The 144,179-nt window shown below is 41.6% G+C and overlaps 1 protein-coding gene across 4 annotated transcripts; it reads left to right on the plus strand.

The window, feature by feature from the left end:
• The first annotated feature begins 25,836 nt into the window (after positions 1–25,836).
• TOX3 (TOX high mobility group box family member 3) lies at positions 25,837–101,700 on the plus strand. 4 transcript variants are annotated; one of them, XM_087877121.1, is made up of 8 exons: positions 25,837–26,471; positions 52,244–52,374; positions 80,976–81,038; positions 88,745–89,002; positions 95,897–96,166; positions 98,492–98,719; positions 99,663–99,743; positions 100,848–101,700. In XM_087877121.1, exons 3-8 carry the CDS (start codon positions 80,994–80,996, stop codon positions 101,553–101,555), a joined length of 1,590 nt encoding a protein of 529 aa, XP_087733247.1. In that variant the 5' UTR covers positions 25,837–26,471; positions 52,244–52,374; positions 80,976–80,993; the 3' UTR covers positions 101,556–101,700. The 4 variants fall into 4 exon arrangements, with proteins under 4 accessions (XP_087733247.1, XP_034282385.2, XP_060538488.2 ...); XM_034426494.3 differs by lacking the exon at positions 52,244–52,374 and having other exon boundaries at positions 25,841–26,471; XM_060682504.2 differs by lacking the exons at positions 25,837–26,471; positions 52,244–52,374 and adding an exon at positions 77,666–77,861.
• The last annotated feature ends 42,479 nt before the right edge of the window (positions 101,701–144,179 follow it).

A 144,179-nucleotide genomic window follows, 5' to 3' on the forward strand; every position in this document is an offset into this window, starting at 1 on the left:
ACATCTTTTTCGTTGCGTGGCACCCTGTCACTTTCATTCTCCTGGAGGCATTTTCTTTATTTTACTTCATTTAGGCTTTGATCCCTTAGGTTCTCCTTTAAGGCTATAGAAAATTGGGCACAATTCTCTTTGACTCATAACCAGATAAATAGAGCTGGGTTTTCTTTTCATAATCACAAAAGCAGCGTAAGATCATCCTCCAGCTGCAAGTTTAGAGAATCTGTGTATTAAAGATTAACTTGAATATTATGGAAGGGAGAAAAAAAAAAATTATAACCACGAACATCATAGCTTGAGAATGAATTACATTAACTTCATTTGTGGCTTAGAGGCATTCTCTTTGAAATGCTGAAATCTAATTCACGAACGATATGTTCCGGTATCATAATGATTTATATTCATCTTGGTAAGCTCTTCTATCCACATGGAATTAAATTCCCAAGCCATCTCAAGGATTAAAACAATATCATCACTGTTAGGCCATTCTGATACCTTAATTGTTATTACAGTCTAACCTTAAATATTCAGCTGTAATTTTATAACTGTTTGAACTATGCTTTGAGGAAACCAGGCACCCGGTGGAATTTATTTTTTACGATCTTGGGTTTTTGTTTTTGTTTTAATTATTATTATATTACTGTTTAAAAAGCAGGGAAGCCAAAAACTAGGTTTTTCACCACGGATTAAAAGCAAAACAGAAAGGGTGAAAACAAAGGAATTTATCTCCACTGATGTGGCTTGACACATGAACAAGAGACTGAACAGTTGCCATGGCAATAAATGTGCTGGACTTATATGCATGCATTTTCTGCTATAGGATTTTGATTAATGGCATTGACTAGGGAGCTGGAGAGGAGGAAGAAATGGAACACAATGGAAATGGACTGTAATGGATGGACTCAGCTCTCTTAGTTGCGCGGAGTATTTTGTAGCATTAAGGAAATGACATAAGAGTTGCTAGCCATATTCTCACGGAGTTAGCAGAGAATGCCTTTGAACAACTCTTCCGCCAAATACGTCTCCTGAACCCACATTTTTCTCTTTTTAAAAATGCACTCCTTCAATTGGGTGGATGAGAACCACTTGATAATGCCTTGGTAGGACCACGCTTGGAATTGCATCCATTTTTGGTCTCCACGATATAAAAAAGATGTTGAGACTCGAGAAAGAGTGCAGAGAAGAGCAACAAAGATGATTAGGGGACTGGAGGCTAAAACATAGGAAGAACGGTTGCAGGAACTGAGTATGTCTAGTCTAATGAAAAGAAGGACTGGGGTGACATAATAGCAGTGCTATAATATGCCCAGTGCCCAAGGAGCTGCTGAGCCAGTTCTACAGAGGAATTATAGAGTCTGTCATCTGAACCTCTGTAACTGTCTGGTTTGGTTCTGCAACCCAACAAGACAGACACAGACTTCAGAGGATAATTAGAACTGCAGAAAAAACAGTTGCTACCAACCTCCCTTCCATTGAGGGCCTGTATACTGCACGAGTCAAAAAGAGGGCTGGGAAAATATTTACAGATCCCTCTCATCCTGGACATAAATTGTTTCAACTCCTACCCTCAAAATGACGCCATAGAGCACTGCACCCCAGAACAACTAGACACAAGGACAGTTTTTTCCCGAACGCCATCACTCTGCTAAGCAAATAATTCCCTCAACACTGTCAAACTATTCACTAAGTCTGCATTACTATTACTATTAATCTTCTCATTGACCCATCTCCTCCCACTTATGACTGCATGACTGTAACTTGTTGCTGTATCCTTACGATTTATATTGATTGTTTCCTAGTATGATTCTATTGCTTATTTGTACCCTGTGACTATCATTAAGTGTGATTCTTATGATTCTTGACGAATGTATCTTTTCTTTTTATGTACACTGAGAGCGTATGCACCAAAGACAAATTCCTTGTGTGTCCAATTACACTTGGCCAATAAAGAATTCTATTCTATTCTATTCTATTCTATTCTATTCTATTCTATTCTATTCTATTCTATTCTATTCTATTCTATTCTATTCTATTCTATTCTATTCTATTCTATATTTGAGGGGCTGCTTCAAAGAAGAGAGGGTCAACCTAGTTTCCAAAGCACCTGAAGGCAGAACAAGAAACAATGGATGGAAACTAATCAAGGAAAGAATCAACTAGAACTAATGAGAAATTTCCTGATAGAACAATTAATCCGTGGAAAGACTTGCCTCCAGAAGTTGTGGATGTTCCAAAACTGAGGGTTTTAAAGAAGAGATTGGACAGCCATTTCTCTGATCCGGTATTGGGTTTCCTGCTGGAGCAGTGGGTTGGACTAGAAGTCCTCCAAAGTCCCTTCCAACTCTGTTATTCTGTTATAGAATTCTTTGGCTTGGGATCATCAGAGGCTTTTCAAAGCATTTTTTTCTGCAACCTCTTGGCCGAAGAGGTGGTTAAAAAAATGCTTTGAAAAGTCTCTGACGATTCCAGCTGAGTTGCCTGATCAGCAGAGGCTTTTCAAAGCATTAGAAAAAATGCTTTGAAAAGTTTAAAAAAAAAAAAAAGTTGGCCACGCCCACTCAGTCACATTACCCCCCTCCATCAAGCCCCGCCCAAAGAACCGGTAGTAACAAATTTTACATTTCACCCCTGGTTCAATGGCCTCGATTTGAACATAGAACCTTTGAGCCTTTGTATTTTACTGTGTTCTACTAATCTAGATGAAACGTTAGTAATATATTGCTAGCTCACTTATGACAGGCGATACGCTAAATTAATAAACAAGGTACCCATTTTCTCTTTAAGGTTTGATAGGATCCCCTGAAATCCTATTTGGAAAGTATAAAACTTATTAAAACAACAGGTTTTAATGGGCTCCTATAAATGCCTTAATGGCATCATTCCAGCTGAGTTAATGACGTTTGACTAATCATAAGCAAATACATTTAAAGAAGCAAAAATGAACACAAATGTGCAGCTGCCACTTCAGTTGCAGAAGGACATCCCTTCTTGATTTGCTAACAGGTAGTATTTTACTCAGAAATAACTGTTGCCGGGATGCAAGTATTATTTGTACTGGATGGCAGAGCTTCAGTGTCAAAGGTACTTCCACGAATGGAGACGTGAAGGTCTCACCTGGCCAGGTATAGGTTGCTTTCTGTAATGTAAACATCAACGATGAAGAGATAAGCAATGTTTTTCTGTATCAAAGATAAACGAATCCAGGTATCTTTCAGAAAAAGCTGGCATTGAACTCATTCACCGTTGCTTAGAATTCATTAAAAAAAAAAAAGCTGGGTGTTTCAAAACAACAAGTAGTTTTACCATTGTAATAAGCTCTTTAAGGAAATATTTCTCTCTTTTCTCCCATCTGTCTAAACAAAATAGTTTGGCCTTTCTCTCTCCCTTCCTTCCTTCCTTCCTTCCTTCCTTCCTTCCTTCCTTCCTTCCTTCCTTCCTTCCTTCCCTCCCTCCCTCTCTTTCACTCTCCCTCCTTCCCATCTCCTTCCTTTCTTTCTCCTTCCCTCCCTCCTTCTCTCATCTCATTCTCTCATCTCCTTCCTTCCTTCCTTCCTTCCTTCCTTCCTTCCTTCCTTCCTTCCTTCCTTCCTTCCTTCCTTCTGCTTTATTTCCTTCCTACCTCTTTTTCACTATTTCCTTCCTTTCATCCTTCTTTCCTCCCTTCCTCCTTCTCTCTTATCTCCTTCCTTCCTTCCTCCTTCCTTCCTTCTTTCCTTCCTTTTATTTTATTTCCTTCCTACCTCTTTTTCTTTTTCACTATTTCTTTCCTTCCTTCCCTCTTTCTTCCCTCCCTCTCTCTCTCCCTCCTTCCCATCTCCTTCCTTCCTTCCTCCTTCCTTCCTTCCTTCCTTCATTCCTTCCTTCCTTCCTTCCTTCCTTCCTTTTCTTTTATTTCCTTCCTACCTCCCTTTCTTTTTCACTATTTCCTTCCTTCCTTCCTTCCTTCCTTCCTTCCTTCCTTCCTTCCTTCCTTCCTTCCTTCCTTCCTTCCTTCCTTCCTTCCTTCCCCCAACAGCCTGTTTCATCTTATATTGGAAAAATACAATGTGACATCTGGAGAATAAATTGTTCAGTCAGCCAGAAATACGCCTTGTAAAAATTGCTTAGGTTTCTGTAACAAGATTATTTACTGCAACTGTTCACTGATAATACACTACATTTTTGAAATGGACCTTTTATGAATCACATCAAGGTCTGTAGAAATGTATTCAGTGCATTAATCTACAACACTGCACATTTTATACCACGTCTGCGATGGAGTTTGAAAATCAAAACAGTGAATGAGACACAGTTCTTTATAACAAATACAGGGTACGTGAGTTGTAACTACTGTTTGCTTTTGTGCGTGTGATGTTTCATGCTAAATGTTGTGGATATTTATTTAGCAAAACGTAACAGATTTGTTTCAGAAGCCTATCAAAATCTGATGTGTGACAGACACCGGCATTTATTTTGCCTAAATTAAGAGCATAAGACTTCATACATATTCATATAAAAAAGATGTTGAGACTCTGGAAAGAGTTCAGAAAAGAGCAACAAAGATGATTAGGGGACTGGAGGCTAAAACATGTGAAGAACGGTTGCAGGAACTGGGTATGTCTAGTTTAATGGAAAGAAGGACCAGGGGAGACATGATAGCAGTCTTCCAGTATCTCAGGGGCTGCCCCAAAGAAGAGGGAGTCAAGCTATTCTCCAAAGCACCTGAGAGCAGAACAAGAAGCCATGGGTGGAAACTAATCAAGGAGAGAAGCAACCTGGAACTAAGGAGAAATTTCCTAACCGTGAGAAAAATCAAGCAATGGAACAGAAGTTGCCTTCAGAAATTGTGGGTGTTTCATCTTTGGAGGCTTTTAAGAAGAGACTGAAGAGCCCCTTTTTTGAAATGGTATAGGGCAGTGGTCCCCAACCCCCGGTCCGCGGACCGGTGCCGGGCCGTGGAGTACCTGGCACCGGGCCGCGCAGCGGCCGGGGGACATGAACGCTGCAGCGCAAAGGCTCCTGGGCCGTGCGCAATGGGCCGTGCGCAAAAGTTCCTGGGCCGTGCCCCCACCCCTGCGCGCGCTCAGCGGGCCGCGGCGATAAAAAGGTTGGGGACCACTGGTATAGGGTCTCCTGCTTGAGCTTGAGTAGGGGGGTTGGACTAGAAGACCTCTAAGGTCCCTTCCAACTCTGTTATTCTATGTTTCATGTTCATAAGACTTCATACAGAAAATCATTGTATCCCTTGGCAAATATTTTTGGGATGATCTGATCCATCACAGCCACCAACGACATCTACCGTACATCAGATTTAAGAAGGAGATGCGACTATTGACCTAGAGATCTTCCATCTCATTAAGATCTCTTCTGACAGTCTCAAAAATTCTAATTTTTTTATTAACAATACTTCTTTACTTCTGGATCATTTGAATATTCCAACAGATAAGATTGCTTAGGAGATATTACCTCAATACTCATTGGAAGTAACTGGATTATTGCAATGAACTCTACCTGGGCCTACCTTTGAAGAGCAGTTGGGAATTTCAGGTGGTGGACGCTTCAGATGGTGCAGAAGAACGCATCTGTTCCAAATTTGCGTGCAATTTTTATTTTTATTTTTTAAAAATGTAGATGAAGGTTGGTCTTCCCTAATTGGAAAAGGAAGACCAGTTCCGGATCACAACCCTGCCTACAGGAGGGTTGAACGTAAAATCTTTGAAGACTTCCAAACAATTCTGGATTTTTCTGCAGAAGAATGATCATTGTTCTCCTGTTTTCCCCCACTTGTGGTTATTTCAGACGTGGGTTTCACATATTCTTACCATCGGTTCGCCACATGCACGCACGCTCACTTTGCAAGCAAGGCGCCTTCCGTGCATGAGCCTGGCCTCGAAAATGTGACTAAATAGGACGGCATTACACCGGGGCAGGTGGGCACTACCGGTTCGTCTGAACTGGTTCGAACCTGCTGAATACCACCACTGGGTTGTTTGTATTTTAGGATTTCGCTCTGGGGTGAGGAAATGGCCTGGTGGCCTGGGACCTAAACCATTCCAGATCCACCAGTTTTAAAGTTGTTTATGGCAGAGGCAAGAAAAGACATTCGCCCAACAGCTGAGTGTCCAGCACTTTTAGTACAATAAGATTGGCGTTCTTTTTTTTTTGGAACTTTTGTTTTTATCCATGTTGTTAGGGATTGTTGTGAGCTGATGTAATGATATGGGGCAACGTGGGACCTTGGGAAATAAGGGGAAGAGATGCTGCCTAGGAAATATTTGGATAAAAGGAGCAGCAGCCCACAGCTGCTTAATGGTTAGAGAAAGAAACTTACAAAGGATCTGCCTTATAATAATAATAATAACTTTATTGTCATTGTACATGTATACACTGTATACCCATACAATGAAATTCACTTAACATCCAAAGACCAGGTCCAACACACATAACAATCCCCAAACACACTCCCACCCACCACAATTCCCCACCCCTAAACCACCCAAACATCCACACAACAGACCAAGTAATGCTGTCCAACAGCTCGCTTTAGTTCATTGTTGAGTGCAATTATAGCTCTGGGATAAAAACTATTCAGAAAATGTGTGGTCCGAGTTTTAATTGTTCTGTATCTTCTGCCAGAAGGCAACAGTCCAAAAAGATGGTAAGCAGGATGGGAAGAGTCTCTGAGAATGTTATGCAACTTCCTCAAATGGCAAGATTCGAAGATGTCGTCCAGGACTGGTAACTGGCGTCCGATGATATTCTGGATAGTTTTAATGATTCTCTGTGGAGCTTTTCTGTCTGCTACAGAGCTGCTCCCATACCATGCAAGAATGCCATATGTCAGGACACTCTCAATGGTGCTGCAATAGTAGGACAGAAGTAGATGCTGAGATAGAGTTATCTTCCTGAGCATTCTCAGGAAGTACAGCCTTTTCTGTGCCTTCTTCACAAAGCTGTATTATCAGGCTTTAAAAAGTGATGGTGGGAAATTTGTACTTTCAGACCTGCAAAATTCTGTTAAGAGTAGTCCTTTAATAAAGTAGAATGAACTCACCTGATCATGTTTCCTGTCTGGTCTACTTGAGAGATTAACATTGTATGAGATAGGCAGCCATAAATCAAGTAAGTAGGTAAGTAAGTACTGGTAAATTAATAAATTGTCTAGAGAGTACAAGAATTTTTCCCATTATTTGGTGGATCTGTCTGGGCTGTCTGTGAGTACAATAGAAGAAAATGCAGATGTATTTTTAATGCTAGCATCGTGTTCAGCACTTGGGAGCAATGTCTTAATTTGCCCTGAAATTTTAAAGAAACTCTTTTTTTTTTTTTTTTAAAGGGCATAAATATTAAACAAATCCTTGCTGCATATACGAAATGGCACTGACTGGAAAATTAGGAATAAATGTACAGAGAAGTAAAAAAGATTTGCTATTCAGGGCTTGACCACCTGCAACAATGCTACACCCATCCAAAGTAATGAAATGAAATTTACTCTGAAATGAAATTTACAGGCTGTAAAGATCGTCCTTTTGTTCTCTTCTTCCCCAAATATAGCTGAGCTGTTTTATCAGTTGCTCTTGAAGTCTGAAATTATGATAATAATAAAATCTGAAATTATAATCAACAGGAGACCTAGCAACTCGGAATTTGCTGCAAGAACAGAAAAGTGATTTTTGCTGTGAAAAGGGCAATTTTTATAAGAGACATCAGAGGAATTAAATTTCATATTTTCCACCCAGGAGCTTAGGATTCTCTCCCTCTCTCAACCAAAGTTGGGAAATGCAAAATTTGGACTGTTAGTATGACTCATTTAAAGAAGGACATGCTATGAATTGCCAATGCAGTGGATTAACATGAAATACAGGTAGTCCTCGAATTACAACTGTTTGCTAAGCGACCCTGACTTATGACCGCTTTCCACATTTACGATCATTGCAGCATCCCTATTGTCACGTGATTAAAATTTGGACGTTTGTCCACTGACATGTACTCATGACGGTTGCAGTGTCCCCCGGGTCATGTGATCCCCCCTTTTGTGACCTTCTAATGAGCCAAGTCAATGAGGAAGCCAGATTTGCTTAGTTGCCGTAGGACTAACTTAAGAACGGCAGGGATTCACTTAACAACGGTGGTCAAAAAGGTCACAAAACAGGGCACAATTCGCTTAGCAAGTGTCTCGCTTAGCAACGGACATTGCGGGCTCAATTGTGGTCATAAGTTGAGCACCACAGTTATTAATCGTGGCAAGGTGTAGTGGTGTAGTATCTATATTTGCAAGATTTAGGGGAGGGGAGGGACCCACAGATTCCAGAACTTTTAGAATGCAGAATTGTGTTAATTCAAGAAGCAGCTTGTAAAGGTGTTTTGCTCAAAGAACGATGGAACAAAGCGTTCCTTTGAATTTATTCTTCATGTCCTATCTATCTATCTATCTATCTATCTATCTATCTATCTATCTATCTATCTATCTATCTATCTATCTATCTATCTATCTATCTATCTATCTATCTACAGTGTCTGTCTGTCTGTCTGTCTGTCTGTCTGTCTGTCTGTCTGTCTGTCTGTCTGTCTGTCTGTCTATCTATCTATCTATCTATCTATCTATCTATCCACATATCATATATATATTCCCGACTGGGAAAACACATTCTCAAAGAAGATTTTGCTGAGTTGCTTCCCCACCTTTGAGGTTTGGTTCGGAGAAACGGCTGACGGTAACATATCCGGCTTTGAAAAAAATAATGGTTTTTTTTTTTTGGTTGTGGTTCATGTCACTTTGGATGCTGTTGTAGTATCATTTCCCTTTCTTCTATGCCCCTTTGAAAGTTGCATGAGTGATAGAAATTTAAATATAAATAAAACACACAGTCGGCATTCACAGACCATTAGATCTTGGCTTCCCCTCCAGCGGCCATCTGTCAAGATGGCATCATGCCTTCTTGCAAAGGAGATGCCAACTTTAGGTGGGGGAAACAATGGAGAAAGTGAGACCCTCGTTTCAAGCTGGGGGAGAAAATCGTATTTTTTTTGTGAATACCCTCTGACCTTTGCTATGTCCAAGGGAGGAAAAAGGCACTACTACGTACTGTTGCGTTTGGGCTGAATGTTTACTGCATTGCTTAAAAATAAGAGAATGGGGATGAAGCTCCTGAGAGTCTGTAGTAAGACTGTGACTGTCTTACTACAGGAAGCAAAAGTGAAAAACCTCCAATGATTTGTCTTGCCTTGCAAATTCACCATAAATTGGGTGTGGGCCTGTGCCAGGGTCAGGTGTTGTTTTAAAGGCAAGGGATCCAGATGGCCCTGTTCTTGGTAGCCTTCAAGAAGGCCTTAAAGCTTTTTTCTAAGGCACAGGGGCCACGGTGGTTAGGTGAGCCCAGCATCTGTGGGGTTTAGACGGGGAGACAATTTTTTAGGGGTTTGGGTTACATTGCAAAATTGCCTTTTGTGAAATATTGTTTTATGTACTCAGGGTGACAAGGTTGAGATGGGCAATGTAAACTCTATAAACTCTGTCTGTCTGTCTCTCCATCCATCCATTCATCCATCCATCCATCCATCTCTATTGATTGATCTATCAATCTGTCAGTCAATCAATCAATCACTATCAATTCAACCAAGGAGACTATCACAATAACAAGGTGGATCAATGGTCATCTATCTATCTATCTATCTATCTATCTATCTATCTATCTATCTATCTATCTATCCATCCATCCATCCATCCATCCATCCATCCATCCATCCATCCATGTCTATTAATTGATCTATCAATCTGTCAGTCAATCTATCGCTCAATATCAATTCAACCAAAGGAGACTATCACAATAACAAGGTGGATCAAGGATCGTCTGTCTGTCTGTCTGTCTGTCTGTCTGTCTGTCTGTCTGTCTGTCTGTCTATCTATCTATCTATCTATCTATCTATCTATCTATCTATCTATCTATCTATCATTCTATCATTCTATCATTCTATCATTCTATCATTCTATCATTCTATCATTCTATCATTCTATCATTCTATCTGATATATAGATACTATATATCTATAGTTGAAATTGAATGAATAAATTGAACTATTCATTCAATTTCTATAGCTACCCATCTCAATCAATGACTCTGGGTGGTGTACAATTCAAAAAATATAGAATCATAGACTCATTGAGCCAGAAGAGACCTTGGAGCACTTCCAGTTGAACCCCCTGCTCAAGCAGGAGACCCTGTACCATTCCAGACAAATGGCTGTCCAGGTTCTTCTTAAATACCTCCAGTGATGGAGCACTTACAACTTCTGGAGGGAAGCTGTTCTCACTGTCAGGAAATTTCTCTTAAGTTCTAGATTGGATCTCTCTTTAATGGTTTTCCATCTGTTACTTCTTGTCTTGCCCTCAAAATGCTTTGAAGAGTAGGTTGACCCCCCCTCTTCTCTGTGACAACTCCTCAAGTCCCAGAAAGCTGCTGTGATATCACTCGTAGTCCTTCTCTTTGTTAGACTAGACATAACCCGGAATCATCCTGATCTCAGGAAGGAAATCAGAATTGGAAACGCCAGGATCTGAAGGTATGGGGAAGAAATAGACGTAGTGACAGATTTTATTTTCCTAGGCTCCAAGATTACCACAGATGGGGACTGCAGCCAAGAAATTAAAAGCTTGCTCCTGGGGAGGAAAGCTATGGCAAATCTAGATATCTTACTAAAAAGCAGAGCCATCACCCTGCCAACAAAAGTGCGTATAGTTAAGGCTATGGTTTTTCCAGTTGCAATGGATGGCTGTGAAAGTTGGACCATAAGAAAGGCTGAGCGCCAAAGAATTGAGGCCTTTGAACTCTGGTGCTGGAGAAGACTCCTGCGAGTCCCTTGGACTGCAAGGCGATCAAACCGGTCAGTCCTAGAGGAGATCAACCCTGACTGCTCTTTAGAAGGCCAGATCTTGAAGATGAAACTCAAATACTTTGGCCACCTAATGAGAAGGAAGGGCTCCCTGGAGAAGAGCCTCATGCTGGGAATGAACTGAGGGCAAAAGAAGAAGGGGATGGCAGAGAACGAGTGGCTAGATGGAGTCACTGAAGCAGTCGGTGTGAGCTTAAATGGACTCCAGAGAATGGTAGAGGACAGGAAGGCCTGGAGGAACTTTGTCCATGGGGTCGCCATGGGTCGGACATGACTTCGCAACTAACAACAACAAGAAGACCAGTGGTGGGATTCAAGTAATTTAACAACCGGTTCTCTGCCCTAATGATTTCTTCCAAAAACCAGTTTGCCAAACTGCTCAGAAAGTTAACAACCGGTTCTCCCAGACTGGTGTGAACTGGCTGAATCCCACCACTGAAGGAGACATAACCCGGAATCATCCTGATCTCAGGAAGTAAATCAGGATTGGAAACGCCAGGATCTGAAGGTAGCTCACCAACTACGCCATCAACGATGGAGCTACAATTCCCTCCTCCGTGTAACCCTCTGATATTGGCAGCAGAGAGCTAGCAAATACTTGTCATGTTCTTTCTTTGCACCCCCTCCTGAATCCCTACCGAACCCGGAGCCAAGTAGATAAACAAACGAACAGCTGGCTCTTCAGGGTGTCAGTCATCAAAGAGAGCCGGGTGCCAATCGGGTACTGAAAAGGCCATCAACATAAACGAGGTAATATAAATCCTTGTTTTTCTCGATCTGCCTTCTGTTACTCTTAACTCTGCAGAGAATCACTTCAGTTCCTCCCCTCTTTGCCTACGCAAACTTGGTATTGCTCAGTATTATGACTTCATTCATCAGAGCTGGGAGGAAAAGAGATATCACAGTCCATTAAACCAATTTCTTTTCAGGGAGGAGCATTAATATCCCCTAACTATATAGAAAAAGGGGTGGGGATTTTATGACTGGGTGCTGCATGTTTTTTTTATTATTATTATTGTTATTTTATTGTTTTCCAAAGGTCTTAGTCTCATATTTGTCCACCCACCTGGAATTTTTAGCTTAGCGTATTTTGGGGAAGGGACGCAATGGTGGGATTCAAATAATTTAACAACCGGTTCTCTGTCCTAATGACTGGCTGGGTGGGCGTGGCCAAGGGTGTGTGACAGGCAGCGTTTGGCCTCCTGCACCCTCCTGGGAGCAAAAACAGGCCGCGCGGAGGGCGGGGGGGGAGGGTGTGCCACACACCCCACACCCCGTTTTGGGCCTAGTACGCCTCCCTGCATCCTCCTCGGAACAAAAATGGGGTGAGGGGGCCCTGTACGGCACCCCCCCATGCCCTGTTTTGGGCCTAGTAGGCCTCCCTGCATTTACCTGGGAGCCAAAACGGGGCACGTGGGGACTCCAGGAAGGGGCGGGGCAGGAAGGAGTGGGGCCAGCCAGCAGTTTAACAACTGGTTTACCTGAACTGGCCCGAACCGGCTGAATCCCACCACTGGGAACGGGCTTTCTTTGAGTAAAGCAAAGAGCATTGGATGAGTGGAAAGGAGAAATCAATTAAATAAATATGTGAAAAAGTAAGGCTATATAAGCAAGAGCGGGTTATCACATCTGCTTTGACTTTCACTTTTCAAAGGGTAGTGAAGTGGATTCCAAAACCCCAAATTTACATAATAGAATGATTGTAAAAACAGGTGAACAAGCACATTGCTGAAGTTTGGCCATCTATTTGTCAATGTAATCTTGGAGGGATACCCTCTAAAAGAGAGTTGGGGCTAGCTTGTGGCTGCTGGGTAGGGTTACTGACTCACCATCTCCAGTTCAGTTCACTAATCCTCGGAAACTGACGTTGGAAATGTTTATAGGATGTTCTAAGGCAGGGGCATCCAACCTTGGCCATGTTAAGACTTGTGGACTTCAACTCCCAGCATTCCCCAGCCAGCATGGAACTCTGGAATTCATGGGAGTTGAAGTCCACAAGCCTACCGATGGACATCCCTGTTCTAAAGTTTGAGATGGCGTGGTCCATGGGGGGAACCTCTACATAGATATTCTTGGATCTCCCAATTATTGTTGTCAATCACAAACATGGTTTCTATGCCATTCTTTCTCCTGGAAGAGTCTAGGGCAGTTTCCATACTTTCATCATTTTCTTTTTTATCATCTTGTACCCATCAGTTGGACAATAGTCATCAGTTCCAGTCACGGTGGCCAATGAGAAGGTTTTGTGGAGTGATGGCATGGGATGGCCTTTCCAAGATGCAGATTGTAAGGTTTATTTTAAAAAAAAATACTACTTGCTATAATGGCATCTCTTATTTACCTAACGCCATTCTGATAGGTTCTATGCTGCTTTCCATTGGTTTGAGCTAGTCGTAGTTCAGATGTGATGTCTTAGCTACTTTCCATCCAAATTCAATCACTCTGCACTTGAATTACTAATGTATGAATCTTTTGTTTTTTAGCTGATACAGGAGTAATTCTGTTAGTTCTAAAAAGTCTAGGTCAGTGTTTCTCAACCTTGGTTGCTTGAAGATGGGTGGACTTCAACTCCCAGAATCTGGGAGATGGGTGGGGGATCTGGCTGGGGGATTCTGGGAGTTGAAGTCCACCCATCTTCAAGCTACCAAGGTTGAGAAGCACTGGTCTAGGTCAAAACGGTTTAAAGATGGGTTTAATTAAATAAAGAGGAACCTGTTCAAATATAGACGAAGTCTGAAATTTAACTAACAGATCACTCCTGCTTTTTCATTCTAAGAAGATATTTTACCCCTCTTTCTAAGAATCTTCTTTGTTGACTGTGTATCTTCTCGATTAATATCCAACAAGAAAACTGCCTCTTGTTTTTAGATTCAGGCAATTTCTTTAAAGTCAACATATTAGTTAGGCATGTAAATCTGTTTATTGCAGCTTCAGAAATAGTGTCAGGGTATGAAGCATCTGGAGCTGCGGAGCAAGCTGAAAAACTAATTTGTAAATTTGAGAGATTTTGTTCTGCCTTTGTCAAATGTTTGCTTAAATTTAACGGTTATCCATAAGACGGTGTGCGTTGCTTTTTTAAAGATCAAAGTATGCAGTGGCTCTTGGCTCGTGTTCTGCTAATCTAACCCCGCAATCTGCTACGAAGATTGATTTTAAAAAGCGGATAAAGACCAATGCAGTTCTGTTTAAGGGATCCGAACTAGTTACATGTAATTCAATTGAAGAATTCTAAGAATGTACGTGAAAACAGGGATAGAATTTCGGCTGGAAGCAACTTTCTCTGGCTAAAAGAAAAGATAGTCTCCTTAACTCTTCAATATCCAACATGTAATTTACATTATCTGCAGTGTTTCTCTGTAAACTATATCACAGGGCCCAAGGGCAAAAAGATATAGATTGGAATTCCAAAAACATGTCTAACTGATATGTAGATGATGTCTGACATGACCTTGGACTTAATTTTAATTAAATTAGATGTTAGTGTACGCCTATATCCAGCCATCTTAAATCCATCTGGACCCTAGCTGCAGATTATTTCTCTTCTGAACTATTTAAAGTTTGAAACCAAACCTGGAGGATGGATATTTGGGGGAATGGATAATATGGGAGAATGTTTCCCACAGATATCATGTTGGCTTGTACTGTGTTAATCTGTCAGGGGTGAAATCCAGCAGGTTCTGACAGGTTCTGGCGAACCTGTAGGGGAAATTTTGAGCAGTCCGGAAAACCGGTAGCGGAAATTTTGAGTAGTTCGGAGAACTGGCAAATACCACCTCTGGCTGGCCCCAGAGTGGGGTGGGAATGGAGATTTTGCAATATTCTTCCCCCAGAAGTGGGGAGGGAATGGTGATTTTGCAGTATCCTTCCCCTGGAGTGGGGTGTGAATGAAGATTTTGCAGTATCCTTCCCTTGTCACGCCTACCAAGCCGAGCCATGCCCACCATGCCACGCCCACCAAGCCACACCACACCACGCCCACCAAGCCACGCCCATAGAACCGGTAGTAAAAAAAATTGGATTTCACCACTGGTATCTATGATTAAGAGCGGAACAAACTGAAGTTCCAAATTTCCAGAAAGCTATTCATGTGCTTTATAACCAAACATGGTTGTTGAAAGCTAAAGTAAATACGAACAGAAGGATGTCACCGACCGCCAACTGCCATTATGGCTAAATATATTCATTCATTAGCTTTAGGCCTTCATGTCTGATTGGCAGGGAAACCTTGGTTATTTTCCCCTTGTCATTTCCAGGGACTAATCCAGCCGGTTGGTCTTTGTTGAAGTGGAATGGTGTGGTGTTGGGCCAACACAAATGGGTGAGATTTTGCAACAGCCATTACTGAGCAGTAAGTGTGAAAGAAGAATGAGAATGCAAAAATAAAAATAAAAACGCAGAATCAGATGATTGAGACAGAGTCACCATAGGAAAGGGCTAAAATGCTAATGCGATTCTCCACAACAGATTGTCAGCCTGATCTTAGAAGGGTAGAAGTTTAATGTGTTGGTGTGAAGGAGAAGGCATCATCAACTGCTTTCAACCATATGAGCAGTCAAAGAAGCAAGTTCGAAGGAAATATCATATGAGTGTTGAGTGATAATGGTAAAGCTTTGATAATAACTGGGGGTAAGGATGGATTAGATTTTGGGCTTGCAAACAAGCTACAATAACTTCTGTTCCTAGATGAATTTTCTTGTTTTCTATTTTATTGGTATAACATTTCATGTCAAAGATGAACTGTAGATAACCATTTTTGAATTGGGCATTCTTTAAAAAAAAAATTACTAGCAATTTTATTAAAAATTACAACTACAGCTATTTGTCTATGGAGATGGTCAGTCCTCCAGGTCCTGGTTGTCCCAAAGGTGCGTTTTCAAGAGGCAACTGGACTTTCTGAATGAGAAGCGAAATGTCTTCAAAGAAAAACCAGAAAGTCCAGTTGCCTCTTGAAAACGCACCTTTGGGACAACTACAGCTCTTAAAAAAAAACCTAATACAAACTTTAAAAAAAGAAAAGAAAAGAAAAGAAAGATGGTGCCGAAAACAAAAAAGTAGAAAAGAAAAAAAAGAATATAGTAAAGAAGAAGAAAAGAGATATATAAAGAAATGATTTCCCTCTTCATTGCAACAATGAATTGATTTTAATAACTTAATAACTTCTCTTAAAATACAGCAAATGATCTCTTCTTTGCATATCTCATCTCTTATCTATAAGCAAATCTTTAAAAATCTTATCAGTTCAATCCTGATCAGGAGAAGCCCATTAAGATTTACCAGAACTAACAATATATCTATTTTAACTTTGATCAAATAAATTAACTTTGTATTCCTTTCTTTTACTTTAAACTTGATCTTTAATCCTAAAACTTGATTTCTTTTCTCTCTTTTTTTGTCTATTTTCACACACAAAAAGTTTCAAAGCTTTAACAAGCCTCTTTTGTAAATCCAATATAGGAATGTTCTCCAGGTCACTCTCTTGATTTGTAAATCCTTTTAATTATTAAGACATCAACATTTTTTTCCTATTGTACATAGCTTGTCATTTTAAAATCCACTTTTAGATCCATCTCAATTTTGTCTAGTAAAACGTGCTCCTTTTCCATAGCAGAAAGAACATAGATTAAATACGATCCACCTGTGGAGTCAGATATTCTTAAAAGTCACATCTGGGCCCATTGTTCTTTCTTTTGGTCTATTGTCTTTGGGTTTTTGCAATTATTTCAGTATACCACACACCCTCAAACTTTGCTGATTACCTCTATCGGTTTTTTTTATGGTGCACATGCAAGTTTTTTGGAGGGGGAAAATAGCTTTTAAATCTGTATAGGTATTTTGCGATAGGGACGCAGTGGCTCAGTGGCTAAGATGCTGAGCTTGTTGATCAAGAAGTTGGCAGTTCAGCAGTTCGAATCCCTAGTGCCGCGTAATGGGGTGAGCTCCTGTTACTTGTCCCAGCTTCTGCCAACCTAGCAGTTCGAAAGCACGTAAAAAAAAAAAATGCAAGTAGAAAAATAGGGACCACCTTTGGTGGGAAGGTAACAGCGTTCCGTGTGCCTTTGGCATTTAGTCATGCCGTCCACATGACCACGGAGACGTCTTCGGACAGCGCTGGCTCTTCGGCTTTGAAACGGAGATGAGCACCTCCCCCTAGAGTCGGGAATGATTAGCACATATGTGCAAGGGGAACCTTTACCTTTAAGTATTTTGCAAAGGCTCAGGGCAGAGACAGGGAGTTTAGAAATTTTAAAACGAAAGGTTTCGAAAATGCAGTGGTCTCCTCCCAACTAGTCCTTCTGTGGTGCATCCTTTTCTTTGACTTTCCAATAAAAGCGAGGTCTGTGGGTGGTTTTCCCCCAAAGCAGAAATCAAGCAATTCCAGAGAATTTGTTCCAAGAATCTTAAACAGGCTACTTGCGAAAAAAACCCGGTCTTTTGTACCATCTTCCTTCAGTTTAGAAAGATTAACAAGGGATAGCTGTGTCAAGTCCTCTTAAAAATAATATGCTTTCATGCTATGTCTTAATGTAACACTATCTAACGCAGCAGATGTTTGGGGAACAAATTCTCCCCTTACACAATAACTGAGGCATACCAATGTTCGGTGTGTGATTTGCCTTTTAGAACTGACAAGTGTCAAGGAGAAGCAGAGGCCAAAAATCTCTCTCTCTCCCTCCCTCCCTCCCTCTTTCTCTCTGCATGCATTTGTGTGTGTGTGTGTATATATATATAGAGAGAGAGAGAGCAGAGAAAGACTAATGAACAGTGTTGAAATGTACTTATCAGAGAAATAGGTTGAAAATAGAGGAAGAGGAGGAGGAGGAGGAGGAGGAGGAGGAGGAGAAGCAATAGAAGAAGGATTGCTGGAGGAGGAGGAGGAAGAGGAGTAATAGAAGAAGGAGAAGGAATAGGAGAAGGAGAAGAAGCAGTAGAAGAAGTAGGATTGCTGGAGGAGGAGGAGGAGGAGGAGAAGCAATAGAAGAAAGATTGCTGGAGGAGGAGGAGGAGGAGGAGGAGTAATAGAAGAAGGAGAAGGAATAGGAGAAGGAGAAGAAGCAATAGAAGAAGAAGGATTGCTGGAGGAAGAGGAGGAGGAGGAGGAGGAGGAGGAGGAGGAGGAGGAGGAGAAGGAGGAGGAGGAGGAGGAGGAGGAGGAAATCAAATTTGTAGAAAGTGAAATCGTGAAATTGTAGTCTGATGTTTAACATGGTCAGATTCTGCGAGCATTAGAAAAGCCTGTGAGTACTTATGGGATATGGTGATAAAGAAATTACATACTTATTTGAGAGGAACATAAATAAAGATTAATAGGTTAATGAGTTATTTTCCTTTCATTACTACACCATTGTACTTTATTATAATTGCTTTGCACTCCTTTAATTAAATTTGAACTGAGGCCAACACAAGATAATTTGTTTTCCCTGTACTAAACAATGAGTATGCAGATTGGAAGTAGTGGAACCATAATCAGCCCTCTGTTTTGCAACACTTTTCTACTCGGAGTAGACATTATAATTGATAATTTGATTGTTGCAGCCCTCTGCACAATATATTTTAAAGTAGAATTAACATAATGGGAATTATGTCGTGTGCCTAATCTGGGCTGTTTATTGTGCCATGGAATGAAGGAATGACTTTCGGGTTGAATCGAACAAGAGATGTATCTTCCCATACCATTTGCATATTCGTATAAATAGGATGAAACCATGATTTATTTAATTACATTTGATTGAAGCAGCAATAAAGGGGCTGGGCTCATATAAGAACATTAAATTATAAATCATGACACTGGAAATACTTTGTCCAGTTCTGGTCACCATAGTATAAAAAAGATATTTTTTTCAAAAGACTGCAGAGAAGAGCTACAAAGATGATCAGGAGGGGCGGAGGCTAAACCATAAGAGAACTAGGTATCTTTAGTCTAACGAAGTGAAGACTTAGTAGAGACATGATAACATCTTCCAATACTTGAAGGCTCAGTGCTCTTCAACATCTTCATCAATGACTTGGACGAGGGGATAGATGGGGAACTCATCAAATTTGCAGGTGACACCAAACTGGCAGGAATAGCCAACACTCCAGAAGATAGGCTTAAGATATAGAAGACTTGAACATTGGGCGCTATCTAATTGTTGTTGTTAAATTATTACTGGCGCTATTCCAAATTTTCAATTAAATCCCAATAGGAAGGAATTGGACCTTGTTCAAATTTGGCATTCTGGGGATGGGAAGATGGATATTCCCTCCCCCGAAGAGCTGCATATTTTGTCCTTTTGTTACAGTATATTAAGTTTATTTATTTATTATTTATTTGTTTGATTTATAAGCCGCCCTTCTCCGAAGACTCAGGGCGGCTTACAATGCTTTTAAGCAATAGCCTTCATACTTTTGTATATACCTGCTTAGTAGGGCTTTTGTCCTCCCCTAAGCGGTGTTCTATTTTATAAAAAGTCAGCTTATTGCCCCCACAAACCGGGTCCTCATTTTATTTACCTCGGAAGGATGGAAGGCTGAGTCAACCTTGAGCCTGGTGAGAATTGAACTCGCAGCTAAATACTACTTTAACAGTAGTTTAGTCCACTGCACCACCAGGCTCCTGGTGGTGCGAGTTCAGAACTCGCACCACATAGCAAACATCCTGAGAATAAGGTAGAAAAATCAAAGCTTGTTTCACATGGAAAGAAAGAACACTTTCCAGAACTTGGAACACAGTTTTGGACACGGAATGACTAAAGCTAGTTTTAGTATTGGTTTTAATGAAAAAAAAAAAAGAGTTAAAAAAAACCCCCTATCCTCCTTCATGGAACTCCATCAGGTCCATATGACATCATTTTCTTGGCACACAAAAAATGGGGATGAGGTTTTGGTTACCTTATTATGAATCAGACCTAGTTCAAACAGCAAAGGTGTAATGGGGGCACCCAGCTAGCAGGGGTCAGGGTAGAAAGTTTGCTTAATTTAAGGAGGCTGCAGAGCACCCTGCATTCTTGAGAAAAGAGGAAATTAAGGGAAGCGCATCTCGAAGTTGTAGAGGACGCCAAAGGGAATTGGGAAGATAAATGTTACAAGGCTGGTTGAGCTACCGGGCAGTAAATAACAAAGCATCGTGACCTCGGGAGACCTAGAAAATATATATAAAAGATGACAAGGTGAAGATGGAGAATGGAACAACTCCATGAGAGCAAATGCAATCTAAGATCATCCTGGTCTGTGGATGAGTGAAGAAAAACAAACATTTACGTTTGTCAATTATGAATTAAATTTATTGGAAATAAATTTATTACATTAAATTAATATAGATTAAATTTCTGTTCCTAAAATTGAATTGGTCTACACTCTCTCTCTCTTCTCTCTCTTTCTCTCTCTCTCTCTCTCTCACACACACACACACTGTGGTCATAAGTTGAGAACTATGTGTGTGCGTATGTGTTTGTGTATGTATATACCATATTTTTCGGAGTATAAGATGCACCTTTTCCCCCCCTAAAAGGGGGTGAAAATTTAGGTGCGTCTTATACACCAAATGTAGTCCTGCCCACCCTTTGGCCTTTGCCTCCCAGCAATTTACCTCCTTGTAGCAAGCAGCAAGAAGAAACAGCCCATTTCAGCTTCAGCATAGCCTAATTAGCACAAGTTGATTGTCTGTTGGATCGGCCTCCCGAATCTCAGCTGATGCACAACTGATCATCGGAAATACCAGTAGCATTATTTTTACTGCCAGTTTGCCCAAACCGGTAGCTTTTATTACTACAGGTTCGCTCAAACCGGTCCGAACCAGTAACATTTCACCCCTGCTGTATATATTTAATTTATCAAATTTAGAAACTACCCATCTCCCACATAGAGGGACTCTGGGGGTTGTACAAATAATTTTTTTTAAAAAAATCTAAAATCAGAATATAAAATTTTAAAATAGAGGCAAGGATTGTTAAAAATTAAACCTTAAAATTTAATTCAAAGGGACGGGGAGGGACTTCACGGTCCTAACTAACCCCATGGTTATTATATTAACATTGACACGCAATCCATATCTCACTGAATTATAGGTACCAACAAGTAATTTGCTTTGATTTCATTCACTTTCAATATTTCATTAATAGTCAAAAGAGAGGGGGGGAATCAAAGTTTGTTTGTGACACGTCCTATGCAGCCAGAGAGCAAGATAAATAGCCAGTAACAGTCCATTACAGATCAACATCATTGTCCTTTGACACAACCCTATTTGGGAGTTAGCCTAATTGAACTCTACAGGGATTACGTCTGAGTCAACGGTCCTGGGACGGTCCTGCAATGAACCAAAGAAATAATTAAATGGACAATATCATCATGACCAACCCTTTCGCTGCATGGTTAGTATCAATTGTACCCAATAAGGTTGGATGGAAGAGCAAATAACCCAGATGGATAATTATGCCTATCTCTATCTCTCTTACAGTCCTTCCCACCTCCCCAAATCTCATTAGGAGAGTTGATCAAATTTAACCAACAGGAAAAGCATCAACAAGTCCAAAGCAAAGCTCAAAAAAAACCCCCCCTCAACACCAAACCCAGCCCTAATGCAGATCAAGGGTTGCCTTTATTTTTGAAGTTGCTCTTGATGTATCCGACGCTTTCCCCGCTGTGTGGATTTTTTAATGACCCCCCTCCCTGTTCTAGCTCTGCCTAAACATCTTTGCTTTCATGCAAATTCCTCTATTCAATATTTAATATTTTGAATATCCTCCTCAAAATATCCATAAGAAAGAGGCAGAGTTGCTTGATAATGTTTTTGCTTTTTTTAAAACAACTTGCTGTGTGTGTGTGTGTGTGTGTGATGTGTTGTGCATTTATTACCAGGGAAGAGGTTTTCCCCCCTCCTTTCCTGAGGTTATAAGGTCAAGCTTTGCTGGATTAATTTTGCACAGTCCCTTTGTTGCAAACAACAAACAAGGTCATTTATTTTCATTTCCTTGTTCCTAATTGCACAGATCCCCTTTGGAGTATGAATTCACGAAACAGGTGGCGAAATGCTGAGAAGGTGGGGGCGAAGGGAAGATTTGAAACAGTTCCAGAAAACAGGGGTAGGTGGGCCCCATTCCAGTTACAGGTTTAAGTCTAAGCACAAAATACATCTGCTTTAAAAACGCAACACAACATCCTGGGTTGTGTGGTTCACGCAAGTTGCTGAAGAAGGTCATAAAATTCTTTACGTTGGTGGATGTCATTGCTGGAAGGATCTTGCTAAGATTAGCCCACCCTCTGCAGAAATACATGTAGAAAGCCCACCAGTCTTATTTTATTTTCTAGTACGATTTTATAGCTGTCTTCTAAATGTACATGTTAGACAAACCGCTCACCGAAGGAACAAACAATGCGATTCTCAGATGAAATTGGGACAAGGGAGCAGATGTGAAGCTAATGTCAAATGTGGTCTCCCATCTCTTATAAAGGGTGATGTGAGCAGGGGTGGGCTTCAAATATTTTAGCAAGGGGTTCTCTGCCTGGTTGCTGGGTGGGGCATGGCCATGGTGGGTGTGGCCTAGTCGGCTTCCTGCACCATGGGGGCGGGGAGGGGGGTGGCGTTTTTGCCCTCCCCAGGCTCCAGAGACTTTTCTTGAGCCTCCGGGAGGGTAAAAATGGCCTTCCCAGGCTCCAGAGGCTCTCTGGAGGCTGGAAACAGTCAATGGACTTCACATTACATCATGCAAAACTGCTTCTCCATTTGAGATCTCTCTTGGTCCCTCAAATGAATGGATCACAGGGCAAGTCAAAAGTTCTCAACTGAGGAACAAATGACCCAGCTCCATTTACCATGTTTTGGACACATGGCACAAAAACCCAGGTTCCTTGAAAGGTCAATAATATTGGGAAAGATAGAAGAGAAGATGACCTACCAGCAGCAGCTGGGTGGATGGACTCATTTACAGTGGTGATGGGTACACCATTGAAAGACCTAAAGGGCGAGGCTTTGGGGTAGATTATGCTGGAGAACCTCTATCGGTGTGGTTGCTGAGAGATGACACGGACTTGATGGTACATGATTAACCACCTTAGCCCATTTACAGCTGAACTCAAAAAGGGGGTCTTTGCGCTTGGTTGTTTTCTTGAAGACGTTTCGTTACCCAGACTAAGTAACCTCATCAGTCCTAGTGCATTGATACTTATAGGCTTTCTAGTTCACAGCTGGTTTTCTAGGAGAAAGAGCAGAGAAGGAGGAACTGCCAACTCCCTATCTTTAGAAGTCCAAAGGTTCAAACCACCATACGTCTCTTTTTCCTATCTGGGCATACCAGTGAACTGTGAACTAGTTCTTTGCCAGTGGGAAGGGCAGTTGGTATTTGTCCTGAAGGATCAAAATCTCAAAAGGGTTGAGTCTGCTCTTCTCACCCACCCCTTGGCTTTTTAAATATATGCATATAACAACACACAGTCTGTGTAGCGTTATTGTAACGATCCTGCCTGTTCTGGCAAAGATACGATTTTCTTCTATACTATTATTAGGATCTCAACCAACCAACCAGGATGTAATTAAAAAAATCTTCCATTTTTAATGTTCAGATCCAAACTATTGGAAAAATTGATGCATACAATACTTGAGGCTGCATAAAAATTTACTTGTAAGAATAGAATCAGAAATAGTCCTACCTCATACTTGCTATTTCAATGCCAATCTCTTTGTCTATGGAGATTCTCAGTCATCCAGGTCATGGTTGTCCCAAAGGTGCTTTTTCAAGAGGCAACTGGACTTTCTGGTTTTTCTTTGAAGACATTTCACTTCTCATCCATCAGAACTGAAGAAGCTTCTTGGATGAGAAGCGAAAGGTCTTCAAAGAAAAACCAGAAATTCCAGTTGCCTCTTGAAAAAGCACCTTTGGGACTGCCAATCTCTTTCTTACACCCAACTATTAAGTGTTTGTTTTTCCACCTAATGACAATTCATAGATGTGAACAGGAATCTCCATGGGAGGGTTCCCAAAAAATCAAGATGGCAGCACAATCTAAGCCCCGGCCCTCTCTACATACATGTGATATGACTATGGTGCTGTATCTACCATTTCCTCTGGAGACAATTCTTGCTGTATGTTAGTTTCACTAAGGGCAAAGAGAGGAAAGTTCAAAGTTAATCTTAAAAGATAAATGGCAAAATCTGGTGTTCTACATGAAAACAGAACTCTTACCATCTATGCATGTAGTTCCTAATCCCTCTTACACTTCTGCAATTCCCCTACAGTTAACACTCCCCTGTCTTATGTCCCATATCTAATTTAGGCCTCAAGTGTTTTTCTTAAATATCTTTGAAGGAAAAGATTTTAAAGTGGTCTACTTTGGATGTTTCAAATCCTATTTGGATGCTAGAAAGAAAGAAGAATTGTATAGTCACCTCTAAACTGAGGCAGCCAGACATTAGTATGAATCAATAATCCATTACAAGCGGTGGAATAATGGCAATTTATTTCTTTCTTTCAAGAAAATGAAGTGTTTGAAAGCACATCCTGGAACATTTTGCAAATGATGCTAGTGATAGAACTATAGTGGTGGAAGTTTGCTTAAATCCCAGGTCAGAGGCAGATTTTGCATATGAATAAGTATGAAAAAATAGATTAAAGTAGTTATGAAGGAAAATAATATAATACCAGCTGAAAACTCCCAAGTTCTAGTCCTGCCTTCTTAGGGGCAGAAGCATGCTGGGTGTGTCTCAGCCTTTGGAAGGAGGCCATGGCAAACTACTTCTGAAAACGTTGGCAAAATTATAACAACTTGTTCAAGCGAGAACTGTTTTAAAGTCACAAAACAAACAAACCATAGGTTTTTCTATTGTAGGAACCCGGAGGTCAAGAGCATCATGATGTCATAATTCTTTTAACGCACTTTTCAGGTGCTTTCTGTTATCTGTGACAATGATGTCATCTTACCTGTGTTGTGGTGGCTTAAAATCCCTGTGCCAACCCAGGGCATTTTGTTACTTTGTGTGTCACTGCATGAAGTAAACCTCAGAAGTGTGTTAATTTAGATATTAAACTACACTGGTGATGCCTGTCTGGATATGCCAGCCAGTTCTCTTCAAAATACTGTTTTGGTGGACAGCAAAGCTGCCTGGGGAATTCTGGGAGTTGAAGTCCACCAAGGCTTAAAGTTGCCAAGGTTGGAGACCCTTGGACTAGAAAGACCTCCAAGGCCCCTTCCGACTGTTTTATTCTATTGATTATTCTATTTTATTCTATTCTCCCCCACCACAAAACCGCGTCCACACGTCCAATTAGTCGCGCGTCGTCCAATTCTCCCCCTCCCACCTTCTTTCTTCCCGCCCAGCCTCGCCCAACCGGTCAACGGCCGGACCATCGCCCGAAAGTTTGCCCCTTCCCACGTAGCTCCCCGAAAAACTCGGGATAACCGAGCAGAGCCGTCCGGGGTTAGGACGACGAGCGAGCGCGCCATGTTTCTGAGGCGAAATGGTCGCGGAGGGAAGGCGAAGCGGGGCCACCCACCCACCGCCTCCTCAATATTCCGGGGCTGCTCCCCACTTTCCCGCCTCAAACGTGGCCGCCTTCTCTCGGCCTTGCGGAGAGACCCTTCCCTTCCCCGGGGAAGAGGGGAGGCTATCAGGGACCCCCCAAAGAACGCGAATCCCCCTCCCGCCTGGCCGGGGCTCTTGGGCCCCTTTGAGGGAAGAAAGCTTCGCTTCTCCTCAGAGAGTCCCAAGCCGGGGAGGGTGGGGGGGGGTGAAGGGAGGGGACTGCGCGCGCACCCCGCTCTTTCCTCCCCCCCCTCAGCGCCCCCCCCTCCAATCGGCGTCCCACCCAGAGCTGATTTGCGGAGGTGGGGGGGGGAGGAGGAGTGGATGGAAGAGCCGCTGTTCCTCGGCTCCGGGCGCGTGGCTCCTTTGTGTGGCGCACCTGGAAGGCGACCCGGCTCCTTGTCTGCCATTGGGAAAAGGGAGAGAGAGGGGTGGGTGGAGCCGAGGGGAAGGGACGGGCGAGCGGAGGGGGTGAGGACGCGCGACCCCCCTCCTCTCCTTCGAGCCGCGGCGACAGCGGCTCCTCCTCCGTCTCGGTGGCTTTCCCCCCTTTCCTCCCTCCCCCTAGAGCGTCCCTCACCTGTCCCTTCCGGCTCACCTGCCGCTCTCCCCCTCCCCCTCTCTATCATCCCGCCTCCTCCTCCTCCTCCCTCAATCCCCCTCCCTCCCCGCAGAACCCGGCAACTTGCTCCGCGCTGCCTGCTCGGAGAGTGCAGGTCTCTCTCTTTCTCTGTGTGTGTGTGTGTGCTGCGCCCGCGCGCGCCTCTTTTTTTGTGGGTGTGCTGGGGCAGGAGGAGAGGAGGGGGGGGCAGCCCTTTGGAAGGTGGATCTAGTCCAAGCTTCTCCAGAACTTCGCCTCTTTGGATCAAGCAGATCTCCGACTCTTCCTCTCTTTAAGACCCCCCCCCAAAAAACACACTCCCCCTCCTCCTCCTCCTCCTCCTCCAATCCCCCCCTCCTCACCCTCTCCCCCCTCCCGCCCTGCTGCCCCCCAAGATATCAACCCTGCGAAATGGATGTAAGGTTTTATCCCGCTGCCTCGGGGAGCTCCCTTCCCGGAGACCCTTCCAGTCTGGACTTTACCCAGTGTTTGGGTTACTACAGCTACAACAAGGTGAGTATTTCTTTCATTATTCTCCCTCTCCCTCTCTTTCTCTCTCCCTCCCCCCCTCTCTTTCCCTCCTTCCCTCTTCTCTCTCTTCTCTCCCTCTTTCTCTCCCTCCCTCTCTCATTCCTCTCTCTTTCCCTTTTTCTCTTCCTCCTTCTCTCACTCCTCTCTTTCCCTCCTTTCCTCTTCTCTCTCTCTCTTCTCTCCCTCCCTTTTTCTCTCCCTCCCTCTCTCATTCCTCTCTTTTTCCCTCCTTTCCTCCTCTCTCTCTCTTCTTTCTCTCCCCTCCCTCTCTTACTCCTCTCTCTTTCCCTCCTTTCCACTGCTCTCTCTCTTTCTCCCTCCCTCCCTCTCTTCTCTCTCTTTCCCTCCTTTGCTCCTCTCTCTCTTCTTTCCATCTCCCTCTCTTTTCCTTTCTCTCTCTTTCCCTCCTTTCCTCTTCTCCCTCTCTTCTCTCTCCCTCCCTCTCTCACTCCTCTCTCTTTTCCTCCTTTCCTCTTCTCTCTCTCTCCTCTCTCTCTTTCTCTCCCTTTTTCACTCCCTCCCTCTTCTCCTTCTCCCTCTCTTCTCTCCCTCCCTCCCTTCCTGTCGTCCCCCCTCCCTCTCCCTTCCTCCCCCCTCTCCCTTCTCTCTCTATTTCTCTCTATTTCTATTTCTTTCTATCCCCCACCCCTTAATCTTTTGTTCCAGGGGGTGCATAACTGTGTTACAGTTTTTGGACTTGCATTGGACGCTGTTGTGGTTATTGTCGTAGTTTGGTTTGGCTTCTAGAGGGATGGTGGTGGCTCTGGTTGGGTTGTACTTCGAGGGAAGGCAGGAGAAAGGGAGGGGGGGAAGAGATGGTCTTGATCTTACAACTTGTGCTGATGTGCTGGTTTTAAAACTAGGTTTTTTTTCCCCCTCTTAAAATCAGAACTTTCTCAAGTTTCTTTCTTCCTCGCCAGAACTTTCCCCCTTCCATCCTTTCTCACTTATTTGCAAATCATCCTTGGTTGTTGTTGTTGTTTGTTCTTTTCTATTTCCCCCTTTCCCTTTGCAAATACAATCCCTTGTAACTTCCTCCCAGCTTGGTGTAAATAAGGCAGAGTTTTCTCCTTTGGCGCTTCCAAAGTGGGCTCCTTGCAGGATAGGGTGGTTTTCTTGGGTCATAGGGGACCTGATGGTAAAGAAAATATCCCAGTGCATGGGGTTTCCAAGTCAAAAGAAAAAGTGCATTTTTAAAAATGTGTTTTTCTGTCTTGGGGTTGATGGGTGGGAACAATAAACATTTTTGCTGGTTCTGCTTTGAATGCAGGAGTTTGGAGGCAGCTGCTGGGTATGTTTCCTTTTTATTTGGTGGGTCAGCTTGTACGGAGATCAGACTTACGTTTAAGGCTGGGTATTTAGATTGCATTACAGTTGTATGGATTACTAGTGATTGTGTGTTGTCTGCCGCCTGCCATTTCTCTGTCCCTGTTCTCACAATAGTCCCACTCCTTTTCCACATTCCTCCACATTTCTTCCTGGTTCCAGGATGTTAAAGCAAGGATTTTGATTCTACTAACCGAGTATGTTTTTCTGGGGGAAACTTGATGGGGGTCTCGTGAGCCTTGCATCTAAAATAAAGGAGCAAGCCTGAGGAACTCAGGACCACCCCAACTGAGAAAGGAGGTGACTACCAGATCCTTCAGCAGCTCCTGTCTTCATCAAGAAAAAAAGGAACCCTTTTTAAATGTGTCTCGTTGAGCCAGCTGGAAAAGTTGTAGCCCCTGCTTAGTTCTGTGTCTTATTGATATCTCCTTTTCTTGTCAAGAGATTACAGATGACAGAATACATGTAATAGCCAGAAGGGACGGATATTCCCTGCGGCTAAATGCATTACACAAAATATGTTTCAAACGTATCTGGTTTGTTTTCACCAGCTGCCAGACAAGGAAAGGGAAAAATTTCAAAACTTAAAGAGGTACATTGTGACTCATGTTACTCCCTTAAAGGACTTGGCTATTTGCACTATGCTTGTGTCAATAGCAGGCCAAGTTATTAGCACTGGGCCTTCGTCCCTGTATTATAAAGAGCTCTTTCACAGTGAACTCGTCCCCTTTGGCTCTGTTTGTGCAACCTCGGGGGTGGGGGGGGCGCTCTGGTGTGAGATGCTCCCTTAAGATACTGAGAAATTGCAATGCCTTGCAAAGACTTCACCGATATCTGGGTTTATTGTTAGTGTCACTTGATAAAAGTTTGGGAAAATGGAAAGCCAGCAGGGAAGGAGAAGATAATTTTTTTTACCAAAAAAAAATAATAAAAATGTTGGGGAGTGTTTTCAGAAGTTTCTCGTTGGACCCATTTAATCCTTGGTGGATGGATGTCAGCAAAGTGAAATTTCTTTTTTGTTTAAGACAGCTCTTAATTTCAGAGATGCGTGGTGGGAAGAAATATCCCCAGTAGCTCTCCGTGGAGCCGGTGGCTTGAGAATTATATAAATGAGAGCTGACAGCTTATTTCAAATATTTAATAAATGCAGTGTAACCAAATGCAGGGTGTGCTTGTGTGTGTGTGTGTGTGTGTGCGAGTGTGCTACGCACGTGCCTTTTTCACCAGGCGATATTGTAGCAGCTTTTGAACAAAGCCTTATGTGTGTATATTCTCCTTGGCAAATGCAACATGGAAAAGTATCAAGCGAGCTGCTGTGTTGATGATTTCAAAAGAAAGGAGAGACATTGTTACGAAGGAGAGGTTGCAGAGTTTTTTTTCTTTTTAAAAAGGGGTTTTAATAAGCCTTAAACAACCTTACACTGCCGTTCGGTGGTCAGCAAATGTACAGTGCTGCAAATTTAGTGGAGCATGAATTCTCTCTGCATTAATTCAAGAACCGTTTCTATGATACGTTACTTTCTCTTTTTTTAATTTATGGTTTGCGTTTTGTCCGGGAGGCCTCTTATAGGTAATGAATGAAACAACACTGCAGGGTTGTTGTTGTTATTGTTGTTGTTTATTTGCAACTTTAATATGTGTACAGTTTTTAAATCAGATGCTTGTGGAGAAGAAGCAATTTGTAATCACATTTGAAATAAAATACTGTACAGCCTTTATTTCTTGAAGGAAGTTAAGAGGGCAGCTGATGGATCTTGTTTCCTAGAATATCCATCTCCCATCTGATCGGCCAGAAACTGTTAACTCATATACTTCTTCTTCTTTTTTTTTTTTTTGCCTGTGCTTAATGGAGAATATAACTTGGCCTGGGTTTCTACAAAAAAGGACGAAGTGGACTGTGGAAATGGACAGGACGTAAGAACTTGTTTCCAGATATTGGATTATCCTTACAGCTAGAACAAGTCCTGTCATCTCTGTAACTCCTGTAGAATAAAATGCCTGAAAACTGTGACGATAGATTTTAAACTTTATTTATGCAGTTTTAAACCACTGTTAGCAAAAGATTGTTTTAGATATACCTTGCTTTTTTTCAATTATACTTTCATTCAAGCTGCTTCTGATGGTTGGCCATCTAAAATTGCATCTATCTATCTATCTATCTATCTATCTATCTATCTATCTATCTATTCATCCATCCATCCATCCATCCATCCATCCATCCATCCATCCATCCAGCTATCTATCTATCTATTCATCCATCCATCCATCCATCCATCTATCATCTATCTATCTATCTATCTATCTATCTATCTATCTATCTATTCATCCATCCATCCATCTAGCTATCTATCTATTCATTCATCCATCCATCTAGCTATCTATTCATCCATCCATCCATCCATCAATCTATTATCTATCTATCTATCTATCTATCTATCTATCTATCTATCTATCTATCTATCTCTCCATCCATCCATCCATCCATCCATCCATCCATCCATCCATCCATCCATCTAGCTATCTAGCTATCTATTCATCCATCCATCCATCCATCCATCCATCCATCCATCCATCCATCCATCTATCTAGCGATCTATGTATCATCATCATCTGTCTATCTAATCTTTACATGCCGACTGTAAACTCAAACTCAGCAATACTTAGCAATAATAGGTAGGCAGTGTGAATTTGTGAGTGTTTTCTTGAATCAGTGCCTAATGCTATATGAGTGTATGTTACGTGGTGTATACATTGGCCAGCATGGATTGGTACACCCGATGTTCTCTTATAACACGATGATCTGTAATGCATAACACATAATTGGTGTAACATGACTAATTATTGCTCATAGAACACAGCATTTAGTCAATTCAGAATCTCATGAATTCAGTGGGTTTTGTATGTGGAGTGAATGGCCAGAGGTTCTATAATTGCCTCTTTTATCCAGTTGCACCCAAGCCATGATTTTGAGCAAAAGGTATCATGGCATGATTGAGGGATAATGCTAAATCCAAGGTTTGCAAAAACATTGTGGCTGGATTTCATATTAAGGCAACCCAAGTCACAAAGGTGCTGTAGAAGCCAACCCCATTCTGACTTGAGTGCGATGTGTAAAACAGGACAAAATGACACCCATCCTTTTTTTATACAAAATAATAACTTCCATTGCAAAACAGTCAGGAGCCAGGATAGAGTTCAAAAGTGCTTAACAAGTTTATTTCATGTGACCTATGCCTCTGATCTACTAATGGTTAAGATGAATTGGCATTAGATAAGAATCAACTGATTTCACAGGGCTGGAGTTAGGTCTCTTACAGTGTGTGTGTGTGTGTGTGTGTGTGTGTGTGTAGACTCCAAACTGATCATACATTTGACCCCCCTCTTGGGCTCAGGCTGGTCATCTCCTACGCAAACAAGATGTGAATCAGAATAGATCTGGAAGGGACCTTGGAAGTCTTCTAGTCCAGCCCCTTGCTCAATCAGGAGACCTATACCATTTCAGACAGGTGTCTGCCCAGTCTCTTCTTAAAAGCCTCCAGTGAACCTACAACTTCTGGTGGCAAGCTGTTCCACTGGTTAATTGTCCTCACTGTTAGGAAGTTTCTCCTTAATTCCTGGTTGCTTCTCTCCTTGGTTAGTTTCCATCCATTTTTTCTTGTCCTGCTCTCTGGTGCTTTGGATAAATAACTTGACCCCCTCTTCTTTGTGACAGCCCCTCCAATACTGGAATACTGCTGACATGCCCCCCCACCCCACCAGCCTTTCTTTTCTCTAGACTAGACATACACAAATCCTGTAACCGTTCTTCATAGGTTTTAGTCTCCAGGTCTTTAATCACCTTAGTTGCTCTTCTCTGCATAGTTTTTCCAAAGTCTCAACATCTTTTTTTTGTAACGCGGTGACCAAAATTGGATGCAGTATTTCCAGGTGTGGCCTTACTTAGGCTTTATAAAGGGGTGCTAATACTTCACGTGATTTTGATTCTATGCCTCTGTTTATACAAGCAAGGATTGTATTAGCTTTTTTGGCTACTGCCGCACACGGCTGGCTCATGTTTAAGGGACTAGGACTAGGACTCCAGGTCCCTGTCACAGTTACTGTTTTTGAGCTTCTCCCTGCTTTATGACTCTCTAGTCCCATGATGGTGAACCTATGGCATGTGTGCCACAGGTGGCACCTGGAGCCATATCGGTGGCATGCAAATGTTGCCCTAGCTCATCTCCGGCGTGCACCGGAAGTTGGGAAACAGGCTGTTTCTGGCCTCAGGAGGGCCTCCGGGGTTGGAGGGGAAGGCTGTTTTCGCCCTCCCCAGGTTCCTAGAAAGGCTCTGGAGCCTGGGGAGGGCAAAAAAACCCTGGCCATCGCATGCCAAAAGTGGGGGGAGCACTGGGGGTTGCGCACGCATACTCGAGGGAGCGGGACGCATTGAATTGTGAGTGTGGGCACGCATGTGCGTGACACCCCCCCGCACCCCGCGCTTTTGGCACGTGAAGGCGCAAAAGTTAGCCATCACTGCTATAGTCCATAGTATGAATCTATCGTAGTGGATAGATCAGAGTTTCCAGGGAGCCCTTGGCTTGCAATCGTTTAGTGACCGTTCAAAGTTACTGAAAGGATTATAACCAGTCCTTTCAGTTAACAACCGTTGCAATATCCCTTGCAGTCGCAAAACCCAGACATTTGGCACCCAGGATGTATGTATTATCATGGTTTTGCAGTATCCTGAGATCATGTGATCTCCATGTTCAACCTTCCCAACTTCTGACAAGCTAAGTCAATGGGAGAAGCCGGATTTGCTTAACGGCCGCACAACTCGCTTAACAACCGCAGCGATTGGTTTAACCGTGGCAAAAAGGTTGCCAAAGCGGGCAGAACTCCGTTAGTGACTGCCTTGCTTAGCAGCAGGAATTCTGGTGCCCCTTTGTGGTCGTAAATGGAGGACTACCAATAAGCGAAGGAAGCTGGAGGAAAGACATTCAGTCGGCAAGCAGGTTTTTTTTTTTTTTTAACTATGTGATTGTTCCTTTTGGGGCGTGCTTCAATTTTTATGACTGTGCGTGCAGCTGTATCGCTACGCAAAAGATTGCCTCCGACATGAGCTAAATTGTATGCTAGGGCATGTTTCATCTGTCAATAGACCTGTTTCAGAGAAGGGGGAAAAAGTAATATAGTTGATGATGGTTCACAAAAGAAGGCATAGCAAATGAGTTTTGCAGCTGCATCACTTAAAACATTCATTGCACAAACACTGGAGTTGGGTAAATAGATGGTTGAGATAAAAGGAGCAGATGGCCAACGGGTCCTTGCAGATCTTGGAGAGTAAAGGTTGGCGGTGTAGTTGTCCCTTACTCACAGCTTTAGGACTAAGTAGGAAAAGGAACTTCAATCCCTCCTCCCTTTTTCTTGGCTGCCTTCTGATCTCCTTTAAGAAATCCAGCAATTTTTGCGTTGGATAAGATCTCGTTTCATGCCATCTTACCTGGTTCAGCTCTTCCTGAATCCATAACTTGAAGTAATCAAAAGAAGTGGGAAATATTTTCTAGACATGGATTTGTGTGTAGGGGGGACGGGACACGACAATGTTTTTCAATCCTTTCTCCTTGCATTTTGGGTTCAGTAGATTCGAATTTTTGTGGCATGGAAATTTCACAGCCACGGGGTTATCCAAAATGGTTTATATTCAACTTTTCCTATAAGTAGGGACGCGGTGGCTCAGTGGCTAAGATGCTGAGCTTGTCGATCGAAAGATCGGCAGTTCAGGGGTTCGAATCCCTAGCTCCGTGTAACGGGGTGAGCTCCCGTGACTTGTCCCAACTTCTGTCAACCTAGCAGTTCGAAAGCACGTAAAAAAATACAAGTAGAAAAATTGGGACCACCTTTGGTGGGAAGGGAACAGCGTTCCGTGCACCTTTGGCGTTGAGTCATGCCGGCCACATGACCACAGAGATGTCTTCGGACAGCACTGGTTCTTCGGCTTTGAAACAGAGATGAGCACTGCCCCCTAGAGTCAGGAACAACTAGCACATATGTGCGAGGAGAACCTTTACCTTTACCTTTCCTATAAGTAAACTTGTTGGTTTTAGATTGAACCGTTTGGTAATATGGAAGGCCTGCCGAATGGAAAAAGTGGGTGTAAGGAGGTCAAAGGGCAGAGGTTATGGGATCATGATGTCCTTATAGCAGCTATTATTTATATCGTCGTTAACCTTCAATCAAACTGTGTGTTTAGTTGTTCCTAATTGGTCCCGGAAGAAGATTATTTAATTACATTTACAATTATCCCTTTCAAAAGATAATATCCTAGATATGCAGATAGTTCTCGACGTACGACCACAATTGAGCACTAGAATTTATGTTGCTAAGCAAGACAGTTGTCAAGTGAGTTTTGCCCCATTTTATGACCTTTCTTGCCACGGTTGTTAAGTGAATCACTGCAGCTGTTAAGTTAGTGACATGGTTGTTAAATGAATTGGGCTTCCCCATTGACTTTGTTCGTCAGAAGGTCACAAAAGATGATCAGGTGATTCCGGGACACTGCAACCGTCATAAATATGAACCCGTTGCCAAGCGTCTGAAATTGATCACGTGACCATGGGGATGCTGCGATGGTCATAAGTCACTTTTTTTCCAGTGCTGTTGCAACTTTGAATGGTTGCTAAGCGAACTATTGTACGTCGAGGACTATCTGTAATGGAAGGACTTGGTAGATTTAGTCACCCCAAGACAGACACAAGATAGAAGCTTGGTTGGGTCAATCTTGTGGATAAATCATCGATTTTTATGCACCCTGCTATCTTTGGAGGAGTTATGGAATCTCACTGAAGGATTTTTGAGAGGTGGATACATTTTGGGGTCCTCGGGATATGCAAACGATGGATTATACTCCTGGTTGTGGCCCGTACGTGGCCTGTGCAGCTAGTAGCTGATTCAGACAGCGAGGAGGCTGGTGTGGTGCTCTGCCAGCAGCCTGTGCAGCTGGCACTCGAGTCGGACAATGAGGAGGCTGGAGAAGATGTGGTGCCAGAGGCAGGGATTCAGCCAGGATCTTCAGTACCTCTGGAAGCTCCCTTAAGTGAAGAGGATGAAGAGGAGGAGCCTCTTCTCGATGCACAGGCGCACAGAGCTGCCAAAAGGCAAGAGTGGCTCTTCAGGAGGAGGTCTCCTCGAGGCTAATTTTTTTTTTTAATTAGATTTATATGCCGCCCTTCTCCGGAGACTCAGGGCGGCTTACAATGCGTTAAGCAATAGCCTTCATACTTTTGTATATTTTATACAAAGTCAGCTTATTGCCCCCACAAACTGGGTCTTCAATTTACCTACCTTAGAAAGGATGGAAGGCTGAGTCAACCTTGAGCCTGGGGAGATTCGACCTTGCAATAATTGCAGACAGCTGAATGTTAATAACAGGCTTTTAGTCTGTTGAGCTATCTAGGCTCCCTTAGCCTATTTAAGGAGGAACACCGACTGAAGCAATTTGCAGGGAACAACTTCGTTCACATACCTTCGTGTCTTGTCTTGCTTATCTTATCAGCTTCCTGCAAATTGCTTCTGGGCATTCTGCCAACCATAGTAAGCTTTCAGTTATTATTCTTTGAATTCTTGGCTGCTGTTAATGCAGTTAATTAACAGCCGTTGTTGTAAAAGACTGGTTTATTTAGTAAACTAAGGTTTGAATGGACTTCGTGTGTGCTGCGTTCTTTGGGGTTCGTAGCTGGGGCAGAACAACTCCACATTTCCTTGACGGATGTATTCGGGAGGCCCAAACCAAATGGAATTTTACGATTGAATGTAAAATTTGAATCTAGGAATTACGGTTTAAGGCCGTACAGGTCCGCAACGAACGGTCACATTGGGACTGGAGAATGCAACTTAAAGAGCATTTTGTAAGAGGTTATCCGCAGTCAAAATGATGTAGAATTTTTTTTCCATAGAATTAGAAATGAGGAGGGTCACGTCCCCCCTCCCACTTTTTTTTTCTGTGCTTAAAAAAGGATGTAATGGAATTTGAGTGGTGCTCAGCGTTCCTTCCTGCTCTTTGAGCTTATCCCAGTAAAATCAACTGTTAACTGAAAAAGACACCTACAAGTTTTAATATGATAAGAGGTAACAATTATATTAGATTAAATTTAAAATCCCCTGGAGAAATTGCCAGAAGTACAATGTAAACAAGCCATATGGGATTATAGCAAAGTGATGTATACTTGGCAACTAGAGGTTGGTAACTACGGATGTCTAATATATTTGAGTTGGAAAAGCATCCTGCCTACAGAGAGTTGGCCTTGTTAAATCAGCATAAAACCCAGCATTTCTGGAATTTTCAAGCTGGGGACATAAAATTTATGTCGTTAAGTGAGACATTTGTTAAGTGAATTTTGTTCCATTCTTCTTTTGCCCTCAGTCGTTCCCAGCATTAGGCTCTTCTCCAGGGAGTCCTTCCTTCTCCTTAGGTGGCCAAAGTATTTTGAGTTCCATCTTCAGGATCTGGCCTTCTAAAGAGCAGTCAGGGTTGATCTCCTCTAGGACTGACCGGTTTGATCCCCTTGCAGTCCAAGGGACTCACAGGAATCTTCTCCAGCACCAGAATTCAAAGGCCTCCATTCTTTGGCACTCAGCCTTCCTTATGGTCCAACTTTCACAGCCATCCATTGCAACTGGGAAAATGGCATTGACTATGGACTTTTGTTGGCAGGGTGGTGTCTCTGCTTTTTAGTATGCTGTCTAACTTTGCCATAGCTTTCCTCTCCAGGAGCAAGCGTCTTTTAATTGGATAGTGTCTTAGAAATGAAATAATTCCATCTCAGGAGCCAGAAGTAATTCTAACTCACCAGTCCAAGCTGTGTGTGATTGTGGGTTTATAGGTGTCTGTTTACAATGAACTTAAACCCTCCCTTGGCTAACGGTGCAAACAGATCCTAATACTTCCCTGCCGTTTAAGCTCAGGTCTGATTTACAGGAGGATCGAATCGGCTGGAGTAAGGGTCATTTTGGCTTTGCTGACTTCTAACAAAACTTCTGTTTTATGTGAAGGGAAAAACCCACATTGGGAATAAATAAATAAATAAATAAATAAATAGAATGAAGCTCTACTTTGAAAGGGGGCAGCTGTTCTACATTCTGCTGCTATCTTTGAGTCCTTTTATGGTTTTGGCTGATGGAGAACTAATTTCGGGCATTGGCTTTAGTCTAGTAGTTTTTAAAACAAACAACCCCTTTTCCTTCTTTCTAAGCGATTGAATCCGTTGCATGTCTTTTGAAAAAAATATTCAGTGGGCAGGAAAGTCCTAAGAAATATGTTAGTTAGGCCGCCTCGCTTCACAAGCCCTGTTGTGTGACTGTTTTCCCCTCCTGCAACATGCACTAAAATCCCCTACTTCATCATCAGTGTGGCTGTCAGGCCTGGACGCCATCTTTTTTCGTTGGATCGTCAGGCCTGCCACATTTAATGCTGTGGGAAACTGGGAGGGGGGATTGTATGGAGTATGGGAGATATATAGTCAAAATAACATTCCTTTCTCAGAGAGTCAAGGACATCTTGCCCTGCACCTGGATGGCTGGAACTGGGAGGCATCTTCAATTGGGACGGTGCTTGGATTGGACCATGTGATGGACATGTGGGGGTTAGGCAGGGACTTGAACTTTCCTTTGGGTGGGGAAAAGCTGGAAGATTTCAGATTCGGGTTTTCCCAAATGTGCCAATATGACATCTCTAATAAAATGGAACTTTGAGGAAACTCAAGCCTCGGAGTCTTCTTTCGTTGGGGGTGTTACTTGGAACCCTGACAGTGGCCCATATTGGAGTAAAGAACTTAGAAACAACATGTAGGTAGTCCTCAATATCACAAGTTGGGGCCAGAATATTCATTGCTAATATCCATTATGGCAGTATTTGAGGGGCTGCCACAAAAAAAGAGGGGGTCAGCTTACTTTCCAAAGCACCAGAAGGCAGGATGAGAAGCAGTGGATGGACATGTCTACGGAGATTCTCAGTCATCCAGATCGTGGTTGTCCCAAAGGTGCTTTTTCAAGAGGCAACTGGGCTTTTCCTTGAAGATGTTTCACTGAACTGAAGAACCTGAAGAAGCTTCTTGGATGAGGAGCGAAACGTCTTCATGGAAAAACAGAGGAAGTCCAGTTGCCTCTTGAAAAAGCACCTTTGGGACAGTGGATGGAAACGAATCAAGGAGAGAAGCAATCTAAAATTAGGGAGACACTTCTTAACAGTGAGAACAATTAACTAGTGGAAGGGGCTTGTCTTCAGTGGTTATAGGTGCTTCATCACTGGGGTTTTCTTCTTCTTTTATTTTTTTTAAAATTTGATTTATATGCCGCCCTTCTCCGGAGTCTCAGGGAGGCTTACAGTGCGCTAAGCAATAGCCTTCATACTTTTGTATATTTTATACAAAGTCAGCTTATTGCTCCCACAAACTGGGTCCTCAATTTACCTACCTTAGAAAGGATGGAAGGCTGAGTCAACCTTGAGCCTGGCGAGATTCGAACTTACTTTAATTGCAGACAGCTGGTGTTAAATTACAGTGCTTTTAGTCTGCAGAGCTATCCAGGCTCTTTAAAGAAAAGAGTGGACAGCTACTTGTCTGAAATGGTCAACCCTGAAACTGGCCTGGCTGAAGCAAATCTTTGGTGGTGTCACACTAGAGTTGAGGGATAAGGAAGGGAGATTAGAGATAGCTGGGGCTGTGTAGTCAAAACAAGATACTTTCTCTTGGGAACAAGGACATTCTCACACCTGGCCGGAGGAAGGAAGAGTGATGTCACCAGACCAGCGCAGGCTGCCTTGATTGGGCCATGTGACTGATTGTTTGGGATTGGAGGGGGGACTTTCACTTTTAATTAGGTGAAATTTAATTTAATTGGCACCAGATATGCGCCAATATGATATTTCCAATAAAGATATTCTTTGAGGAATCCTGGACAGTAGGGTCTCCTGCTTGAGCCAAGGGTTGGACTGGAAGACCTCTAAGGTCCCTTCCAGCTCTATTCTGATGGAGAGCTAAGCATTGTTCAAGTGCTCCATTTTGCAACCTTTCCTCCCTCGGTTGTTAAGCAAAGTTGAGTGAGTCACTCAGTCATTAAGTGAATCCGGCTTTTCCCCAATGACTTTGCCTGCGGAAAGCTGGCTGGGAAGGATATAAATGGCGATCACATGACCCCGTGATACTGCAACGCTAGTAAACGCCTGCTGGGTTGCCATGACCGAATTTTGATTATGTGATCCTGGGGAACGGTGCATCGGTCATAAGTGCGAGGATATTGGTTGTAAGTCCCTTTTTTTCAGTGCTCTGAATGGCCATTAAGTGAACGGCTATAAGTCAAGGACTACCTGTATTTTCACAGCAAAGCTTTTTCTGTTTTGCACCCTGGCAAGGGAGTTGTCCCATAATCTTTACGGGAGCTGTTTGTAAAGAATTATGGAGCTTTTTACCAGCACGAAAGCTTAGTTATTCATCTGTTCAAAAGAGAATAGCCCACAGGTTTCCTAGAAACTGAAACCATTAGATTCGAAATTTGAGTTAGCGCCTATTCCTCATGTAGAAATTACTCTTCTCCTTCGGGTACTCGATATTTTGAAGCTTTTTTCCCCCTGAGATCTGAATATTTTAAAGGTTTTTTTTTTCTCGCCTATGCTCTGCTTAAATGTTTAGGTGTTCATGTCCTGTGTGGGTTTTCTATTTTTCTTTGTAGCTAGAAGAGTTTGTAATAAAAAATAAATGTGGGTACTGAGTTGGATCAGCAAAGGAGACCCACTGGTTTGGGTCATTGTCTGCCTGCCTGCCTGTCTATCTACATCCATCTATCATCCATCCTTCCATCCATCCTTTCATCCATCCTTTCATCCATCCATCCATCCATCCATCCTTTCATCCATCCATCCATCTTATCTGTCAACTGAAGCGAACCTGGCTGGGCCCTCTCTGAGGCTTCAGGGTTGTCACTAGATAGGAGGCGGGGGGAAATAGTTACCCTGTTTCCCCTGATAATAAGCCCAATTGGGCTTTTGAGTGCATGCGCTAAAATAAGCCCTCCCCGAAAATATTTAACCGCATGTACAACCAGTCCCCGCCATTTCCTCTGGTTAGGGTTAGGGAGGCAGAGCTGGAAATCAGGTAAGACGGCAAGAGGAGCCCAGTCTTGTTCCACGCGCCCCAAAATAATAAGACCTCCCCGAAAATAAGGCCAAGTGCTTATTCCGAGATTCAAAAAAAAAAAAAAGACAGGGTCTTATTTTTGGGGAAACACGGTAGCTGGAGCTTTGCAGCCAAAATAAAATAAGTTTTCCTGTGGGAACCAAGGCCATTCCAACAGGGGGCTGGGAGAGGAGGAGCGAAGTAACCAAGCAACTGGCCAGCACCTCGGTTGGACCATGTGACTGATGACTTGTGGAAAGGGGGAAAACTTTCTCTTTTAATTAGGCGAAAACCACGGGAACTTTCAGAGTCGGTTTTCACCAGCTGTGCCAATACGATGTATTGAATAAAATTGTACTTTGAGGAATCTACCTGCCTCGGAGTTCTGCTTTCAATGGGTGCATTACTTGGACCGCTGATACCATCCATCCATCCATCCATCCATCCATCCATCCATCCATCCATCCATCTATCCATCCATCCTTGAACCTCTATGTTTTTCTGGCTCTGGTGTAGCCATTTGGAGATGCAGGGACCAAAATGGTTTTGAGGATGTATAGAAAGGCATCATGAAAACACCTGGTTCTCTTTAATCGCTTTTTTTAATTAATGAGCCTCTTAATTAACTTCCTTGCTAATGAACTCAATGGCCACATATTTTCCTTGAGCTACACACCCCCTTTCTAATAAGTTATCCTTAGCCAGAAAAATTGATCAACAGGTGTGCTTAACCGTTGGGGATCCAACTGTTTACATTCTCCCATTATTTACTCCCACACTTGTTCTTAAATCTCTAGCAGTTTATCAAGGAAATATAATCGACCTGTTTTTGTAGTCCTTCGATAAGTTGGGTGCTACAGTGGAAACTTGTTACCCTCCTTTTAATGCCTGTTGCAGGCCTCACTCAATATAATCTGTAAAATGGATTATTAACATTTTCCTTCCATAGCTGAAAGTAAGTTTGAAATCTGAATTCTCAGTTTTGGTCCCTTAAGCACTACACCATGCTGGCTTTATTCAGCAGTTAACCACACGATTGACTGTTAACTGCAGTTTGTACAATTCTGTCATAGGGTTGTAGTTCCCCCCCCCTTTTTATTAAAATCTAATGTCAGAACATTTTCATTGAGCTGCTTCTGTTAAACAAGGTATTAGGTATATCTGGCCTAATAAAGACAAGGATTGTGGGAGGATGTAATAGTTGTTTTCCACTACTTGAGACGCTGTCACAGAAGAGAGGGTCGACTTATTTTCCAAAATACCAGAAGGTTGAAGAAGAAATAACGGGTGGAAGCTTGTTAAAGAGAAACAAGAACCTAAAACAAAAGAGAAAATTGTGACAGTGAGAAAAATTAATCAGTTGCCTCCAGAAGTTCTGAGTGCTCCATCACTGGATATTTTCTTTTTTTTTCTTTTTTCTTTTTTTCTTTTTTTTTCTTTTTTATTATTATTATTTTTTATTTGAAAAGTTTACAAATACATTTTCTCCCCAATTTCCCCCCCCCAACCCCCCCAACCCTCCCTAACCCTCCCCTTTCCCCCCCAGGACTTCCACATAATAAAATCCAAATCAAAAATACATTTTATGAAACTTAAACCCCTCCACCCCCTGTGTGCTATTTATACCTTCATAAAACTCAATTAATCTATCCCTACATAATACATTCATTCAGCTAAAAGCTATCTGATATTTCCTAGTTTGATATTTATTCTGCACATAATCTATCCACTTTTTCCACTCCCATACATAAGACTCTTGAGTTCGGTCTTTTAAATATGCTGAAATCTTCACCATCTCTGCAAAACTGGCCATCTTAACAGTCCATTCTTCAATAGTGGGCGTAGTATCATTTTTCCAATATTGACCTTTCAATAATCTCACTGCTGTCACCATGTACAATATCAACTTTGTTTCACCCAATGTAAAACCCTTGGCTATACCCAATAACATCATTGGATATTTTCAAGAAGAGACTGGATAGCCACTTGACATAAGGCCTTCCCTTGCCTTGAGCATGGGGTTGGACTATAAGACCTCCGAGATCCCTTTCAGCCCTATGCTTCTGTGTTTTTATGACTTTGATATCATGGACAATCTGTTATATATGCTGGGAATACTTTTTGATGATAAAGCCTGGGGCTTAACCAATTAACAGATTAAATTGGTTGAACATGTCAGTTATAGCCAGGAGCTTCCCGTTTGCATAAAAGGATCAAACAACGGCAGACAAAATATTTGCTTGGAGCACTGAATTCATGCAAGGTTTTTGTTATTTTTACAGCAACCTCGCAAAATGAGCAAACTCTCTGGAGGCTTTTAAGTCAGTTTTCCAAGCTTCTATCAATCCCCAGTGCTCTAAGAAAAACTTAAATAGTTTTTTCTTTTTCTTTACTGCAATAACAATTTACTGGTAGTTTTCCCGCATGTTTCATGCCTTCACGCTGTTATCCTTTTCGTAAAGTTTGAGGAGCACTCAGAAGTGTTTGTAGGAAGTTATGATGAACTATTCAAATATCCTCTGGATTGTATATCAATCCATATTTATCCTTTGTCATCTTGCTAAAATATTTGATTTTCCTTACATTGGGTAGAGATATAGCCTGCTTCAAGGACGGGCTTACAAAATCTCACTTGGGTTTTATTATTAGCATGATGAAATCCACAGTGAGATAGATCTCAATGCGAGATGTATGCAGTTAGGATTAAACAAATTCTGAGCTCAGAAATATGTTTTAAAGACATATTAAAAAAAAAAACCCCACCCATTGTTATCTCAAACTTCCTTTCCATTCTGTTCAGCAATATAATTTAGGAAAAGGAAAAGATCGACAGATTTCTGATTACGGGTCAGAATTAAATCTGTCGGTAAGTGAAGATCTATCTTCTGCCCAATTGTGGGGCAATGAGAAAGTTTTTGACAATGTTTCAGAGTTTCCTTGAAATGAACAAACAACTGCTGCCAGTTGGTGGGGTTAGCAGAGATGGCTAAATTACCTGCTTTGATTAAAGAAAAGAATACAATTAATTCTGTTCCTACTTGGGAACCTTTTTTGAACTCTGTGCTAGAGGCGGAAAAAAAATGAAACTTTGATTTTGCTGATTAGATAGGTTTGTTGTTACAGTCATGGCTATGCAGTCTACAGTATATTATGTACAAATAAAAAGTCAAGGTTTTATGTTACTACCTTAATCTACTGTGCCAAAAGGAGCTGGAAGTTGATGCTTTTTCTTTTCTTTCCCCCTTTCTCCTACATTTTTTTCTGTCTCCCCTTTCCCTCCCCTATTTTCCCACTCTCTTCATTTTTCTTCGTATTTCTATATTTTATATTTTAATAAATGAAAAAATTCGAACCTGTTCGTGTTTCCAGAATTCATTGGCACTCATTTCCCCACACTTTGAGCAGCACTAACCTTGGCTGATCTGAAAAAAGCTAGGGAGAGGCAGGTATGATATGTGCTTGAATAGACAAGCAAATAAATATCAGAACGGTAGATTAGACTGGAAAGTCAAAAAACGTCTTGAAGGAAGACTGTAACAATTGGTTCCCATGTGGTGACCAACAAGACTGCAGGGTTATGTCCGTAGAGTTGCCAAGATTCAAACTCAGCTCAAAGGAGACATGACTTAAATCAGCATTCCTGCATGTGAAGCATATGTCGTATCCTAATGACTTTTCAGCTGGGTTAACATCTCATTCTAAACGGGGGTCACCAACCTTTCGGACCTCAGGGACCACTAAATTCATAATTTTAAATCCCGCAGACCACTAATATGATCTGCCTAATGACCAGCTGGGTGGGTGTGGTTAGATGGTCATGTGACTTGGTGGGCGTGGCCAACTCCTTGCCTGCCCGCCCAGGCTCCTTAGAGCCCCAACAGGAAGCAGTTGTTGGAGCTAAGCAGCCACCATGTGAAAGAGTTGGCAAAACAGCTCAGTTCAAATTGGATTTGGCCAAGAAGGAGGCTCAGCAGAAACACCTCACTGAGGACTACGAGCATGGGCTTTCCAAGCAGAGAGAAGACCTGCAGGAGTGCAAGGCCAGGTACCTGCGCCTGGAGGCTCAGCGGGCTGAGATGGTCAGCCAGTTCCAGGCCATGATATAGTCCCACTGGAACAAGGTCCTTCAGCTCTTCGCCACCAGCGGCGCTTCCCTCCAGCCTTCGCCCAAAGCCCAGCACCAGGAGGCTGAAGCCGAGTCGGAATTATCTGCCCCCCTCTAACCCGCACAATTTGGGCCAATCACCAGGAGACGATGACTTCTAGTCTCATTTTAGGCATGAAAGTCAGCTGGAGGATTTTGGGTCAGCCATGATTCTTCAACCTAACCCACCTCATAGGGGGGGTTGTGGGAAAAAAAAATAAGAGGAGAAAGGAGTATTATGAATGTTTACTACCTTGAGTTGCTTATAAAGTAATTAAAAACAGGACAAAAAGTTTCCAACAAATAAACCCATAGAATGCAGTGACATTAAAAATGTGAAACTTATAAAGCACTTATGTACAATGTCACTTCCCTAGCTTTCCCCTCGACACAGGGAAATAGCTTCTGTTAAAAAGGATCCCTCTTGATAAGAGGTCTGATGATTTCGATCATCAGACCTCCTATCAACTCTCAGAATTTCCTCAGCCTGGCTTTGCTTTGCTGGCTGAGGAATTCTGGGAGTTGAAGTCCACAAGTCTTAAAAGTTGCCAAGTTTGGAGACCCCTGCAATAGAGGAAATTAGTTAGGCTGAAGGGAGGTGGTTGAGTCACCCTGTGACTCTTCACATCAATGGGGATTTAAATTTCTTTTGTTCCTGCTCTGGACCTCTTAAACACCCCATTACTTATAAATGGAAAACTGAATACAGGGAGGGTTTATGAAGTATATCAGCTGGGAAATGTAAACCGAGGGTTGGATAAAGTAATCGGTGAATAATAAATGTTTATGGAAGAAGACCTTCTGCTGAATTCTCAACTAAGCCATCTCGTATACGTAAAAAGTGGTTTAGACGTTGGAGTGAGGATGAATTAGGCACAGCGGAGGCTCAGATTACTTATATCTGCTGTTACCTTGTGCTCGTTTGTCTTCTGTCACTGCCATTTCAATCCCGCAGCCAAAAATAAGAGAGCAAAGGAACGGTAAAACAGCCCCTCGAGGGAGTTGACTTTCTGCTTATTTTGAAAAACTAGTTACGGTATGACTAAGCTCTTTTGAAAAAAAATCACTTTATTGTGTCGCAATCGCAGAACTTAAAATAAAAAAACCCCCTTCGTTTTCAATTACTTTATCAAAACACGCTCCGAGGACTGCAAGGGTGTTTTGTTTAATTTAGTTCGTCTCAAAATAACATTTTCACTGCAAGCATGTTCCTCGCCTTTTAAGGGACTTCAAGTATTTTCACAGGACAGTGTGTCTTTTAAAAGGTTTTTTTTTTTTTTTACACATTTCAACAAAACCTCGCGTGGCGCAACACGAAGAAGCTTGTCGTTTCCAGAGGTGGTTTCTTCGAAAATCCTTTGCGGTTACAGTTTCTTACTCCAACATAAAAACGTCGATTTTTCTTTGGCACTGTTGCATGTAATAAGATGTTCGTTCTAGTTCTGCAGCTGAAACTCAAATCATTTGTGTGTGTGTGTGTGTGTGTGTAGGATGCCGTCCTATGGTTCTTCAATGGGTACATTTCAGACTTGAGTTGTTATGTTTGTAAAACAGTCCGAGTCTCAATAGCAAAACTGCAATTTTTGTTAGCTGGAGTAAAATCTGTTTGCGTACAGTGTGCAGTGGTTGCAAATTATGGTTTAAAGTAAACAGATGCAGTTCTCCCCTACATCTGATTTATTAAACAACCACTTGTAGGGTTCTTAAATCAAGAAATGAGGAAGCAGGGCCTATCTACAACCCCTAGTAGGGTTCTTACATCAGGAAGGGAGGGCCTATCCAAAACATTTTCCCTCCTCATTCAGTTGTTTGTTTGGTTGGTTTTTTTGGTCAATTCAAATGCCAGATCATTTGAATTTTTTTGGGTGCAAGTTTTTGAAAACTTGGTTGGATTTTTTTAAAAAATTTGGAACACTTATGTCTCTAGGGCATCGTTATGTTATTTGCTTATCTCAACTTTTAAAGGGTAACTCAAGTAAAAGCAAGCTAGGAAACGTAAGCAGTTTGAAAATGAAACTGGCTAGTTCAATGATGAGTAGAGTTTAAGAGGTTAAGCTTTACAGCATAGAAAAGTTTTATAGAAAGAGTGCTTTTTCTGTTAGGCTTCAAGGAGGAAATAGAATACACACACACACACACACAAAAATTATATTTCACTGATAAAGAAATAAAGGGAGAGTAGTATAGATCTATTTGTCGTCAATGCGACTGCTTGAGGGCTTCTGGATTGGAGCTGAAAGGCGAAAGGGATGCAGTATGCTCCCTTCCACATGTGGGAGGGAGCATACTCCATCCTTTTCACCTTTCAGTTCCAATCTCCCTTTATTTCTTTATCAGTGAAATATCTATATCTATCTATCTATCTATCTATCTATCTATCTATCTATCTATCTATCTATCTATCTATCTATAATATAGATAGCACGAAGCCGAGAACATGAGCCTGAAGATGACGAATGAGACTTCGTCAAAACGTCGCCAACACACTTCCAATTTTACGTGGGAGAAGACCCGAATAACCAAAGACCTACATACAAACACCCGCGAAAACCTGAGAACATATATATATACATATATATATATAATAGAAATCATTTGAAGCACCAAACACACCAAGAAAGTAGAAACATAAGTTGTCTGAGATAAATTTAATCAGTGAAATAACTCCTAGATTATAAACCTGAGGGTAGGATCTATTTTGCCGTTGATTGTCGTAAGCCATTTTGATGGATTGATTGGTTTGACTGATTGGTTGATCAAGTAGGTTTTGACTCTTGGCAGCCACTTCGGTTTTCTCCATGGCAATATGTCCCTAATAGGCTCTTTCAGATCTTCCAATGGTGCCTTCTTCATCATGGCTGTAACTAAGTCCATTTATTATTGCTGTTGGTCATTTTCTCTTTTCCTTCCAACTTTCTTGGCATCACAACCTTCTCCAGAACGTTGGGTCTTTGCATAATCCTTATTGGACACCAATAAGGGAGGATACTTGTAGCTCCGGATTGAAATGAGGGGATCCTTGGTTTTCTCTGTGCTTGGTTGCTTTCTTGCTGATGTTTCTTGACCCAGCTAGGTAACATCATCAGTGCTAGAAGGGAGTGGGGTTTGCAAAGCGGAGGGGGAAGGAGGAAAAAGGAGGAGGAGGAGGAGGAGGAAGAAGGACTGTTAGGTCCTTGGTGCTCTTTGAGCTTGGTGGTTTTCTTGCAGACGTTTCATTATCCAAAGTAGGTAACATCATCAGTGCTAGTAAGGAGTGAGGTTTGCTCTCAGTATAAATTCTAGTGCAGGGTGTCAAACTCTATTTCATTGAGGGCCACATCATTTGACCTTGGAGGGCTGGGGTGGGGACATGGCCATGGTGGGCATGACATGGGACGTGTCGGGGGCACCTGTGGTGGCCAAGTGCTAAGGCAGGACTTCCCTGAGACTGTCCCTCACTCTAATTATTTCCTTCCTTCCTTCCTTCCTTCCTTCCTTCCTTCCTTCCTTCCTTCCTTCCTTCCTTCCTTCCTTCCTTCCTTCCTTCTCTCCCTCCCTCCCTCCCTCCCTCCCTCGGCCTTGAGTTTGACACCCCTGTTCTAGTGGCTCGCCCTATTAGTGGGAGCAGTCTTAGAGGTTCTTTGGTTGGGCTGCTTACTGTTGGCTTGTTTGGCAGTTCCTAGATTGGGATATTGTTTACTTCTTGATTGTTGAACTGATGCTAAACTTGGAGTTAATCTATGTTCATCTGGGTACTGATTGCTGATGGGGAAGTATATTGGTCTTTTTATTCCCTTTTTGGCCTGTTCATTGTCTCTTTTTCATAGTATGTTGATACTGTTTAAGGGATACAGTGGCTCAGTGGCTAAAATGCCGAACTTGTCGATTGAAAGGTCGGCAGTTCAGCGGTTCGAAACCCTAGTGCTGCGTAACGGGGTAAGCTCCTGTTACTTGTCCCAGCTTCTGCGAACCTAGCAGTTCGAAAGCATGTAAAAATGCAAGTAGAAAAATAGGGACCACCTTTGGTGGGAAAGTAACAGCGTTCCGTGCACCTTTGGCGTTGAGTCATGCCGGCCACATGACCACGGAGACGTCTTCGGACAGCGCTGGCTCTTCGTCTTTGAAACGGAGATGAGCACCGCCCCCTAGAGTCGGGAACGACTAGCACGTATGTGCAAGGGGAACCTTTACCTTTACCTTTAAATATTATTTATAGTGCCTGTTGATGGCTAATTTGTCAGAGTGCCAGGCTTCTAGAAATTCCCTAGTATTTTTGGGGACTTGGCTTGGTCTAGGATGGTCACAGTTTCTCAATTGATGGCCACAGTTTTGAAATGGGACAATTTGAGCCTGGTTATTTATTCCTTGAGTGAAAAAGTCTGGTTGACCGGTTTGGCGATCCAACTGTTTGTTTTCTTAGCTATCTATGTTATTCTCAAGAGTCTTCTCCATCACCAAAGTTCAAAAATGTCAATTCTCTTTCTATTCTATTTCTTCAAAGTTCAACTTCATTTCCATCATATCTCACAGGGAATGCCATGCGATTTCCTGATCTTTGTTACATATAGACACATCATGGTATTTAAATGTTGGTTTCTCAGTGTGCCACATCATTTTTGGGGGGTTGTCTTTGATGCTTACTGAACTCTTGAAAGGATGGACTCTCCGAAATTGTAAGGACTTATATATTGCAGAATATTTTTTATGCTAGCCTGCTAGGAAATTTTAGGATATGGTTTTAAAATTTCCTTTAGCCAATGTTAAAAAAAGCAGAATCTCTACAAAAGCAATAATAATTGTCTCATCTGTGTAGGTTTTTTTTCCAGAAATTACAGAATTCTAGGAAAACCAAGCTCAAAAGGATATTTCTATATGTTGCAAGAAAACAGCAAATCTGATTCATATATATTACTTATATTATTGACTCCGTTACTGAAAAAAGTGTAGGTGTTATAATAGTTTTGAATCAATCTTGCTGATTTATAGTTTGTGCTGGTTTCTGCCTATTATAACAAATCTTGGGTACAGCAAGGATGTATTTGATTACTTGGCTAGCTTTCGGTGTCTGACAAAAATACTACATATATAGGACCCCTATATTGCACTAACCATAATGTTCTTTATTTAGTGTGATGTGTGAACCCAACCAGTTTTTGGCATATTCAGCAGCTGAACAATGACGTGGCCTGTTGTATGAATCCCATCTAAATCAAAACTCAGCTTCTGTATCCATATAGAGCCTTCAGGCAGTCCTTGACTTATGGTCCTTATGGTCTTAATAATAACTACCCTTATGGTCATCATGGACCACGTTTTCGTGGTTGTCATTAAGCGCCGCTGTGGCTGTTAAGCTAACCAATGAGGGCAGTTTTGCTGAAACCGCCAGTTTGCAGCAAAACCGTTGTAAACAGGGTCATATGACTACAGGATTTTGTAACCAGGTGTAAATACTACCCAGTTGCCAACTGTCCGAAGTTCAATTCTATGACTGCGGGCAGAGGTGACCGTCGGATCTACAGTTCTGGGTTGTAAGTATCTTCCATTGATGTCCATCGGAACTTTGAACGGTTTGCTAAATGACTTGTCGTAAATCAAGGACTACTTATATTCCCATTCGGGCATCAGGAGCCTTAGGATACATCCCTTATGCATAAGAGAATGGAGGAAGATTGAAGATGCTGAATCAGATTGTATCAATGGATCAACTTCAAGATTCTGTTCCATGGAAGAATCATACTGTTCAAATTAGCAAAATTATATTGATTGACTGCGTGCTGTCAAGTTGGTGACAACTTTCAATGACAACTAGATAGACCTTCTCCAGGATATAATTGTTGTATGTTTGATGTGATTGACATCTGAACGTAAGGATAACACGCTAATTTAAAAATCCATATCAAATCTTGAATGCTAATTCTGTGGATGACAGACACAAAGGCATATTAAATTTTAAGATTTACGTCTTGGTTAATAATAATACCCCATTTCTTCAAGATGAGGAAAAATAAAACACGATCTCGATGCTATAAATGAATTTAATGAACTGGAAAGACTGACATTTTCACAGTAACCGTCACACTTCATTTCACGAAGTAGTTAAATATTGAAGCTGTATTAAAATGCTAGCTCGACACTAAATGGCAGAATAGTTTACAAAATAAGGATTTTGGAGAGCTCTTCCCCCTTTCCTCGTGTTAAAAGATTGATGAAATAAGAAAATAATAAGGCTTGAGTGATCCTTTAATATATCCAAAGTACTGTGTCGAAATAACATTGTAGTTGGCAGACAAGTTCTGAAAATTAAGGAAAATAAGTTAAGACGTGCCAAAGGAATTTTTAATGTCAAATTGATAATACTTAAAGTAATAAACATTTTCACAGTTGGTTTCCTTCATGATGATTATGCAATGTTAACCTTTGATATTAGGGTGGGCGCTTCGAGATTTCATTTTCCAGTGAAGGAATTTCCTACGTAATCCCCATGAAAGTGATGGAAAAGAACATAACGTAATAATAATAATCATCTGTTCTGATTTTAGCAAAATATTAACAGTTACAAGAAGAAATTTTATATTCCTGTTTTGAGAGCTATGTAAACCGAGTTAAGGCTACAAGAAGGAGAAAAAAAAAGAGTCCACAGGAAATATCTCTTCTGCAAAATCAATTGAAATCAAGACAGATAGGCAGATATTGGTTTGCGCAGAAATGGATAAATTGACATTAGAATTAAAAAATAAAAGAGAGACAGAATATCATGATATATAGAATAGATTTTACCAATGGATGGAACTGAGAGGTGGGAGTTGGAACAGGAAATAACCAGGATTTGTAAACCCAAAATGTGATGTAATATATGTAAATATAACTAAGTACATTGGGTAAAATAATCATATATAATTAGTAATGTTTGAAGAGTATATATGATATTTGTTTTATATTTTAGTGTGTATGGTGGAGATGACGCTAGGATGGTCACACTATGTCCAACCTTTTAATTATATATATATATATATATATATATATATATATATATATATATATATATATATATATATATATATATATATATATATATATATGTGTTTTCTCAGGTTTTCGCGGGTGTTTGTATGTAGGTCTTTGGTTATTCGGGTCTTCTCCCACGTAAAATTGGAAGTGTCTTGGCGACGTTTCGACGAAGTCTCATTCGTCATCTTCAGGCTGGTGTTCTCGGCTTCGACCCGAATAACCAAAGACCTACATATATATATATATATATATATATATATATATATATATATATATATATATATATATATATATATATATATATATATATATATATATACACACATACATATATATATATATATATATATACATACATATACATATATATATACATACACATACATACATCATACATACATCATACATACATACATATATATATAGACATTGTTGATTCAGATTTCACTTAATCAGATGCAAAACTAGATTGGTGAGAGATGGGACACCAGTTCTATATATATTTTTTACAACCTGTTCCTGAATTCCCAATGATTAAAAAATAACTATTTAGGATTGTGCAGAGATCTCAATTCCGAGAGGAAAACGGACGGTTGGTGGATACGCTCGTGAGGAATACCTTCTTAAAGAAGACGTATCGCAGCGTCCAACCAGACCGAAAAACCCCACAAGCTTGTAATTCCACCCCCCACCCCATTGATTCTTCCTAGCAGCTGGTCTTTAAGTCATTCTGCTTGTGATTCAAAAGGTAGTCCATGATTGTTCGGTGGTAGAGGAGCTGCATTTGAATGCACAAGTCCCCAGGTTAAGCCCATGGCATTCACAGTTGAAAGAATCTTAAGCAGAATGCCTGGGAAGACTTCAGTCTTGAGACCAGTGGTTGTATTGGAAGGACAAAACACCCGGTCCTTTTATTACCCAAGACAATGACATCAGCTGTATATGGTATTTGCGTGTATTTTCCCAGCAACCATCTATTGTTGTGAAGTAGCCCTGCTTAATAAAGACAGCATTTGGAGGTGGCTTGATCTCGAATGAACCATTCGCCCATTAAATGTCTAGGGAGATTCTCCGTCCTCCAGGTCATGGTTGTCCCAAAGGTGCTTTTTTCAAGAGGCAACTTGGACTTTCTGTTGTTTTTTTTTCCTTTGAAGACGTTTCGCTTCTCGTCCAAGAAGCTTCTTCGGCTCTGAGGACCCTTAGTGAGCTCAGCGCTGAATTAGACAAGCCCATGAATTGATTTGTAGAAGACAGTTCCACATGTTCCAGTGGATTGATATAAAAGGTAAAAGCTAAAGCTAAAAGTTTCCCTGTCAATCATGTCCCTGTCAGTCATGTCCAAGGCACAGTGCTTATTTCCGTTTCTTCGGCAAGGGAGCCAGCGCTGTCCGAAGACAATTTCCATGGTGATGTGGCCAGCATGACTATACGCTGAAGTGCACGGAAAGGGGTACCTATTAATCTACTTGCATTTGCATGCTTTCGAACTGCTAGGTGGGCCGGAGTTGGAGCAAGGGACAGGAACTCACCCCATTGCATGGCGCTGGGTCTCGAACCTGGGTTGTCGGCTCTCCAGCTGACAAGCTCAGCGTCTTTAACCGCTGAGGCCATCACACCTCTTGGATTGATATGCAGTAGTAGTAATTTGCAGTGAGGGTGAAAACAATGTTCTGACTGCTGAGACGGTCTAGCAAGAACAAGAAAACAGCATAAGCGGAGACCTCAAATTCAAATGACACCTGTCTGTGGGAGCAAGCTGTCAATCTTATATGCGGGTGTGTGTGCACAGGCAGAGATTTTTTTTGTTTTTTTTGAACAAGTTTTATTAAATTTTTCTTTTACACATTACATGTGGAAGGTCAATTTAGTTAAAGGGTTTCAAAGTAAAAATTGAATAAGTACATTGTTTATATAGCCAAAAAATGTGATGGGGATTTTGAGAAATGTACTTTATAAATGGAGAAATAAGATAATTAATGGAAGTAATGCTAAGAAATTAGGATTTGAAGGGCGGATTGTTTATATACAATATATTAAGCAACTTTTCCCTTGCTTAATTTAGATCTGATCATCTGCATTTTATATGCCGATTCTGTATACATTGCTCAGAAGTAATCTTCAGTAAGTTCAATAGGACTTACTCTGACGTACATTTGTATAACATTATGTTGCATGTCACCGTATGGTGATTTTCATATTTATGCAGAATAATTCTTTCTCTGACAGATATTTTTGCTTTGTTCTATTCTGATCCATATTACTTATTCTGACAAAGATTTATTCAAATGTACTAACTGGGCAGCTTGTGATGCTGCAGTGATCTTTAAAAACATATGCCTTATGCCTAGAGAATTGCAATTATTGATAAATCTGTAGGGAGTTTAAATATAAAAAAAAAGAAAAATAACTATAATTATTTGGAACGGAATAAAAATAGGACGTACGTTACTGCTCTGTTTCTCAACCTCACCAACTTGGGGATGTGGGAACTTCATCTCCCAGAATTCCTCAGCTCATCTTCCAGCTGATAAGGGTAACAAACATTGCATTTACCTTATCATAATTCTAATGTCACCCTTATCTGTCAACAATCTAATATTTGGTAATTTACTTAAAACTAGTTTTCTGTTGGAATCATATTTTGGAACAAAATTACTTTCCGTGACCATGTAAGAATTGCTTAATTGCTTAAGAACGGCGCCAAGAAATGTAATAAATAAATAACAATAATAAATTGAGCAGGGGGTTGGACTAGAAGACCTCCAAGGTCCCTTCCAAATCTGTTCTTCTGTTAAATAAGTGTGGATTAAATTTTAACTTTCTTTATGTTGCGCACTGTAGGATGATTTTAGTATTTTAAGATCAGATTCTCTTGGTATTCAATCAAGTTTGTACAGGTAGTCCTCGACTTACAACAATTTGTTTAGTGACCATTCAAAGTTACGATGGCACTGAAAAAAAGGGACTTATGGCCTTTTTCACACTTACGACCGGTTCATATTTATGACGTGTCTCAGGGTCACATGATCAGCTTTTCAACGATTGCTTATTTGTACCCTATGCCTATCATTAAGTGTTGTACCTTATGATTCTTGACGAATGTATCTTGTCTTTTTATGTACACTGAAAGCATATGCACCAAAGACAAATTCATTCTGTGTCCAATCACACTTGGCCAATAAAGAATTCTATTCTATTCTATTCTATACGTTTCTGCTCTTGAAAAAGTCTTTGCATGTCTGGCTCTTCCGTTGTTGGTGCAAAGCAATAGAAAACTTGAGAAAAAGAAGAAGGAAAAAAAAGCAGGAGTTCAGCATAGAGGAAGATAATGTCCTTGCTTGGAATGTAATAACTTTGTTTAAGAGGTCAAGGCACTCCAATAGCTTTTGAACACGCCGGTTCTCGCTTCTCTTTGATCACTCCGCAATTAAGATTTGAAATCTTCAGACGGTTACCCTTCTGTTCTTGTTAGTTTTTTTAAACTGGGAAGATGAAGGTTACAAGTTAGGGAACAAGCCGAACTTCAAATCAGCTAAATATTTGATTCTAGGGCAGTGGGAAATTGTGGAAAATTAAGACATTTCTGCCTTCAGTCCAAAAGCCAGATAAAACATAGAGACAGAACGGAAAAACAAAATGCTCATTAAGAATGCTGAGCTGGAATAATGAATCCAAAGAAGTAGCCGTGTCTAGCCCATCCGTGTCTAGCTGTGTCTAACCCATGCCTTTCTTACTAATTATCCTTGACTGTTAGTAGCTCAGATTTACATAGAGAGCTTAATAGCAATAGCCCTTATATACCGCTTCATAGTGCTTTTACAGCCCTCTCTAAGGAGTTTATAGAGTCAGCCTCTTGCCCCCAGCAACCTGGGTCCTCATTTTACCGACCTCAGAAGGATGGAAGGCTGAGTCAACCTTGAGCCGGTGAGGATCGAACTGCTGGCAGTCGGGCAGAAATAGCCTGCAATACTGCATTCTAACCACTGCGCCACCACGGCTTGCAATAAATCTTTATGCTCATTCGAACTGCCTGAATCTCCTGATTTCCCCGGCGCTTGACATGTAACTTTTGCTTTGCGCATCATGCTAAGTCCCAATTTATTTAATCAGGGTTGATCGACTAAACGATGATTGGCTTGGTTCCCAGAAAATGCTAACTAGGTTCCCACAACCAGGCTATCCCGTTAGGGCTGAGTCTCCATAATACATTAAGCCAGAAAGAAATGGATTCTATTGTGACTTAGAAGCAACGTGCATATCCATGTTTAAATACTGTTAATTATTCAGTTGTAACCCCGTTGGGTTTAGCTATCCAGACTGATCAACAAATTGTTTTGGGCTGGTTCTGAAATACACTCAACACACATACGCACACAGACACACAGACACGTTGTAGAGGTTTAGTAACTCTCTACCCTGTTTCCCCTAAAATAAGACATCCCCTGATAATAAGCCCAATCGGGCTTTTAAACCCCCCCTTGAACATAAGCCCTCCCTGAAAATATTTAAACGCATTTGCAGCTGGTCCCTGCCATTTCCTCTGGTTTCCTCCATGCGCCCCAAAATAGTAAGACTTCCCCGAAAATAAGGCCTAAGGCTTATTTCGGGGTTCAAAAAAATATAACACAGGGTCTTATTTTCGGGGAAACACGGTATCCCAAAGCCATTCTTTAATGAATTGACTTTTAATAATTAAATCGAATCGAACTTGACTTAACTCTGTTTAATTTACACACCGTTGCACATAAACTTAGTCACTTTTGCATTTGTATGTTTTTTAATTTTGGCTGTTCACCGCCCTGAGTCCCTTCTGGGAGAAGGGTGGTATACAAATTAAATAAATAAATAAATAAATAAATTATACAACGAACAAGACCGTAGGAAATAAGTTAGTTATGGGATCTGATTTAAAGGAAATTTTGTGGCATCTGACAACTCAGGATAGTGGTACACTCCAGCCTTTTGAACAGAGCTTCTGAATTATTCTGGTATGAGCCTCAGGCATTGCTCATTGTGCCGGCGTAATGTGAATTGATTATTGCACTAATCATTTGTAGCTAAATCTGTCAGTGTGTTTTGACGAGCTCATCTCAAATGGTGAATGAGATGAAAAATATTTCTGCCATCTCGAGCGAATATTTTAGTACCGCCTAGTTGGAAATTCTCCAAGCACATGGTAGGAAAACACAGCTTCGTTTACCTGTTTAGGCAAGAGTTTACGAAGCATGTAGTATCCCGTGATGTAAGAAACTCTCTTCCCATCTGGTAGACTTAGCCTGTTAACAGCGGAAAAAAGTACACCGATCCATTACAAAAGAAATGTAGCTAGTAGCAATCAAATTAAAGGCTGAAATAAAATACCATTTGCATTTATATCGTTTAAAGTGTTTTACATCGTTTAAAATCTTTTTTATGCTGTCCAGGTAATACAATGAATGACCTATGCGTGCTACATGAATGGGGCACGTTGTGTTGCTTCTTTGAGATTTACAAATTCAGTGTACAGCTACTACGTACGTTGTTGTTTTGGGCCCATGAATCTCATACTTTGTAAATAAACTCCATGAACTAGTGACTCTGATACGATAATATTTTGTGCAATGTAGGGCTAGGTTGATTGAGTGGTTAAGGCCTTAGCCATGGAAGTCAGCTGAGTGACTTTGGGCTAGTCACCAGGAGACTGGGAGTTCTAGTCCCACCTTAGGAATGAAAGTGGCTGGATGACTTTGGACCAATCAGCAGGAAACAGTGAGTTCTGGTCCCACCTTAGGCATGAAAGCCAACTGGGTGACTTTGGGTCAGTCACCAAGAGACTCTGAGTTCTAGTCCTTCTTTACCTATGAAAGCCAGCTGGGTGACATTAGGCCAATCACCAGGAGATGGTGAGTTCTAGTCCCGCTTTAGCAGTGAAAGCAGTTGGGTGACCTTGGGTCACCTGAAAGCAGTTGGGTGACCAGTCCCTCTCGCTCAGCCCAACCCACCTCATAGAGTTATAGTTGTGGGGAAAATAGGAGAGGAAAGGTATGCTTGATATGTTCTACACTTTGAGTCATTTGTAAAAACAGTAAAGGTGGGATGCAAATAAATAACAATAGGCTTTTGAGTTTCCCTTAGGAGTAATGGAAGTAGTTCTTTGCCAATAAATAGAAAACTTTGATGCTGGAAGGAACCAGTTAGATTAACTGGTTGGAGATGGTGATAAGTCAAGGACTATCTGTAAGTAGGAGCTATGGCCTGAACTTCTAAGTTCATTGCTACGTTTGGTTATTTGAATGACTTCAAACAGATCTGTAGGCTTCTGTCTGCCAGTTTGGGCCGAACAAACCACCGTAAAGTTTTAGGAATAAAAATGGCATTTACTGTGTTTCCCCAAAAATAAGACCTTGTCTTATATTTTTTTGAACCCTGAAATAAGTGCTTGGCCTTATTTCCAGGGAGGTCTTATTATTTTGGGGCACATGGAGCAAGACGGGGCTCCTCTTGCCATCCTACCTGATTTCTACTTCTGTCTCCCTAACCCTAACCAGAGGAAATGGCGGGAACCGGCTGCGCATTCATTTAAATATTTTCAGGGGGGGCTTATTTTCAAGGGTGGGGCTTATTTTAGTGCATGCACTCAAAAGCCCAATTGGGCTTATTATCAGGGGAGGTCTTATTTTAGGGGAAACAGGGTAATTATATTTTGGAGATGGGTTGGGTTAGTGGTTAGTGATGGTTCAGGATAGAGGCAGTAGGACCTCCTCATCACTCGAAGAGACTTCTTGAGACAGGCCATGGCAGCAGTGTAAGAATTACAGGTCCTATGTTCCTCCTAATTCTCCAGACGCTCTTACAAGCTTGTTGGTTAATTAATGCGGCTTAGATAGTAACACTTTTTAATTTGAAGATAACATATGAGTGACAAGGTATTAATTGCACCAAAGATAACATGCTAATTAAAAGGTTTTCTTCACAGTTGTCTAAGGTTAACTGTGCCTTGAAATATTGGAAATGAACGCCTAATTACATTATAGTATCTGAATGCTCTGTGTGTGGGTTTTTTTGTTTTTGTTTTTTAATAAATCTGTCTCTTCCGTTTTGGTAGTTTCTTCTTTCCTTTTGAAGGGGTGATAGTAACGGTGGCTGGTGGTTGTTTTGTTCATGTTAATTCTTTTGGAGTGAAAGCATTTATCAAGTTCCCCTGTAAATATTTATAGATTTTAGAGAACAAATAAACATTTTCTAGGATTACTGTTTATGTAATTGCAGTGTACAGGATTGGATTCACGGACTACTCTAAGCCCGTGATGGCGAACTTACGGCACGCTTGCCAGAAGTGGCACGCAGAGCCATCTCTCCGGGCATGTGAGCCATCACCCATTGCTCTTCCGGGTCCCAGCACACCGGCCAACTGGTTTTCACGTGTGTGGGAGTGCTGGAAATCAGAAGAGCAGCTGCCCGGTACGCATGTGTGTGCTGGGAAGATGATCTTCCAGTTTCTGGTGCGCGCGTGCGTACTGGCCCCATGCGTGCCAGAAACCAGAAGTCCAGGTAGCCCATGCGCATGTGCACACCGGAAACCGGAAGATAATTTTCCCAGCATGCGCGTGCACACCGGGCGGCTGCTTTTCCGGTTTCCGGAACGCACGCACGCGCGTGGCCCCGTTTCGGCATTCGGTGCCCAAAAGGTTCGCCAACACTGCTCTAAACTGTATTTTATTTAGCTATTATTGATTGCTGAAGCCATGAGTTTAAAACCGCTAGTGATTTTAAAGATTACATAACTGTCATCGTGTGACAGTTCTCCATGTGGAGAAGTTTACATGTGGAGAAGTTTACAAGAATAAAGTTAGAGAAACCAATGGAAAGAAGGAGAACAAGGAAATTTAACCAACAAGAGATACCCACGGCCTATAAGGTGGGTACCTTATTTTCTCCCAATTGTAGCCTTCAAAATGTGTTGGGATTGCAACTCTTAAGGATTTGTGTGTGTGTGTGTGTGTGTGTGTGTGTGTAGGATCACAACAGCATGAACTTCAGGGACAGGAATTATGTTAATTTAATTTTAATTGGAGTTCATGTAATACAGACAAGAAGCAACGGAGGGAAACTTATCAAAGAGAGACCCAATCTAGAACTAAGGAGAAATTTCTTAACGGCGAAAACAATTAACCAGTGGAACAGAAGTTGCCTTCAGAAGTTGTGGGTGCTCCATCACTGGAGGTTTCCAAGAAGAGACTCGACAACCATTTGTCTGAATTGGTATAGGGTTTACTACTTGAGCATGGGGGTGGACTAGAAGACCTCCAAGATCCCTTCCAAACTCTTCTGTTATTCCTTTCTTAACGTCAGTGACAGTGATTTGCGCTCAGTCAGCTCTGACTGTGTCTGTTTGTGAGTGTATATGTGTGTGTTTATAAGCCAATTTACCCTCTATAGTTAGCTGGCACCTCTGTGGATAAGAAATAACACCCACTACCCACATAATTATAGGTTAGATCCTCAAGTTGTGTCCCTCTAGCGGAACGCTTTCTTTCCATTGGAAAAAGTATCTTGTAAAATGTATTTAGACTTGCCTGACGCTGCTGTAAGATTCAGAAGAAAACAGATACCGATATCCTAGAATCTGTTCAGATATTCTTGTTTTCATCCTTGCTCCATTTTCAAACCTGGCCTTTTGTAAACAGCAGCTTGAGTACATTGTAATGAGAAAGTATGGAAGATAATATAACATGAATGCAGAATTCCATTTATCAATTGGGCTCATGCTGGCTTCAGAAATACAGATTTGTAAAGATCTGCAACATCTTTTTATGCGTTTAAATGTTTGTTAGGAGAAATAGGATGCTCCTGTTTTTATTGGACTTGATTCTTCTAAAGATAAAGAAACCTGACTGTACAATATATAGCATTTATATAGCATTTCTACCTGTGAAATTATAAAAGCGGTAAACACCGAATTGAATATGTTGAGTATAAAAGGCTCCATCTCTTTATTGTAAATAGTGATAACGATCAGGTTGTTATGTTTTGTGCTGTATAATGTGGAATGCAGGTTACGGCGGATAACCCTATTCTAATCGGGGTTTTTTTTTTCTAACATAAACCCATTAACCTGTAGTGATAACCTCACCTCAATATTCTGGGATAAACCACTCTACATTATAAAACGATAAGAGACTCCACGAAATAACTCTTTTGAAAAAGACACTGTTAAAATAAAGAAGAAAAAGTTAATAGGAGTTTCTTCATTTAGAAGGCAGATCAATTGAAAAGAAACTATTACGCACTTTGAAAAAGATAGGCCCAATTTTGACTTGAAAATATAGGTATACAGAACCTATAAAGGAGAATATTTGTAGCTCAGGATGGAAATAAGGAATAGTTGATGTTCCCTATTTTGGATAGTGAAATGTCTCCAAGAAAACAATCGAGAGCACCAAGGATCCCTCCTTTTGTGACCTCTTGGGAGTTGAGCATGGATGTCTTCACCCCAGTGGTGAAATCCTCCCCGGTTTGCCACCAATTCACTGCCCGCAGATGCGTGATGCCCGCCAAATGTGTCCTGCGCATGCACACACGCACATTCACACTACGAGCCAAATGCGCTCTTCGTGCGGAAAATGGAAAGCTTGGGAAGGTAAGTAGAACAACAAGGGGGGGGGGGAACAGCTGTGCCGTGTGATTTAGATTCACTAGAAAGCATGATTTCCTGCTTTCTAGTGATTTTAAATCGCGCGGCACAGCTGATCGTTGGAAATACCAGTTCAAACGAACCGGTAGCTTTTTTAAAGTTTTTATCAATACTGGTTCGCCCGAACCGGTAGCGTTTCACCGCTGCTTCAACCCCTATTCCAAATCTTTAAATCTCTACGCTAAGTGTGTTATTCCCACATTCCTGGAAGCACAATAATAATAAGGTGACAGTCTACAGAAGAACTCCAGAGGACTAGTGAAAAAAAAAATAAGTTTCTCTGTACAGATGGTCCTTGACTTATAACTTCATTTAGTGACCGTTCACTAAATGTATAACAGCACTTGGAAACGTGACTTACAATCGGTACTCCACTTAGGACTGTTGCCGCATTCCCATGGTCATGCGATCAGAATTTGGGCACTTGGTGGTTGCAGGATCCTGGGGTCACATGATCACCATTTGTGGTTACAGCTGGCTTCCAACAAACCAAGTCAATTGGGGGGGCACCTGATTCACATGTTATGAACTTAACAACTACCGGTGATTTGCTTAATGACAACCGTGGCACAAAAGGTCGTAAAATTGGATGTGACTTACTTATCAACTATCTTGCTTAGCAAACAGAATTACTGTTCTCCATTATGGTCGTAAGTCGAGGAATACCTGCATAGGTCTTCTTAATAGTAGGTTTGTGTGTTTGCAGGCATGCATCCGTTGACGGTTGAGGTTTTTATTTTAACCCAAAATCCATTTGGTTCAATATCTTATTTCCCACGTGGACCATCCTGATGGGATCTATTAGCATGTCATGTGAAATAGGATTTTGCTGTGTAGAATTTTGCAATCTATCCCTGAAAACCCAACCATCTAAAATCCTGAAGATGGAGCCATGATGAACAGTCATCATTGGTTCTTCAGTAAATTTAAATTCCTTTGAGTTTATTTTAAGGGAGTGGACTCCACAGGTTACCATGTGCTGATAGACAAAGTCTATTCCCCACTCCTTTTTTTCAGCTAAAACCTGTTCTGTCTGTCCCCAAATTTCTCGCTGTTGGGTAACCCAAACTTTAATATTATGAAGGAGAACAGCAACACCCTTAGTTGCACTAGCTGAAATCTTATTTTAAGATGGAGCTTTTCCTCTTTCTTGCTGGCTATTCGTGAAAACCCAGATGTGGAGTCAAGGTTGTATGCTTCCCCCCCCCATCATTTTCAGGGAGGGAATACAATTTCCCTTTGATAATCAAGTTAGGATTGCGGTTCTCAGAGGTCGCTGCGAATCCTCTTTGAATAACTTCCCTTCTTCCATCCCATCTCCTCAAAATATAATAGCTATTTCATAACAAAATAATACTCATCTTGGTTAATGTAGAATAATCAAGGCACCTGCCATTATTGCTGTCCTATTGAAAGAAAAAAGAAAAAGGAAAATAATGAGGATAGAACATCAGTCTCTTAATGTAATGAAACTCATTGAATTTGATTTAAGAATGCTGAACCTCCCCATTCAAACTCTCTCGAAACAGTGAATGAAGGGGAAGCAATTTCATTATTGCCTTATTCATTTGAATACAGAGCTGCATTTTCAAGACCCCCCCAGATAAGAAAAAATTGCTTCTGGATAGGTTTAGGGGATCTTGCTGGACCATTAGGAAGGTTGAAATGTCAATCTCGAGAGGCAGTTAGGATCCATTTAAAGAACAGCAAATTACTACTTAATTTGCATATCTGCAAAATAATGGTGATTCCCCCCCCCCCGACTGAAACTTCCACAATTTTCATCCCCAGTATTTGGAAAGGGGGTGATAGAACTAAGCTGTTTATCGGGTACAGTGTTTTCCCCAAAATACGACCTACCCCAAAAGTAAGTCCTAGCTTGATTTTTACATGTGCACCCAATATAAGCCCTACCCCCAAAATAAGTCCTAATTAAGACCCCGCCCACTCCAGGGTGCACAGGTAAAAATTAAACTAGGGTGGAGATGGAGGGGGTGGGGGTGGAGCTGCCCTACTACTTACCTTTGGACAGTTGCAGCCAGGCCTCGCACACTCTGACCCATTTCTTCTGCAGCTGGGAAGTCTGGGAAGGTTTTCCTGAAGGCCTCTCCAGCATGCAAGTGAGATGAGTCAGTGGACAACATCCCCCCCGAAAATAAGACCTGGTGTCTTTTTTGGTGGTAAAAAAAGACAAGGGAAACAGGGTAGAATTCTTTGAATCAGAACAGAACAGAATAACAAGAGTTGGAAGGGACTTCAGAGGTCTTCTGGTCCAACCCCCTGCTCAAACAGGAGACCCTACGCCATTTCAGACAAATGGTGGTTCAATTTTTTCTTGAAGACCTCCCGTGATGGAGCACCCACAACTTCTGGAGGCAAGACATCCCCACTGTCAGGAAATTTCTCCCCAGTTCTAGGTTGCTCTTCTCCATCATTAGTTTCCATCTGTTACTCCAGAGGGATAACTTTTACAGATGTTTTAAACATATTGGCAGGTTCCCATGGTTTAGTCAAGGCGATGGTTTTTCCAGTTGCAATGGATGGCTGTGAAAGTTGGACCATAAGAAAGGCTGAGCGTCAAAGAATGGAGGCCTTTGAACTCTGGTACTGGAGAAGACTCCTGCGAGTCCCTTGGACAGCAAAGCGATCCAACCGGTCAGTCCTAGAGGAGATCAACCCTGACTGCTCTTTAGAAGGCCAGATCCTGAAGATGAAACTCAGATACTTTGGCCACCTAATGAGAAGGAAGGACTCACTGGAGAAGAGCCTAATGCTGGGAAAGATTGAGGGCAAAGGAAGAAGGGGACATCAGAGAACGAGATGGCTGGATGGAGTCACTGAAGCAGTTGGCGTGAGCTTAAATGGACTCCGGGGGATGGTAGAGGACAGGAAGGCCTGGAGGAACATTGTCCATGGCGTTGCGATGGGTCGGACACAACTTCGCAACTAACAACAACAACTTCTAAATATGGAGGGAAATGGCTGCCAGATGTTCAGCCATGCCATTCTGGATGGTCTGGAAGTTGCATAGAAGTCTTCTTAGCCCCCCCCCCCCAAGGTACTGTTCACATTTATTGCTTTAGGCAGGAAAGAGAGAAAAGGTTTTAGGCCTGAGGTAGAAAACCCAAACAGGGTAACTCCAACCCAAATTATTTTTTTATTACTATTCTTTAGCTCTCGTCGGTGTATGAGTGGCTCCATTAATTAATACAAATATACCAGCCCTTGGCCTGAGCAGAGCCCAGTGTGGTTGTGGATAATAATTGCTCAGCAGAAGACATGAGTCTCACTATCCATTCTGACTTTAGGCTACAAATGCCCGCTGGCTATTTGACAATAAATATTAAAATGCAGAATAAAACCACAATAATATCCCAACGACATACCAAAAGGGGCCAAGGGATTGAAACATGGAGCAATGCTACTTTGACAACATTTAGAAAAAAAGGAACTCAGTCGGTCGTGATGTACAAGTAAACCCCTCGACGTACGACTGCAATCGAGCCCAACATTTCTGTCACTAAGCAGAGACAGGCAGATAAGTGAGTTTTGCCCCATTTTAGATCTTTCCTGACACGGTTGCTAAGTGAATTTTGCTTCCCCCAATTGGCTTTGCTCGTCAGAAGGTCTCAAAAGGGGATCATCATGTCATGCAAAGAAATGCAACACAGAGGATGAGGGGACTGGAGGCTAAAACATATGAAGAACGGTTGCAGGAATTGGGTATGTCTAGTTTGATGAAAAGAAGGACTAGGGGAGACATGATAGCAGTGTTCCAATGTTTGAGAAGCTGTCCCAAAGAAGAGGGAGTCAACCTATTCTCCAAAGCACCTGAGGGCAGGACAAGAAGCAATGGATGGAAACTAACCAAGGAGAGAAGCAACTTAGAACTAAGGAGAACTTTCCTGACAGTTAGAACAATTAATCAGTGGAACAAGTTGCCTCCAGAAGTTGTAAATGCTCCAACATTGGAAGTTTTTAAAAAGAGGTTGGATAACCATTTGTCTGAAGTGATGTAGGGCTTCCTGCCTAAGCAGGGGGTTGGACTAGAAGACCTCTAAGCTCCCTTTTGAACTCTGTTATTCTATTCTATCCCTGGGATGCTGCAACCGTCATAAATACGAGCCAGGCTGAATTTGGATCACGTGACCCATGAGGGATGCTGTACTGTCGTTAAGTGTGAAAAACAGCCATAAAGTCCCTTTTTTTCTTCAGTGCCGATGTAACTTCGAACGGTCCCTAAACGAATGGTTGTAAGTCAAGAACTGCTTGTACCGTGTTTCCCTGAAAATAAGACCCTGTCTTCTATTTTTTCGAACCCTGAAATAAGCGCTTGGCCTTATTGCCATGTGCTCAAAAGATTGGGCTTATTATCAGGGGATGTCTTATTTTGGGGAAAACAGGGTGTTTAGAAACCCCCCGACTTCCAGAAAAAATAAAAGGGAAGGCCCAGATTTGACAGGAAGGTCCAGGCGTTGTAAAATGGCCGATTTAATGAAGATGAATGGAGAAGTTTGGCCAAGAAAGGATCACCTACTGGGCACCAGGCTTAGGTTACCGAGGGGGTGTGGTGGCACTTCATGTTTCCATTTATCAGTGTCATATTTTGGACCGAAAGTGAGCTGGGTTTTTTTCCCCCCCTCCTCCTCAGATGAATAGGTCACTTTTAATATATATGGCTCATGTAGAACATTTGGTTGATGTATTTCCATTAGCTGGGCAATAATAGAAAAGCAGCGAAGAGAAACACGAGACCCTCATTTCCAACACCCCCCCTCCCCTAAAGCCTAGCATATACTAATGACTGATACAGCCAGCCTTATATTGATTTTTCTTTAATGTTTCTCACTTATATACGTTCTGTAAAATAATGGGGAAAGCAACATCAAAGGGGTAAAACAGATATCAATACTGGTTGCGAAGGAAGAGGGAGAAAAACATAAAATAAGATTTTTCTGAGTGCTTTCCAGGGGACTGCTTCCATATGCTGCGTTTCTGGGCTGAAACCGAAAAAACTGATTTTTATATAAATCTTCCAGAAGGGCAAGTTAAAATTCTGAGACTGTTGAGAGAACAAAAAAAAAAAAGAAAAGAAAAGAGTTACTTCATTTAAAATGCACACACAATTTAGGATTTGTTCGCCGAAGCATAACGAATTTTCTTTTCTCTCCCCCCTCAGCATATCCCAATTATGCAAATGAAACATTTTCATCTTATTTAGTGGAAAGAAACCAAACTAATCATAACTAGATTCTTCTTCTTCTTCTTCTTCTTCTTCTTCTTCTTCTTCTTCTTCTTCTTCTTCTTCTTCTTCTTCTTCTTCTTCTTCTTCTTCTTCTTCTTCTTCTTCTTCTTCTTCTTCTTCTTCTTCTTCTTCTCCTTCTCCTTCTCCTTCTCCTTCTCCTTCTCCTTCTCCTTCTCCTTCTCCTCTTCCTCCTCCTCCTCCCTCCTCCCTCCTCCCTCCTCCCTCCTCCTCCCTCCTCCTCCTCCCTCCTCTGACAAAACCATTTTCTACACTTCTGAAACAGTGGTTTGCAAAGCCCTTTAGCAAAATATTACAATTTTTCCTCTGTCCCCCCTTCCCTTCCCTTCCCTTCTCTCTTCTTTCTTCTTTCTCTCCCTCTCTCCCTCTCCCCCCCCCCCTCTCTCTCTCTCTCATCATTTAGCAGCCGAGTAAAAAGTTTGAAAGCACAATGGTGATGCAGGACCTTGTTTTTCGCAAATGTGGGTGTCGAAGCAGGTATTTTAAAAATGTAACGCAAGCCTTCCATCCCATATGTTTCCATAATTTAAATTAATTTTTGGTACAGTCGTATTGTTAATCTTTGGTGAGTTTGTTGATTGGCATTTCGCAGACATATTTCTGGAAAGCTCCCAACCCCATTTTCTTGCAGGCTTTTTGGCAGTAGCCGAGAGCAACCGTTTTCCCACAAATTGGAGTCTTGTAGAGGCCTGGGAAGCCAGCCAAGATTTAAATTACCCAATAACCTCTGCTCTTTATATAGCTTGTATTCCTCAATGGTACGGGGAGTGATTTGTTTAATACAGTCAGTCCTGCAGCATATAATAGACTGATAGATGAGTAATTCTCTGGCAATGCATGTTTCTTAAATTCGTATAGATTGAACAACTGGGCCACGGTACTCACTTCTAGGTGTGCAAACAAGTAACTATTAACAGGGAGTTAAAAAGGTTCTGATGGGATAATGTTTCGGTTTGAACGTTTGGCGGGAGCAACGTTGTTGTTGTTTTTTGCCTTTGTGTTTTATTTTCTCGAACATGATTTCATATAACCCTCCCCCCCCCGGTTTGCATTTTTCACTTAGCGTCTATAAATATTGATCTTGGCATTTGGCGTTCGGCTGAAATTAAATTGAGTATCCATCTGCAATGGTGGCCGTGTAATTAGGGCTCCCTTCTTTTATTTTTATTTTTTTTTCTTTTCTTTTTTTTCCCCGTTGTGTTGCATTTGACTTGTTCTTTGTTTCTTCTTTTCGGTTAAAAATGTGTCTCCCACACTGGATTTTTATTTTATTTTTTTTTCATTTCTTCTTCAAAAGCCAAGTCGGACCTCTTCCTACTGTGGAGTTCATGTTTATTTAAAAGCTTAAAATCATGACGCCAAATCTCTCTCTCTCTTCTCTTTTTTTTTTTTTGGTCTCGGACAAAATTGATTTTGCTCACAAAAATGCGGGGGGTTTGAAAGGGAATATTCAGAAATATGCAAATCTCGCTGAGATATAAATCTGTTTGAGCAGCTGCGCCGAAGCAATCAGAGGTTGTCTCCCTTCTCTTTCTCTCTCTTAACCTTGAGGATTATTTAGCTGTTGGTTGTGAACATTTTTAAACAAAATTGTCACCTGCTTGTAGGGAAGGGAAAAAAACCAACCCCACATTATTATTGGGGGTGGGGTGGGGAAGAGAAGGGCCTGGTATGGCGATCCAAATCTTTTAAAGCTGAACAGCTTAAATGCTTTCTCTTTATAGCAGAAAAAGCCCAGGCTGTGCAAATACTGAATTATACAAAGAGATTTCTTCTTTCTTTTTTTCATAACAGTGCCCTGTTCCTTTCTCTGGAGAGATGCCAAACGGTAGTTAGAAGGAATGACATGCCAATCAGAAATTATTATTGAAACTATAACCTGTTCTGCTGCCGTATCTTATCTGGAAGTGTCAAGCTGATATAAGTCAGATGCTTTACTTTAAAACTTAAAACGCTTCTGTATATAATTCTGTTTGTTGCAAGCTAATCCTGTGGGTGACAGGATCTCTCAAAGAACTCAGATTCCCATGATAGCAAGGAAGGGTTTGTGTGTGTGTTAAAAAGAGAGATGGCGTGCACTAAACTCCGAGTTCTCTGTGCTTTCAAATGAAGTTTGGCCAACATGGCTGTTGTGGTCCGCCAGCAGCCTGCGGAGCTGGCAGCGGAGTCAGACAGTGAGGAGGCTGGGGAGGAACATGGGCCAGTTCTGGAGTCTGGGGAAGGCTCGGACGAGGGCTCTACGTCGGAGGCAGATATGGGGCCAGGGCCATCTGGGAGTTATGCACGGACTCCGGAGCCTCCAAAGTCGGACATCAGAAAGGCAGAGGAACAGGAGGAGCCTGTCCCCAGTGCGTGCAAGTGCAGAGCTGCTAGAAGACAAGAACAGTTAAAACTAAAGGGACGACTCAGGAGTAAGGCCTGGAGATGATTGGCCCCTCCCATAAGGCCTAAAAGAGGAGCAAAGGCACGTGGGCCCTTTGCAGGAAAGCTACGTTGTTAATTCTGTTCCCAGTCGGCATCTCTGTTTGAATCTGGACTCCGTGTGGCTTTGCCAAGTAGGTCTTTGGCAGCTTGTCAAGGGAGATAAAGGTTGGTGATTATCCCGAAGGACTTTTTACAACTAATTGGGACTCAGCTGTGAATGAACGTAATTCACAGCTGTTGCAATAAAAGAGGTTTTTGGGACTACTTGTGTGTTTTAATGACTCAGGAAGCCTAGGTCACAACAATGGCTGAGGATTATGGTCACTGAAATCACAATACATCTTACATTATAGATCAGGAAAGTTTCCATTAACCCGCTGATGGTATCACTTGTTATTGATTGCTATAGCTGTGCGCTGAAATACAGGTAGACCTTGACTTACGACCAGAATTGAGCCCAAAACCTCTAAGACAGTTTTTCAGTGAGTTTTGCTCCATTTTTATGACCTTCCTTGCCACAGTTGTTAAGTTACTAAGACGGTTGTTAAGTGAATCTGGCTTCCCATTGACTTTGTTGGCTCAAAAGGAGATCACATGACCCCGGGACACTGCAACTGTCTTAAATATGAGCCAGTTGCCAAGGGTTGATCATGTGACCATGGGGAGGCTGCAACAGTCATAAGTGTGAAAAAATGGCCCTTTTCCCATTGCCATTGTAACTTTGACCTTGACTAAATGAATGGTGACCACCTTTTGTAACCTTCTGATCAGCAAAATCGGGCAAAATTTACTTAACAAGTGAATTTGCTTAGCCACGGAAATTTGTGGGGTTCAGTTGTCTCAGTTCTCAGTTGCAGAGAAGAACAACAAAGATGATTAGAGGGCTGGAGGCTAAAACATACGAAGAACAGTTACAGGAATTGGGAATGTCTAGTTTAATGAAAAGAAGGGGTAGGGATGACATGATAGCAATCTTCCAATATTTGAGGGGCTCCTAAAAAGATGAGGGGGGAAGGGGTCAAATTATTTTCCAAACCACCAAGAGGCAAGTCAAGAAACAATGGATGGAAACCAACCAAGGAGAGAAAAGTATCCTAGAACTAAGAAGAAATTTCCTAAGGATGAGAACAGTTAACCAGTGGAACGACTTTCCTCCAGAAGTTGTGGAGTGCTCCATCACTAGAGGCTTTGAAGAAGAGACTGGACAACCATTTATCTGAAATGGTATAGGATCTCCTGCTCCAGTAGTGGGTTGAACTACTAGATCTCCAAGGATCCTTCCAACTGTATTATTCTATGTTCTAATTTGAGGACTACCTGTTGATGTTAGTCTCCTCACTGTCAGGCCTGGAAGCCATCTTTTGCATTGGGCCTTCAGGCCTGCTACATTTACTACTGTGGGAAACGGGGAGGGGGGGAGGACATCTTGCTCTGCACCTGGAGGGCTGGAACTGGGAGGCATCTTCAGTTGGGGTGGTGTTGGGCAGGGATTTGAACTTTCCTCTGGGTGCGGAAAACCTGGAAACTTTCAGATTTGGGTTTTTCCAGATGTGCCAATATGAATATAGAATAACAAGAGTTGGAAGAGACCTTGGAGGTCTTCTAGTCCAACCCCCTGCCTAGGCAGGAAACCCTAGACCACTTCAGACAAATGGTTATCCAACATCTTCTTAAAAACTTCCAGTGTTTGAGCATTCACAACTCCTGGAGGCAAGTTGTTCCACTGATTAATTGTTCTAACTCTCAGGAAATTTCTTCTTAGTTCTAGGTTGCTTCTCTCCTTGATTAGTTTCCACCCGTTGCTTCTGGTCCTACCCTCAGGTGCTTTGGAAAATAGCTTTGCTCCTTCTTGTTTCTGGCAGCCCCTGAGATATCAGAACGCTGCTATCATGTCTCCCTTAGTCCTTCTTTTCATCAGACTAGACATATCCAGTTCCTGCAACCGTTCTTCATATGTTTTAGCCTCCAGTCCCCTAATCACCTTTGTTGCTCTTCTCTGCACTCTTTCTAGAGTCTCAACATCTTTTTTACATCATGGCGACCAAAACTGAATGCAGTATTCCAAGTGTGGCCTTCCCAAGGCATTATAAAGTGGTATTAACACTTCACCTGATCTTGATTCTATCCTTCTGTTTACGCAACCTAGAACTGTGTTGGCTTTTTTGGCAACTCCTGCACACTGCTGGCTCATATTTAAATGATTGTCTGCTAGGACTCCAAGATCCCTCTCACAGTTACTACTATTGAGCAAGGTACCACATATACTGTACCTACGCATTTTGTTTTTCTTGCCTAAATGTAGAACCTTACTTTTTTCTCCAATGGATTTCATTTTGTTAGATAGTGGCCAATGTTCAAGTCTTCTGTATCTTAAGCCTATCTTCTGGAATGTTGGCTATTCCTGCCAGTTTGGTGTCATCTGCAAATTTGATGAGTTCCCCATCTATCCCCTCTTCCAAGTCATTGATGAAGATGTTGAAGAGTACTGGGGCTAAAACAGAGCCTTGAGGTACTCCGCTGCATACTTCCCTCCATGTAGATACAGTTCCATTGAGGACTACACGTTGAGTGAGGTTGGTCAGCCAAGTTATGAATCCATCTGGTGGTGATGCTGGTGGTGAACCCACATTTTTCTACTTTATCTGATAGTAGGTTATGGTCTATTTTATCAAATGCCTTACTGAAATCCAAGTAAATTATATCGACAGCATTCCTCTGGTCCACTAATTTTGTCACTTTGTCAAAGAATGCAATAAGATTAGTCTGGCATGATCTGTTTTTGACAAATCCATGTTGGCTTTTGGGTATTACTTGGTTTGACATCTCTAATAAGATGGAACTTTGAGGGAACTCAAGCCTCGGAGTTTTCTTTCATTGGGGGTGTTACTTGGAATCCTGACACTTACCTTTATGTGCATTATTCAGGCATCCCAGCTCTACATATTTGTTGTTGAGTAACTTCCAGAAAATGGAAGAGCATGTTCTACTCCCATCCATGTTAGTCACAGGAGAAGTTGAAATGTTCTCATGTCATGTCAAGTACCATGAGTGAATCTTCATGAATTACCGCGTGTTGGGAGTTGTTGGGGTATTGAAGGAAAATTTCACTGGTAAAATGAACGTCACTGGTAAAACAGTGGCCAACTAAATAGGAAGGAGTATTGACTGAACTAAAATCAAGTTTCCAACTGATGGGTTGATTTTGTATTTTTGTTTTGAACTGAAACACATTTTCATTTGTTTTGGATTTCTGTTCAGGATGGCAGTCTTAAAATGTATTTTTTTCCCCCAGCCATGATTTATACAAAGGGTAGCACGAGGTGTCTCAGTAATATTCTAGGATATTAAGAAAGTTACTTGAATATGACATGACAAAACCAAGGAAGTATTATAGTGGATGAACGTCCCGTTGTATTATTAATCATCTGTTATTTAATTGAAGTGTTTTATCCAAAAATAGTATCGCCACTATTCACTGCCACATCAGTTTCATAAGAGGAAATATATTATTAGGGGGTTATTACATATCTAGCAATTAAGTTCAGAATCTGTGCAGATTCTGTTTCTTTGAAGGGGAATGCTACGACTATATCAAAGAAGTAAGATCTTGCATCTTCACTGCTGTGTTTAACTAAAAATATCTCAGCTAACCTTTCATTATTCTTATTATAACATAGTTCCATCTGTTTTCTACATTATTTTTCCTCATTTCTCATTCACAAGAATTTGAGTTGTGCAATAGAACCAAATAACGTTCCAGATTAGAATTCAGAGTTTTCATTTCCGTAAGTGAAATTTGATAGAAGAGGGTAAGAAAAGCTACTTAAGAGACCAATGGCCATATAATTAGCTGTGGTCGAATTCGGTTTTGGAAGAAATATTGTAGGCGTGTCCGACAATGGTATAAAACCAGCTTTTGGGATTTAAAGAATAAAAGGCTTTCAGATTTAAATACAGTGCCTAGATTTCATATTATGTGCAACTTCTATACCAGTGGTGGCAAACCTATGGCATGAGTGCCATTGCCCCGCTCTGTTTTGGGTCTCTGCTGTGCATCGCCGTGCGCCTCCCACTGGCCAGCTGGTCTTTGGGTCTTTGCCGCGCATACGTGGGACGCAGGTGTGCCTGTGCAGGGTGTAGGTGCACATGTGGGGGCCCACACGCATGTGCCCATGCCTTGCAGTTTGAGCGGGGTGTAGGTTCATGCACGGGGTGTGCGCGCATGCACATGCCCCCACATCTTACAGTTTGGGCACGCGCATGCACTTTGGCCACTCAGTGCCTAAAAGGTTTGCCATAACTGTTCTATACTAACCATTATGGAAGAGATTCATGCAACTGGAAAATGTTCCAAAAATGATAAATACGTAGCCTACTATAGCTCTTTAAAGAAATGCAGTGTGACTCACTGGGAGGTACTACCTGTAGGCCTACTTCCTAGATTAGTGATCATAAACTTGTACCATCAACATATGTTGGCTTATTAAATAATGTTGTGGATGGACCAATAGAGTAACACTTATCCACAAATCCAAACTGTAGGACTATATTAAAAGATGGGTGGAAGGAGAAAGAGAGAGATTGGGTAGGGTCTGTCTATCTATCTATCTATCTATCTATCTATCTATCTATCTATCTATCTATCTATCTATCTATCTGATCTTTATCCTGCCCTTTATTATTTTATAAAGAACTGAAAACTAAACTCATAAATAAATACAACCGATTCTCAAAAATAAATTCATAAATAAAACAAATACAACCAATTCTTTTACCCATGTATGTATTATATTAGAACGTTATGCTCCCTACTTCTTTTCATTATTGTTCAACAGTTATCAGATTTTCATAAACAAAAGGAGACGAAGCCAGGTTTCCTTACATCCTGGCATATTATAGTTTCTTATCATGGGAAAGCTGATTGGGGTTTGCTGTCTCTTTTAAGTGCTTGGAAAGTGAGACACGTTACAAAGAAAAATAGAAATTACATTGGCCAATATGTTTTAATTTATTATCTGAGAAATCTGTAATGACAAACTTGATTGGCAAAAGTTGATTTTCGGTATTTCTGTATTTCTTTGTATCGTTGTTGTTGTTGTTGAGGAGAGAAAGTACTGCTCTCCTCACTATATTGTAGTGTTTGGAGTAACCCTGTGAAATAGGACTTATCCAGTTCCTCATCTTTTCATTTATTGTTTGTGTTATCCTGATTTCCATGTGATTCCTCATTAGTGAAACAAAACTTAAATTTCTCCATTCACTTCATTTGGCATTTCAGTCAATCAAAGAAACTGGGAATGCAATGAATTCAAAAACGTCCCTTCCCCCGCTTCCAAACACTTAATTTTTAATTCCTGCCTTTATCCAACATTTTATTTGCTAGACAGTTCTGATTATTAATCCTGGAAAGCAATCAAATCCCTTCCAAATGCAGAGAAGATGTTATCTGGTAAAGTGATTAAGATACAGTAGTTAAGCCTGTAAAATAATTAAGTTTTGGTTCTTAATTGCATCTTTGGGAATCAGTTCATTCCTCCTTTTCTTGCCAGAAATGCAAAGCAAAAGGATGGGATGCTAAATGTGGCAGTTTAACTAAACCTCTACATCTGTAATGTTGATTTCTAATTCTCCACACTGCTCCGAACACAATTGATTCCAATTTCAATTTTTTTAGCAATAGAAAATTGCTTAGCACCAAACGACAAAGACTACGAGAAAGACAGAAGCCAAGAAAAGTTAAAAGAAGAAAAGAACTTTTATTGATCTCTTTATTGAATGAATCACCTGACTTACCATGCATCAAGAAAATGAGTGTAAATGGAATGAATGGCGTTCTCAGACTAGTTTTTTTTTCTTTATCATATCTTTGTAACAAAAGTATATCTTATTCTTATTTATTTATTTATCTACAACCACAAGCAGAATGTTTACATTGACTTGGACTTTTGCAGAAGGTACAGGTAGTCCTCAACTTATGACCACAGTGTCAGGGTTCCAAGTAATAGAATAGGAAAAGAAAGAGAAAGAGAAAGAGAAAAACAGAGTTGGAAGGGACTTTGGAGATCTTCTAGTCCAACCCCCTGCTTAGGCAGGAAACCCTACACCACTTCAGACAAATGGTTATCCAACATCTTCTTAAAAACTTCCAGTGTTGGAGCATTCACAACTTCTGGAGGCAAGTTGTTCCACTGATTAATCGTTTTCACTGTCAGGAAATTTCCCCCTTAGTTCAAGGTTGCTTCTCTCCTTGATTAGTTTCCACCCATTGCTTCTTGTCCTACCCTCAGTTGCTTTGAAGAATAGCTTGACTCCTTCTTCTTTGGGGCAGCCCCTGAGATATTGGAACACTGCTATCATATCTCCCCTAGTCCTTCTTTTCATTAAACTACTAGATCCATAGCAAGCAAAACTCCGAGGCAGGTGAATTCCTCAAAGAATAGCTTTATTGGAAATGTCATATTGGCACATATCTGGTGAAAACCAACTCTTGCGGGGCCCCTTGGTTTTCACCTAATTAAAAGTGAAAGTTTTCCCCTCAACCCCAAACAATCAGTCACATGGCCCAATCAAGGCAGCGTCCGCAGATCTGGTCACATAACTCCTCCTTCCTCCGGCCAGGTGTGAGAACGTCCTTGGTTCCCAGGAGAAAGTATTTTGTTTCGACTAGATAGGCCCAGCTATCTCTAATCCCCCCTCCCTATCCCTCAGCTCCAGTGTGACAGCACTGAAGCTCCAAGATGGCTTCGGCCAGGCCAGCTTCAGGACTGACACACAGTTGAGCCCAACATTTATGTTGTTAAGTGAGAATATTTGTTAAGTGAGTTTTGCCCCATTTTACGACTTTTCTTGCCACATTTGTTAAGTGAATCGCTGCAGTTGTAAAATGAGTAACGCGGTTGTGAAGTGAATCTGGCTTCCCCATGGATTTGGCTTGTCAGAAGGTTGCCAAAGGGGATCACGGGAGCCCAGGACCCTGCAACCGTCATAAATATGAATCAGTTGTCAGTCATCCGAATTTTGATCACAGAACCCTCGGGATGCTGCAGCGGTCATCAGGGTGACACACGGTCCTAAGTCACTTTTTTCAGTGCTGTTGTATCTTTGAGTGGTCACTAAATGAACTGTTGTAAGTCAAGGACTACCGGGTCCCTTATGAAATGGGAATTGCACAGTGGTGAAATGCTACCGGTTCGCACCGGTTCAGGCAAACCGGTAGTTTAAAAAAAGCTACCGGTTCCTGTGAACCGGTATTTCCAACGATCAGCTGTGCCGCACAATTTAAAATTGCTAGAAAGCAGGAAATCCTGCTTTCTAATGAATCTAAATCGCGCGGCATAGCAGTTTCCCCCCCCTCGCTGTTCTACTTACTTTCCCAAGCCTCCTTTTTCCGTGTGAAGCTTGCATTTGGTGTGTGCTACGCATGTGCGGCCAGCAAATCGGTGGCAAATCGGTTCAGATTTCACCACTGGAATTGCATGAGAAAAGAGCCCTGAAGACAGATCCTTTTGAAGTGCCTCTCCAAAATTAAATCTTCGACTGGGGGGGAGAGAAGTGCAAAACTCTTTGTTCTGTTGGGTCTGATTTATAGCATTTCCTAGCTGATCGCCAAGAATTTGCTAAATTAAAAACCATTCATAATAAGCCTTATAGAGATATACAAAAGATAAATGCTTTGTGTCTCCAGTTCTCCAGACCTCAGGTGAAAGATTCTTAAATTGCTTGGCCGGCTAGTGCCAGCTGCTTGATTTCAGATGCCAACAGAGCTATGTTTCATCAGGAGTTGGCACACTTTAGTGCTAATGTTTTTACTGATTTCCCCCCCTCCCCATTTCTCTAGGGCCAATGCTAATTAATGGATACAATTCGTAGCTGATTAGTTGTAGATCTTACATTAATTACATGCACATGTTCACTGTTCAGAAGATTATTTCTACCACGGCCTTTTTTCCTCTGTCTAGAGTTATTAGATTTTTTTTTTAAACAATGCATTGATATAAAATTGGTGGAGACTCTAGAAAGAGTGCAGAGAAGAGCAACAAAGATGATTAGCGGACTGGAGGCTAAAACATATAAAGAACGGTTTCAGGAAGTGGGTATGTCTAGTTTGTTGAAAAGAAGGACTAAGGGAGACATGATAACAGAGTTCCGATATATATGAGCTCCGGTGGCGCAGTGGTTAGAATGCAGTATTGCAGGCTAATTCTGGCGACTGCCAGCAGTTCGATTCTCACTGGCTCAAGGTTAACTCACACCTTCCATTCTTCTGAGGTGGGTAAAATGAAGACCCTAATTGTTGGGGGCAAGATGCTGTCTGTGTAAACCGCTTAGAGAGGGCTGTAAAGCACTGTGAAGGGGTATAGAAGTCTAAATGCTATTGCTATTCCTAAGAGGTTGCCACAAAGAAGAGGGGTCAACCTATTTTTCAAAGCTCCTGAAGGTGGAACAAGAAGCAATGGGTGGAAACGAATCAAGGAGAGAACCAATCTAGAACCAAGGGGAAATTTCCTGACAGTTAGTACAATCAATCAATCAATCAATCAATCAATCAGTAGAATGGCTCCCCTCCAGAAGTTGTGGGTGCTCCAGCATTGGAGTTTTTTTTTAAAAAGATTGGACAACCATTTGTTCGAAATGGTAGGATTTTTTGAGCAGGGGGTTGGATTAGAAGACCTCCAAGGTCCCTTCCAATTATTCTGTTCTGTATTAGAAGTAAATTCTCTCTAGATCGGTGTTGGTGAACCTTTTCGACACCGAGTGCTGAAACGGGAGCGTGCACGCGTACAGGAAACTGGAAGAGCAGCCGCCCGGTGCGCATATGCGCGCCAGGAAGATGATCTTCCAGTTTCTGGTGCGCCACCTTGTCTTCTGGTTTTTGGCACGCATGCATGTGTGAAGACCAGCTGGCCGAAAGAGCAGGCCACCCGGTGCACATCCACGCACTGGGAAAATGGTCTTCTGGTTTCCAGTGCGCACATGTGCTCCGGCCACTTGGTCTTCCAGTTTCTGGCGTGCATGCACACGCAAACACCAGCTGGCTGGTGCGCTGGAAACCGGAAGAGCAACAGGCGATGGCTCACGTGCCCGGAGAGATGGCTCTGTGTGCCACTTCCACCACATGTGCCATAGGTTCGCCATCGCGGCTCCAGATTATGGATTTTATTTTTTAAAAGAATAGAAAGAGAACAAACAGTTTTTTTCTTATTGTTTCCAGTAGAGAATCAAAACATTTGCTCTCCGCAATGTTTGATCTGACATCCATCTGGTCCATACTGCAATCTTTAATTCTGATTACATCTGCCTCAAGAACACGGAGTAGAAATGGTAATGAACCCGTACATGCAGTGCATTGAAACTTTTGCCAGAAAACTTCAAGAGGGAAAGATATGAAAACAGCGCAGGAATGAATGGAAGGGTACGTCCTCACCCCTCAGCTACAAATTTTGATTAAAATTCCTCACATACTTCCCGTGAACAAGAGGCTTTACATTTTTGTGGCCCCTGGTCTTTCAAACTTCTTATGTTTGGCACGTTTTTCTGAAATGTTGAGATAAAATGAATCCAGGCAGGCTGTGTGTTATTTTTCTTCAAGCTTCTGCTATTTTTTTTTTTTTTAAGAGGAAGAGTTACTGTGGGAGAGAAGTTGAAGTTTTCTGAAAAACTTTGAAAAAAAAGCAAAAAAAAAAAAGCAAGGCACAGAGTTTTTAACTTTCATAGTTTTTAACTTTCGCTGCATTTTCCTACATTATGCAAGAAGTTTTCACGCAAGGAATTTGATCGGGAAATTTACCTTGGCAGCAAATACATTCCACTTAGTGTGTGATGGGTATAAGAATCCTCATTTCAAATAAAACATTGCCTTTGTAATTGATCGATCGCTTAAATTGTTCTTTTACTGAGATTCCTGACACTGGGTTATGCTACGAGCAAGATTAAGCAGCCTCTTGCATGAAAGTGAATTTCTGCATGTAGGGAAGTTGGCAATATGTCTTGCCTTCGTAGCCCAGAATGCACAGAACGCTCTTTGCTGGTTGTCAAAACTTTTATGCTTGTGGGAATCATTGTTCTTTTCATGACTTTTGAAAAGTTTTGTAAGGAATTGTTTGTAGCTTTCTCAGCACCCTACTGCAGGGATACAGTGTAACAAACATTGTAAATGGATGTATCTTTCTCCTAATTTTCTAATAAAATTTAGCAATTTAAAGCCAAACAATAGTACCCTCTCCTCCAAAATAACAAAAATAAAACCAGGTATTTGACGTTTTAAGATTCAGCAGTGTTGTTGGGATCAATCTTTGTCTGTCTTCAGGGATAAATTGAGGTAATTTAAGGAGTTAGTAATTAAATTCTAACCTAACCTTTCTATACGTGCCTTTCTATCACTCACACAGTTTAAATGTTTAATCACAATTTCATTATTAAATAGGATGCAAGTTTTGTTTTCAGCTATCGTTAATGTGCTTAACAATTTGTTTCAGCAACTCGCTGCAATTTGTTTTATAACCTTCAGATTTGCCATATAAGGTGTAGAGAGTGCTTTATTAAATTTTACTTTTTTTATTTCTATAACTTCCCATCAGAGGTGACTCTGCTAACTTTATACTAATCGTCTCGAATGGTATTTTGGCTTCGGGCACTGCCTGTAATAAAATTGTGTATCCGTCTGCATATGCATGTGTTTGTACAAAATGTATAGACTATTTTGCAGGCACAAAATGAGTGGCAGATAAACATAAATAATAAATAAAATAGATATTTATGTAAAACAAAGTACAGGTAATCCTCCACATACGACCACAATTCTGCCCCAAATTTATGACATTAAGCGAGACAGTTAAGAGTGTTTTGCCTCATTTTATGACTTTTCTTGCCCCGATTGTTAAGTACATCACTACCGTTGTTAAGTTAGTAACTTAGTCATTAAGTGAATCTGGCTTCCCCATTGACTTCGCTGGTTAGAAGGTCACAAAAGTCCATCACATGACCCCAGGACACAACAACGGTCATAAATATGAGTCAGTTATCAAACATCTGAATTTTGATCACGTGACAATGGGGATGCTGCAATGGACATAAGTGTGAAATGCAATGGACATAAATGTGAAAAAGAGTCATAAATCCCTTTTCTCATTGCTGTTGTAATTTCAAATGGTCACTAAACGAACAGTTGTAAGTCAAGGAGTATTTATACTTGTACTGAGTATGGAAAAATCTGAACTCTGCCTGATGTTGATGTAAGAAGTTTGGAAGTTTTACTTATTCAGTTTCAGCCTTTTGGGATTCTTTTCCAGGCTGTCATAATCTTATGACTCTGGAATGGAATGGAAGGGAAGGGAAGGGAAGGGAAGGGAGGGGAGGGGAGGGGAGGGGAGGAGAGGAAAGGAAAGGAAAGGAAAGGAAAGGAAAGGAAAGGAAAGGAAAGGAAAGGAAAGAAGGAAACAGAGATAGGGAAGGGAAGGGAAGGGAAGGGAAGGGAAGGGGAATGGGAATGGGAATAGGATAACAGAGTTGGAAGGGAACTTGGAGGTCTTCTAGTCCAACCCCCTGTTTGAAACCCTACACCACTTCAGACAAATATCTAACGGCATAATCACACCTTATATGTATTATTATCCTTATATTATCCTGCTTTCAAAATGGCTTTGGCTAAAAGGGAGGAACAAAGTTATTATAAATAAAAATGGTAAAAATATATTTGGATACAGTCAGGGTGGATAAAAATTGATGACTTTTTTTAAAAAAATGGATTTTTAAAATTTAAATCCGATTTTTTTGATTTAAATCAGATTTTTTTAAAAATGCTTTGGAATAAAAAAAATCTATTTAAAGATAGTTTTCTATTTAAGATACATTAATAATTTAGTTTATTCAGCATGAAATGGAGCTTAGTTATGTAGCACGAGGCGGTATATTTTGCAATATTGGGACAATCAGTGAGTCAACAGCGGGTCAGAGGAGGAGCCGCTGCGGGACAGAGATGACAGTTGCTCTTTAAAAATTAGGATTTAAATCGAGTTGATTTAAAGCAAGCCTTTTTACTAGTGATTTAAATCATTGTTTAAACCAGGGATCCCCAAACCTGGCGACTTTAAGACTTGTGGACTTCAACTCCCAGGGAGTTGAAGTCCACAAGTCATGGCATGGCTGGCTGGGGAATTCTGGGAGTTGAAGTCCACAAGTCTTAAAGTCGCCAAGTTTGGGGATCCCTGGTTTAAATCAACTTGATTTAAATCAAATCCACCCTGGATACAGTGGTTCTAGAAGGAACGGTTAAAGTAAGAGTTTTTAAGAAAGACCAGCCAAGGCCTGTCAGTTCTCAGAATTTCCAACTGAACATTTGATTTAAAAGTTGTTGAAACTTGGCAAGTGCGAGAAGTGTGCCAAATTAATTCTTTACACTACCCACTCCGATAGCATTAGTGTCAGAGTTGTTCTTATAACATTTACATTGTCCAAGGTTTGTTGCAGGGTATAATAGAAGCGTAATGCAATATCATGCGATATACTAACAGCGTGCTTTTCCTTTCAGTTTGGCAACAATAACTATATGAATATGGCAGAAGCAAATAACGCATTTTTTGCAGCAAATGAGGTAAGCATCACATCCTCCTCCACCCCACCCCACCCCTACAAATACTTTTACTCCTCTTCGCTTTACACTGTAATCCTGTTGTTCACTTCTATAATGTTTGCAGCCTTTTTCGATAGTTGATGGGCGAAGTGCTAAATTTTCTTGCGTTTTATGGAGCACAAAATAAAGTCTTTAATGAGAGAGAAAATAACCTGACACTATACCATTGCCGGTCAATTTAGTTGTCTGTAAGAGCGTTACTTACGTAGCATGTCGATAAAAAAACCAAATCTATGCGAATGTGCGTGTGTCTTTGTGTGTATCTATGTGTGTGTGTGCACGTGTTTGTATCAGGCACAAAAATCAGGTCCATGTGTGAAGGGTCCAGTTAAACTGATTTATTGCTAAAATGCCTAAGTAAAGGAATCTTCTCAATGAATGGTTGTTGCCTATTTGGATTTAAATAAGGGGCAAATAAATAAATATTTAAATAATTTAAATATTTTTTATTTATTTATTATTCATATTTCTATGCCGCCCACTCTCCGAGGATTCTGGGCGGCTTACACCAAAGACAGTATACTAAATAGCATATTGCCCCCCAACAATCTGGGTCCTCATTTTACCCACCTCGGAAGGATGGAAGGCTGAATCAACCTTGAGCCGGTGAGATTTGATCCGCTGATCTGCTGAACTAGCAGTCAGCTGAAGTAGCTGCAGTACTGCACTCTAACCACTGCGCCACCTCGGCTCTTTATTCAAGGGAGACTGCTTGTGGCTATGTAAGGATTCTAGGCTGGTCCCTTTTTTACCGCTTCCCACAGGTTCTGCCACTCCTGCAATTTCTTACATAGACAGACAGATAATTACAGTCCCATTTGAGGGAGATAGGGCCGTGATGGCGAACCGGGGTCGCCCCAGCCCAGCTCCACCGTGCATGTATGTGCGCTTCCCGCCAGCCAGCTAGTCTACGGGTCTCTGCCGCGGATGCTCAGGGGGTGGGGCACATGCAGGGGATGCACACATGCATGCGCGGGGGGTGGGGCACATGCGGAGGTGCTCGCATTGGAGTTAGGGGGTTTGTGCGAATGCGCACACCCAGTTTTGAGCCTGGAAGGTCTCCTGCACCAATCTGCAAGCCAAAAATGGGCAAGGAGGGGTAGGGCACATGCGCAGGGGATGCATGCACATGAGCTGGGGGTGGGACACATTCGCAGGGGCAGGGCGCATGCACAGGGGGGCACTCGCATTGCATTTTGGGGTTCTGACACACGCATTTGCGCATGTGCAATTTGAGCACTCAGCATCAAAATGGTTAGCCATCACTGAGATAGGGGATTTAGAAGTGTGTGTGTGTATACACACACACACACAGGGATGCACCCGCACACATATACAAAGGCAACCAGAAGGAAGCAGATTTAAGGCACAGTAGGCATACATTTTAAAGGAAATTCACTGAACGCTAATCAACTAATTAGGGCCATAGATACAAACACTTTATTTTTCAATTTAGGTTCTTAGGAAAACAAAGGGAGCCCAGCTCATTTGTGGGATTATTTGTTTTCTGGGGAAAATAAGAAAAGAGGCTCTCCTTAGAGAGTCGTGGTGGCGGTTTGGTTCAATGGAAGCATTAGATCTGAATCGATAAAGTCTGACTTGGTCACAGGGCATTTGCCACCCCAATATTCATGTAGTTTATTTTTCAGTCTGTTGGTCCTCTCCTTGACGGTCTTCTAAAGCAGGGGTCTCCAACCTTGGCAACTTTACGATTTGTGGCTGGCTGAGGAATTCTGGGAGTTGAAGTCCACAAGTCGTAAAGTTGCCAAGGTTGGAGACCCCTGTTCTAAAGAGCATCAGGGTAGTAAATGTGACTCTGGTTCCAAACCGAGCTGGGTTTTTTTGGCCAAAATACATGCTTGGATGGAAATGGAAACCTTGGCCATTACCTGCTGAATTTCTCTGGCTTTATTTTTATTTCTCTTGCTGGTTCATTTGTATTAATAGAGGATTAGGGATGATAGAATAGAATAGAATAGAATAGAATAGAATAGAATAGAATAGAATAGAATAGAATAGAATAGAATAGAATAGAATAGAATAGAATAGAATAGAATAGAATAGAATAGAATTCTTTATTGGCCAAGTGTGATTGGACACACAAGGAATTTGTCTTGGTGCATATGCTCTGAGTGTACATAAAATAAAAGATACGTTCATCAACGTATTATCATGATAGCAGTGTTCCAATATCTAAGGAGCTGTCCCGAAGAAGAGGGGGTGGTGTCAATCTATTCTCCAAAGCACCCGAAGGCAGGACCAGAAGCAACGGATGGAAACTAACCAAGGAGAGAAGCAACCTAGAACTATGGAGAAATTTTCTGAAAGTGGGAACAATTGATCAGTGGAACAACTTGCCTCCGAAAGTTGTGGAGGCTACATCACTGCAGATTTTTAAAAACGAGATTGAACAACGATTTGTCTGAAATGGTATAAGGTGTCCCGCCTGAGCAAGGGATTGGACTAGAAGACCTCCAAGGTCCCTTCAAACTCTTGTCATTCTGTTATTCTGAGGGAATGAAAATTGCAGCAAACTCCTCCAGTATCTGGGTTGGACTTCAGAGTAGACCTCGTAAACAGAAACGACTAAGATCGATAGAAATATGGTCAGCAATCAAGTTTTTCTGCCTCTGAGCCAGAAATCAATCAATCAATCTACCTTCCTTCCTTCCTACCTACCTACCTACCTACATCTATCTATCTATCTATCTATCTATCTATCTATCTATCTATCTATCTATCTATCTACCTACCCACCTACCTACCTACCTACCTACCTTCCTACCTACATCTATCTATCTATCTACCTACCTACCTACCTACCTACCTACCTACCTACCTACCTACCTTTCCTATATCCTTGTACAGTAGAGAAAAAAGAAATTATAGAGGAGAAAAATTGTTGGAGATAAATGTGGCTATATTCAATGCAGTATTTTTATTCTCGTAGTTTTCAAACAATGCCTCCCTCTCCCTCCTCCTCCTCCTCCTCTCTTTCTTCCCTTCCCAACAAGATCGCTTAGATAAGGGAAGATTGCTTGGCACCGGCTTGCTTCAGTGTTGGTTGTGGTAATGAATACCCCCCCTCCCCAATCTGTAATGACAACATGATGTTTCATTCTGTAGAATTTCATTCCTCCATTTGAATCAAACATTGATGAAGGCTCTACTGCCAGCAGCTGTTCAGAGACAATTTAATTCCAGCTGTGATAATTCACCGTGTCAGACATTGGCTGTTATATGTTGATACAACAGCTCTCCAAATTTGCATTTTTATCAAAAGGAACAAATGTTTTGAACATTTTGGTGCAGATGGCATTTAAACACACACACCGAGTTTTTTGTTGTTGTTGTTGTGGTGGTTAAGGATTGGGGGATTTTCTCTCCTCCTGAAAATAATCTAAGAGAAAAAAGCATGAAAAAAAGTGAATAGCTCTTATAATCACGATGGGTAACGCAACCTTCTTAAAAACATTGCATAGTCCTCTCCATATCCTAAGAGGGATCTCCAGAATCAAATTGCACAACATGGAGATACTTTTCAGAATATGAGCAGGCCAAATCCTTTAGCATAAGACTATTTTCAACACCAGCTTTTCTCTTCATTTAGATTAGGTTCACCTTATCCACTTATCTACACATTACTTACAGCAATCATAGCATGAGACAGTTTTGATTCTTCTTTCTTCTTTTCTTTCTTTTTTTTAGTTAAACCCTAGGAGGTATACATCCAGAAAACATGACAAATATGATCATCTTTGAAAAATGTGCTGCAGAATAAAATAGTTGTATTGCAGGGAAGCATAGAGATAACCCAACTATTGGAGTTCACTTTTTTTTTTTTATAGAATACTCCCTTTTTGCAAAGTGAATTCCACTGCCATGTCTGACTTAATTTATACTCTCTCTCTCTCTCTCTCTCCATTGTCTGTCTGTCTGTCTATCTATCTATCTATGAATAGAACAGAACAGAATAACAGAACAACAGTTGGAAGGGATCTTAGAGGTCGTTTAGTCCAACCCCCTGCTTAGGCAGGAAACCCTACACCACTTTAGACAAATAGTTATCTAATGTCTTCTTAAAAACTTGCAGTGTTGATCTATCTATCTATCTATCTATCTATCTATCTATCTATCTATCTATCTATCTATCTATCTATCTATCTATCTATCTCATATTCTGCTGTGGATGACTGCTTTGCAGTCATCAAACCATGGGTAAATTTAGTTACCAAGTCCACAATATTAGGTAACATTTTCAATCTGCGCTTGTCACATCTTAAAGCTTATATTGCATTTCAATCTAACGCCTGCCAGTTCGCTTGTGCCTTTAGCCCTTAAAAAAAAACAAAAAAAACAACCTAGCCTCAGAAATTGAAGTGGCTTGTTTTTTTTTTTGTTTTTGTTTTTTGCTTTTTGCTAAAAGCTGGGCCTGTTTTCATAAAAGCTGTCACCCCATTTTGTTTCCTTTTTTATAAAAAACAAAAACCCCATCCTGGAGCACCTTAAATATTTATTGAAATAATATTTCAAATGATAATTACGATGGTAATGAAGACAGTCAAATGCCAGATATCAAGAACGAGTGTTTATCCATATTGTTAATGCGATATGTTAGATTTCATTAAGCTGTAATGGGGTAGTAAATGAGTCACAAATTATCACTGCATCTGTTACCAGGCAGCTTTTCGTGCCAACCCCAACTGTAAAATGTAGCCATAGGGTTATTTTTATTAGCCAAACGCCTTCCGTGCCCGGTGCATCCTTTTGTGTTGGTGAACTTCGAGTCTGTGTGGATTATGAATCTCTCCTCCCCCCCTCCCATTTTTTAATATTGAAACAGGAATAAATATCTCCCCGGATGCAAAGCAGGAGCTTTCGGGGCTGAGATTAAGTTGCAATATTTGTACCCATGTGTTTGAGTGTGTGTGTGTGTGTTTTTGAGTCTTGCTTGATTTTCTCGAGATGGTTTTATGTCTGCAGACTGCTGTCTGCTGCCTTTGCCTTCGTGATGGGAGAGCAGTAATGACAGCTGACAGTTTTTCATCGACAGGCAAAGGGACTTCCCCTTTTTTCTCTTCCTCGCGCGTTTCAGTTTCCATTTTCTCCCAAGCAGTTATTAATTTATATCATCATTAACGGTTTGAAGGATGACAATTTCTAGCCCCTTAATGAGAAATTTCACCAAACGTATCATTTTTAAATTAACCGGCATTAAGTCGCTCTTTCGGACAGTGTAAATAATGCATGAAGCGAAATTGCTGCCTCCCTTGGAAACAAAATTGCTAGACTGAGCGAAACAAAATAAACCCAACCTATCATAACGATAATAATAATAACACATAAGGTAAAGTCTTTTAATTCAAGCTCAGCTCCAGGTAACTAGATGAAGGAAGGCCTTGAATTTTTCTGGACAGCAACACCAAAGGAGATGGCCATGCAGTTTTTGGCAATGCCATCTGTTGTGACCACTACACTACAGAATTTCCCCAATACAACACAATACCTGGGACTACCGTGTTTTCCCGAAAATAAGACCCTGTCTTATATTTTTTTGAACCCTGAAATAAGCTCTTGCCTTATTGCCATGCAATCAAAAGCCCGATTGGGCTTATTGTCAGGGGATACCTTATTTTGGGGGAAACAGGGTAGTTAATATCTTTATTAAAGCTCTGGATTTCCCTTGGCAACAATGGCTCAAACTCTTTAAGTGTTTTGTGTTGTAGTTTATTTGGCTTTGTGATACTGATTTGGGAAAACAATCAGAGAACTTGTGTTGTGCAGAAGCCCCCAAAATAACTACAGCGGTTTTAAAAATAGGCAACAAATAGTTGTGGAGTAGCAATGTTAGAATAGGATTAGATTAGATTAGATTAGATTAGATTAGATTAGATTAGAGTAGAGTAGAGTAGAGTAGAGTAGAGTAGAGTAGAGTAGAGTAGAGTAGAGTAGAGTAGAATAGAATATGGAAGGGATCTTGGAGGTCTTCTAGTCCAACCCCCTGCTTAGACAGGAAACCCTACACCACTTCAGACAAATGGTTATCCAACCTCTTCTTAAAAACTTCAGTGTTGCAGTATTCACAACTTCTGGAGGCAAGTTGTTCCACTGATTAATTGTTCTAACTGTCAGGAAATTTCTCCTTAGTTCTAAGTTGCTTCTCTCCTTGATGAGTTTCCACCCATTGCTTCTTGTCCTGCCCTCAGGTGCTTTGGAGAACAGCTTGACTCCCTCTTCTTTGTGGCAGCCCCTGAGATACTGGAACACGGCTATCATATCACTCCTTTTCTTTTCATTAAACTAGACATACCCAGTTCCAGCAACTGTTCTTCATATGTTTTAGCCTCCAGTCCCCTAATCATCTTTGTTGCTCTTCTCTGCACTCTTTCTAGAGTCTCCAAATCTTTTTTACATCGTGGCGACCAAAACCGAATGCAGTATTCCAAGTGTGGCCAAGGTCACACTTGATAAGGCCACACTTGTTTATGTGTAGTGCTGGATGGGACATTTTTCACCCTAACTAGGGCTGCATAATTGAAATATTGATGGGCTCATAATCAAAAGAGAACTTACTGGCCATCATTGGGTGAATACTCTACTTTGGTCTAAGAAGGTATCCTTTATATTGGGCTTGCAGGTAAATGGTGTAGTATCCACACAAGCCATGATCCTGACTTCCCTTAAGTACATTGGCTACAGAGCTTAGCCAATCAGGATACAGGATGATGCAATACAGTCTTAAAGCAATATAATACCTTTCTGACTGCAAACATACATTGTTGGTTTATATATTGCCTGACCAACTAGTTAGACAAATAACCATTTCCTAAAAAGCCTTATCCATCACCAATTGTAGTAAATAAACCTTTTGACTACTATAACAATCCGCTTAATATGATACAACCTGCCTATTGTAAATAAATGGAATAATAAGAGGGAATTTGAAATAGGATTCTAAACTTTTCATGTGTTTGAGCTACGAGTCTTTACTACCAGTACATATGTGCACTACCAAAATTGGGAGCATTTATGGTCGTGTCAGAACAATTTGTAAGACGATTGTGCTGTTTTGTTTTTACTAATATATCAATAAAGTGGCAATTTGTTCTCCAGCTAAAAAAAAAAAAAAACCTATCCCAGGCTAACCGATGTTCCTTCCAACAACAAAGACAGATGTTGCTAATTAAGTGTGCATTAAAAAACAGTTAATACTGATACATCATTAAAGCCATATGATAATGAGAGTTGAATCTTTAATCTGAAGGATCTGAAGAGCTGGGCAGATGCGAAGCGTGCTGCACACTTGTGACTTACAATTAAAAAAAAAGAAGAAGAAGAACTTGAGACTCAGATTGTGAGGAGTGTAAAAGAATTTTTTTAAAAGATGCCCCAAATGTGCTTTTCCCCCCCCCAAAAAGGTAACTTTTTGTTTTTCCTTGAAGACGTTTCGCTTCTCATCCAAGGAGCTTCATCGCTTCTGAAGAAGAAGTTGTTGAACTGAAGAAGCTTCTTGGATGAGAAGCGAAACGTCTTCAAGGAAAAACAAAGAAAGACCAGTTGCCTCCTGAAAAAAAGCACTGGGAATCTCCACGTAGACATTTTTTAAAAAACCGTGTTTGTTGTTGCGTGATCGTAACGAAGAATTTATTTATTTATTTTTCTTCTAGCAAACATTCCATACTCCAAGCCTTGGCGATGAAGAGTTTGAGATTCCACCAATTACGCCGCCCCCCGAACTGGATCCCACGAATTTAGGGATGGCTGATATTCTCCTGCCTTTTCAAGGCCTCAGTGATCAGTTGGGAGCCCAAGGAAGTGAATTCACACCTCAGTTTCCACCCCAGAGTTTGGATCTGCCTTCCATTACAGTATCTCGAAACTTGGTGGAACAAGATGGCATTATCCAAAGCAATGGATTGCATATGGTAGGAACATATATATATTGGTGTGTGTTTTTCCCAATCTTCTGGTGATTTATGGTATCTGTTTTATTGCAGCAAAGAAATAGGGCAATATGGAGGATGTAAAACTAGCATTAAAACTTGCACTGATGATGTTACCTACTTTGGTAATGAGACTTCTGCAAGAAAAACAACCAAGCTCAGAGGGCACCAAGGACCCCACAGTTGTTGTCTCCTCCTCCTTCTCCTCTCCTCCTCCTCCTCTTCCCATTCTCCTTCTCCGTTCCACAAACCCTATCTCCTTGTATCAAGGACCCCACAATTGTAGCCACATCCTCCTCCTCCTCCTCCTCCTCCTCCTCCTCCTCCTCCTCCTCCTCCTCCTCCTCCTCCTCCTCCTCCTGCCATTCTCCTCTTCCTCCTCCCATTCTCATTCTCCATTCCACAAACCCTATCTCCTTGTATCAAGGACCCCACAGTTGTAGCCGCATCCTCCTCCTCCTCCTCCTCCTCCTCCTCCTCCTCCTCCTCCTCCTCCTCCTCCTCCTCCTCCTCCTCCTCCTCCTCTTCCTCCTCCCATTCTCATTCTCTCTTCCACAAACCCCATCTCCTTCTGGAACTGATGCTGTCACCTAGTTTGGTAATGAAACTTCTGCAAGGAAACCAACCAAGCTCAGAGAGCGTCGAGGACCCCACAGTTCAGCCCCGAGCTACCAATATTCTCTTCTCACAGTAATCTTAAGCAAGAAAAACGATCCACTAAAAATACCCAGATTTTCTACTGAGTTCCTTTGCCTCTTTAAGATTAACATCATCCCGAATATTAAATTTATATTTCAAAGCCGTGTTGATACATGCCCGTCATTACTTATTTAAAATACGCACTTTATTAAAGTGATAAATATTTATTAATAATAAAATTCCTTTATTTAAATTGTATATTTTATGAATAATCTTTTCCTTGGAGCCCCCTTTTTTTATGACCGCAATAAAAAAAAACATAAAAGAGGCATTTTAACTATGAAATTTCATTTCATGGTCAATTGGGTTTGCTGTATCTGAAAGAACTAACTACGGGGCCATAAAATAATTATGATATTAATCTACATTCGTACAATGGCTGCATGCAGCAGTGCTCGATTTTTTAATTGCATCTTTGTTGTCAAGTTGTTAAATCGGTATTGATAGTTAAGTCACAGACTTTACAGATACTACAGATATAGCTTCAATATTGGGTAAGATATATAGAAACTGGAATAATTCTTGAAATCTGAAGGTGACATCTATGAGCAACAGTGTCCATCTGGACATCTCTCTTGCTGAACCGCCTGTTATCCCAATAAAGATAAATATTGCTTTAAAAAATATAATTAAAAAGGAAACCGGGTATGTTACAAAGAACAGAGAATTCTGTATTACCAGGAATATTACTGGATTCCCCATGTATTCATTTTGACAAAATAAAAAGCAACGAATGGCTACCCACGGAGTAAAAATGGCAGGGAGACTAAGAGTAAATAACCCAAGGAGGTATAGAATGTTAGGCAACGGATTGTTGCCACACCCATTGTGGTTCTCACAACATGTTCTCCTCATGTGAGCCCAAATGTATTTATCCATTTTACCTGCTGTTTATGTACCGTTCAATCCAACAGCGCCTGTAGCAGATTCCAAAATAAATAAAAACTCTCTAAGAACAAAACAATTAATCAAGGAGAGAAGCAACCTAGAACTAAGGAGAAATTTCCTCATAGTTACAACAATTAATCAGTGGAACAGCTTCCCTCCTCCAGAAGTTATGGGTGCTCCATCACTAGGCTTTTAAGAAGAGATTGGACAACCATTTGTCTGAAATGGCATAGGGTCTCCTACTTGAGCTAGACTAGAAGATCTCCAAGATCACTTCCATTATTCTGTTATCTCCAGCTTCTAGGAGAGGGGTATCAAAGTCAATTTCATTGAGGGCCACTTAAGGCTGTAGTTAACCTCGGGGTGACGGGCAGGTGTGGCTGACTGGGTGGGTGTGGCCGACTGGGTGGGTATGGCTGACTGGGTGGGTGTGGCTGACTGGGTGGGCGCGGCCAGATTGACACCACTCCCCAAATTGTTGGCATGTTTCTTCTTCGCATTGGGTAGACCGGGTGAAGCCACGCGGGCCAGCCCCTTACATTTTCCAGGATGGCCCCATGAGCCAGATTCGACCACATCATAGGCCGGATGTGGCCCACAGGCCTTGTGTTTGACACCCCTGTTCTAGGAGAAGAATTCTGGTCAACACCAATCTATGCATGAAAACTAGGGATTTCTAAAAAAATAACAGCATGGAACCAATCTAATTTCTGGGAAAACATGGTTCTAAAGAAGGTCTCAGCTATGCAGAAGCTTCATCTTTGTGGTGCCTGAATATGACAAAATGGCTACCCAAGAAGCCTACTATCCTGATTTTTTTTGAGCAGGCAGAAAGCTACTGGGAGAAGACCGTCTCATGCATCTCCAGGCCTAAGCCATGTTGAGTTGTTTCCCCGAGAACACAACTTTTTATATACCACATGCAATCCTAGATGTTTTTGGAAACATCATCATTCCAGGCAGTTTTATATAGCTACGGATCGTTCTTTTAATTGGATTTATGGATTGACCCTGTTGAGATGTCCAGCGGAATGTCACCTTGAAGAAATGTCATGAAATTTTCAAGCGTCAACGGCGAAGAAATGAAATGCACTTGGGCAAAACCTATGATTAATACACCGTGTCTCCAGATTTATTCTGAATACTGCCTGACATGTGCACCTACAAAACTTGAATATAAAACCGCCAGAGGCATGAGTAAAAATAGGTTATGTCAAAGTTCACCCATGTTCCCCTCAGGGCCTCGAGTTGACTAGCTACATAACAGTACTTTTACAGGCTTCTCTTAGATTTGCTGCCAGAAGACAATCAGAATAATAAATAATGCTTTACATTCCATTAGTAAGTTTGGATGGCTGTATTTTAAGTGCAAGTAAGCAGTTTTATTGTCAAACTCAACCGGTCTCCCCAATTATTAAAGATGGCTGTCGCTGGATCAACATTTTCCTACCTCTTGCAAGAAAAGATTAATAAGGCAGCCCAGGACACCTTGCCTTACATTCCCTAACTAGCCTGTGTGTTTTTTATGTGTGTTTGTAAACAGAAAGGGATAATTTTTCATATTGCTGATTAGTTTATGATTATGGACAGGAAAGAAAGAAGCATTTATCTTCATTTAAATGCATTCTGTTAGGTTGAGATTTCCTTTCCCTGAATAGAAAGAGAGAGAGAGAAGGCATACAGTATCATTAGCATTGGCATTTTAATAATATGGTAATGCAAAATATCAACATTCTTAAATGAATTACTGGAGGGAAAAATTGAATAAAGTACCATTTGTGTTCGGAAAAGCACCCAGGGCACATATCACAATATGGGGGGGAAAATATGTATACATCTAGACATAAGCAGACGGAAACCCGTTAGCAAACACCATCACAAGCCATTACAAAACCGAAGCATCACTTGACTGTGGACAATCACCTGAGAAATTATTTTAATTCGCAAAGGACGGCTGTTCTACAAAGCCGTTCCTTGGGCTCCGTGGGGTTTTATCTTTTTTTATTTTATTTTATTTTTATTCTTCTCTTCTCCTTTTGTCCCGTTCCCCCGTCCCCCCCCCTCCCACCAAACCTTTAAACATCTCTCTATAAGCTGCCCAACCCGCTGAGTAGCACTGACATCAGTAGTACATCAATTTCAGAAAGTGGATTATTTTTACCAGACAGCTATTGTGACATATTGGGTCAGTCATAAATGAAAGATATTCATGCAAGCATGCAATACTTGTAATGAAGTCTCACTCTGACCTTCTGTATGATTGATTCTGTAATTTAGTTTTCTCAGGCACTGCCTGAAATGAAATGAAATCATGTTGAACAAGTTTTGAATACCCACAGTGCACCAGGAGAAGAAAAATCTGTAGCCCTGGAGGCTCGGGAGAGAAGTAGCTGAACAATTTATCTCCATGCTATTATAGCCTTTGCCAACATTCAAGATTTTTTTCCCTCTCTCACTCTCACTCTCTCTCTTTCTCTCTCTCTCTCTTTTCTTATTTGGCTTAAATACTTAATTCTGCAGGTAGCTGTAAATGGGAAAATAAAATGCTGTTCAGATTTAAAATGACAGCACCGGAGTACGTGCAAGGGACTGATAAAATATCTTGAATAGAACTGACCTTTTATGTTGCCGAAAGTTACTGAGGGATTCATCCTAATAATTACCATATAGATTATTTTTTATTTCTTTCCTGCAATGAAACATTTCAGGGAGCAGTGGTGCTGATTGAATGAAAATTGAACTTGTTAACATTCTCTCAGCTTAGCCTGTTGTACATAAGAGAAGGTTAGCTTTGATGAATTTTGAAATTCCTTTTTTTTTTCTTCTTCTTCAGATATCTAAGAAACAGACGGGGAAATAATTGCCTTTTTTTCAGCCCACGTTTTTATTTTCTTCTTCTCTTTTTTTTTTATTAAAAATAAATTATCTCCGGTTTTTACAAAAAAAAAATATACATCATTCTTGTAGTATGGGTGTTGGTGGGTGCACATTTTCCCCCCTATGAAAATGTGAGGTTTTTGGAAGATTTTAAAAATATCACAGTGTTTTGGTGACATAATCTTACTTAGAGATTGTGTCTTAAATTAGATGTTGTGAGGAGACTATGGAAGAATAATGTGGTATATTGTTCTGTAAAATTTATGCTGCTTTCATTTATCAAAGAAGAATCAAATTCACCAGGAAGAAGATTTTTTTTAAAAATAATCTTTATTTGCATTTATAGTTCAAAGGAAGACAAAAAAAAAAGAAAAAAGAACAAGAAAAAACAAGAAAAGAAAGAAAAGCAAAAAAAAAAGAAGAAAACATAAGAGAATATAAACAATACATTGGTATTTTTGATAATTTTTGATCAAGCTAAGACAGCTAGAGATTGGAAAAAACATTTGTCTGAAATGGTATAGGGTTTCCTGCATGAACGGGGTTGGACTAGAAGACCTCCAAGGGCCCCCCTCCAATTCTGTTATCTACTCCATGAAAATTCACCAGATGCCTGCTTTCTAAGTGTTAGCTTCATTATTAAAACAATATCCCACAATGTGATATACAACACACAGAGAGATTTTATCTCCTGTTTACCATGGTTTACAAATCAGCATTATCATCTTATTCTTTTAAGAATCGGTGATGGGCTGTATGAAAATTATTAAATAAAGCATGATTTACATCACTGAATATTCTTGTTAACCCATGTGGGTTAAGAAACAGCTGTAGGTTGAAGCATCTTTCAGCTTAATCTTTGTATGTTGGTCTGTATCTGTTTATTTTAACTGTGTTATGGCACAAAAGAAATGAGCCCTTGCAGATGAAATAAATGAAGATAACTTGAAATTTTACAGAGACAACACTACAAATCTAAATTTGTATTGGTTTTCAAATTCTTAACCCCCCCCCCTTTTCTCTCTCTCTCTCTCTCTCTCTCTCTCTCTCTCTCTCTAAAAAGACAAATTGAGAATGCTCTTTAGGTTATTGCAAACCTGGGTAGACACGATTGCAGCTTATTTCCTTTATCAAATGTATGCTTCCAATTTTGTTGTATATTTGTTTTAAATATATACGTTCTTTTTAATATAAACTTTATGGTCTGAATGAGTGTGGTTGTAATTAGGACAATGTTGCATTAGTGTTATTTCATATATTACAACCAAAATTTTTTTTCCGATCTTCATTACTCTGTTTAGCGATTGGCCAAAGAAGCCTTTGTTATTTCAAACGTGTTGTCAACATTGACATTGACATTGCTAAGGGAGGAAAGTTATGGAACACAATTTTCTAGCCGAAATGTGCAACATTGATTCAGCCCAGACCAAGTCACTTTCCAAAAAGGAGTTGATAGAGCCAACACCAAAAAACCCTAACCTTCATTTACTTCTTATATTTTTCAATCTAATTAACATTAACTACCTACCTTAACTTGGATTTCCTCATGTGTTTAATACATTTCCTCTTCTCTAGTATGAAAAAGGATTGTGAGGATGGCTTGCTCTAAACCTTGCTGGCAGGCAAATCCAAAATATAGTGATAGCAATATAACAAGATATTTTTCCCCAAACAGTGGAAGGATATAATTGCAGCCTTTTTTGCAAACAGCAGCAGAAGGTGTTGCTAGAGAGAAAGAAGAATATCTTCCCAAAACATTTGAAGTTAGTTTCATTGCATATTTGGAAATCCTACCTACCTGATTCCAACAAGTAGCATATTTCTGGGCTGTTAAATAGTATTGATTTTTTTTAAAAAAAATATTTTATATGAGCCCTGGTGGTGCAGTGTTTAGAATGCAGTATTGCAGGCAAATTCTGCCCACAGCCTGGAGTTCGATCCTGATGGGGGCTGAAGGTTGACTCAGCTGTCCATCCTTCTGAGATCGGTAAAATGAGGACCCAGATTGTTGGGGGCAATAGGCTGACTTTGAAAACCTCCCAGATTGTCTTGTAAAGCATTATGGGGCAGTATATAAGTCTATATATAAGTCTGTATATAAGGTATATATATAATATAAACGTTATTGCTGTTTCTCAACCAAATTTGGGGGGTCAATCAAGAAAGGAGGGGAACATTCCGGCCATTTCCAGAGATCTAGATGTTTGTGTAAAGTTAAACCTGGTCATTTGTGTCCAAATCAACTCTGGGTTGATTTATTCCAGGTTCCATCAGTTTGTTTTCTTGACTCTCTCTCTGGTTTCTCAGATGTTCTCCCAACACCAAAGTTCAAAAGTGTGGGTAGTGTCCTATCCTGTCTCTTTTAACATTCAAAATTCCATTAACAGCCCTCCATTCTTTCTCTTGTTTCAGGATCATACCCATACAGGAATGCCTCAGTACCGTCAGGACCATTCTTTGATCATGAGATCCGTTGTCCACATGACGGAAGCTGCTCGTTCAGGAATCATGACTCCTAACCAGCTTACTACTATTAACCAGTCCCAGCTAAGTGCTCAACTGGGATTAAATCTAGGGAATACCAATTTACCACATACGTCTCCTTCCCCTCCTGCAAGCAAATCAGCAACTCCTTCTCCGTCCAGTTCTATCAATGAGGAAGATGCGGATGATCCCAACAGAGTAAGTTACAGCACGTGCCAATCAGTCAGTCAGTCAATCAATCAATCAATCCAAAGCTCTTTCTACATAAACTTTTGATGCTTTTGCTCCGGAAAGATTTCAGAATCCTTGCGCCTTGGTAGTTCAGTGGTAAAAATAGAGTACTGCAGGCTATTTCTGCTGACTGCCGGATGCCTGCAATTTTGCAGTTCGAATCTCACCAGGCTCAAGGTTGACTCGGCCTTTCATCCTTCTAGGGCCGGTAAAATGAGGATCTAAATTGTTGGGGGCAATACGGTGACTCTGTAAACCGCTTGGAGAGGGCTGTAAAAGCACTGTGAAGTGGTATATAAGTCTAAGTGCTATTGCTCTCGCTTGCCCAAAATAACAGATTTTCAGATAATTTGGGGGAGTTGCCTGTCTGTGGGTAGGATGGATAACCTAGAGCCTGTAAATGTTCTATTGCAACACCATGCAAGAGAAAATGAGCAGATAGTAGGAAGATAATAATGGATTGGTTGGCTGGCTAGTTGTTTGTTTGTTTGTTTTTGTAAAAACAAGAGTTCAATATATCGATGGGCACCACTTTTATCCAGCTTTATCGCACAGAGATCCTTTGTGATTTTTTTTCAAAAGAAGGAAGTTACCCGCATAAGGGTCCTCATGAATAGATTCCTGCCTTATTAATGGGGTCCTCTTGTTTGTCGTCTCTGGCTGCAGTGCTTTTGAAACGTTTTCACATGCCACCTCGTTGGGTATTCATGCTTTCAAAAGAAATCAACAAACCCGATGCATTTCTGCCTTAAAAAGCAGACTTCTCCTTTTTCATAAGTGGTGCTCTTCACCTTTCTTTGTTTTTCATCTTGAGAGTAAATGACCATCCGAAAGAAAGATGGCAGGTGGAGAAATACATCTGAACTCGCAGCCCATCCGTTTTGGAAACAAATAGCAGGATTTTAGATGTGTTTCTAGCACAGCATCTTAATTTTTTTTTCTTTGGTTTTCTTTTCCCTGGGGTTGGGGAAAACCTTTGCCATTATTTAACCTTAAGCCAAAGGAATGTGGCAAATCACATCTAGAGATTGGTAGGCTAGCCAATGGGTGAAAACCAAGAGATTTGCACACACGTAGAAGGTGTGGATCTTATCAAGTGGCGTTTTGATGAAAATTCTGCCTACGAGCTACGCAGGGCAGCTGCAGAGAGAGAGAGACACTGGCACTGAGAAAGGATTGAGAAATAACTCTACTCATTGCTCTTTAGCCTGGACGAATTAACAGAGACGTTAGCAACAGCGTGAACAAAAGGGCTGGAAAAGTACGAAGAGTTCCTTCCTCTTCTTTTCACGCAGAGTAATATCTTGTTTCTCAAATGTTAGTGGGGTCCATTGGACACCAAAGAAAGTTTTAATGCTTCAGATGTTCTAGTTATAGAATTTAATAAGACTGTCCAGAGTCGATTGATAGATAGATGAGAGATGAGAGAGACAGAGACAGAGACAAAGAGAGAGAGAGAGACAGACAGACAGACTGACTGACTGGCTGACTGACTGGATAGGGTGACTTTGGGTCAATCACCAGGAGTCTGTGAGTTCTAGTCCCGCCTTGGCCATGAAAGCTAGCTGGGTGACTTTGGGCCAATCACCAGGAGTCTGTGAGTTCTAGTCCCGCCTTAGCCATGAAAGCTAGCTGAGTGACTTTGGGCCAATCACCAGGAGTCTGTGAGTTCTAGTTCTGCCTTAGCCATGAAAGCTAGCTGGGTGACTTTGGGCCAATCACCAGGAGTTTGTGAGTTCTAGTCCTGCCTTAGCCATGAAAGCTAGCTGAGTGACTTTGGGCCAATCACCAGGAGTCTGTGAGTTCTAGTCCTGCCTTAGCCATGAAAGCTAGCTGGGTGACTTTGGGCCAATCACCAGGAGTCTGTGAGTTCTAGTTCTGCCTTATCCATGGAAGCCAGACGGGTCACTTTGGGCCAGTCCCTCCCTCTCATCCCAACTCACCTCACAGGATTGTTGTTGTTGTCAGAAAATAGGAGGAGGAAGGTGTTTTGGCTAAGTCTGCTGCCTTGATTTATTTGCAAAAATAATCAAGGGATACAAATAAATAAAGATCACAAAATCAGGCCCGATTCCCCCTCAACCTCCTTGCTTAGCAACAGAAACTCTGCCCCCCCCTCCCCAGTTTCTGTTCGTAAGTTGAGGACTTTCAAGGAGTTGCAGACAAGCCTTGGCCTCCCTTCCGAACATCTGTTCCCCTTCCGATCTGAAGCCTGCTATTTTTAATCACATCTGGCCTCTGAAAAAAAAAAAAAAAGACAAGGCTGAATTTTCCTCGTTTCTGCTCTTCTAGGCTGCCGGAGAAAAGCGAGCTGCCCCAGATCCTGGCAAGAAGCCCAAAACGCCGAAGAAAAAGAAAAAGAAAGATCCTAATGAACCGCAGAAGCCGGTGTCCGCATATGCCCTGTTCTTCAGGGACACGCAAGCCGCAATTAAAGGCCAGAACCCCAACGCTACCTTTGGCGAGGTTTCAAAAATCGTGGCCTCGATGTGGGACAGCTTAGGAGAAGAGCAGAAACAGGTAAGCGGAGCGGAGGAGCCCGCCTTGGAGTTCGGAGGGAAAGGCGCCAAGGATTACAATCCCATCTAATTAAAACAACGGAGGGCTGATCTATTTGTGTGTGGTGGGGGGGGGCTTCGTTAATGAGGAAGCGAGCACAGATGGGGGGACACGACCAGGCTGCTTTGTAGTCTCGCCTGAGAAACTCAAAAAGAGTCAAGATCTACCCGGCGGATTTGGTATTTGCGGTGGTAGGATTTTAATGAACCGATGGATGAACCTTGATTAGAAGCGTTTTTCACCGATATTTTGATTATCGGGCGGTCCTGTGTTCCTGGCAGGCATGGGGGCACACAAAGGTAGAAATGCAAGCACGTACACAAACACGTACACAATACAGACTTTCTTAGAAATGTTTTTTTCCTCTTCTATCTCACGAAAGGACTGGTTATTTTTGTTTTGTTCCCCTTTTAAAAATTCTTTTAAAAAGAAGTTACAGTGTTGATAATGTCAGAAATTGTCCTACTACTATTACTACTACTACTACTACTACTACTACTACTACTACTATTACCTCCTCCTTTCTCTTCCTCTTCTCCTTCTCTTCCTCCTCTCCTCCTCCTCCTTCTTCCTCTTCCTCTCCTCTTCCTCCCCTCCTCCTCCTCCTTCCTCTCCTTCTCCTTTTCTTCCTGTCCCTCTCCTCCTCCTCCTTCCTCTCTCTCTTCTCCTTCTTCTCTTCCTCCTCCTCCTCCTCCTTCCTCTCCCTCTTCTCCTTCTTCTCTTCCTCCTTTTTCCCCTCTCTCTTCTCCTTCTCTTCCTCCTCCTCTCCTCCTCCTTCCTCTCCCACTTCTCCTCCTCCCCCTCCCTCACAGCTCCTCTTCAGGCAAGAACTGCTGTACTTTGTGAAGCTTCTGGGTGTCTGGGTGTTGAAGGTCTGGTGTTAACATTGTACCATTTTTAACAGGTATATAAAAGGAAAACAGAAGCTGCCAAGAAGGAATACCTTAAAGCCCTTGCAGCCTACAGAGCTAGTTTGGTGTCAAAGGTGAGCTGAATGCCAACTTCAGTTCAACGTATAGGAGCAGTTTTTGATTCAGATTTATTTTCTTTTTCAATCATCTTGTTAAAGGCTTTTGTAAAATAAGTAACTATCTCATTGCTTGAGGTATGAAATGGGGTTCCTGTTCCTTCTAAAATTAACTTGCAAATGCAGAACTAAACCTGTGGGAAAAGAAGGGGAGCGTTAAACAAATTAGAACTTTTTAAAAGAACTATATAATAGGTCCAACAGGTTTAGTTTCTTCAACAAATAAGATCAAGGGAATGTCATGTAAAGCACTGCAGCATCGCAGAATGTACTTTTTTTAAAACGACCGTGTAACCACTTGCATTGGGGTGGAGTCGGGGCGACAATGGAGCTGAGAGTTTACTGGCCAGATGCCCTTCCTGACACCTACACAGTGTTCGCAGCAAACAATTACTCATTGCACCCAGAGAGATAAATATTTGCCGTTACCTAGGATTGAACTCACATAACCTCCAGGCGAGAGCTCTGCCTCTAGGCCGCCACGCCGCTCCATCACAGAATGTACTAGGATAAGACAAAATACATTAATACTGAGACCAAGGCTGCCTACACTGCATCAATAACCCTCGTCCGCAGTCAACTTGCTGCGGCCAACTTGCCACGGGACAAGAGTGACACTAATATTGAAGAAATAGGGGGACTAGAATCATTAAAGAAAGGAGGACAAAATGAAATGCAACTGACAAAAATTAAAAAAAAATTTAAAATTATTTTAAATATCTATTGCTTAGCACATTGTAAGCCACCCTGAGTCTCCGGAGAAGGGCGGCATATAAATCAAATCAAATATATATATATATATATATATAGAAATTGAACGGTTGAATCGTCCCGTGGCAAGTTGGCCGCAGCGAGTTCTTCAGTGGTGGGATTCAGCCAGTTCGCACCACTTTGGAAGAACCGGTTGTTAACTTTCTGAACAGTTTGGTGAACTGGTTGTTGGAAGAAATAATTAGGGCAGAGAACCGGTTGTTAAATTATTTGAATCCCACCACCAGAAGAAATAACCTCGAACCCAGACAAGTAGACTTATGGTTGTTGCGTTCTCTTTTTGGCCCACAGGCTGCTGCTGAATCAGCGGAAGCGCAGACGATCCGGTCCGTCCAGCAGACTCTGGCCTCCACGAATTTGTCTTCTTCCTTGCTTCTGAACAGCCCACTTTCACAACATGCCACAGTCGTCACCTCCCCGCAGACTCTCCAGCAGCCCCTTCCCAGGGCCATCGCCCCTAAGCCGTTAACCATGCGGCTGCCCGGGAACCCCATCGTCACCCCCGCCTCCGTCGCCCCCAGCGGGCCCACAAACATTTCCCCCTCACTGATCAGCTCCATGACGACCAGCATGGCCCCCACGCCGTCCTCGGCCCCCTCCCAAGTCAGCCCTTCCTTGCAGAGCCAGCAACACCAGCTGCAGCATCTCCAGCAGCTGCACCTGCAGCAGCAGCAAATGCAGCAGCAGCAGCTCCACCAGCAGCAGCTCCACCAGCAGATCCAGCAGCAGATGCAGCAGCAGCATTTCCAGCACCACATGCAGCAGCAGCTGCAGCAGATCCAGCTCCAGCAGTTGCAACAGATGCAGTTGCAACAGATGCAGCAGCAGCAGCAGCAGCACCCGCCGCAGCCCTCCCCCCAGCAACTTTCCCCGGCTTCCTCGCAGATCACCTCGCCGATAGCGGCCATCGGCAGCCCGCCCCCAGCCAGCCAGCCACACCCGTCCCAAATACAAGGCCAGACGCAGACTCAGCTCTTATCGCAGGGCGGTATTTTCTGAAGACCCGCCAAGTCGGCCCGTGCTAAAGCTGTGAATCGGGCAGAAAATGGCGCAGGGCTGAGGAAGAGTTTATGCAGGAATGCATAACACATAAAAGGGACTTCTAAGCTGTCTATTAGATAGGCAATAAAAGAACTACAGTGTAGCTGGGTATAATCCTTTAGCTGAATTATAAATATTTGTTTTCCAGGGTTCCTTTCCCCCTTGCCCTTTCCCCTTCCTCTTTCTCCCTTCCCTTCTTTTTTCCCTTCCTTTCCCTTCTTTTCCCCCTTTCATTTCCCCTTTCCCCTTCTCCCACCCCTTCCCTCCCTTTCTTTACTTTCTTCCATTCCACCTGCCCCTTTCCCTTCCCTCTTCCTTCTTCCCCTCCCCTCCCTTTCCCTTCCCTTTCTCTTTTGTTTTTTTAGGCAAATAAACTGTGCTCTTTTTTCCCCACTTTTTTTTTTTTTAATGTGGCCCCTTTTTTAAAAAATTTATTCCAAGCTTTACTGACAATATATGAACTGAATAGTCTTAAATGCCTGGGCAAGAAGACTTGAGAAAAACAAAATGGCCTTTTTACAATTTTCCGATGAAAACTGTTCCTTTCCTGCAAAATTGTTTTTAGACTGGTTTTAAGTTTTTGGAATTCATTTGAACCCCCAAAGCTCTTAAAAGCACAGTTGTAACTACCTGTAAAATGTCGATTGGATTTCATACAATCATGCTTCCATGACATGAGTAGGTGACAAATGTTTTTCTGTCATGGATAATAATGATGTAAAAGAAATATCACAGACTTTTGCCAAAGCTCTTTTTTTTTCCTTTTTAATAATGTCTTCTGAAGTTCATCAACATCAAAAGCCATCTTTTCATTTTACTCTGCTTGGTTCCCCCTCCCGCCCAATTTCTCCAATATTTTGGAATAAAACACACACTTAATTCAGTTCTGCTCATAACCCCCCATTAAAAAGAAACTGAATATTCTATTCTGTGTTTGGGTGAACTTTCAGATTTAATACACTGTATTTTTTAAAAAAAGGAAATGCACTTAAATAAACTGTTATTACAAAAAAAAAAAGTAAGAAGAAAAAAAATGTTGAGTTTTTAAAATATGATGTAATATTGGTAGATTATTTAAAGGGGGTTGCCACATCTGAATAATCAGTGTAAATATTTTCTTTAAAAGGTTGTAAGTTTTCAGATCATGTGTTGTAAAGTTTTCATAAATGAGGCTTTAATGTAAACACTGGTAACACGAATGATTTAATTGCGGCATTGCTTATTGTGTTTTTATGCTGTTTTATACTTTTTTATGAGTTACAATAGCAGCAATTAAGTTGTTTGTATTTTGCTTATCTAAAAAAAATGCTTTTATCTTGCTATAGAATAAACACATTTCAGGAAAAAAAAACCTACCACCACCAAACAGCTTTGCAAAATTGTAATTAGTCAGTGCTGAATATGGAATATGGATGGGACATTTGATGTGTCCATCTGGTGACAACGGTGACCTACAGAAGGTTGGAATCCTTCGACCTTGTACTCCTTGACTTACGACCACAATTGAGCCCAAAATAACAACAATCATTGACACTATGGAATATGCAGCCATATTCCACTAATATATATTATTACAAGAATAAGTATAGGTATAGGTATAGGTATGGTATGGTATGGAATGGAATGGAATGGAATGGAATGGAATGGAATGGAATGGAATGGAATGGAATAGAATAGAATAGAATAGAATAGAATAGAATAGAATAGAATAGAATAGAATAGAATAGAATAGAATAGAATAGAATAGAATAGAATGGAGGAGGAGGGAATGAGAATAGAATAGTCTTGAAGTCGTGTCCGACCCATTGCGACCCCATGGACAATGTTCCTCCAGGCCTTCCTGTCCTCTACCATCCCCTGGAGTCCATTTAAGCTCACGCCGACTGCTTCAGTGACTCCATCCAACCACCTCGTTCTCTGCCGTCCCCTTCTTCTTTTGCCCTCCATCGTTCCCAGCATTAGGCTCTTCTCCAGTGAGTCCTTCCTTCTCAATAGGTGGCCATATAGAACAGAATAGAATTATTTGTTGGCCAAGTGCGATTGGACACACAAGGAATTTGTCTTTGGTGCATAAGCTCTCATTGTACTTCATCAGTCAGAGCAAGCTTGTTCAACAAAGAGTCGTTGGAATGCATCAACGCCTTTCACAAAAACCTCAGGGGTTTCCTCCCCAAACTGTGTTGCAATATGTCGATGAATATTGCATATTCTTTAAGCAGGAATTGCATTTCTGGATCTCTCAAGGTAAACAATCTTCATCATGAGTATATCAACATTTAAGGTTCATTGTTTAATGTCTTCAAGTCTTCAATATTCCCATAAAATAGAAGCAGGATCATGCAATAAGTCATTTTATCTAGAGTTCTAAAGCATGTGTAGAAACGGTGAGAAGATCTTCTAGCTCCTTTGATATATTGGAGAATAGAATTAGAATTAGAATTAATAGAATAGAAAGAATAGAATAGAATTAGAATAGAATAGAATAGAATAGAATAGAATAGAATAGAATAGAATAGAATAGAATAGAATAGAACAGAACAGAATTCTTTATTGGCCAAATGTGATTGGACACACAAGGAATTTGTCTTCGATGCATCAGCTCTCGTACATAAAAGCTATAAGTGATAAATCATGATCATAGTCGTCATCAAAAATACATTCATCATAAATTATAAGATACAACCCAGTGATAAATGCAACACTTAGTGATAGATAATAGAGGAGTGGCTCATGAAGACAACATTGTAAAATAATTCCCTCCCCCTCTCAAAATCACAACAAGGTGGCATCTGATGGAGAAAACTCTAAATCTATCTTTGCCCATTTTTGGGTCAATAAATGCAATTTGTTTCCTTACGTACCAACATAACAATATCTATATTGCAATTAAGATAATGCTCAGTGACAGACACTTTTCTTTTTTTGCATAGATCTGCCTCTGTGTATTTATTTCAGAATCCATTGATTTTTTTAAAAAAAACAAAACTCTTTTATCTAGGTTGACCTTAAAAATCATAGTGTCTGTCCTATGAGAAAGGAAATCAGGAGCCCTGTTGTACTCACTGTTTTACATCTTCCCCCACTCCTCTCTTTTCTCCATACAAGGAAAACAGTTTGACCACTATCCCCAGTTGTCTTGCATGATTAATTACAGCATCTGTCCTGTCAGAAGCTATAATGAAGAGGTCTTGATAAAAATTGCAAATTACCACTGGCAAACCATCTTAAAACGGCTTGGGATAAAATAGAAAAACAGCAAATCAGGAACCTGAGTAGAATCCTAATCTTGAGGAAAATAACATCAGAGAGATGCAGCGTCCAGGGTTCTCTTTCCTATAAACGGGGATCAAACTGAAATTCACAAAAGTACTGGCTTTAAAGCTGCTATCCATCCAGAAATATTACACGGTGTTCCCCCCCAACGTGACTTCTGTGGAGCTTTTAAATAATGTTGGGAGGAAGAACATAAAAGAGGGCAGGAAATTTCCGTTACGTGCATTACGACCCTGGGAGGCCAGGGTGGCTTACAGAATTGAGTTGATGGTATTTTATTCCCAGTGAAATCAATAGGCTTAAAGCAAAATAGGAATAGGAATTAATAGGGAATAGAATAGAATAGAATAGAATAGAATAGAATAGAATAGAATAGAATAGAATAGAATAGAATAGAATAGAATAGAATAGAATGGAATGGAATATTGGAATGTAGAATAGAATAGAATAGAATAGAATAGAATAGAATAGAATAGAATAGAATAGAATAGAATAGAATAGAATAGAATAGAATAGAATAACAGAGTTGAAGGTCTTCAACTTGGAGGTCTTCTAGTCCAACCTCCTGCTTAGGCAGGAAACCCTACACCACTTCAGGCAAATGGTTATCCAGCATCTTCTTAAAAACTTCCGATGTTGGAACATTCACAACTTCGGGAGGCAAGTTGTTCCACTGATTAATTGTTCAAACTGTCAGGAAATTCCTCCTTAATTCTAAGTTGCTTCTCTCCTTGATTAGTTTCCATCAGTTGCTTCTTGTCCTGCTCTCAGGTGCTTTGGAGAATAGCTTGACTCCCTCTTCTTTGTGGCAGCCCCTGAGATATTGGAACACTGCTATCATGTCTCCCCTAGTCCTTCTTTTCATTAAACTAGCCATGCCCAGTTCCAGCAACCGTTCTTCATATGTTTTAGCCTCCAGTCCCCTAATCATCTTTGTTGCTCTTCTCTGCACTCTTTCTAGGGTCTCCACATCTTTTTTACATCGTGGGGACCAAAACTGGATGCAGGATTCCAAGTGTGGCCTTACCAAGGCATTATAACGTGGTATTAACACTTCACGTGATCTTGATTCTATCCCTCTGTTTACGCAGCCTAGAACTGAGTTGGCTTTTTTGGCAGCTGCTGCACACTGCTGGCTCATATTTAAACGGTTGTCCACTAGGACTTCAAGGTCCCTCTCACAGTTACTGCCACATATACTGTACCTGTGCATTTTGTTTTTCTTGCCTAAATGTAGAACCTTACTTTTTTCTCCACTGAATTTCATTTTGTTAGATAGCGCCCAATGTTCAAGACTGTCAAGATGCTTCTGTATCTTAAGCCTATCTAGAAAAGAAAAAAAAAAGAAAAAAGAAAAAAGAAAAGAAAAGAAAAAAGAGAAAAGAACTTCCAGTGTTGTAGCATTCACAACCTCTGGAGGCAAGTAGTTAATTTCAGTGGGACCCCAAGTTAGCATCCAAGGCACTTAAGATATTGCAGCCTTCCAAAAAATATTGTGGCAGAGAAGAGATTGACTTGATACCTTCTTTGGTCAGATGACACCTGTCATCTTCATCACCTCTCCATTCTTAAGACTCCCAACACTGATAGGATGGGAAAAGGTCTCCATTTCCCTAACAAATTCACATCAAGAAGAATAGAAACGATAGCAGCCAGCTATGACCCTATGTTCTCAGCTCCTCCAATCCTTCCTTAAATCTGTTTTTTTTCCCTCTCCCTAGTTCTACCTAACTTTTGTACTGTGCCTCAAAAGTCATGTGTAGCTAAAAGAAAAAAAATATTGGCGAAGAAATTAACATTTTTCATTTCTTCTGAGGGTATTAATCTAATTTAGCAATTGCAGGACAAGCCATAAGGTACTCATTTCTTTATCCTGAAAAGAGACAAGATGGTAGGGATTAAGAATCCTGCTCCAGCAGCTGCTGTTTGAGGTAGCTGCTGCTTCATTAAATCAAATGTTTGTCTTGACCCTATTAATTCATTTATTTATTTATTTTTACTTATTCACGTATTTATTTCTCACATTTCTATAGGGCCAGCATTCAAAGACTTTGGGAGTGTAACAACAATAAAAGGATAAAACAATACAGATAAGGGAAGCAATGCAAAGAATGATCTTTACATCTCAACTAGGTGATTTTCCACTCTGCACTTAAATGGGGTGCTCCCCTTCAAACAATCAAGCTTTATTTGGGAAGAAGCACTCTTTTGTTTCAGAAAAGAAGCCATTTCTCAAGTCAAAATAATGAACTAATTATGTGCATGCTGAGCTCATCCCTTGAATATGTCAACTTTAATCAGAAGTGAGAAAAAATAGATAGTTGAAAAATCTTCACCATCAGCATCCTTAACAGATTGATAGACTGACAGAAAATGAGTGAGAAAGAGATTAGAGAAGATGATAGATAGATAGATAGATAGATAGATAGATAGATAGATAGATAGATAGGTAGGTAGGTAGGTAGGTAGGTAGATAGATGTAGACAGATATACAGACAAGATAGATGATAGGTAGGCAGATAGGCAAATAATGATATTTTGTACATAAAGATTAGTAAGTAGATTAGATAGATATATAGACAGATAGCACAGTTCTATCAACTTTATCTAGAGAGAAGTCCCATTGGGAAAATAGGCTCTGTTGGACCAAACAGATTTGGCAGCTTTCCTAAGATACCTAATAAATTTGAGGTCTGTATTTGATTGGAACATTTGAATTGAGCAAGGAAAAAAAGTCTAAGACCCATTGAAGTTCAGCTTTTTCTTGTTGCATGGTTACCATTCAGTTAAATGGGGTTTAGATGGAAGAAAATCCCAAGCATATGCACGCACATAGACACACACACACACACACACACACACACACACACACACCTCAATTACAGCTAATTGAATATAGCAATCAACGCTCTTGAAAGCTCCTGAAATTCTTACCTTCAAGAAATGAAACCTAAACCACATATGACAGTAATTGTATATATGGCCTGTAATTGCAGGCTTGCATTGCTAGGAAAATGTCACGCGTGATAAGAGTTAATGACAAAGCAAGCCTGGGTCCCTTCATTTGGGAAGAGAAGCCAGTACAATTCCACCCATTAACCAATTTCATCTAGCCTGCATTTTATCATATGAGACGAAGGGCTTGAAAACCCATCGGTGATCAATCTTGCAAGGAAATGGGTATCATTAAAATCACCGAGGGCATCCTGAAATCCAAACTTAGTTGCAAAGAAGCGAGATCTGTTGGACACATTATTTGATTCTGGGTCAGTATTATGCCGCTAAAAAAAATGAAAACATCAAAATATATTTATGATTGAAGTAGATTTGATAGCTTCCTCCTCCCTCCCTCCCTCCTTCCTTCCTTCCTTCCTTCCTTCCTTCCTTCCTTCCTTCCTTCCTTCCTTCCTTCCTTCCTCCCTCCCTCCCTCCCTCCCTCCCTCCCTTTCTCCCTCCTTCTTTCCTTCCTCCCTCTCTCCCACCTTCCTTCCTCCCTCCCTCCCTCCTCCCTTCCTCCCTCCCTCTCTCCCTCCTTCTTTCCTTCCTTTCTCCCTTCCACCTTCCTTCCTGCCTCCCTCCCTCCTCCCTCCCTTCTTCCCTCCATCCCATCCTCCCTCCTTCTTTCCTTCCTTCCTCCCTCCCTCCCACCTTCCTTCCTGCCTCCCTCCCTCCCTCCTTCCTTCCTTTCTCCCTCCCTCTCTCCCTCCCTCCCTCCCTTCCTCCCTCTCTCTCCCTCCTTCATTCCTTCCTTCCTTCTTTCTTTCCATCCATCCATCCATCCATCCATCCATCCATCCATCCTAGCTGAATATATGTGTGTCTTCTAAATTGCAGAGCTTCAGTTCACAGAATAGGGCGGAGTTTCACGTGGTGACGATCAAAATTCAGACGGTTGGCAATTGGCTCATATTTATGATGGTTGCAGTGTCTCAGGGTCCCTTTCTGCGACCTCCTGACAAGCAAAGTCAATGGGGAAGCAACTGCAGGGATTCGCTCAACAACGGTGTCAAGAAAGGTCATAAAATGGAGCAAAATTCCACTTAACAAATGTCTCACTTAACAACAGAAATGTTGGCTCAATTGTGATCGTAAGTCGAGGACTACCTGTAGTTATGTCGGGGTGGGTCATACAAATATATGTATCATTTTAGGGTACTGTAGTACCTTGTGTTTGCACCTTTGCAATTGAGCAATGAAGTAGAGGAACATAGTCTCTGTTTCCACTAGATGTTGTGATCTAGGTTTCCTGAGTCATTAAAACACACAGGTTGTCCCAAAAACCTCTTTTATTGCAACAGCTGTGAATTACGTTCATTCACAGCTGAGTCCCAATTAGTTGCAAAAAGTCCTTCGGGATAATCACCAACCTTTATCTCCCTTGACACTCTGCCAAAGACCTACTTGGCAAAGCCACACGGAGTCCAGAATCAAACAGAGATGCCGACTGGGAACAGAATTAACAACGTTGCTTTCCTGCAAAGGGCCCATGTGCCTTTGCTCCTCTTTTAAGCCTTATGGGAGGGGCCAATCATCTCCAGGCCTTACCCCTGAGTTGTCCCTTTTGTTTTAACTGTTCTTGCCTTCTGGCAGCTCTGCGTATGCACGCACTAGGAACAGGATCCTCCTGTTCCTCTGCCTCTCTGATGTCTGACTCTGGAGGCTCCGGAGTCCGCGCATAACTCCCAGATGGTCCTGGCCCCATCTCTGCCTCCAACGCAGAGCCCTCGTCCGAGCCTTCCCCAGACTCCAGAACTGGTCCATGTTCCTCCCCAGCCTCCTCACTGTCCGACTCCGCTGCCAGCTCTGCAGGCTGCTGGTGGACCACAACACTAGATACCCTCAAAACTGTGAAAAGTGAAGAGGAAAAAACATATCGCCTGTAAAGCAGGAGAAACATTGAATTTTTCTTTGGCTTGGGTTTTTTTTTTGGGTGCGTGTATCACAGGTGGGCTTCACATAATTTAACAACCGTTCGCCCCAGCCCTGAAAAATGTGAGGGTGCACATGCATGTGGCTTAAAAGCGTAGCTAAATAGGACAGCATAGCGCCGGGGCAGATGGGTGGGGGCAGGTCACAACTACCAGTTCAACCAAACCGGTCTGAACTGGCTGAATCCCACTCCTGGTGTGTGTGTGTGTGTGTGTGTGTGTGTGTGTGTGTGTGTGTGTGTGTGTGTGTGTGTGTGAAGAGTTAGGCTAACTTTCTACCTGGTATGAAATCCTGTCTTCACATAGTAGAAAAGCTTGGAAATATCTGCAAATAACCGGAGAACTTTCCAATATGCAGAACATGGTTGTCCTGTTAATAGATTTTTATTTTTATTTTTATTTTTTTGCTAAAATGCTACTACAGTAGTATACATCGTTAATCAGTTCCTGGAGGTGTGATGAGTACCAAAAACAATGAGTACCAAAAGCATCCCCCCCCCCCCAGTAAGGAATAATGTAATCAATCACAAGGCAACCAACACCGACCATCTGACTTGGGTGTTGATTACTAAACAAACAATGAGTACCGGGACAAAAATTTTCTCACCAAAATGAGTTGAGTACCAAATTCGATGAGTTTCAAAGCAGTTAAGCACTAAGATATCACTGTTGAGTCTCAGACACAGCAGATACGCTGCAATCCTGTTCATAACTTGCCTTTGAATTGTCCCTATCCATAAGGGTTTATCACACCCATCCAAGGCCACAACATACCCTTAAAATTTGTTCCTGTACAACCGGTGCCGGAATGGCCGTTGTGGGTTCAGGGATTCCCACTCTCCCATCTGACACCTGTGAAATCATGTTTCCACCCCCACCCTATGATTAATAAGTCCTCTCCTCCCTCTGCTTTTTCCCAAGGTCCCTCCACTTATCACTCTGTTAACTACAGTATATTCCACTTTCACATTAACCCAGGCTGACATATGATGAAGGAACATAAGGAGTTTTAATTTTTTTATTTTTATTTTTTGCCCAAACAGGTTCATTACTTTTCAAACACGAATAAACCCTTTAAATGTTTCCATGATATATGATTACCTGCACATTGTGGCTTGAAGGGTATTCTCACACACATCCTCCCCCCCCAACCACCACCGTTTCTTTCTTGTTTTGAAACAGATGGATGAAATATTTCAAGCTTAACCAGAGGAAATTCCATACAAGTGTTGCCTTAAAGAAGGAGAAAAAGGAGGAGGAGGAGGAAAGGAACGAGGGAGGGAAGGAAGGAAGGAAGGAAGGAAGGAAGGAAGGAAGGAAAGGGAGGAGGAAGAGGAGGAGAAGGAAGGAGGGAAGGAAGGAAGGAAGGAAGGAAGGAAGGAAGGGGAGGAGGAAGAGGAGGAGAAGAGGAGGAGAAGAAAGAAGGAAGCCAAAGGAGGAGAAGAAGGGAGGAGGAGGAGGAAAGAGGAGGAGGGAAGGAAGGAAGGAAGGAAGGAAGGAGGGGAGGAGGAGGATAAGAAGAAGAGGAGGAGGGAGGAGGGAGGAGGCAGAGAAGGAAGGAAGGAAGAAAAGAAGAGGTTAAGAAGAAGGGAGAAGGAGGAGAAGGAGGAGGAGGAGGAGGAGGAGGAGGAGGAGAAGAAGAAGAAGAAGAAGAAGAAGAAGAAGAAGAAGAAGAAGAAGAAGAAGAAGAAGAAGAAGAAGAAGAAGAAGAAGAAGAAGAAGAAAGGGAGGGGGAGGGGGAGGAGGAAGCTGAAACTAAAATAAAAATAAAATAAGACATATGAAGAGCCCCCCCCTCCCTCTCTCCCCTATTTCTCACTTCATGGAGTATTCATGGAGTATTTTTCAGCCCTGGATTTCATCCTAACCTTTCCCTCCTTGCTTTGTTTGTCTTTTGTTTCGCAACAGCTGTTATTATCGTTTTTTGGTCAGCTGTGATTGCTGGAGGCGAAAGAGGACCAGATGGTGTTTTGCGATGCATGAATGGCGAGTGAGAAAAGCCGGGGGTTGAATAGGCCAACTTTGAATGGTGTCTATGAACCACCTGCCCCCTTCAGCTGCGGATCAGCCTCGCGCGATCTCCCTCCGACCAACCTGCGCCCGGAGAGGAACGAAGAGCATCGTGGTGGATTTCCATCCAACGTATTGATCTCCCCTTTGCACTAACCACCTAATGCGAGTGTACAGTCAATTTGAATTAATTGGATATGACACAGCAAGTACAAGTAATCTATCACAGTGGTTGTCTGGTGTGCTATGGGAATTCCTCCCCTCCCCGTGTCCCAGGAACACATGAATCTGTAACAATATACATTAATTAACTGCGTAGTAAGGAGCAAGCGTGGGGGAATGCTGGCTTTTGGGGGGTGGGAATGCATTGTGGGGCTCACACACTTAAAACAAAACAAAAACCCCACCTCTATTTATGTGGCTTTGTCTTTGAATAAAATCAACTCGCATTTTCTCACCCTAAAGGACCCCTGTAGCGAGGTTGCGCAAACAAACAATAAAATTAAGGATGAGGAAAAGGGCAGCAAAATAGTAATAAATGTAAAACACGAAGACGTAATTAAACGGTAAAGAATGAAGAACGCGTACAGAATGCAGCATGCCGATTACAAACTGTACAGAAAAAGGGAAGCGCATTTTTGTTTAAATGTCCGTACGGGGATATATTTTTTACGTCTTAGAATCTTGCCAGAGAGTTAGCAAAATGAGTAGAGTTGCCAGAAGAAATGTTAGTGCATCACCTCAACATTTACAACATCTATAGAGATTCTCAGTGATCCAGGTCATGATTGTCCCAAAGGTGCTTTTTCACGAGGCAACTGGGCTTCACTTTTCATCCAGGAAGCTTCTTCTGTCCTGACTGAAGTTCAGTCTTCTTCAGTCAGAACTGAAGAAGCTTCTTGGATGAGAAGCGAAATGTCTTCAAGGAAAAACAAAACAAAAAAATGTCCAGTTGCCTCTTGAAAAAGCACCTTTGGGATAGCCATTTTTAAACCCCTACCGGGCAGTTCCCAATCCAAATCAATCATTCTCTCCATCTTTTTAAATTTTTACGTAAGAACCAGTCCCCACGCAGCCTGTTTTGGATGCAGGTAAGTGCAGGGAACATGCGGAGGCTCGGGGAGGGTGAAAAACGGACCTACCGGAAGTTCGGGAAGGCTGGAAACAGGCCTGTTTTTTTTTTTTTTTAATTTGATTTATATGCCGCCCTTCTCCGGAGACTCAGGGCGGCTTACAGTGCGTTAAGCAATAGCCTTCATACTTTTGTATATTTTATACAAAGTCAGCTTATTGCCCCCACAAACTGGGTCCTCATTTAACCTACCTTAGAAAGGATGGAAGGCTGAGTCAACCTTGAGCCTTGGAGAGATTCGAACCAGCAGTAAATTGCAGGCAGCTGTGTTAATAACAGGGTGCTTTAAACCACTGTAGTACCAAGGTTTCCGCCCTCCAGAGGGCCTTTGGAGCCTGGGGAGGTCAACGCCTCCACACCGTGGTGCAGGAGGGTGACTAGGCCCCGCCCCACCATGGCCACGCCCACCAAGCAACCGGGCAGAGAACCCCTTGCTAACATTTTTGAAGCCCACCCCTGTCTTTAGCCTGTGAAGAGTTTGCGAGACAGGTGAACAAAGACTCGAGTGCAAATGAAGACCGTTCAGTGTAGGGTTGGGTCAAGGCGTTGACCTTGACCCAAGGAACTGTTGCAAGGAACTAGGCGACAGGTTCCTGGTGATGGGTAACACCCAGCTTGCCTATCATTCAACTGATAGAGGAGAAATGTAAATGCAGCTGAGTAATTGATTCCCTTAATTGCAGGGATTGGAAGAGAACGGAGAGGGAAAAAATAATATGTAACTGTTTATCTGCTTTCCCACTTCAGCATCTCTATCATCCCTACAGAAACGGAAGGTTGCCTCTTTTCTTACAGATGGTGTTTAGATAGCGTGCAGGAACAGAGGGCGAGAGAGTGATTAAAAAAAACACACACACACAAATTATTTGTAGTTCCTACTGCATAATTGGAGGATTTCAGCTGTTATATTAAACATTTTATGGAATTAGAGTTGCGGTTGCACTTAGACTAATTTATTAACAATGAGTGGGATGTTGTAAACAACCACATGGCTGATTTTATTGGATTTACCGCTCTGGGAGGGAATGCGAGGAAGAGAAATACTGTCCCTTCCATTACAATGATTGTTATTTAGCATCCAACGGAACCATTCGTTTAGGGACTGATTGAAATTGTCACGGAAAAAAAGCGACTTATGACCGTTTTTCATACTTATGACCATTACTATGCGGCATCCCATAGGAACATGATCGACATTCAGATCAGGGGTGAAATCTCCCGGTTCGGACCGGATCGCCCGATCCGGTAGCGATGGCGGTGGGTGGTTCAGAGAACCGGTAGCAAAAATCCCTGGAGGGCCCCCCCCATTCCCAGCTGAGCCGCACGATCATCAGAGGCTTTTTTTTTTACTTTTAAAAGCATTTTTTCTACAACCTCTTCCGCCGAAAAAATGCTTTTAAAAGTAAAAAAAAAAGCCTCTGATGATCACGCGGCTCAGCTGGGATCGTCAGAGGCTTTTCAAAGCATTTTTTTCTGCAACCTCTTGGCCGAAGAGGCGGTAAAAAAAATGCTTTGAAAAAGTCTCTGACGATCCCAGCTAAGTTGCCTGATCGGCAGAGAGGCTTTTCAAAACATTAGAAAAAATGCTTTGAAAAGTAAAAAAAAAAAAAAAAAAGTTGGCCACGCCCACCCAGTCACATTACCCTCCCCCACCCACCAAGCCACGCCCAAAGAACCAGGAGTAACACATTTTACATTTCACCCCTGGTTCAGATGCTTGGCAACTGGCATGTGTTTATGACGGTGGCAATCTCCCGGGATCATGTGATCCCCTTTTGCGACCTTCGGACAAGCCAAGTCAATGGGGAAGCCAGATTCACTTAACAACTGTATTAGTAACAATGACTGTGGCAAGAAAGGTGGTAAAATGAGGCAAAGCTCACTTAACAGCTGTCTCACTTAGCAACATAAATTTTGGGTTCGATTCTGGTCGGAAGTAAAGGACCGCCTGCTGGAAGAAATACTGTTGGAGGTGAATACTTTCAGGGTTGTGTTCAGGAATTGTAAGAGTATCTTATAAGAATTGTGGGTCAGCCCCATTGTCTTCAGCCTAAATATCATAGGGAAAAAGTGAAACAAGACCTCTACAGAAGGATGTCTTCTGCACTGTGTATGTGTGTGTGTGGCACGCGGTGGCCCAGTAGGTCCGTTTTTCTTTCTCACCTGGCTCCAGATCCTCTCTATGCATCTGGGGAGGGCGAAAACAGCCTTCCCCACCCCCTCGGAGCCTCTCCGGACGCCCGAAATGGCTTGTTTTCCAACTTTCAGTTGGACAGGAAGTGACATTTTTTGCTGTCCCCAGCCTCCAGAGACTCCTGGCATGCCAGAGCTGAGCTGGCGTGCCAGGTGACATGGCTCAGTGTGCCACCTGTGGCATGCGTGCCATAGGTTCGTCATCACGGCTTTAGGGTCTCCTGCATGAGCAGGGGGTTGGACTTAGAAGTCCTCCAAGGTCCCTTCCTACTCTGCTCTTCTGTATTCTCCTGAATACATAGTCCTAGCTGAACCTGATCAGCTGGATCATTTGCAAATCGTACAGGTCTGTCGCTTTAATGGTGTAGATTCTCCTTTTTTTAAAAAAAAAATGTGTGAGATGTGTATGGTTCATAATTAATATGGACCAATCTTGTGTCAGTCAAATGCTCAGAAGCTGGCATCATAAGATTTATCTTGAAGTATCAATAATTAAAGAGGGGGTAGCAAGGCCCTCTTTGCTATTCATTTGATGTTATAATAAAATGAATCCCAAATTAGTTCATTTGATATTCCAATAGCTCTGGCTAAGTGCTCTTACAAAATGTTCACTAATGTTGCATTAATTAAAACGAACCTCATTATTTTAAAGTGCTATCAAAGCCTCTTATAGAAGGATGGAAGATGATCATAAAATTTAGCTTAAAAAGTTTTAGAAAGGGGGAAAAAAAAGCACACCCTAGTTGTATGCTTAACAGCAAAATATGCTTAAACTTGGCTTAGCATATAGAATAATATCTGCTAAGCCCAAAATTTGGAGTCTGGTGGCATAAGGAATTTTATTGCGGGTAGAGGAATGGAAGACTCTTCTCGTAAAATATCTTTGGAGTCCCTCGATTGTATTTATATATGCAGTGCGGGTTAGACCTATCCAGAAAACGCTAATTTGTCCAATTTCATTTTGGGTGACTCAGTCACCCAGTCAAATCTGATTTTCTTTTGGGTGGGTGGGGGGGAGAGAACTTTACAATGGAGGATTCAGTTGTAGCAACTTCATTCCACAGTTCCAGGCTTCGTATCAGTCCCAACCGCTACGCTTGACTTCATATCTTCTGGGAGTTTGAGACTTGTAAGGACACACAACTGTTCAGGGAATCCACGCCGTGGAAGAATTCCTCTGAGTGAGAAGAACAATTGCACCTTAGGGGAAATTCTTTTCTTGAGTCTACCGCTAGGATGTTCTAGACAATTAGAGGGTCAGAGACTTAGATAAACACCAGCGCTATCTTTATCTCTTGCAAGCCAGCAGGTAGATGAGCTTGCCAAGTTATTCACCATCAGAAAAGCATCGATAGGCTCAAGGCCTCCTGACCCGAAGATGACACAGGGTTCAAAAGATAGCATTGACTGAAAAGCAGATGTTGCTTACCACGAACCAGGTGGGGGGATATTTCTTCTTCTCCTTTTTTGTAATTTGATTACTTTTCAAGGCCATCAAGCCAAAACTGCAGCCAGAAAGAGGCTGTTTTCAGCTTAATTGGAACGGACGGCTCTTTATTTACAAAAGAGCAAACAGGGGCTGGAAGGCAAAGATTATACATTTGATGTGAAGACACGGAATATTATTTCTTCCTAATCGCTACAGCGGATTTGAACGAAACAATGTTAGCTATGAATATGTTTCTGAGATTTAATCATGTACCGGATATTGGATTTTAGAAATCATTTTGTTTTTTCTTTCTATGTATCTTGGCTTAGATATACGTGTTTTTAAGAGAGGGAAGAAAGACGTTGCTTATGTATAGGTTTATTTCTCCACTCAAATCATTTTTACTGGCCTTCTTGCGTTTCTAAAATGCCCAAAGTGGTTTTCAACATAACAAATATTCCTTAATTAAAAGTAAAAACAGCAATATGGTGAAAGCGAACCCACATCAGAGAAAAGTTAAGTAAAGCAGTTGAGATGAAAATGTGAGGATAATAACTTTTGTCTGTAGATAATGTTGTACAGAACTATACATTAAAAAAAACCAGATAAATATTATAACTGAAATGTTTTTTTTAAAAAAACCAATGGGGATGATAAAAGGTAAAGGTTCCCCTCACACATATGTGCTAGTCATTCTCGACTCTAGGGGGTGGTGCTCATCTCCGTTTCTAAGCCGAAGAGCCAGCGCTGTCCGAAGACGTCTCCGTGGTCATGTGGCCGGCATGACTCAATGCCAAAGGCGCATGGAATGCTGTTCCCTTCCCACCAAAGGTGGTCCCTATTTTTCTACTTGCATTTTTTACGTGCTTTCAAACTGCTAGGTTGGCAGAAGCTGGGACATGTCACGGGAGCTCACCCCTTTACACGGCACTAGGGATTCGAACCGCTGAACTGCCAACCTTTCGATCGACAAGCTCAGTGTCTTAGCCACTGAGCCACCACATCCCTGGGAATGGGGATGATACAATAACATTAATATCAGTTTGGTATTATACACTCAGTTCCATTTCTGGTGAAGGTAATATGAAGGTAAGGTCATATGAGGTAATATGAACTCAATTCCGTTTCTGTTGAGTTCAAAACCCTTTAAGTTTATTCCGTGCTATCTATGAACAAGAATCTGATCTACTAGCAGTCAAGGCGAATTGGCAACAGATAAGAGAGAATGGATTTCAAGAGGAGGCTGGACTTAAAAGTCTTTTGTGGCAACGTAGTGATTCCAAATTGATGGCACATTTGACTCCACCCTGGCTGTCTCCTACAGTCTCCAAGTTGAGAATAGGGGAGTTGATGAGATAACACAATAAATTGAATTGTGTTTCAATAGGAGGGGGGAGGGATCTACACAAGCTCCCTATCCCCTGTACTGAAATGTATTGAGCAAAATGATGAAGATGAAGGGAAAGAATTGTAAAGAATCTCAAGAGCGAAAATGCAAATTTCCGCCCTCCCCACAATCTTAAAAGGCCTGCCTTGTTTACTCTGATCGGCTGTTACTGTGTTCATAATTTCCTGCTCTGTCATCAATCATTGTCAATTTTGAAAAAGTACCATACTTAGGGTCATTTATCCAGGCCCAGTGGAGTTTAAAATTATGCCGCTTCAGTTAAATATATATGAATAAAGGCTGTCGTTTCTGATTAATAGTTGGCGACTTGAGGGTGTGTATTCGTTTGCGTGCGATAGACTCATCTTCCCCAGCAAGTCTTGCAAAAAAAAAAAAGTTGTTTTGTGAGGATCGTTGTCTCTTTATTTTGAGTTCCTCCAAGAATTCAAACGGGGGTTGCTGGCACCTCTTAATTCTCTCAGGATAACAGTCAATAAAAACCAGAAAGGCTCTCAGTGTTCTAATTTATTAACAGTGCAATATCTGAGTTCTTATCACACACTAAACCAGGGGTGTCCAACCGTGGCAACTTTTAAGACTTGTGGACTTCAGCTCCCAGAATCCTCCAGCCAGCATCACATGATCCAGGAACTGCAACCATTGTAAATACATATCAGTTGCTCGAATTTTGATCATATGACCATGAGGATGTTGTGCATGGCCTGTCATAAGTCACTTTTCTCAGTGCTGTTGTAACTTCAAACAAATGTTAAACAAATGGTCAGAAGTCAAGGACTACCTGTAACCTTTTCACATTCTGTAAACATGGCCAATGTGTTGGCAACATGAGAATCAACTTTAACATCCATCTGCCTAACGTTTTCCATTCTCATTCCAGCTGGCTCCCTGAAGAGCTCTCCGAATAGATTTAGAGTGAGCTGTCTACAAAGATGACTTGGAGATGACTTGTAGCATTGTGTGAACTCCACCTGGTTGTTCGTGGCATCTCTTTCTCAATCTCTCTCCTTTGTTTTTCCATTTTCAACAAGAAAGAAAGAGAGAGAGAGGGAGGGAGAGAGAGAGAGAGAAAGGAGGGAGGGAGGGAGGGAGGGAAGGAAGAAAGGAAAGGAAGGAAAAAGGAAGAAAGAAAAGGAAAGAAAAAGAAAGAAAAAGAAAGGAAGAGGAAGGAAGGAAGGAAAGAAGGAGGAAAGGAGGGAGAGAAGGAAGGAAAGAAGGAAAGAAGGAAGGAAAGAAAGAAAGAGAGAGAGAGAGGGAGGGAGGGGAGAGAGAAGGAAGCAGGAGTGGTATTCACTTACCTTAGGTACCGGTTCGCAAATGTGAGCTCGTGCACAGGGCCTTCCATGCATGCTCAGAGCGTCAAAAACGTGGATAAATGGGATGTGATTACGTCCGGGTGGAGCCTCCTGCAGCCGCTGCTACCGGTTTGCTCAAACCCGCTGGATAGAACCCGCTGAATACCACCACTGGAAGGAAGGAAGGGAAGAAAAGAAGGAAAGGAAGGAAGGAAGGAAAGAAAAAAGAAAGAAAGAAGGAAGGAAGGAAGGAAAGAAGGAAGGAAAGAAAAAGAAAGGAAGGAAGGAAGGAAGAAAGAAAGAAAGAAAGGAAGGAAGGAAGGAAGGAAGGAAGGAAGGAAGGAAGGAAGGAAGGAAGGAAGGAAGGAAGGTAATTTCTGATTCGCAGATGTCTTAACCTTTACACTGAGTTTGGTTACACGAGTTGATGCAAGATGGGCTGCATTATGAAGTAAATAGATTGGCTTTAAGGAAAAGGTCAAGACATATGTTCAGCTAAAATCTAATTTCGCTCTATTGCCCCGTAACCTATTGCTCACTCCCATCCAAGGGAATAGAATGGTCAGAAGATGGCATTAATTATGCCTCTGATCAAAAGCTTTTACCTCCCCGGAGAATAGGCAAGGAAATGAGAAAAGATGTATTCAGGAATATTGCTTTTGGTTAAGAGAAATGTTTTTTTTCTTTCCCCCTCTCCCTTCTCCATTTCTCTCTCTTGCCTGGGAAACAGCCTGAATCTCTTACTTTTCCATTTTGAATGACATTCTAAGAAAACCGAGAGAGAGAGAGAGGGGGGAAAAAAGGAATAATTGCATTTTGGGGTTTGTGTGAGTTTTTTGTTTTTTTTACTCATCACCTGGGGCATTCACTATTGATCTTCCCGTTCTTTATATAAGATGAATCACATCCTGATAAGGAAGCTTAATAATATATATTTTCCCCCATGCTTTCTTGATTTTTTTAAAAAGAGATCTTATTAGCATGAAAGATATCTGTCACCGTCTTTGTATCAACAACTAGGGCTGGAATCAAAGGTGGCGACATCTGAAATAAAAGAATAATTAAGCAACATCGAGGCACATTGGAACAGATGTGCTTGATGCAAAACTCCAGCAAGATGCCTTTTCTTCTTCTTTTTTTTTTTTTTCAGAAAAGAGGCAATCAAGCTGTATGGAGGAGGATGGCATCCTGATTAAAAGTTCTTATTAAGATTGGAGAGACCCAGGTTCAGATCACCATCATCATCTTTTAATTACGGCATAACCCCTTGCGGGGTGGAGTCTGGGCAACTGAATGGAGCTGAGTGTTTATGGCCGGATGCCCTTCCTGTCACCAATGCAGAGTTTTGTTCAGCAGACATATACTCATTGTGCCCAGAGAGAGGAATATCTGCCTTTACCTAGGATCGAACTCACAGCCTCCTGATTGTGAGGCAAGAACTCCACCTCTAGGCCACCGCACCACTCCTAGAGACCCAAGTTCAAATCCTGGGGTTTAATTCCTTTAGCTAACGAGGTGATGTTGGGTTAATGACTCCTGCAAAACATGGTCTAAGGCACCCTGTTATTAAGTTGGTTATTAAGACCAGCTGCCTGCAATTACTGCAGGTTCGAATCTCTCCAAGGCTCAAGGTTGACTCAGCCTTCCATCCTTTCTAAGGTAGGTAAATTGAGGACCCAGTTGTGGGGGCAATAAGCTGACTTTGTATAAATATACAAAAGTATGAAGGCTATTGCTGAGCACATTGTAAGCCGCCCTGAGTCTCCGGAGAAGGGCGGCATATAAATCAAATTAAAAAAAAAAAAATTGAAAGCTGGCCCTCTGTTTTTGCAAAATTAATTGTAATTACAAAGACTAATGGGTTCACCACTCGCTACTCTTACCTTTTTTTAAAAAACACACACACAGAGATCCTGAAATGAATATTTTTCCCTCCACTGTAACTGATCATTTTAATTTCCCCAGCTTTGTCTGTAATAAAAATTGATGTTAAAGGATGCCTGAGGCAGTGTAATGAGAAAATGAAATTAGTTTTTCAGTTGGCTAATCAAAAGCATTTTATGTGTGATAATAAACAGTTTATTTTACTCTTTTTCTGCTGGTGACATAATAAATGACAAAATGTTTCCCTGAAATACATATTGTCCATTTTGGTTAAAAGAAATAAAATACCGATGTGTTGGATTTGGGAAGTGTTTTTAATACTTTCAGAATGAAAAAAAAGAAAGAGAGACTTAAACGGTTCCAAAATTATTCTCCATCCTCTTCAAATGTATTTGTATTCATGCCTATTTCTCTCTTTTTTCTTTTTTAAAGTCCCTTTCCAGCTGCTGACATTCAGTCTGTTAAGGGCCACACAACCAACAGGATATTTTATATTTGGAATATTAATCAAGATGGATTTTATTCCTGTTGCTTCTGATCCAGGAGCAACGAAATTAGCTTGTAGGTCTAATATTATCATTTAAGATAATATTAGGAAGACAAGTATACTTGAAAACAATGGCGATCCATTTCACGCTTCTGCAGGTTTGTGCATTATTTTTATTTTATTTTTTGTACTCAAGCAGCATTTAAATGGTACACTAAGTTCTCCACATACAAAAATGGTTGATGTTGTAATTAAAACTGTTTTACTTAGCTGATGGTTCTCACAAGTAAGACGGATCTTCTCCTAAATCCTCGGCACTGGTGGGATTCAGCCGGTTCGGTAGTTAAATTGCTGTCTGGCCCCTCCCCTCCCCTTCCAGGAGTCCTCATGCGCCCCATTTTGGCTCCCAGGTAAGTGCAGGGAGGCTTCCTTGGCCCAAAGCGGGATGCAGGTGGGGCGCATCCCCCCGTGGCCCATTTTTGCTCCCAGGGGGGGCCCAGGCTGCCTGTCACCCCCCTGGCCACGCCCACCATGGCCACGCCCACTCAGCCGGTCATTAGGGCAGAGAACCGGTTGTTAAATTATTTGAATCCCATCACTGGTCCTTGGCCAGGGGTGGAGAAACTTTAGACCCCTAAATGTTACTGATGGTCATTCTTAACATCCATTCAGACACATGCAAGGCATTTTGAATGGGTGGCTGGCATCCTACATGAAAATCAATTCAGAAGAACTGTAACTACAAGGAGCTTTCAAATATAGGTAGTATACTTCAACTTACAAGTCTTCCAGTCCAACCTTGTTCTGCCCCAGCTCCAGATTCCCAAGGATATTGACACACACCAACGGTCCTTATCAAATTGATTAAGTAGCAAGAATAAACCAAAGTCCGGCAAAGGTTGGCAACCAGCCCAGAAAACAAGATATGATAAGACTTTTCCAAAAATGCTCTGATGATAATTACAAGTTGTTTCCAGCAAGAAACTTACTAAAGGCGTGTGACTTAAATAGGCTAAGGGAATGGCCAATTATCCTCAAGCCTTACTCTCGAGTAGACCTCCTCCTCCTGAGTAGCCACTCCTGCCTTTTGGCAGCCCTGCGTGCTCGAGCATTGAGAAGAGGCTCCTCCACTTCGGTCTCTCCACTTGAAGGAGCCTCTGGAGGTTCTGAAGGCCCTGGCTGAGTCTCTGCCTCTGGCACCACATCCTCTTCAGCCTCCTCGCTGTCCGACGCGAGTGCCGGCTACGCAGGCTGCTGGCGCGACACCACACCAGCCTCCTCGTCATCAGGAACAGCCACGATCCGCGCAGGCCACTGGCGGGACACAACAAACCCCCTGCTCAAGCAGGAAACCCTAAACCATTTCAGACAAACGGTTGTCCAATCTCTTCTTAAAAACCTCCAGTGTTGGACCAAAGGTGCTTTTTCAAGAGGCAACTGGACTTTCTGATTTTTCTGTGAAGACGTTTCGTTCCTCATCCAAGAAGCTTCTTCAGCTTCTTCAGAAAGTCCAGTTGTCTCTTGTGAAAAAGCACCTTTGGGACAACTGTGACCTGGATGTCTGAGAATCTCCATAGTTTCCATCCGTTGCTTCTTGTCCTGCCTTTTGCGATGTTTGGACAAGCAAAGTCAATGGAGAAACCAGATTTACTTAACAACCATATTGCTAATCTAACAACTGCCATGATTCGTTTAACAAATGTGGCAGGAAAAATCATAAAATGGGGCAAAACTCACCTAAGAGTCTCTTTTAGCAACATAAATTCCAGCCTCAATTGTGGTCGTAGATCGAGGACTACCTGTAGAACGTAACTTTCCCCTATATGGTGTCTTCTACGTGCATTGGGCTGCGGGACCCATCGTCCACAACCAGACCGGGTCGATCTGAAAAACAACCCTCATAAAATTTAACTCCTGGGAGACAATGGGTACAACAGGTGTTAATATTTGCGTTTCTTTGCTAAGGGACTAAAACCATTACATTTTTCAATAATCTAAGTATTAAATATGCAAGATATAAAGCACATTCAATTAAATGATAGCAAAGGTACTGTAGCGAACTTGATTAAATTGGTGTGTTATTAAGATTATGCATGCAACACCCAGAGAATAAGAGTGGGTGCACGCTTGTAAAATTTAAGTACGATTGCTCAGCCACATCGCTGATTTTTTTTAAAAAAGAATTTCCCTCGATTCTTAAGATCTCATTATTAGAAAATAACCATAACGTCTGCCAACATATTCATTTAACAAAAGAATGAGGTTTAAAACTGTCATTAGAGTGCATTAAGAAGACCAAACTTTCCATTATTCTAATCAGTTTTCTTTAAATGTTGTATAGCATATTTAAAAAGAAGTCAGGGATTCGTAGACTAATATATTGTATGAAGGTTCTGTTTAATGTCAGAAATTATTTCTCTAGGAACCCCTGGTCTTTGCCCAATGGATACGTGATGAGAAAATCTCTCCAGAAATTAATGTGTAATTAGATTAAGCAGAATGATAAAGCAGGTAGGGGGTAGGTGAAGGAATTGCAAGATAATAAGGGAAGATTCCCCGCTCCCCCCCTTGTGATTAATTGAATCTTTGGCTCTTCCGGGTATTTTTGTCCTGATATATCTTGGAGTCAGGCATTATAATGTTTCAGCGATGGTTTCATATCAAGACATAGCTACTTTAAAGAGTTGCAGACAAGGTGTTTCAATCACAGTCCCTCATGGTCGAAAGCATCTCTTTGGAGTCAAATGCGGCAAGAGCAGGCACACCTGAGGGTGGAGTTAAGCATGCCATCATCTTAGAATCCTTACATTGCCATAAATGATTCAATTGGATTAGAAGACCTCCAAGGTCCCTTCCACTCCTATGATTCAGCCCCCACTACCGTTGAATTCCTTATCTGTCACCAATTTAGTGCTGTCCATTAGTTGACCAGATTCTTGTGCATAGTCTTGAATAAATCTTCTGGGCTAACTTATGGTCCTGATCCTCTGTGCCAGGCGGTAACAGGAATCCCATCAAATGGAATAAAAGCAAATAAAATCCCATAGCCTTTTTTTTTGTAATCAGTTTGTAGAATAAAGGCGTTAATGGTGGCAACGGTAATTATCTTTTTACAGTAAATTTCTTTTTTTTTTAAAAAAAAATCAAATGAAAATGGCAGCCATGCATATCAAATAAATAAATAAATAAACATTCCCAGGGTTTTGTTAGGTATTTTGAGGACCCAGATTGTTGGGGACAATATGCTGACTCTGTAAACCGCTTAGAGAGGGCTGGAAAGCACTGTGAAGTGGTATTTAAGTGCTATTGCTCTTCCTTCCTTTCTTCCTTCCTTCCTTCCTTCCTACCTTCCTTCCTTCCTTCCTTCCTTCCTTCCTTCCTTCCTTCCTTCCTTCCTTCCTTCCTCCCTCCCTCCCTCCCTCCCTCCCTCCCTCCCTTCCCTTTGCCCACTGCCAGCAGTTCAATCCTGACTGGCTCAAGGTTGACTCAGCCTTCCAACCTTCCGAGGTGGGTAAAATGAGGACCCAGATTGTTGGGGGACAAGAGGCTGACTCTGTAAACCACTTAGAGAGGGCTGTAAAACACTGTGAAGCGGTATTTAAGTCTGAGTGCTATTGCCCTTCCTTCCTTCCTTCCTTCCTTCCTTCCTTCCTTCCTTCCTTCCTTCCTTCCTTCCTTCCTTCCTTCCTTCCTTCCTTCCCTCCCTCCCTCCCTCCCTCCCTCCCTCCCCTTTGCCCACTGCCAGCAGTTCAATCCTGACTGGCTCAAGGTTGACTCAGCCTTCCATCCTTCCGAGGTGGGTAAAATGAGGACCCAGATTGTTGGGGGACAAGAGGCTGACTCTGTAAACCACTTAGAGAGGGCTGTAAAACACTGTGAAGCGGTATTTAAGTTTAAGTACGATTGCTATTGCTATTTTGGAGCCTCCCCCATGCAAGCACGAACCTCCCTGCAGCAGGAGATGGGATGTTACAACGGAAAGGGATATTTCCTTAATTGAAAGAATACATTTGATTATAGTCTTTTGACTGGATGGTAACGCAGATAACAAAACAACAGGACAAAACGTAGGTGAAAAAGAAAAACAAGGTATGCAGGTGCGCTTATTAAATTAAAAAAAAAACAGCCACAGCTCCAGAGCTAACCATTACACATCAGCTGTTGAGCTGCTAAAGGGACTTGTATCAACATACTTAATTGCCACCATTTATTTCTGGAAGCAGAGGGGAAAAAAAAAAAGAACGCTTCAAGCTAACCCAATAATTATCTTAAAGCAGAGCCATAAGGTTACTGATGTGACAGGATTCTTTCCAAGAAGCAAAACTCAACGTGTAAGTAAAAACAAAACAAAAAAAATTCGATTGATTATGTATCTTCAAGTCGTTGTTGACTCTTAGCAATCAGATGGATAGATTTAATCAAGTCATCAAGAAACGGATGGGGAGAAATTAGGAGAGCAGAGTCAAAATGCTGTAATAGTCAACGGAAGAAAGACTCAAGGCGGCATCTGTTAAATGTGGGGATGAACTTACATGGTTCATGATGAGGGACACCAAGAGCTGTACTTTAGAAACATCTGAAAGCTCAGAATGGGTATCATCTCAAAAATGCTCCCTATTAGCTATACTCCTGAGCTGATTTAATGTAGCGTTGCAAATAAATAATCTTCAAGGCTGTTGCAAACCCTACCTTTCTACGTTTGCGTCATAGAAAGATTCCTAAAGTATTATCATACATTGTGCTGCCTCCCGATGAAATGGGTGAACTCAAGGGGAAAAAAAATCCATTGCTGTGTGGTGATTTAAATCCAAACGACTTCCTTACAGGTTCAAATCCAGATCCAGAACCTGTGGCAGTTCTCTCCATCTGATAAATGTCCCTCCATATCTAATCTCTCTCTCTCTCTCTCTCTCTCTCTCTCTCTCTCTCTCTCTCTCTCTCTCTCTCTCTCTCTCTCTCTCTCTCTCTCTCTCTCTCCCTCCCTCCCTCCCTCCCTCCCTCCCATCCATATTTTTACCTCTCTCTATTAAAGAGCCGTGGTGGCGCAGTGGTTAGAATGCGGTATTGCAGGCTAATTCTGCCGATTGCTAGCAGTTTGATTCTCACCGGCTCAAGGTTGACTCAGCCGGGAAAACGAGGACCCAGGTTGTTGGGGGCAATAGGCTGATTCTGTAAACCACTTAGAGAGAACTGTAAATCGCTATGAAGTGGTATATAAGTCTAAGTGCTATTACTACTACTAATCTCTCTATCTATATATCAATCTATAATCCCTTTCTCTCAATCTCTTTCTCTCAATCATCTAATTTCTCTCCCTCATCCATATCTTATATCTTTCTCTTCTATCTATCTATCTATCTATCTATCTATCTATCTATCTATCTATCTATCATCTCTCTCTCTCTCTCTTTCTTTCTTTCTCTTTCTTTCTGTCCCCCTACCTACCGTGTTTTCCTGAAAATAAGACCCTGTCTTATATTTTTTTGAACCCTGAAATAAGCGCTTGGCCTTATTGCCATGCGCTCAAAAGCCCGATTGGGCTTATTATCAGGAGATGTCTTATTTTGGGGAAACAGGATATGTATCAATCAACCTATCTGTCTGTCTGTCTGTCTGTCAGTCTGTCATCTATCTTTATCATCTATATGTCTCTATCTGTCTGTCTATCTATCTATCTATCTATCTATCTATCTATCTATTTATCTCTCTCTCTCTCTATCTCTCTCTCTCTATCTCTATCTATCTAACATATCTCTCTCTTTCTCTCAATCATCTATCCATCAATCTGAAGGCCACCTGTTTATTTATTTATTTAATACATCATGTTTAGAAACTGATCATCTCCCTCCGAGAGCGAATCTGGGCACGGTACAAATAGACACCAAACCATAAAAATCTACATATAAATATAACTTCCAGCACAAGTCACATTGATGTCTTCTGCATCATGAGTTTGTCAAAGAAATGTTGCAGATATACCTAATTGGCATTATTTGTGCAATGACACCATGAAACATGTGATGTCCTGTGTAATGTCACGTGTCCCTCCTTCCTCCTGACTGATACCCACATATGTACCCAGGGAATACGTCTAATTAAATCTATAATTTATCATCACACAGAAGGAGATTTAATAACAGCGGTAATATATTGCCACATTCGGCCGCACAGTAATAGATTTGTTCAGCGTGCTGTTATTATAAACAAATGCCGCAATCTATTTATTCAAAGTTATGATACAGATTCTTTCTTCGCGCTTCCAGTGGCCTTTAAACCATTTCAAATGAACTACATTAACGTAATCTAATTCTGATGCTGAACATAACATTTCCCTTTGAATTATCCCGAATCTCTGATCCATTTTATTATTCAGAAAGCACTTCACACATTTATGATAATGGCAAACTTCACTCTGTTGTTTAAATCCCATTTCAGCTTGGTTTTTTTTCTTCTTTTTTTAGAAAAAAAAATATTACTTTACTTTTTTTTAAAAAAAGGAAACTAAAGCATGTCTGGTAGTAAAATACAAATAAAGAATACTCAGGGCTCGCTGAGCCCTTCAACAAAGCAAACAATTCAAGATTTTTAAAATGGCGTTAGCAAATAACAAAGGAAAGATTTGACATTTACAGTGGGTGAAATTTTATGTTTTAAGAGAGATGAATGAACGAAATAGAATGGAAACTGTGTATCATGAAATCCGGCTACGAAAGTCAGAAGCCCCTTGGGGAGGTGGGGGGTGGGGGTGGGAAATGATCTGCTCCTTGCTTCTGAAGATTTTTGTTATTTTACTAGTGCCTTAATTTTCTTAAGGTGTGGGAGGAAACGAGGGATGGGCTTCAAAAATTTAAGCAATTGGTTCTCTGCCTGGTTGCTGGGTGGGCGTGGCCATGGTGGGCGTGGCCTAGTTGGCCTCCTGCACTATGGCAGGGGGGGCGTTTTCATTTTCCCCAGGCTCCGGAGGCTTTCCTTGAGCCGCTGGGCTCTGGAGTCCCTCCGGAGGCAGGAAACGGGCCCTTTTCTGGCCTTCCGGAACTTCCAGGAGTCCCGTTTTTCCCGCGAGTTGTGCCCCATTTTATGACCTGTTCAGCTGCTGTTGTTAAGTGGCAGGGGAAGGATACTGCAAAATCCCCATTCCCTCCCCACTCCTGGGGGAAGGATTTTGCAAAATCTCCATTCCCGCCCCACTCTGGGGTCATCCAGAAGTGGTATTTGTCGGTTCTCCGAACTACTCAAATTTTCCGCTACCGGTTCTCCAGAACCTGTGAGAACGTGCTGGATTTCACCCCTGGTTCAAGGGTAGACCCACATAGAGTGCATTGCGATAGTTCAACAGAGATCTATCCAAGGCTGTGGGCAGACTCTCCTGAACTAGCAATTTTCCAAAGGCTACATTGGCTACGGTTGCCACCAGCTTCTCATGTAGGAACAATCATCGAGAGAAAGAACATGGAGGGGAGTCAGAGAGCAACAGTCCATCATCCCATAAAGAGATGGTTAAAATCCGAAGCTGGCAACCGCAGACCCCCAAATACAATCATAGCAAATTGCTCCGAGTCCTTGCCACTCCAGCAATTGCCTCTTCTTCTCCCACCCCCCTTTCCCTTCCGAGCAAGGCTATTAAAAGAGAGCCAAGGAACTATGTTTCATTTGGAAGCTTTCATTTGGAGAAAGCCTCTTTAATATTTATACAAAGCTCATGTGTAGTTTATGCACCTGTCAACGTGCTAAATTATATGATAGTGATTGCAAAATGAGCTATTTATCAGAGGAAAGCAAGGCTGGGGGGGGGAGGAGGGATAAAGGCAGGAGAGAGGTTGCTTTCCCCAAACCACCAACTGAATGTTGGATCCACCTGGAGGTAAATGTGTAAGAAATTGCTAAACTTGCTGCTCTTGGGGAGGGTGGGGGCATATACAGGTAGTTCTCGATTTATACGTTTGTTTAGTGACTGTTCAAAGTTACAACGACACTGAAAAAAGTGACTTATGAATGTTTTTCACACGACTGTTGCAGTATTCCCATGATTATGTGATCAAAGGAAGTGAAGGGAAGGGAAGGGAAGGAGGGAAGAAGGAAGGAAGGAAGGAGACAAGGCCAAGAAGTAAATTAATCTATTAATCCCTAATTAAATGAGGATTTGAACCCAGCTTTTCTACTCCCATAGGAGTTTTATTTATCTGCTTTACCTTACAGACTTCAGAATTCATTGTTTACAAACATTTTCTCCCTCAAAAGAAGTAAAGGGAAAATAGGAAGGGAGGGAAGGAAAGTAGGAAGGAAGGAAGGAAGGAAGAAGGGGAGAGTAGATGGATGGGTGGATGGATGGATGGAAGGAAGGAAGGAAGGAAGGAAGGAAGGAAGGAAGGGGAGAGTGGGTGAATGGATGGAAGGAAGGAAGGATGGAAAGAAACAAAGGAAGGGGTGGAGAAAGAATGGATGGATGGATGGATGGTTGGGTCAGTGGGTGGATGGATGGAAGGATGGAAAGAAGGAAAGAAGGAAAGAAGGAAGGAAGGATGGAAGGAAGGAAGGGGAGAGTAGATGGATGGGAGGAAGGAAGGAAGGAAGGAAGGAAGGAAGGAAGGAAGGAAGGAAGGAAGGAAGGAAGGGGAGAGTGGGTGGATGGATGGAAGGAAGGAAGGAAAGAAGGAAGGAAGGGGTGGAGAGAGAATGGATGGATGAATGGATGGGTGGGTGGGTGGATGAAAGGAAGGAAGGGAGGGAGGGAGGGAGGAAGGAAGGGAGAAAGGAATGAAGGAAGGGAAGAGTGTGTGGATGGATGGGTGGATGGATGGATGGAAGGAAGGAAGGAAGGAAGATGACAAGGCCAAGAAGTAAATTAATCTATTAACTCCCTAATTAAATGAGGATTTGAATCCAGCTTTTCTACTCTACATGGGAGTTCTATTTATCTGGTCTACCTTACAGACTTTAGAATTCATTGTCCTCCCTCAAAAGAAGTAAAGGGGAAATTACACTGGCCTTACAGTGCATACTACTCAACCATGTCAGATACTTTTTTATCAGGGTCATGAATTTAAAAACCGTTTCCCAAGAGACTGGAACGCCTCTGCCGAATTAAAATGTATTAGGTTAATTTAAAGGTAGTTTTACATGGCATGCTTATTCTCCTCCCTTAAATGACATTTTGCACACACACACACACACACACACAAATACGTTTGTTTTGATTCTTCTCATTGAGTAATGAATTACCACGCTCCTGATATATCTATGCTAAAAATGTAAGGCAATGCATGTATAATTATGTCCTGATGGGAATGTGAATTATAACTCCTTGTGATATTTTGTCCTATGATTTACTGGAATATAAATAACTGTGATTTATTCCTGTTTCATCTACGGCTCTAGCAGTGATGTATCATAAGAGCAGATCATGATAATTATAAAATCAGAGCAGTCAGTGGTAGGTTTCATGTTATTATTATTATTTTTTTTTACACTTTCGTACGGTAATTCCATTATACCCCCTTCGCTTGAGACGATTGTGAGCCAAAGGCCTTCTCTTTTACCCTTGTGGGGGGGGGTCCTTCACTTACGACTGAGCCCCAAATTTCTGTTGTTTGAAGCGAGAATGTCAGCATTCCAGAAACCACCACCCCCTCTCCAAGTAAAACTCTGAAGCACACATTTTTCAAAGTTTTATTTATTTATTTATTTATTAATCAAATTTCTATACCGCCCTACTCCCGAAGGACTCAGGGCGGTGAACAGCCAAGATAAAATACAGATAATACAAATATTTAAAAAAATCCCTTAAAATTATTAAATATTTCAGCCGAAACACAGATTAAAACACCCAATTTGTAAAATCACGAATTAAAAAATTTAAAAATTTAAAAGATGGGAGTTAGGCCAGGCCAGCTTGCTGAAATAGAAAAGTTTTGAGAGCACGGCGAAACGTGCGCAGGTCCGGGTCTAAAGTTCTATTTACTAGAATAGGTAAACTGTTACATCTGGGAAAAACCCGAATCTGAGAGTTCCGGGTTTTTCCTCAGTAAATCAAACCCCCCAAAACCATCCCCTCACTTCTCAGTCGATCACATGCTCCAATCACCATCCGTCCCATCTCGAGTCAGCACTCCGATCACTCCTTCTCCAGATGAAGAATCGCCCTGACCTTGACAAGGGGAAGAATGCTATGCTATTTTGTCTAAATACAAACCCTCAAATAAATAAACCCCCCTCCTTCTTTCCCACACATGAGAAGGCGGCAGCATGGAAGCTTCCAGCCTAATATGGCTTCCAAAGCTGACAGAGAGCTCTGTCTCACTTTATGACCTTTCTCATCACAGCTATTAAGTGAATTTGTCTGAAGTGGCGTAGGCTTTCCTGCCTAAAGCAGGGGGTTGGACTAGAAGACCTCCAAAGTCCCTTCTGTTATTCCGTTCTGAATCACTGCAGCTGTTATGTTAGGATCCCTGGTTATTAAGTGGATATGACTTCCCCTTTGACTTTGCTTGTCAGAAGGTTGCAAAAGGGAATCACGGGACAATCTCGGGACACTGCAGCTGTCATAAGTACACGACAGTTGGGCCAAGCATCCAAATTTTAATCAGGGGACCGTGGGGATCCTACTTTCCCCCATGGGTTAAATAATGATTTTAATTAGGTAAATAAACCATTTCCGCTCTTGAAATATCAATTGGCAGTCAAACTCCACAGCAGGTGGGAGAAATCTTAGAGTTTCTTGACGTATCTTCAGTTTACTTTACTTTATTGTCGTTGCACATGGTACAACAAAATTAAATGCTGTCTTCAGTGTACATTATAACTATACAAATAAAAACACAAATATACATCCTTTTACATTCTATATAATTGAAATTGAAAACCCGATATTGCACTATACCGTAGAATTCAATATGGTTATTGCCCTGGGATAGAAGCTGTTTTTCAGCCTATTTGTCCTTGTTTTTATTATCCTGTACCGTCTGCCAGATGGTAATAGTTCAAAAACAAGGATGCCCAGGATGAGATGGATCTTTAGGGATGTTTTGAACTTTCTTAAGGCAGCGGGAGCTATAAAGCTCTTCCAAAGAGGGGAGAGGGCAATCAATGATCCTCTGGGCAATGACGTTGACCCTCTGGAGCACTGTCCTATCTGCCACTATGCAATTGGCAAACCATACACAGGCGCAGGAGATTGAAATACTCTCTATGGTGCAGCGGTAGAAGGTCGCCAGCAGTTTTTCATTCAGTTGTTGTTTCCTGAGAAGTCTCAGGTAGTATAATCTCTGCTGGGCCCTTTTGACCAGTGCTGCAATGTGAGCGCACCAGGTCAGGTCCTCTTTTTTTGATAACACCCAAAAACTTAAAACTGGCCACTTGCTCCACTAGGTCTCCATTGATAAGCAAGGGCTGGATGTCTGATCTATAGTCCACTATAAGCTCCAGTCGTTTTCATTGCCCCTCCCAAAAGCGGGGAACAGAATTAATGGAGGAGCCACTAAAATTTCTGACCTACGAAGAACGGATGAAAGGAATTTACGAGTTAATCCAGATTAAAGCTTCCTCTTCCTTTTGTTACCGTCAAGGGTTTCATTTGTTTTTCTCTATGCAAGATTCAGATTTAATGTACATATAAGGTGGTTGATGATATTGTGTATTTTTTTTTTAATTAAATAATTGAACGACTGCCAGATGAATAATTCCCAACCTCTTGAGATGTAGTTTGGAAACAAACTGTAATGAACCTTAGAATTTAGGGGAAGTAAATTAACCACCAACGAGAGGAGGGGGTGTGAGCGAAGAGAGCTTTCCCCACCCCCCAAAATGAAAAGAATGGAAAAGGGGAAACATTTATATCCTGTACGATGCAAATGCTTCTGTCTTGCTGCCTTGAATAAATAAGTCTTCGAGTGATAATTTGTTTGCCTGCTGTTAATTAGAGGCATAATTAATTTTTGTAAATGATAAATAATGGGGCACAAAATCCCGTTTCCCAGCGGATGAAATGGCAATAATGTTAAACAAGCAAGTGAAGTGTTCGATGCCGCCTACTTAAAATGGATTGTGAATGTGTATTTACTCCCTTCTGATGGAGCCTTACGTTTAATGAAAGTTATGAATTTGCAGCTGAAGTTAATAATTTATTGACCAAAATGTGAGACTTCATTAATTACAAACCCCCTCTCCCTTCTCCCTTTCTCTTTCTCTTTCTGGCTTGGCCCATATGGAGCCTGAATATCTATGTTTATCACTGCTTCAAATAAACAGTAGCATAAGTAGATTATTCCCAGCAGAAAGATTTACCCCGTGCCCTAATCTCCGAGCAATCATTCATGGATCTAAATGAGCAGTTACTTAAACCACAAAGAAGGGGATGATAATTAGCCAAGGAACGCTAGGCGAAAGTATTTAATTTCCCCCTCAAATAATATTTTTCTGCATAGATCTGTTTTCTTTTTTGTTCTACCTTCCTCTAGGTAGATTCTCTCTGCGTAGTTCTCAAGAGTTCAGCCGTGTCAGAGACCTCATGGGAATAATTTATCCCAGACATTAAAATGATTTGCAGCAAAAAGTTTTGGAAAAACTTTCCAAGGTTGGAGAACTTAAAACATGTTCCTTTTGACAATCTGCCTTGGAGAGGAAAGAGATATTTAGAGAAGGGAATATTTGTAGCTCAGAGTTGAATTTATGGGGTCCTTGGTGCTTTCTGAGCTTGATTGTCTTGCAGACGTCTCTGTTGTGACCCAGGCCCAAGTAGTTAGTATTAAATGCAAACAGTTGGAAAACAAACAGACTTTATTAGAACAGCTGAGAATTAACTCATTCTCAGCATAGTCCAAACTAAATTAAAGCAAATTCTTCAAAACACCATTCCTCAGTTTATCACCGACCTTTGATATAATTAGGCAAACTGCCAAAGGCTTTTCTTGGCAAAAGTTCAGAAGCAGAAGACGCCGACAAGAAATGAATACAGTGAAACAAGAAGCAAATCTCTCAACTTTGTTTTCCGGCCAAGAGCTGTTGCTGGTCTTTTAAGCCTTATGGGAGGGGCCAATCACGAGTAAGCAACATTAAAAAAACATTTTAAAAAAAACAATAATTTTTTTTTTTTTGCTCAAAACGAGTAAGCAACATTTAAGGATTGTCATCCTAGTTCCAAAAACAGTGGTTCCCAACCTTTTGGGCACCAGGTTATTTTCCATGAACTGAGGACGGAGTGGTTTATAGTGCTACCTTCACTTGCTTGTGTGGCCCAGTTCCTAACACTGTGACGGTGAACCTATGGCACACATGCCACAGGTGGTATGCAGAGACCTCTCTGCGGACATGCCAGCTGTCACCTCAGCCCAGCTCCACCGCGCATGTGCGTGAGCCTTCTGCTGGCCCGCTGGTCTTTGGGTCTCTGCCACGCATGCACAGGGGTGGGGCCTTTCCCGATCTCCACAATTTCTCCCCCCAGCGCACCCTAGCTTCCTCCTGCATTTCTGCCACCCATTCCTTCTCCGATCTCCACAGGTTCCACCCTCCGCAGGTGTCTCTCTGTGGCAGGAATGGAGGAGAAAGCTAGGATGTACGTCAACCTCCAACTTTACTGCTTTGGCTGCCATAAGAAACTGGTGGGAGAGAATTGGAGAGCGTGGGGGGGGGAAGTGTGCTGGAGGATTTTGAAGAAACGAAACCTATCTACGAAGTGGCTATCGGGTCAACCGTCATCGCGTTCCTGATTGATGACGATGCCAGACGTGCTTCCACCTGACCTCTGGGAGACCTTTGGATTGGGTGATTGATGATGGACAGTGGGAGGGGATGCTTTCTATATGCAACTTTCACGCCTATTGCTTTAGTTTCAGCTTTCCCTTGGTAGCGTTCTTTTCATTTTCCAGTAAAAGTACATTACTCTATAAATAATGGAGTTTGGCTCATTCTTTCCTGGACTTTGAAGGAAGCACACCTGACATTAAGCTGTACTTGGGGGAGAAACTGCAGAGATCGTGAGCCCCCCCCCCGCACCACATTTTGGACCTGAAAAGCCTCCTGCACCAACCTGGAAGCCAAAACGGGGGCTGGGGGTTGGGGCCCATGCGCGGGCGGGCATTCGCATTGCATTTTGGGGATTGGGGCACACGTGCATGCATTCGTGCATGCACATGTGCACTTTGGGCACTCAGCACCAAAAAGGTTAACCATCACTGTCCTAAAAGGTCACAGACCAGTACCAATCCAGAGTCCAAGGGGTTTGGGGGACCCCTGTTCTAAAGCACCTTAACTTTATTTGGCTCGTTCAGGAGATTGGAAAAAGAAACCCTCAAGCATGTCACTGCTAAAATATTCACATAAAACTCATGTACTTTTCACAACTGCTGGCCTCTCATACAATTCAGGAGGGAGAAAAGCAACATTTGCTATTGTTTGCTCCAAACCATTCAAGTCACAATAAAAACAGACTTTTCATTATCGGGGAAAGTGCAAGGACATCCTGTCCTAAAGACTGTTTCATTTCCATAACAACTTTCAGACAGTTGTAATAAATGTTTGGCTTGCTTTCATCCAAACATTTGATTTCAAACAATGCAAAGTGTTTGCGGAGTGGCCGTAAAAACACTTCTTCCTCCGAATTCAAAATATTATGCTCGCATTGACTTTCCAGAGATGGCAAGTTTGTTTTAGGTTTAGTGAAGGCTATCCAGCCTGGGCTGACGCAAATTCTGATGCCCACTTGGTAGCACAAAGAGATACCGAAGACTCCAGCACTTTCCCACTGTGTGATGGTCCTTGGGAATTTTGCAGCTCAGATCCAGATTGTTTGCAAAGGAATATAAACCTGCAGAAGGCAACATGGTGAGCGTCTGCATTGCATGTCTACTTCTGTGCCTGAGCCGATGAAGATTCTTAGATGAGAAGCGAAACGTCTTCAAGGAAAAACAAAGAAAGTCCAGCTACCTCTTGAAAAACAAAAAACAAAAAACACCTTTGAGACAACCATGACTTGGATGACTGAGAATCTCCATAGACGTTGGCTGTGGCTGAAGCAATTCTAGACCTTTTCAATCAGAATAGAGCTGGAAGGGACTTGGAGGTCTTAATTGGGCTTAATTGTGGTCATAGGTTGAGGACTACCTGTCTATACTCATGGGACATCTTCAGATGGAAAGTCATGTTCTGCTTCTCTTCTCTCTCATATCAGAACAGTGTTTTTTCCACCCTGCAGTATTCAATTCCCCACCCACAAAAGCAGAATCTTAAATAACAGGGAAGAATAGACTAGACTAGACTAGACTAGACTAGACTAGACTAGACTAGACTAGACTAGAATAACAGAGTTGGAAGGGACCTTGGAGGTCTTCTAGTCCAACCTCCTGCTTAGGCAGGAAACCCTACACCACTTCAGACAAATGGTTATCCAACATCTTCTTAAAAACTTCCAATGTTGGAGCATTCACAACTTCTGGAGGTAAGTTGTTCCCCTGATTAATTGCTCTAACTGTCAGGAATTTTTTCCTTAGTTCTAAATTGCTTCTCTCCTTGATTAGTTTCCACCCATTGCTTCTTGTCCTACCCTCAGGTGCTTTGGAGAATAGCTTGACTCCCTCTTCTTTGTGGCAACCCCTGAGATATTGGAACACTGCTATCATGTCTCCCCTAGTCCTTCTTTTCTTTAAACTAGACATATCCAGTTCCTGCAACCGTTCTTCATATGTTTTAGCCTCCAGTCAACTAATCATCTTTGTTGCTCTTCTCTGCACTCTTTCTAGAGTCTCAACATCTTTTTTATATCGTGGCAACCAAAGCTGGATGCAATATTCCAAGTGTGGCCTTCCCAAGACATTATAAAGTGGCACTAACACTTCACGTAATCTTGATTCTATCCCTTTGTTTATGCAGCCTAGAACTGCGTTGGCTTTTTTGGCAGATACTGCACATGGCTGACTCATATTTAAGTGATTGTCCACTAGGACTCCAAGGTCCCTCTCACAGTCACCACTATTGAACAAGGTACCACATATACTGTACCTGTGCATTTTGTTTTTCTTGCCTAAATGTAAAACTTGACTTTTTTCACCTAACAGCAATGATGTAGCCCCAAAATGTTCTTGTACTCAAGTCAGCAGCTGCCAGTGTGCAAACAGGGTAGATAGATCCCTGTTATCTCGAATGAAGAGAGAGAGAGAGAAAAAAAAAAAGCACAAAGCAAACTTTATGAAACATTTAGCTGTTTGACAGAACAGCAGGGCTTGGGGCTTGACCTTGGAGCTGTAGAAATGGGAATTGATCCATTGGACCAAATAGAAAGGCCAGCATTTTGGTGCTAAATGTAAATTGTTAAAAGGGTGGGGTGGGGGGGTGGGAGAGAAGGAAAGAAAGAAAGAAAGAAAGAGAAAGAGAAGGAGGGCGAACCCAGCATTGAATAACATCTGCCTTGTAGTACGCCTTAATCAACCCGGTGAAAAATGAAAGTTTAACGATCCCATGTAGTGGCTTCTTAGTGAAGGATAAACAAAGGATGAAAGAGTTTCCTTGCCAGAGCTGTAACTGATGGCATGAAAAATGTCAAGGACCATCTGCCTCCACATTTATCCAAGGGGCCATCAAGTATTCTAATCCCTCTGAATGGGATGCAGCTAATGGCAAAACCTTAGTGTAAGTTGTGGAAGGGCTTATTATCAAAAGAGTTGTAAATAAAGAAGAACAGGAGAGAGAGAGAGAGAGAGAGAGACAGAGAGAGAGAGACAGAGAGAGAGAGACAGAGAGAGAGAGAGATACTGAATGGGGAAAGGGGACCCCCCCCAATCAACCTCAGAACTACAGATTGTGGCCAGATTGCCCACAGCTTTGACATGCAGCCCCATTTCTCAAGTCTGACAAACTGTACAAAATGGTAAAATGGATTTTTTATGGCTTTCAGCCATTTTGCATCCCAGCTGCTCCTGGGGTTGGCGTATGGGTGGGGTGGGGGAGAAATGAGGTGATGGTAGTGGGCATTTTTCTTTTTTCTTCCAAAAAAGAGTGAAGAAAAGCTTTGTCTCTCTTTCTCTTTCTCTCTCTCTCTTTCTCCTTTTAGAGTCGGTGACATTTTTGAACGTCCAAACTTTTCGATTCCCTTTGGCTGGAGTGTGTTTATGGGTTCCTAATGCAAATGTAATCCACAAATGAAGTTTTAAAGGATGACGGAAGGAAGGAGAAGGTAGGGGTTATCAATGATTAAACCCAAATTTCTTTCTGCTTCCTAGAACAGTTGACAAATCTATAACTCCTTCTCCTTCTTCTTCCCACACTGTGGATCTTTTACATAAATGTTTAGAAAACCACTGGAAGTGATTCCCAAAGGTGATTTTTTCAAGAGGCAACTGGACTTTCTGGTTTTTCTTTGAAGATGTTTCAAGTCTCATCCAAGAAACTTCTTCAGTTCTTGGATGAGAAGCGAAACGTCTTCAAAGAAAAGCAAAGAAAGTCCAGTTACCTCTTGAGAAAGCACTTTTGGGACAACCATGACCTGGAGGATGGAGAATCTCCATAGACATTTAGCTCCGCGACCGTGTTTCCCTGAAAATAAGACCCTGTCTTATATTTTTTTAAAACTATGAAATAAGCGCTTGGCCTTATTGCCATGCGCTCAAAAGCCTGATTGAGTCAACTTTGAGCCTGGTGAGATTTGAACTTGCAGTAATTGCAGGCAGCTGGTGCTACTTTAACAGCACTTAGTCAGCTATGCCACCAAGGCTCTTAACTGAACTGAACTGAACTGGTTCAGCTCATTGAACTGGATGGAGCCTCACACTGCCATCACTACTGGTTCTCCGAACCACCTGCGGCCATCCCTACCGATTCAGCTGAACTGGTCTGAACCGGTAGCATTTCACCCCTGGATCATACCTACTCTAAGAGTTGGAGTCAGGACTTCCTCTTCAGTTCTGAATAAATCCCCTTCAGTTTTTATCTTACAATTCCAAGTGGGGGGAAAGAATCAACTTCCTCAACTAGTAGGTAGACCAACAGCCCTACCATGTTAACCTGATAACGGCTTCATCCGGCTTCAATTCGTCTCCACTTTTATCGACCAGCTGCATCAACAGTTTTCCGGGAACAGGCCAAATTTTTATAGTTTTATTGTTATGTTGTATAAACATTAGCAACAATTTATATCGAATGTGCGTAACCAGGCACACCTGTTCAGCAGAGCTGGCTTCACAGTTCTTATTTGCAAAGTGGTTCAAATTGAGAAAACACAGACAAAAAAACCACACACACACATGCTTCATTGGTCTTCTTTTGAGAAGTTTTTGACGGGTGAATCTAACACAGAAAAGAAATGGGAATTGAAAGAGAAAAATAGAGAAGGAGATTGGAAATATTATCAGTTGGAAAGGTGGTTGAAAGGAACCATAAGGTCATCTATCTTGGATTGGAAGAAACCAGGGATGTAGGTCTACATATGAACCGTGGTGGCGTAGTGGTTAGAGTGCGGTACTGCAAGCTAATTCTGCTGACTGCCGGCTGCCTGCAATTTGGCAGTTCGAATCTCACCAGGCTCAAGGTTGACTCTGTCTTCCATCCTTCCGAGGTGGGTAAAATGAGGACCCAGATTGTTGGGGGGTGGGGGGCAAGAGGCTGACTCTGTAAACTGCTTAGAGAGGGCTGTAAAGCACTGTGAAGTGGTATATAAGTCTCAGTGCTATTGCTATTTCAAGGTCTATTTTCAAATGGCTTCCCTCTAGGGCAGTGTTTCTCAACTTTGGAAGCTTGAAGATGGGTGGACTTCAACTCCCAGAATCCCCCAGCCAGCGCTGCTGGCTGGGGGATTCTGAGAGTTGAAGTCCAACCATCTTCAAGCTACCAAGGTTGAGAAACACTGCTTTAGAAGTTGTATTGCCCTATCACTGGAGGTTTTTACGAAGAAATTGGACAGCCATTTGCCCAGAATGGTATAGGTGTCCTGCTTGAACAGGGAGGACTAGAAGACCTCCCAAGGTCCCTTCCAACTCTGTTATTCTGTTACATTTCTGTTATATGAATCATTACAACGATGACTACACAGAGGACTCTACATGCCTAAACTCCCAAGTTTGAAATTCTCTCCTTATTCCACTTTGCTTAGCATCACATCTTCACCTTTTTCCCCCCTTCAAAGGATGTTAAAAAGCACAAAATGATGCAGAAATAACCAATTGTTTTATCCGAGTTCCACCTGACCTTCTGTGCATAACTCGTATCAAGATGTTTGCAAATCTCAATTGGAGTGTCGTGTTTTATTAAAATCCACATATATCTCAATGGTGGCATCTGTATGGCAAAAAACCAACTTTCCATTATCTTGCAATATTGTTAATATCGGGGCAGGAAAGGCATTTTTGAGCCAGTTTGAACCAGTTTCTTCTTCTTTCTTTCTTTGCAAGAGTGGCAGTAATGGAGACACAGACAAGTCAAGGAAGTCATTTGTGGGAATGTTTTATTTTACCTCACGATTATTGAAACCAATATTCTCCCGAAACCTGTTCATCAATATTCTGAACTTATTTACACCAAGGATGTGGTGAGACTTTGTGGTTGTTGTTTCTTTTTTTAAAAAAAATATACTGCACAGAAAAGACCTCTAAATTACTTTACAATTCTTTAGGGGTGAGATTTCTGAGGTAACGGGGGGGGGGAGATCAGGGGTCAAATCCAGCAGGTTCTGACAGGTTCTGGAGAACCAGTAGTGGAAATTTTGCGTAGTTCGGAAAACCAGCAAATATCACCTCTGACTGGTCCCAGAGTGGGGTGGGAATGTGGATTTTGCAATATCCTTCCCCTGGAGTGGGGAGGGAATGTGGATTTTGCAGTATCCTTCCCCTGGAGTGGGGTGGGAATGGGTTCGCCATCACGGGCCTAGAATCTCTACATAGCCACAAGCAAATTAAGTCCATCCTGCCTTGAGTGCTGTTGACTCTTATCTAATTCTAAACAGATGAGTAGTTGAGAAGATTCCTGTACATAGGCTTTTAGCAATAAATAAATAAATAAATTGAGCCTTCATGTACAGACTTGATCTTTCCTACCTGACAGTCCTAGATAGGCCTCAGTGGCTTGCATGGTTAGGATGCTGGGTTGGAACAAACCTACATTCAAGACCCAAGTGCTGCTGTGGGACAGGGTGAGCTCCTGTCCTTCACCCCAGCTCCTGATGGGGTCATGAAAGGAGCCCCCAACTGGGTGTCTCCCCCAGGCAATGGTGATGTCACCAGCTAATCCTTTTAACCTGGAAGCGCCTTGGTGTTTCTGACATGAGTGTGATTTGAGTCCTAGACTGGCAATCACTAGAATAATTAAAATAATGTTTGTATTTATAGGGAAATTGCTTCCATAGTTTGAAACTTGATCCAAATTGTCCAACTCGCAGCAGCTTCTGTTAGCCACTTCCAAATGAATTGTTGAGGACAAATAATAAATCACTTCCCTCTACCCTCCAATCAAAACATCACATTTTTAAAGAATTACACATAGGGTATTTTTAATGACAAGTTATATTAATACTAGGGAGGGGGGGAAAAAAACCCCAAACCACATAATGTTGTGTAACAAAATAACATTAAGAAGCTTCTGGAATAACGAAGGGTCAACCACAAACAATGTCCAAGTTTATAAGAGAAACAACATTCCATTAAGCTCACATTTGATTTTCCAAATGCTACCTTCAACTTGTGGTAAGATGAAACAAACTATTGTATGAGCAACATGCCCCTATGAAAGTCAAACAGGAAAACACAAGGCTGTGTACAATATTTCATGTATTCGCTTCAGAGGCAGTGATTCAGAGCAAAGTTCAAAAGCTGGCTTTTAGTTGGTTTCAAGGCCATATTGCAAGAAAAAATAAACCTGAATGTCCCAAAGTAATTTGTGACAATCTTCTCGTTCTTTCCACTTTAGTTGCTTCAGTCTAGCACTCACAAGAAATGATATTGTTTTATATTATTATTTCTTCCTTGAAGACATTTCGCTTCTCACCCAAGAAGCTTCTTCGGTTCTGATGGTTGAAAACAAGAGGAGTTGTGGGTGCACCATTGCTGGAGGTTTTCAAGAAAATATTGGACAATTATTTGTCCTGGATGGTATAAGGCAGTGATGGCGAACCGTTTCGGCCCCAAGTGCCCAAATTGGAACGCGCATGCATGTGTGTGCCGGAGCACCGGAAACCCAAACATCAGCTGGCTGGCGCGCACATGCCTGTTTTTTTTTTGGGCCGTTTTTGGCTGGTTTTTGGGCCATTTTCATGCCGTTTTTGGGCCATTTTCATGCCATTTTCCAGGCCGTATTTGGCCTCAAAGTCAGCTGGCCAGAAAATGACCTGTTTTGGGGCTGTTTTTTGTGCCATTTTCAGGCTGTTTTTCAGGATGTTTTCAGGATGTTTTCTAGGTTGTTTTTCACCTGAAAAACAGCCCCCAAATGGCCAGAAAATGACCTGTTTTGGGGCTGTTTTTTGTGCCATTTTCAGGCTGTTTTTCAGGATGTTTTCAGGATGTTTTCTAGGTTGTTTTTCACCTGAAAAAACAGCCCCCAAATGGCCAGAAAATGACCTGTTTTTTGGCTGTTTTTTGTGCCATTTTCAGGATGTTTTTCAGGATGTTTTCAGGATGTTTTCTAGGTTGTTTTTCACCTGAAAAACAGCCCCCAAATGGCCAGAAAATGACCTCTTTTTTGGCTGTTTTTTTGTGCCATTTTCAGGCTGTTTTTCAGGATGTTTTCAGGATGTTTTCTAGGTTGTTTTTCACCTGAAAAACAGCCCCAAAACGGCCTGAAAAATGGCCTGGTTTTTGGCTGTTTTCAGGCCGTTTTCTGGAGCTCCAGTGCCTGCAAAAAGCAGCTGGCACATGTGCGCTGGAAATCAAAAGAGCAGCTGGCAACTGCGCACGTGCCCACAGAAAGGCCAGGCGAGGAATGACTGGGAGGGGAGGGCGAGGGGTGAGGCCAATCAGTGGTGGGATCACCCAACAGAGCCACAGCAGACGGCCCAAAGAGCCACACGCGGCTCCAGAGCTGCAGGTTGCTGACACCCGGGTTATACACAGGCACCCATCTGATTAAGAGATGGCCAACAATGCTAATCAATTGTGCTGGCATCAAAATGGATTCGTAGGACATGAGCTACAAGGCAGGGGATTTGACATGGTTCTGAGATGCCGCCTCAGCTCCTGAAGAACAGCTTGAAACATGGAACTAAAGAGAATATATTTGTCCAAGCTGATCCAAAGATATGAATCCACGTAAACAGCTTCATGCTTCTGTAACCTGGTTTTGAAAGTCCTTGAAATTAATTGCTTCGAACTCGAGCTGGATGCTCGGTTGTTATGAACTGCAGCTTTGCTCATAAAAAGGAACAATGCTAAGACTGCAAGTCAAGAAAGATCAGGTTGGCCAATCCAGAAGATTGTTCACAGTTCATGCTTCCCAACCACAGCAACTGATGCTTTTGCTATTTCCTTCTGAGGAACATCATAGCTGAGGTAAACTCATCAGCCTCTAGGAATGCCACGAATTTGCACGTAACTTTAACATGTGCCCTGACATGACTCATCTTTCATCCTTTTGAGGAAATTTA

The sequence above is a fragment of the Pantherophis guttatus genome, chromosome 11, assembly GCF_059756535.1.
Source record: "Pantherophis guttatus breed Tessera chromosome 11, ASM5975653v1, whole genome shotgun sequence".
Taxonomy (NCBI): Eukaryota; Metazoa; Chordata; class Lepidosauria; order Squamata; family Colubridae; genus Pantherophis; species Pantherophis guttatus.

Bases quoted from the DNA above. Each gene is read 5' to 3' on its own strand.
- TOX3 (XM_034426494.3), top strand. From the start codon at position 26,370: ATGGATGTAAGGTTTTATCCCGCTGCCTCGGGGAGCTCCCTTCCCGGA. The intron at 26,472-80,975 runs GTGAGTATTTCT...TTTTCCTTTCAG, and splicing joins GTTACTACAGCTACAACAAG to TTTGGCAACAATAACTATAT. The intron at 89,003-95,896 runs GTAGGAACATAT...CTCTTGTTTCAG, and splicing joins AAAGCAATGGATTGCATATG to GATCATACCCATACAGGAAT.